General features: G+C 50.6%; 2 protein-coding genes and 1 pseudogene across 9 annotated transcripts; 2 read left to right on the top strand and 1 right to left on the bottom strand.

Annotated features, from left to right (window-relative positions):
- The first annotated feature begins 2,404 nt into the window (after positions 1-2,404).
- MED15 (mediator complex subunit 15) lies at positions 2,405-87,110 on the top strand. 8 transcript variants are annotated; one of them, XM_007974980.3, is made up of 18 exons: positions 2,407-2,568; positions 31,751-31,838; positions 50,427-50,478; positions 52,132-52,161; positions 53,933-54,145; positions 63,457-63,695; positions 65,531-65,884; positions 67,534-67,641; positions 74,549-74,668; positions 82,081-82,217; positions 82,310-82,437; positions 82,624-82,758; positions 82,838-82,901; positions 83,880-83,946; positions 84,377-84,537; positions 84,623-84,789; positions 85,245-85,343; positions 86,052-87,110. In XM_007974980.3, the coding sequence occupies exons 1-18, from the start codon at positions 2,501-2,503 to the stop codon at positions 86,186-86,188; spliced, it is 2,367 nt and encodes a 788-aa protein (XP_007973171.1). In that variant the 5' UTR covers positions 2,407-2,500; the 3' UTR covers positions 86,189-87,110. The 8 variants fall into 8 exon arrangements, with proteins under 8 accessions (XP_037850688.1, XP_007973171.1, XP_072863086.1 ...); XM_037994758.2 differs by lacking the exon at positions 2,407-2,568 and adding an exon at positions 15,856-15,874; XM_037994760.2 differs by lacking the exon at positions 74,549-74,668 and having other exon boundaries at positions 2,405-2,557.
- Positions 87,111-94,800: 7,690 nt separating this feature from the next.
- Positions 94,801-99,073, bottom strand: LOC103223603 (sphingomyelin phosphodiesterase 4-like). The gene is made up of 8 exons (XM_073007118.1): positions 98,984-99,073; positions 98,809-98,891; positions 97,978-98,059; positions 97,160-97,342; positions 96,500-96,733; positions 96,165-96,253; positions 95,055-95,360; positions 94,801-94,957 (listed from the first exon to the last, which is right to left on the bottom strand). Exons 1-8 carry the CDS (start codon positions 99,071-99,073, stop codon positions 94,801-94,803), a joined length of 1,224 nt encoding a protein of 407 aa, XP_072863219.1.
- Positions 99,074-100,074: 1,001 nt separating this feature from the next.
- On the top strand, positions 100,075-110,882 carry LOC103223601 (sodium/hydrogen exchanger 3 pseudogene; annotated as a pseudogene).
- The last annotated feature ends 5,084 nt before the right edge of the window (positions 110,883-115,966 follow it).

The following is a 115,966-nucleotide window of genomic DNA, read 5'->3' as shown; positions in this document are numbered from 1 at the left end:
GGAACTCCTGACCTCAGGTGATCCACCTGCCTCAGCCTCCCAAAGTGCTGGGATTACAGGCGTGAGCCACCACGCCCAGCCAGAACACAGGACTTTCAAAATTTAAACCTGGGGCTGGGCACAGTGGCTCACACCTGTAATCCCAGCACTTTGGGAGGCTGAGACAGGTGGATCACCTGTCAGGAGTTCAAGACCAGCCTGGGCAACATGGTGAAACCCCGTCTTTACTAAAAAAAAAAAAAAAAAAAAAAAAAAAAAAAAAATGAGTTGGGTGTGGTGGCACTTACCTGTAGTCCCAGCTACTGGGGAGGCTGAGACATAAGAATCACTTGAACCTGGGAGGCAGAGGCTGCAGTGAGTGGAGATCGTGCCACTGCACTCCAGCCTGGCCGACCTAGCAAGGCTGTCTCAAAAAAAAAAAACAAAAAAAAACAAGTCCGGGCACGGTGGCTCACGCCTGTAATCCCAACACTTTGGGACACCAGAGTGGGTGGATCACCCGGTCAGGAGATTGAGAACATCCTGGCTAACATGGTGAAACCCTGTCTCCACCAAAAATACAAAAATTACCCAGTTGTGGTGCCAGGTGCTTGTAGTCGCAGATACTCAGGAGACTGAGGCAGGAGAATCACTTGAACCCGAGAGGCAGAGGATGCAGTGAGCCGAGATTGCGCCACTGCACTCCAGTCTGGGTGTCAGAGCGAGACTCTGTCTCAAAAAAAAAAAAAAAAAAGTAAAAGAACACTAAAATGTGGAATTTCCTGGGTAACCCCGGACAAGATGAACACTCTAGATACAGTTTTTAAAAATTAGTTTTCAGCCTGGCCAAGATGGTGAAGCCCTGTCTCTACTAAGCATACAAAAAATTAGCCAGGCTTGGTGGCAGACATGTGTAATCCCAGCTACTTGGGAGGCTGAGGCAGGAGAATCACTTGAACCCGGGAGGCGGAGGTTGCAGTGAGCCGAGATGGCACCACAGCACTCCAGCCTGGGCAACAGGGCGAGACTCCATCTCCAAAAAAAAAAAAATTAGTTTTGCCACCAGGCATGGTGGCTTATCTCTATAATCTCAGCACTTTGGGAGGCTGAAGTAGGCGGATCACCTGAGGTCAGGAGTTCGAGACCAGCCCAGCCAACACGGTGAAATCCTGTCTCTACTAAAAATACAAAAATTAGCCAGGCATGGTAGGGTACGCTTGTCATCCCAACTACTGGGGAGGCTGAAGTGGGAGAATTGCTTGAACCCGGCAGGCAGAGGAGGAGGTTGTAGTGAGCCGAGATGGTGCCATTGCACTCCAGCCTGGCCAAGAAGGGCTAAATTCCATCTCAAAAAAAGAAAAAAAGAAAAATTAACTTTGGGAGTATTAGAGCAGAAAATGTTTGAAAACATGAACAGCTCTCACATCAACACAAGACCCGACACCCTGTTGGCAAGAGAGGCCTCTTTGGGAAGAATGCTCACTCCTCTCCCACCCACTCCCTACCACCCTCAACCTCCTGTCTGGGGCACAGTATCAAGAGGCATACAGTGCCTAGCAGGGGCCTGGCACTTAGGCTTCAGTAGGTGCCAGTCCACACTCTCTGAGGCCCATATTAGTTGGTGTCCACCTGGTACTTATGAACCACTTGGGCTCCAGATTTTCCTCACGTCACCTCCCTCCTCGGGGTAACAGATAAAGGCCCCATAGTTCCAAGGAGGCAGAACTTTTACATTCCTAAAAGTATTCTCAGGCCCCCATAACCCCTCATCCCACCTTCAGCTCGCTCACCTTCACCTATCAAATTCGTTTGACATCTGGCCTCCAGCTACTAGCTAGGCTGAGTTCTCCATAAAGGGGACATGGTTGCTGGTCAAAGGGGAAAGCCCATGTCTAAAAATCGATAAACGTGGTTTAGGGGCCTCACATCCGCAACCCCCAAATACAGCCATTGGTGACATGTGAGATTCAAAAAAATCTAAGAGCTAAGCGGTGATGAGAGTCCATCTGGTCGCTTTTCGGAGGCGGCGCTAGCAGGCAGTCGCAGGAAAGCAGATCCCAGATCACATTGCACTGGCACACAGTAGGTACCCACACATATTTGACAAATAAACACTCTCTCCCTAACATTACTATAGATAGCAGATAGCTGGCAGCTTGGCCCGGCATCCCGGAGGGGTCTGTATGTCAGGGACTAGATAAGGCCAGCACACTGAAGAGTCGCAGAAGATGCAGGCTGTCAGGCGCGGGCCTGCTGCGGGAGCACCTGCCCTTTTCGACAGCTGCACTGGAAGAGGGGCGTGTGTCTCCCAGCCGGGCGGAGCTGAGACCGCTTCGTCCTCGGCGGGGAACTTCATTTCCCACAGGCCTATGCGTGAGACTCCATTTCCCACAACCCCCCTTCACTTCCGGCCCCGGCCGAGGCGCCGCGGACGGTTTCCGGGTTTGGGCCTGGCTCTGTGGCTGAGGCAGCGGCGGTCGCGGCCGGGTGGGTTACGGGCGGCGGGAGTTGGGGAACAGGCATGGACGTTTCAGGGCAAGAGACCGACTGGCGGAGCACCGCCTTCCGGCAGAAGCTGGTCAGTCAAATGTGAGTAGTGGTCGGGGCAGGGGGCTGGATTGCGGGGCCTTCCTCCTTCGCGTGGCGGGCGAGGCCAGGACCGGATCCGTGAGAAACCTAGGGCGCCGGGAGGCAGAAGGCGCCGGGGATTTGCGTGGGTCCCAGGGCGCGGGCCTCCCCTGTCTCTCCCCTCTGTTCCCGACATGGACTGCTCGTTAGCTTTCCTGGGGCCGAGCTCTGCAAACCAACGAGCCCTGGCTTATGAATCATCGTCTTGAGCTTTCTTATTCGTCGTTTGTGTGCTTTGGGTGCAGACTTTCCCCCGCTTTTTGAACCACACTGAATAGGGAAAGGGAGAGAGGCAGCCGGCTGTAGTGTGTTTAGCAGAGCTGGGTACTTCATGTTTTCTCTTCCAGAAAAGCGCGTTAACGGTGAGAGAAAGTGATGGGAGGAGGGTGGATGTAAGATGAGATTGGGAAGGTAGCTCTTTGGGGTGTGGGCAGTGGGACGGAGGAATGTGGACTTTACCAAAGGATGGCAGGAAGCCGCTGTCAGGAAGCGATCGTTTCTGGAGGAGAGAGTGAAGAACTGGGGTCAGGGGCCCCGCCCAGAGGAACTCTAGCCCCTTACCACCGACTGCTTGTTTCTATTAGCAGTTTTTAACTGAGCTTATTGGCATGTTGTGCTCGCCACAGATTTGCCGGAGACACAGCCCCTTTCCTGAGGGATGGTATTGTCGGTAAAGGAACCGTCACAGTGCAGTCTTGTCAGTCTGTAATGTTGTGTATACTGCAGGGGTTTCTTGCGAAGCGGCGGTTAACTTGAGCAGACCAGGGACAGTCTAGTGAGTAGGTGACGAATAAATTGAGTCCTAGAAAGACAAGTAGGAGTGTAAATAGCCACCATTCCAAGCTGAGGAGTTAGGAAACATGTGCATTTACTGCGTGGAGGGAGGACCTTGTAGGCTGAGAGTTCCGGGGCTCGAGGAGTAAGGGAGCTCAGGAGATAATGGAATGAGGGTGAGCGGGTACTAGCACTTTAGTGGGGGTGTTGTGCTAAGGAGTTGAGCCTGTGTTTGGCATGTGGCATTCTTTGAAGTAGTGAAATGCCAGTGTTGGGAATATCCCTAGAGTCCCTGGAGATGGATAAAGGACAGAGAAGAGAGACCAGTTAAGCCATTAAGGGAGTTTGAACATTTGGAGGGAGTGGGGAACCTGTCCTTTTTCATCCTTGTATTCTCACTGCTAGCTCACTGCCTGCCACATTGCTCCATGAAATGATTGTGGCATGACCTAGTCGGTCGGGAGATTATAAAGGCCTGCATTAGACAGTGGTAGAAACTGAAAGAGGAAGACAGATTCCAGAGGAAGGGGAATGTAGACAATTCTTGATGACTAACTGGATGGAGGGGGGTGGGGTGTAGGGTGAAGCATTGTGGAAGGAAGGAAGCCAGGCTGAATGCTGGGAAACCTTTCAGTACAGTGGAAAGAGTAGGGACTGTAGAGTTAGTAGCTATGGGCTTTGGGAAGAATAGCCTTGGGATATTTCTGGGGATATTGCACAATCCGTGAACAGTGTTTTACTGATACACTATAGTTATCTGTAGGTGAAATCTTGAGAGATATCCCACTTCAGGGTTCCTGCAAGAAAAGTCCCCAGGGCAAGGGTTCTTCTTTGGAAAGCCCAGAATTTAAGAACTGGAAGGGTGAGTTGTCATCACAGAAAATGGGGGCAGGGAAAGTGTTAGAGGACTGGGAGGGTGATTGAAGAGTTTATGGGTATTGAGAGTGGCTGGATATTTCCTAACTTAGCTTTATTTTGCTTCCAGGAGAAATGAGTTCTTTTTTTTTTTTTTTTTTTTTTTTTTTTTTGAGATTGCTGTTTGTGTATTTTTCTATTGCTCCTCTAACAAATTACCACAAATTTAGCATCTTAACACACATTTGGCCGAGCATGGTGGCTCACGCGTGTAATCCCAGCACTTTGGGAGACTGAGGTGGGTGGATCCTGAGGTCAAGAGACCAAGACCATCCTGGCCAACACGATGAATCCCTGTCTCTACTAAAAATACAAAAATTAGCTGGGTGTGATGGCACACACCTGTAGTCCCAGCTGCTCAGGAGTCTGAGGCAGGAGAATTGCTTGAACCCGGGAGGCGGAGGTTGCAGTGAGCTGAGATCACGCCACTGCACTCCAGCCTGGTGACAGAGCAGGACTCCGTCTCAAAAACAAACAAAAAACACACATTTATCATCTGGTAGTTTCTGTAGGTCAGAGGTCCAGGTAGGTTTCACTAGGTCTCCTGCTTAGGGCCTAACAACGCTGAAATCAAGACGTTGGCAGGGTGCATTTCTTACTGGAGGCCATGGGGTGGAACCTGCTTGCAAGCCCATTTATGCTGTTGGCCATATTCAGTTCCTTGAGCTTATAGGACTGAGGTGCCCTCTTTCTTTACTAGCTGTTAGCCAGGAGTCAATCTTTGTTCCCAGGCTGCCCGAATTCGTTCTCATGCTTTTTATGTGTCTCCCTCCAGCGAGGGCCAGTTCTGCCACATCTCTGATTTCAGCTAGAGAAAATATCCTGCTTTTCAGGGCTCAGATTAGATTTAGTGCACTCGGAGAAGCCAGGATAATCTCTTTATTTTAAAGTTTGTATTTTAATTACATCTGCAGAATTCCTTTTGCCATCTAATGTAGCATATTCCCAAGTTCTAGGGATAAGGCACGAGATGGGCGTTCTCCTACCACAGCAGGGAGGAGCAGTTTCAAAGGTTGCCTTCCCTAGGTGGTGATGTGGGTGTTCTCAGTTCTCAAATTTGTCTGTATTCTCTCTAGGATTCACTTTCTCTCTAGGGTTCACGTTGAAAGTCGTGATTCTTGGTGCCTTGATTTATTGTGCTCACAAGGTCAAAAAATTTGCTTTAAAAAAAGATTTGCGTTAGAATTCTGGACATACCTTTAACACTTCCTCCCATGTTTTTACACTGTTGTTTAAATTTGGCCATTTTGGGAAATGCTTTGTACCCAAGTAATTTATAGTTGATGAAGGGATAGAGAAAGTATCTTGCTTGGCCAGGCACTGTGGCTCACACCTGTAATCCCAGCACTGTGGGAGGCTGAGATCTGGGACTGCTTGAGTCCAGGAGTTTGAGACCAGCCTAGGCAACATAAAAAAAATAACAATTAACTGGGTGTGGTGGCATGTACTCGTAGTCCCAGCTACTCTGGAGGTTGAGGTGGAGGGGGGATCACTTTAGCCTGGGAGGTCGAGACTGCAGTGAGCTACGATCACACCACTGCACTCCAACCTGGGCCACAGAGCGAGACCCTGCCTCAAAAAAAAAAAAAAAAAAAAGCATGTTAAGGTTTGACAGAGGAGAAAACATCTGATGGTTAGTTAACTGTCTCTACCAAGAGCCTAGGGAACAGTGCCCCAGAGCATGAGCTAGTATATAATCTAGTCTCCTGGCTCCCAGTAAGGAAAAGGGATTTTGAGTTGAGGCTGGCTATGACTAGACAGCCATTGCAGAGACTCTCCAGTTCAGCCTCTTAGCCCTCCACTGCCTCCACCTCACCCAGGCCCATTCTGGGCTGTGGTCTCCTGCTCTCTTCCCAGTTCCATCCTTCTTCCCTCAACAGCACAAGTGAGGGTAAGGCCTGAAGTGTAGTCACTGCCCTGCTGCAGAACAATCAGTGACTTCTCTTAGCATTAGAATAAAACTCCAGATGTCCCACCCTCCTAGCCCCTCACCCTGACCTGGTGTAGTCACCTTTTCTCCTACCCCCACCCTGTTCTGACCTCTCTGGTCTTTCAGCCTCTTGAACATTCTAAGCTTTTTTTTTTTTTTTTTTTTTAGAGACAGAATCTTGCTCTGTGGCCCAAATTAGAGTGCAGTGGTATGATGATAGCTTACTGCAGCCTTGGCCTTCCAGGCTCAAACGATCCTCCCACCGTAGCCTTCTGAGTAGGTGGGACTACAGGCACACGCCACCACGCCTGACTGATTTTTACATTTTTTGTAGAGATGCAGTTTCACCATGTTGCCCAGACTGGTCTGGAACTCCTGGGTTCAGGTGATCCTCCCTACTCAGCCTTCCAAAGCACTGGGATTACAGATGTGAGCCACTATGCCTGGTCCCTGAGCTCTTTATTTTTAACCAATTTATTATCAAGTGTTTAAGGTATTCAAAAATGAGTGGACTCCTCCCCGCCACTGTATTCATGACTAGCTCCTTCTTTTAGATGTCTGCTCAGTATCAGATACTCAGAGGATCCTTCCCTGCTTGATCTAAAGTGGGTCACCACCTCTGATATGTTTTATCTCAGCACTTTTTAGTTTCCCGTAGGACCTCATACCTATGAAGCTTGGTACCTGGTACACAAAACACTTATTGAAGAGTGGAAGGGGGCTGTGTGAGTCACCTCCTTTTTTTTTTTTTTTTGAGATGGAGTCTCACTCTGTCGCCCAGGTTGGAGTGCAGTGGTGCTATCTCAGCTCACTGCAAGCTCTGCCTCCGAGGTTCACTCCATTCTCCTGCCTCAGCCTCCCAGGTAGCTGGGATTACAGGCGCCCACCACCACGCCCAGCTAATTTTTCTTTTTCTTTTTTTTTTTTGAGACAGAGTCTCACTCTGTTGCCCAGGCTGGAGTGCAGTGGCGTGATCTCGGCTCCTGCAACCTCTGCCTCCCAGGTTCAAGTGATTCTCCTGCCTCAGCCTCCTGAGTAGCTGGGATTACAGGCAAGCACCACCAGACCTGGCTAATTTTTGTATTTTTAGTAGAGATAGGGTTTCACCATGTTGGTCAGGCTGGTCTCGAACTCCTGACCTCGTGATCCGCCCGCCTCAGCCTCCCAAAGTGCTGGGATTACAGGTGTGAGCCACTGCACCCAGCCGGGTCACCTCTTGTATTACAGTGGCATTCTTTATTTTTTAATTAATTTTTTTTTTTTTTGAGGCGGAGTCTCTTTGTTGCCCGGGCTGGAGTGCAGTGGTGCAATCTCGCCTCACTGCAAGCTCCACCTCCTGGGTTCACGCCATTCTCGTGCCTCATCCTCCCAGGTAGCTGGGACTACAGGCGCCTGCCACCATGCCCAGCTAATTGTTTTTGTATTTTTAGTAGAGACCGGGTTTCACCATGTTAGCCAGGATGGTCTTGATCTCCTGACCTCGCGATCCACCCGCCTTGGCCTCCCAAAGTGCTGGGATTACAGGCGTGAGCCACTGCGCCCGGCCTATTTTTTTATTTTTTAAGAGACAGAGTCTTGCTTTGTCACTTGGGCTGGAGTGCAGGTGTTGTGATCATAGCTCACTGCAGCCTCAAACTCCTGTACTCAAGTGATTCTCCAGTGCAGTGGTGTTCTTTACCTGAACCAGTGTACATTGTAAAGCTCTGGAGCCCCTGCTTTCTCCACTTGGTAGCTGTTCTTTTTTTTTCTTTTTTTTTTCTTTTTTTTTTTTGAGACGAAGTCTTGCCCTGTGGCCCAGGCTAGAGTGCAATGGCGCGATCTCAGCTCACTGCAACCTCCGCCTCCTGGGTTCAAGCAGTTCTTTGCCTCAGCCTCCCGAGTAGCTGGGATTACAGGCACCTGCCACCATGCCTGGCTAATTTTTGTGTTTTTAGTAGAGATGGGGTTTAACTATCTTGGTCAGGCTAGTCTTGAACTCCCAACCTCATGATCCACCTGTGTCGGCCTCCCAAAGTGCTGGGATTACTGGTGTGAGCCACTGCACCTGGCCGAGCCTTTCTTAATTGTATCCCTCATCAATGAAATGGTAGGAGGCCAATCTGTTTTACAGGTATGGTGGAAGGGAAAAATGAAGAGACCTCTGTACCAGCCTTTGCAGAGGTCTTGGGACTCAGTGGTGAGCTCCCTGCCACAACCTCCTGTGCCCTTGCAGGAGTAGGAGATTCTATAGTCTTGGAGAATGAAGGTAATACCCCGATACCCCAAGCCTGGTTAGGGAAATTAATGACACTTATTGGAGCCTGTGGGGAGGGTAGTTGGGAAATTGTTAGTAGGTTCATGTTGGCTTCTTTTTTTTTTTTTTTTTTTTTTTTTGAGACAGAATCTTGCTCTGTCACCTAGGTTGGAGTGCAGTGGCATGATCTTGGCCCACTGCAACCTTTGCCTCCCGGGCTTAAGCAATCCTCCCACCTCAGCCTTCCCAAGTAGCTAGTACTACAGACGCATGCCACCAGGCCCAGCTAATTTTTATATTTTGTGTAAGAGACAGGGTTTCACCATGTTTCCCAGGCTGGTCTTAATCTCCTGGGCTCAAGCGATCCACCTGCCTCGGCCTCCCAGAGGGCTGGAATTACAGGTGGGCGCCACCGTGCTTGCCTTTGTTGACTCTTCATTGAACATCTACTCTCCCTGCAGAAACTGCAGGATAAGCCACCCTTAGAACCAATTTAACTGGCCTTTCTGGGGCTTGGACTTCCTCACGGGATTGCTGGGTTAATGTTGAGCCTGTCTCTGGGCTATAGTCTCTCAGAGAACAAGCGTGCATGTGCAATGACTAGTGCTGCACCTGTCATACAGGTTTGTAGAAAATATTTAAGCTGTGAATGAACAAAAGGACCTTATCAGCTATTTTCTTTCAATTCTTTTTTATTTTTCTGTCATCTTTTTCTTGAGACTTTTATCCCTCCCACTCCTCTGTACAGCAGATTGCACATATAAAGATGAAATAAATAGTTGTCCATTGGGCAAAACAGTACAGAGAGGAGGTGACACAACTGGGAAAGGACAGTCCAGTATCTGGTGAAGTGCCAGAAGGGGTTCGGGGAAGCATGGAATGGAGCTGGGACTAGCAGGTCAGCCACCTCTTCTAGTGAAGCCTCCAGAGAGACGTGAGCTCCAAGTAAGACAACACAAGGAGCAAAACCTACAACTGAACAGCAACTTCCAGGAATCTAGAGAGGTCTTCAGAAGGATGGGGAGTGCCTTTAAACTTGCAAGCCAAGATTCAGCCTGTGGGTTATGGTCCTTGCCATAGGCAGAAGCCAGTGAGTCAGCCTTGGCTGAGCTTTTTCTGTGGCTTTTCCCACTCACAGCTCTGTGCCCTTCTGGTGCAGTTCCGGCCCTTGTTTTCCAGCATCATAGCCTGGTTGTCACCTAAGTGACTGCACTGGCTTACAGGTATCTGTGTATAACCTATTGCTAGAATGTCCATTCCTTAAGGCTAGGGGCCCTTTCTGTCCCTTTCTTCACATTCACAGTCCAAATACCCTATAGGGCTGCTCCTGACGGGCAAATAGGAAGTGATTGTTGAGCCTCTAGGCCAGTCGTGACAGTGACCTGAGCCCTCAGTCATCTGCTCAGGAGTTCAGGGCTTTCTCAACAGCAGCTGACATGCGGCAGGCATGCTATGCCAAGCCCTGTTGCAGGAGTTGACAGATGTTGACTCATCCCCTCTTCATGCCTGCTTTGTCAGTAGATGCACATGTTACTCCCATTTATAAGATGAGGAAAATGAAGCCTAGAGGAGAGGCCACAGCTGCTTAGAGTTACTCTGCATGTTGTAAATCAGGGGTGTCCAGTCTTTTGGCTTCCCTGGGCCACATAGGAAGAAGCAGAATTGTTTTGGGCCACACATAAGATACACTAACACTAATGATAGCTGATGAGCTAAAAAAATAAGTCGCCAAAAAATCTCATAATAAAGTTTTCGAAGGCCGGGTGCGGTGGCTCATGCCTGTAATCCTAGCACTTTGGGAGGCTAAGGTGAGTGGATTGCTTGAGCTCAGGAGTTTGAGACCAGCCTGGGCAACATGGTGAAGCCTTGGATCTACAAAAAATATATTTAGGCTGGGCACGGTGGCTAGCACTTTGGGGAGCCGAGGCGGGCAGATCACCTGAGGTCAGGAGCTCGAGACCAGCCTGGCCAACATGATGAAAACCCCGTCTCTACTAAAAATACAAAAACTAGCCAGGCGTGGTGGCGGGTGCCTGTAGTCCCAGCTACTTAGAAGGCCGAGGTAGGAGAATCGCTTGAACCCAGGAGGCAGAGGTTGCAATGAGCCAAGATCGTGCCACTGCACTCCAGCCTAGCGACAGAGGGAGACTCAGTCTCAAAAAAAACCCAAATATATGTATACACACACACATATATATAGTGTGTATATGTATGTGTATGTATGTATATATGTGTGCATATATATTATATAGATAACATATATAAAATTTTATATAAGTAACATATATATATTATATATATATATATATCCTCCTTGAGCTCAAGAGTTCAAGACCAGCCTGGCCAACATAATGAAACCCCATCTCTACTAAAAATACAAAAATTAGCCAGGCATAGTGACACACACCTGTAGTCCCAGCTACTTGGGAGGCTGAGGCAGGAGAATCGCTTGAACCTGAGAGGCAGAGGTTGCACTCACTCAAAATCATGCCACTTCACTCCAGCCTGGGTGACAGAGCGAGACTCCATCTAAAAAATAAATAAATAAATAAATAAATAAATAGTTGCTGAACCACAACAGGACAAGACAGACAAACCACCTTTTTTTTTTTTTTTTTTTTTTAAGATGGAGTTTCACTCTTGTTGCCCGGGCTGGAGTGCAGTGGCATGATCTCGGCTCACTGCAACCCCCATCTCCCAGGTTCAAGCGATTCTCCTGCCTCAGCCTCCCGAGTAGCTGGGATGGCAGGATCCTGCCACCATCCCTGGCTAATTTTTTGTATTTTAGTAGAGATGGGGTTTCACCATGTTGGCCAGACTGGCCTCGAACTCCTGACCTCAGGTAATCCACCCGCCTCGGCCTCCCAAAGTGCTGGGATTACAGGCGTGAGTCACTGTGCTCGGCCCAAACCACCTTTTAATTTTGGAAAGATAGGTTGCAGGCTGTTGGGAGTAGGGGAGCGAGAGGAGCAGCTCAGAGTTAAGCCAAATGTACTGGGAGACCCGGTAGAGAGGCCTGATGCTGGTGGCTTCTTTATAACTTTAGCAGCTCCCGTGGGTCATTGGACCCTAACAACAGAGGAAGAGCCAACCGGCAAGCCCCTTTGATCTTTGGCCTCTGCCAACCAGTACCCCTCAGACCTTAGCCCCCAGCCCTACCAGGTCCCTTTTGTAAGTGACCCCACGTGCCTACCACAGTCGCAGGCCCTGACATCCACCCTGACCAGAGGTCTTCCAGCTGTTACTGCTGTTTGTGATGCTGTGTCTGTGGCCAGTCAAGGACCCATGCTGGGCATCCCAAGGTAGGAAGGACCATGACCACATGGTTATCTCCCTGCCACTATCATGGCAGGGCTGTGGGGTACTAGCCCCCTTTAAAGCATTCCTTGGGACAGTAATTTCTGTTAAATATCTGGAGGGAAAACATTTTAAGGAATTTTAATGAATTTTTTAAAATTCCAAATGAAAAATTTAAATCACAAAACCAAATAGAATAAAGACCCCTATGTCCATATAGCCACCACTCTTCTTCAGTGATTATCAACTCTTGTTTCATGTACTTGATTGCCACACAATTATTATTACTTTTTTTTTGAGAAAAGGTCTTGCTCTGTTCCCCAGTGCAGCGGTACGATCATAGTTCACTGCAGCCTCCAACTCCTGGTCTTAGTGATCTTCCTGCCTTAGCTTCCCAAATAGCTGGGACTAAGGGCAGGTGCCACTACGGGCTGGCTAATTTTCTATTTTTTTTTTTTTTTTTTTTTTTTTGGTAGAGACCAGGTCTTGGTTTGTTGCCCAGGCTGGCCTTGAACTCTTGGCTTCAAGTGATCCTCCTGCCTTTGCCTCCCAAAGTGTTGGATTACAGGCATGAGCCACTACTCCTGGTCCTCCCCAGTTATTTTGATGCCCAGAATGTTTTAGTGGCTGCCCACTGTCTGTGGATTCTGTTCTTAGTCTTGACCCTTCCTGCAGCGTTTGCACCTGCCTGCCAGTTTCTTGACCTGTGCTCCATCATACCAAGCTGGCAGTGGACCCTCAGACAGTCTCAGTTCTTGCTCCCTGCTCTGCATCCAGTTTTTTTGCCTGCCTCAAAGATCCTTCCTTTCCGTGGCTGAGCGGTGCAGCCGTTCTCCAAGGAGGCTGGGCCTTCCGCTGCCCCCACCCCCGTGCTCTTTTCACAGGCTTGGTGAGGAGTTTCTAGGTTGCCCTTGGGTTGTTTGAAGGCTTATCTCCTCCTGGTCTGAACTTCTCAGGGCAGGAACTTGAATCAATCATTTCCTGCCTCTCAGGAGTGCTGTAGCAGGGGGATTGCTAAGTCTGTCCAGTGCCAGTTTTCTGAGTACTGTTATAGGCCCATTCAGCTGCTATGGTGATGGGGGCTGTCCTGAGGGGACATTCACCTCAGGTAGAGATGGCAGAAGCACCACAGGAAGATGCAGGCAACCAGCCAGCTCAGCTGGGGACACTTAAATTAGAGCCATTTTTTCTGGAAGGCCTTTTGGCAATACTGTTTATACCAGTACCTTAAAATGTCTATTTCCTCCAAGGGCACAATCAGGAAAGTATTCAAAACCTGATGGTGATGAGGATGCTCATTGCCACATCATTGTCTCAGGAGTGGGATGTGTGAAACAGACCAACAGTGGGAGCTTGGTTAGAGTTGTAGCTGCAGGCGATGGGCTCTGTGCTGCTGTTGACATTGACGGGAGGGACTGCCATAATGCGTCAACATCGACAAGTGCTTGTTACCAAGCAGGATGCATGGTACAGGCTGAGTTTTATTAAACAGCTGTCTTTAACTGTTATGAATGATTTTAATTTTTTCTTTGTTTCAGATGGAGTCTCGCTCTGTCGCCCAGGCTGGCGTGCAGTGGCGTGATCTTCCCTCATTGCAGCCTCCGCCTCCCAGGTTCAAGCGATTCTCTGCCTCAGCCTCCCGAGTAGCTGGGATTACAGGCTCGCAAAACCACACCCAGCTGATTTTTGTATTTTTAGTAGAGATGGGGTTTCATTATATTGGCCAGGCTGGTCTCAAACTCCTGGCCCCAAATGATCTGCCCACCTCGGCCTCCCAAAGTGGTGGGATTATAGGCGTTAGCCACTGTGCCCAGCCATGATTTTAATTTTCCATGTAATTTTCACTACATGTATACCTGTGTGTATTTTTGTCAAGAATGAATGCATATTGCTTTTGTCATCAGAAATCTTTAGATAGGGTGGACCTGTCTGTAAGTGAGGTGGCTATAGCTAGTTATCTGAGGTGGAAAATCACTGTGTGCTCTGTATTCAGGATATGTGACCTCTCTCACCTGGGCCCTCAATGCCAGACCAGCCTTCCCAAGATGATTCCATCCTTTCCATCCGTGCAAGGGAGCTTGAGGCCCTTTCCCTTTCAGTTTGACACTGTCCTTCCAAGTTACTTTTCTTCATATTGGCACGAGAGCTTTGTGCCACACCATGCCCTCTCTGGATGCTGTAGTGGCTGGCTCTTCCTCTGTCTCTGTGACCCTTTTCTCTGGTGAAGCTTTGACCTTGGCTTCATCCCCTCCAGTTGACCCCTGATGGTTAGCTCAGCCTATGGTGGCTCCAGAGCCCTCATTGAGTGCATCCTAACGTGAACTGAACAGATTAACTATTTTTTGCCTTGCCAACAGCATTGGAAATTCCTTGAGTGTGGTACCTGGAACCATAGCTCTGTGTCTCTTGTAGTTCTTAGCACAATATCTTGGCCTAGATGAAGTACATAATAATTATATGTAGGGTTGTGGAAAGCAGTGCTGGCTTTAATTAAATCCTGCCATGGTTTTGTCCGTCAGTGCTACCTAAACCATTCTGAACTTCTCATTTTGAACTTTTTTTTCCCTCACAGCTTGTGATGGTTGATTTTCTTTTTGAGACATTTATTTATTTATTTGGCAGGGTCTCACTCTGTCACTCAGGCTGTAGTGCAGTAGCGTGATTGTGGCTCGCTGCAGCCTCCACCTCCGGGGCTCAAGTGATCCTCCCACATCGGCCTCCCAAGTAGCTGGGACCACAGGTGTGTGCCACCATGCCTGGCTAATTTGTGTATTTTTTGTGGAGACTGGGTTTTGCCATGTTGGCTGGTCTCCAACTCCTGGGCTTGAGTGATCTGCTGCCTCCACCTCCCAAAGTGCTGGGATTACAGGTGTGAGCCACTGTGCCTGGCCCTGAGACATTTATTTAAAGACAAAGGGGAGTACGGGCTAGAGAACAAACGGGAATAGAATAAGAGCCAAGGCATAATTACCTCTAAACGGTCACCCTGTAAGGGAGATGTTCGCCTCAACTTTAGTAATGACTTTCTAGCCTAGGTGCAGGGCTGTTAATAGAGGCCCCGTGATTGGGTTAAGCAGCTTGACGTGCAGTAACTGTTATTTAGGGCAGTGAGTCCTTGGAGAAGATGGTTTACCTTTTTTCCAAGCCCCATGTCTCCTTATTTTGAGGGTGTTTTTATTTTTATTTATTTATGTTTTTTTGAGACAATGTCACTCTGTTGCCCAGGCTGGAGTGCAGTGGCATGACCTTGGCTTACTGCAACCTCCACCTTCTGAGTTCAATCAATTCTCGTGCCTCAGCCTCCTGAGTAGCTGGGATTACAGGCCTGTACCACCACACCTGGCTAATTTTTGTATTTTTATTACAGATGGGGATTTCACCATGTTGGCCAAGCTGGTCTCAAACTTCTGACCTTAGGTGATCTGCCTGCCTCGTCCTCCCAAAGTGCTGGGATTACAGGTGTGAGCCATTGCACCTGCCTGAGCTTTTTATTTTGAGAATATTTCAGATGTACAGAGAGTTGCAAGGACAGTAAAAGCACTCAGGCATCCTCTTCCCCGGGATTCACCAGCTCGTTCTCACTTATACCATCTTCCCATACTCCCTGGGGGCCCCCTCCTTCTGGACTCTGTTTCCTTTTATTTGTTTCTGTCTTTTTTTTTTTAATTTTTTTTAACTGGCCCTTCTCTTTGGCAGGATTTGTTTTAATCCTTGGCCCCAGCATCTTCTCTGAGCTCTGTGCCTATGAATCTGGGGGAGAGATAGGGGCTCACATAAGAGTGAAGTGTGAGCTGGAGGTTTGAAGGGGAATGAGGGACATCTGGGCCAAAGGCAGGGGACCAGCAAGACCCCCACCCCTGGAACTTCTGTTCTTCCCAGCCTGAGTACCCCCTTGTTCCTTCTTGTGTTGGTGGGCTCTTGGGGCTTGGTGAAGGCAGTGCTTGTAGGTTAAGAAGTGACTCATCCCACACCCCTATTGCCCTTCTCTTCTGCTCTTTCCAATCTTCCTTTCAGTCCTTCTCATCAGACATGACCTTCGAGGAAGTGATCTGGCTGCCATGTGTGAGATGGAGCCCCTGTTGTGAAATAGAACTCAGGGTTCGTCCTCAGAAGCCCCGGTAGGTCACCATACGTTCTGCAAGTGCTGTCAGTCTGCTTTCATTCATGTGAGGGAGAAGTCCCTGTCAAGTGCTCTGTAGTAGGCGTTCAGGCCAACCAAAGGACAGGGCAGGGTCCTGGGGCACGGGGCTCAAAGCTCTTGCTTATTTCATGGGGTATTTAAATTGAGGTATAATCCCTATCACAGTAAACGATACACGTGCCTCCAGTCTTGAGTGTGCCACCAGAGAACTGTTCATACTCCTCAGATTTGCATCCAGCCAGGGCAAACTGCACCACTCTTCTGACTTCCATGGCCAGGGAGACATTTGGAATCTCTGCAATCACACTCTGTGCCATCTTTTTTTTTTTTGAGACAGGGTCTGCCCTATTGCCCAGGGTAGCGTGCAGTGGTGCAATCTTGGCTCACTGCAGTCTCGATCTCCTGGGCTCAAGCAATCTTCCCACCTCAGCCTCCCCAGTAGCTGGTACTACATGTGCTCACCCCCACGCCCTGCTAATTTTTGTGTTTTTTGTAGAAATGGGGTTTTGCCATGTTTCCCAGGCTGGTCTCGAACTCCTGGGCTCAAGCAGTCCACCTGCTTCAGCCCCCCAGAGTGCTGGGATTACAGGCCTCTGTACAATCGTGTGCATCATGTGTGAAATTTATCCTCACAGGCAGCAGCAGTTCTTTTTTTTTTTTTTTTGAGACAGAGTCTCGCTCTGTTACCCAGGCTAGAGTGCAGTAGCACAATCTTGGCTCCCTGCAACCTCTGCCTCCTAGGTTCCAGCAATTCTCCTGCCTCAGCCTCCCGAGGAGCTGGGATTATAGGCACACACCACCATACCTGGCTAATTTTTGTATTTTTATTTCATTTGATTTTTTGAGATGGAGTCTTGCTGTGTCGCCCAGGCTGGAGTCAGTGGCGCGATCTCGGCTCACTGCAAACTCCGCCTCCTGGGTTCATGCCATTCTCCTTCCTCAGCCTCTGAGTAGCTGGGACTGTAGGCGCCCGCCACCATGCCTGGCTAATTTTTTTGTATTTTTAGTAGAGATGGGGTTTCACCGTGTTAGCCAGGATGGTCTCCATCTCCTGACCTCATGATCTGCCCACCTCGGCCTCCCAAAGTGCTGGGATTGCAGGTGTGAGCCACTGCGCCCAGCCCTTAATTTTCGTATTTTTAGTAGAGATGGGGTTTTACCATGTTGGCCAGGCTGGTCTCGAACTCCTGACCTCAGGGGATCCACCCACCTTGGCCTCCCAAAGTGCTGGGATTACAGAAGTGAGCCACCGTGCCCAGCCTTTTTTTTTTTTTTTGAGACGGAGTCTTGCTCTGTTGCCCAGGCTGAAGTGCAGTGGCCCGATCTTGGCTCACTGCAAGCTCTGCCTCCCAGGTTCATACCATTCTCCTGCCTCAGCCTCCCAAGTAGCTGGGACTACAGGCACCTGCCACCACAAATGGCTAATTTTTTTTGTAGTTTTTTAGTAGAGTTGGGGTTTCACCATGTTAGCTGGGATGGTCTCGATCTCCTGACCCCGTGATCCCCGACCTCAGCCTCCCAAAGTGCTGGGATTACAGGTGTGAGCCACCATGCCCGGCCTTATTTATCTATCTATCTGCTTTTGAGACAGAGTCTTGCTCTGTTGCCTACGCTGGAGTGCAGTGGCTCAATCTCAGCTCACTGCAACCTCTGCCTCCAGGGTTCACGTGATTCACCTACCTCAGCCTCCAGAGTAACTGGGACTACAGGCGTGCACCACCGTGCCTGGCTAATTTTTGTATTTTTAGTAGAGATGGGGTTTCGCCATGTTGGGCAGGCTGGTGTTGAACTCCTGACCTCAGGTGATCCACCTGCCTTGGCCTCCCAACATACTGGGCTTGTAGGCGTGAGCCACCGTGCCCAGCCTGTTCTTGTTTATGATGTGTTATTCCATGGAGGACTCTGTTCCAGATTACTTTTTTGTTTTGTGCCTAATGAACTTTGGTGTTCCAGGTGTTGGCTACATGAAGGCAACACCAGGAATGACTTTGGTCGTGTCTTCTGATAAATATATGCACTTAATTCTCTGGGCTGTGCACCTAGAAGTTAAATAGAGGGCTGGGTCGGGGATGTGTCTCTTAGCATATTCTGCTGAACACTCTTCCCAAGTGGTACTAGTTTACATTCCCACCAGCAAAATGTGAGGGAGTTCCACTTGCTAGACATCCTTGCCAACACCTGGCATTGTCAAGGAACCTGCCTTTATAACAGACTCTGTCATTGATTTTGAATGCACATTGAAATTTACTGGGTTCAGTGACAGTAGGAATGGAAAAGATGATTTAAAAAAAGAAAAAAAGGAATGGAAAGGATGATCTAGGAGGGAGGGAGCCCACAAAGAAATAAGTGGTAGGATTTGGTGGTTCCATGTGTGAATGCTCGTGTTCTGTGTGCATGTGTCTATGAATTTGCAGGAGGAAGGGAGGAGGAAGCCACTGGTATGCACTCCACCAGTTCTCCTGCCGCAGCCTCTCTACTGATCTGAGGGCTGGGTGTAAGGTGATGATGTGGGGAGTGGGTGCGGGTGAAATTTCCAACAGCCAGTGGGAGATGGGGAAGCAAACCTGGGAAGAGCAGCCTGCTGCAGGAACAAGTGGGTGGGCCGCCCTGGAGGCTGGATGAAACCCATCTGCCTAGGTGGGGATGGCAGAAGGAGCAGAGCAGAGAACTCCAGAGCAGGGCTGTGGTGGGCAGAGCAGATGTGAAGAAAGACTGTGGGATGAGAGGAGGGGGCATGGTGGAAACCATCAGACTCCAGTCATGGCATCCCTGGTCCCGTCTCTCCCTCCTGTTTTGGTCAGTAGCTTCAGGACTTGTGGGTGTAGTCCTTCATTCCATTCCAGATAACATTGTAGAGGACTGAAAAACAGGAAGGTGTTTTCCATACTGTCTCCCCAGAGCTGGCTGTTACTGACATATTGATATATTTCCACCAGTCCTGTGTGTGCTTATAGCTTGATATATATGCATTTTAAATATGTAAATACATATACACATGTATTTTTAAACTGAAACTAGGCTGTGACTGTGAGTTCAGTTTTGAGTTACAGGTTTCCCATGGCTTAAGTTGTGTTCTCTCCCAGGATGGAGTCTGGCTGGGACCTGCATGCTCACAGCCCAGGTTCACATGAGGTGTGGATCATGCACAGTCATCCCACAGGCTTGAGATAAGCATTTGACTTCCTTTTAAAAAAAAAAAAAAAAAAAAAAAAAAAGTTCATCATGGACTTTTTCAAGTGTTCCCAGAAGTAGAGATAATAGAAAAATGGTCTCCCAACTACTCTGAGAGTTAGCAACATATGGCCAGTGTTGCTTCACCCACCCTTCCTCACCACCTCCTGGACTATTTTAAATCACATCCCAGACACCAGATGATTTCAACTATGAGTACTTGAGTGCAGATCTCTAAAAGATCGAGCTTCCCCACCCCCACCAAATACCACAGAGCCATGTGAGATCAGCATTTGGGTTGGCAGATCTCATCCTTGCCACATGCTTTTCTGCTGGTGAGTGGGGACACTTTCAGGCTAGACCTAGGGAAGGCCCAGGCCAGCACCAGGACAGAGATCTCAAGGCCTTTCCAGCTCTGCTGGTTCTTTAGAAGTCAAATCAACAGATTGGAGTATGTGAAGGAAGCTCGTGTATTCTTCTGAACTAGCTTAGACAATAGCACACAGTTTGAAGGACAGCAGCCTTTTCTGCAGGTTAGTTCTTTCAATGATCTCGTTTACTGGGAGTTGAGAGATCTTGAGAATAGAGGCAAGAAAGTGTCATCAAGCAGTCCAGAGGAGTGTACAGTGTTTGAAGTCTCCTGTATTGGTATGATTCGAGATTTTCTTTCTGCAAGACCAAAATATCCATTCCTACATGTGGGTGGAGAGTTAAATTCTGAAGTATATATTTTTATCTTGTTAAAAAACACTTTTATGTTTCTTTAAAAAGCAAAAGAACCAGAATGTAGAAGTTCCAGTAAAGGAAAAGTTGCAGTCTGTTTGGGATACAGTTTGACAAATGTGCTCTCAGCTACCTGAGAGGTGGAGAGGCCGTGTGTTTGCTTTGGGTACATTGATGACTAAACAATCGGTATCTCATCATTTCCTGCCTTAGAGATGAAACCACCTGGGCGGTGGGGCAGTAAATTGGCTGCAGGATTGGAAGAAGTCTAGGGACAGTGTGGGATGCCACCCTATAGCTGTCTAGAGACCTCGTGAAGGTCAGAAGGCTAGATGAGAACAAGCCCTGCACTGGTGGAGGACAGGGAAGGGGCTTTTCTGGCTGGGAGTGTGGTGAGGCATTTGAGCTGCAGCCAGAAGGCACCTCTCAGATTGGTGGGGGTGGGAGGAACTGCTTTGCCTGTGCCATTGGCCTCACTCACTTGGAGGTCCCTTCCAACTCCATCCATGCGCTGACTGTGGGACCACTTGCAGAAGGAATATGTGGCAGGTTTTTTGTTTTTTTGTTTTGAGATGGAGTCTAGCTCTGTCACCCAGGCTGGAGTGCAGTGGCGCGATCTCGGCTCACTGCAACCTCTGCCTCCCGGGTTCAAGCGATTCTCCTGCCTCAGCCAAATGAGTAGCTGAGTTTACAGGCATGTGCCACCACACCTGGCTAATTTTGTATTTTCAGTAGAAACGGGTTTTCTCCATGTTGTTCAGGCTGGTCTCAAACTCCCCACCTCAGGTGATCCACCCATCTCAGCTTCCCAAAATGTTGGGATTACAGGTGTGAGCCACTGCACCCGGCCACATGACCCTTCTTAATAGCTATTGTTTGCTGAGTATTTCTCTATGACACTCTTTATGTGCATTTTGTCATTTAATTTTATTAAAAAAATTTTTTTTTTTTTTGAGACAGGGTCTTACCCTTTTACCCAGGCTGTAGTGTAGTGACACGATCTCGGCTTGCTGCAGCCTCCGCCTCCTGGGCTCAAGAAATCCTCCCACCTCAGCCCCCAAGCTGCTGGGACTACAGGCATGCACCACTATAACTGGCTAAGTTGTTGTATTTTTTTGTAGAGATGGGGTTTCACTATATTGCCCAGGCCTGTCTTGAACTCCTGGGCTCAAGCATGAGCCACCACTCTCAGCCTCATTTAATTTTTAATTACTTTAAATTTTATCAACATAATATATCACATAAACTGTAAAAAGACAAGAAACTACCGTGGTTCCAACGCTGCCAGTTCTCCCCAGAGGTAGCAACTGCCTTTACATCTGAGCTTTCTTCCGGCATATACCTCTGATTCTAGGTAATAGGCGCGTGCCGCTCTTGCAACTTGGCATTTTACATTTATCTGTTGGCTTGCTCTGTAGCTCCCTTCCATCGCCATTATCTCTGCTTCTCCTCCCTCATTCTTCCAGTGTTTTACTTTCTGCATAAATCAGTAATGAATGTTTATGTTTTCTGCCTACACAAATGATATTCAAAGCTGAGCATAGTGGTGTACTGCAATTGCTTGTTAACTTTTTTCCTAGGAAAGAATTGCCTTTTGAACACTGTTTGCCCAGTTTTCCGTGTATCTATTTCTATTCTTCCTTTATTTTCCGGTTGCCTCTCAGTACAGTTATCTTCAGGCTTAGTGCTAGTGGGCTGTCTGTCAGTTTCAGTTCAAACCTGTGGTCTCAAGTGATCCACCCACTTTGGCCTCCCAAAGGAGGTGGGCGGTGACCCTCTTGGACCTCCCTTCTGGAACCCTCTAGGCAGTGGCCGCAGGCATGGTGTGACAGCCCTCAGCGTGCTTGTCTGTTGTTTGTCTGTCCAGACTAGGACTGTTGTCCTCCTTTGTTGGGTCCCTTGTTTCCTATATCCCGTGTCTCATCCTTTGTGATTTATTCCCTCATTCTGCTAGTTTCCTGAGAAGGGACTCCTGGGAATTAACTTTCTGGAGACCATGCCAGTTTGGGTGCATCTAGGCCCCCTGGTGGGACATGCTAACTGGGGGATTTAAAATGACGTTCCACTGTGCTGCTTTTGTGCTGGCCTTGTCTTTCTCCTGAGGTGCTGGCTCTGAGCCTCACAGTGACTTGCCTTGATCCCCAAACTCAAGTCCTGCTCTACTCGGGAAGTTCCCTTGAGTCATTTCAGGGGAATCTCACTCCCTACACTTCCTCTGCTGGAGTGTTTAATGTTCACTCTTTGGGCCTCTAATTTTATCTTTTATCTCCTGTTTTCTATCTCTTTTTCTTTTAGCTCTGCTCTCTAAGTGATTTCCACAATTTTGTCTTTGACCTTTCACTGCTAACATGCTTTTATTTCCAAGAACTCCTTTTTTTCCTTTTTCATAGTCTGACTTTTCCCTTTTTATAGCACCCGTTCCTGTTAAATGGATACAATGTAGTATAATATTTATATGTATTATAATAAATTCTGTTTTTTTGGTAAATTTTCACTTTATTGCCCAGGCTGGAATGCAGTGATATGTTCATGGCTCACTGTGGCCTCGAACTCCTGGGCTCAAGTGATCCTCCCACCTCAGCCTCCCAAGTAGCTGGGACTATAGGCATGCACCACCACTCCTGGCAAGTATTTTTATTTTTTGTAGAGATGGGATCTTGTGATGTTGCCCAGGCTGGTCTCAAACTCCTGACCTCAGCCGGATGTGGTGGCTCACGCCCGTAATCCCAGCACTTTGGGAGGCCAAGGCAGGCGGATCACAAGGTCAAGAGTTCGAAACCAGCCTGGTCAATATGGTGAAACCCCATCTCTACTAAAAATACAAAAATTAGCTGGGCATGGTGACACGCGCCTGTAGTCCCAGCTACTTGGGAGGCTGAGGCAGAAGAATCACTTGAACCTGGGAGGTGGAGGTTGCAGTGAGCCAAGATCATGCCACTGTACTCCAGCCTGGGCAACAGAGCGGGTCTCTGTCTCAAAAAAAAAAAAAAAAAGCAACAAAATCAAACTCCTGACCTCAAGTGATCCTCTCGTCTCAGCCTCTGAAAGTACTGAGATTACAGGTGTGAACCACTGCACCTGGCCTAATAAATTCTACATTTCCTTCTTGCTGAATTTCTGTTACCTTAAATTACTCTTTTCTTTTGGGGTCTTTATTGGCCATGTTAATGACAGTTGGCTGCCCTTGGCTGGTTGCTTACTCTGAGAGGGGCCCTCCAAAGCCTAGGAGTCTCTTCCAGCATGTGAAGCTTGTTGACTGGGAACTTCATTGAAGGCTCATCTGGCTGCAAATTCTGAGTCCTTCCTCCAGAACAATGGTCCCCAACATTTTTGGCACCAAGGACCGGTTTCACAGAAGACAGTTTTTCTACAGACTGGCAGATGAGGATGGTTTTAGGATGAAATTGTTCCACCTCAGATCATCAGGCATTAGACTCTCATAAGGAGTGTGCGACCTGGATCCCTCACATGCACAGTTCATAGTGGGGTTTGTGCTCCTATGAGAATCCGATGCCACCGCTGATCTGACAGGAGGCGGACCTCAGACGGTAATGCTTGCTCACCTACTGCTGTGAGACCTGGTTTCTAACAGCCCACAGACCTGCACTGGTCTGTGGCCCAGGGATTGGAGACCCTGCCCTAGAGCATGGTCTAACAGACACCGGGCTATGGGTGAAGGCCTGGCTGCCAGCCTGCTGCTCACTGGGATGGAGGAGGCTGATGGGCCAGTGGGTCTCGGCAGTTAGTGTGCATCAATCTAGTCACTCAGACCAGAGCACGGATGACCACGCAGTCCACCTCTCTCAGTGTCCTACCTGTGCCTTTTCAACTGGGTGGTTGGCCCCCTCATCCAGTGACTATCTGTTTCATGCTTTTCCAAAGAGTATACCTCCTGTGGTCACCTGGTGTGGGAGCAGCTACCCACAGTATGAATGTGGAATGTGGGGGATACAGGGACAGCTTTAACCCTCTGTCCCAGAGCACGTGTTGCAGCCTGGCCACAACCTGGCAAAGACCTAGGGCTCTCCCCCTCCTCAGTGTTACTTAGGACTCTGGTTTCTTGGTCCTCTTACTGTGTACATTACCACTGGGCCATCAGCTTTCCAGCTTCTAAAAGGCTGTTGAGGCGACCATTTCCATTCTTCTTTTTTTTTTTTCCCGTGGTTTTAGGATGGAAGGGAATTAAATGTGCAGATATGGTCCCTCATTTCAACTTGGAGGTTCATATTTGTTATTTATTTATTTAGAGACAGTCTCACTCTGTTACCCAGACTGGAGTGCAGTGGTGCTATCTCGGCTTACTGCAGCCTCCACCTCCCTGGTTCAAGCAATTATCTTGCCTCAGCTTCCTAAGTAACTGGGATTACAGCCACACACCACCATGCCCAGCTAATTTTTATATATATGAGATAGAGTTTTACTCTTGTTGCCCAGGCTGGAGTGCAATGGCTTGATCTTGGCTCACTGCAACCCTTATCTCCCGGGTTCAAGCGATTCTCCTGCCTCAGCCTCCCAAGTAACTGGGATTATAGCGCACACCACCATGCGTGGCTAATTTTTGTATTTTTATTTTTTATTTTTGAGACCGAGTTTCACTCTTGTTGCCCAGGCTGGAGTGCAGTGGCAGGATCTCGGCTCACTGCAACCTCCGTCTCCCGGGTTCAAGCCATTCTCCTACCTCAGCCTTCCAAGTAGCTGGGATTGCAGGCACCATGCCCGGCTAATTTTTTGTATTTTTAGTAGAGATGGCGTTTCACCACGTTGGCCAGTCTGGTCTTGAACTCCTGACCACAGGTGATCCACCCGCCTTGGCTCCCAAAGTGCTGGGATTACAGGCGTGAGCCACCGTGCTCAGCTAATTTTTGTATTTTTAGTAGAGACAGGTTTCACCGTGTTGGCCAGGCTGGTCTCGAACTCCTGACCTCAAGTGATCCACCTTCCTCTGCCTCCCAGATTGCTGGGATTACAGGTGTGAACCACCACACCTAGCCCCAATCTTTTTTTTAATATGGGAAAATCTTTTTTCCTTTATGATGTCTGCTTCTGGTGACATGCTTAGGAAACCATCATCCTGATACTGTCTAACTCTCCTTCTGTTGTCTTTTGGTCCTCTGTGATTTAGGTTTTCAACACATAGGGTAAGGGTCCCACGTACAAGCTGTGGGCTCCTGTCCCAGGTGGGCAAGCAGACTGCACACACAGGCAGCAATTTACCAGGAGGCTTCTTGGGTGGGGTGAAGTGGAGCTGCCAAAAATTTATTCTGCCCTATGAGAGTTCACTTGATTGATAGGTGTTGTGTTTCTCAAAAATAGAAGAAACTCACAGAAGTTTCCTTGGAGCAGAACATAAATCTGTCCCATAAATGGCTAGGAGGAATCATCCTGTCCCCCTGAGGTCAGGAGGGTGAGTCTCTGCCCCAGGGAGGAAAGCACCTTCCTGCTTTAGACACTAGCAGGAGGACAGAGAAGCTGGCCGTCCTGGGAATTCATGCCCGCATTCAGCAATGGGAAAGTAGTTAGACCAGGGAAGGGGGCCTGGCAGTGTGGCAGGGGGAGCAGTGGTAAAGAGGGTGGGGTCAGGGGAGAGGCCTCATTCAGAGGGGAGAGGGTCCTTGGTGGGAACCAGGGTGGGTGTGGAGGGAAGAGTCAGGGCGTGGAGCGGAGCAGAGCAGAGCGGGAGTTGGGGTGGGGAGGCCAGTTCATGCCTCATCAACATGTCTGTGTGAGTGTCCTTCCTGTGGGCTGTGGGGCTGGCCTCAGGGTACACTGCAGGTGACTCAGAGCTCCAGTGGGAGGGTGGCTCTGCCTGAGGGAGCTGCACATGCTCATTGGTCCATTGTCTGCTAGGGAGGGGGTGACAATAACCTCAACACATGGCGGAGGTGTTTTGGGATGCTGTCCTGTTGCACATTTGGGCAGGTTGTTGCCTGACTTATTTCTTTAATGCATACCTAGCACTTCCTGTATGTCCAGTGCCTTATAATATTAACTACTGTCATCCTCAGGGCCACCTGTGAGGTCGGCACTGTCCCCACTGTCTGTGCAAAGGAAGGACAGGGAGGCGCTCCCAGATGGGTTGAGGGCAGACTGGGGCAGCTTACCTCAGGCCTTGCTGGCCTTAGCAAGCTTTGAGCTTGATGCCCTGTGCTCCTTCCCTAGGATGCTCAGTTTGCCAGTTTTTTGCTTTATCTTATTCAGATTACAAGGACTGGGACTGGGCTCTTGTTGACAGAGTTTCCCAATTTGGAATAGGAAGGAGGTGAGGAACAACAGGCCCATGCTGGGCAGAAGCCCTGCAGACCCGGCCAACACTGGGCCTGTCCTCACTGCCTGGTCCTCTCTGTGCACCTTCATCCTGGCCACAGCCTCTCAGAGCCCTCCTTTATGAAGAGGCCACGCTTTGGGGGAGGGAGTGCCTCTCCCAAGACGGAGAGCTGGTGAGTGGCTAGGTTGGAATTTGAGCCCAGGCCCCTCCTCCTCTGCTTCCTGCCAGGCCCAGCTGCCTGCCCCAGCACACACCTTCCCCCAGGCACCCTGTCCTCCACTGCCAGGACGTGCTTGTTTGAGGCCTGGTTTCCCCCATGGCTGCCACACTGATTCTCCGTTCTGCACGTTGTGTCCCATCAAAATGCATGACAGTACCACTCCTTGTATTAAAAAGAGCCAGTTATTTTGCCTGGCAGTGATGACTGCCTGCTGCACACAAAAGTGGATGCCGTTGTCTCTGCTCTCAGGGTGTTCTTGGTATAGTGGGACTGGCACACGGGAACCAGAGATTCCTCCAGGAAGTTCCACAGACATGGGTGAGGTGGCTACAGGGTTTCTGTGCAGCTGACAGCAGGGGTGCCTGGGTGGGAGCAGGGTGGGATAGTCAGTTAATGTGCCAGACAGTAGGTCATCGTCCCCGGGGCCCTGGGGAGAGTGTGTGGGGCAGGTGCAGGAGTAGGTTCCTCGGTGGGCTTCTGGACAGGCTGCCTGCCCTGCTGGTGAGGAGCGAGGCTCAAGGCAAGCAGGGGCTTGGGTTGCTTCCCACACTCAGTGGCAGTTGCTCACTGGCAGTCATGTGACCTGGGGAGCTGGTGAGGCCGTGGGGATAGGAATGGGAACGGGAGACAGAGGCCCTTTGGGAGGAATTGCCACAGGTGCAGTAGGAGTTGGGGCAAAGATTGGAACTTTGGAGAATTAAAGGCGGCAGTCAGAAAGTGAAGGGGGTTCCCAAGTTTCTGGGATGTGCACTTGGTGCTGGGAGATCAAGACACCAAGAGCTCAGGCAGGGTCAGGCAGTGCCATTAAGACACACCATGTTCTGGGGACAGTTCTGGACAGTAGGACATCCTCATACCCCCTGGTGGGGGAGCTCCAAAGGCCTGTAATGATGAATCCGTCCCCTGGGAGGCTTCTGTCTAAGCTAGATACCAGTTGAACCCTGACTGAGTGCACAGACATAGCTATGGCAACCAGCTAGACCATGGCCCAAGGCAGAGCATGGGAGCCCAGTTCACAGCAAGGGACTGTGTGCTCTGAGCAGGTAACAACCCTTGTGTTCAGAGGTCTGGCTGGTCGCAAACAGGGAGTGGCTCCCTGCCCCCTTCGTCAGCTAGTGCGAACACCACCCAGGCAGCCTTGGGTTCTTCGGCGGCCGCCTCATAGGCCTGTACTGTTTTCGAACCTGTTGCTTATGTTGGACAGGACTGTGGCAGGACAGTCATCGAGGGTCTTCCCTTGTGAGCTGACACCAGTCTGCTCCCTGCCCTCATCTGGCTGGACGGGCCCTCGTCTTCCGGGCTTGCTTGTGTCGGGGCAGAGCTCACCGTGACAGGTTGGTTCTCTCTTCTTTGTCTGAGGCTGTGCTCCTTGCTCCATGTTTGGGGCTGTCTCCTTGTGTGATAGTTTCCTTTCATTTCGTGACAGTGGCTTGAAGGGTTTTGTTTTCAGGAGACAGAGACTGAGGAGTAGCCATTCGGGTCTGGCTGCTCAGGAAGGCATGCTGGGGATGGCGGCAGAGCCCAGCTTAGGGAGATCAGAAGGGGGCTTTGGGAGCAGCCAGTCCTGTTCTGAAGGTGGGCCTGGGTCCTGCCTGCAGCCTCCCGCAGCAGGCGTGTTAGGTCTAAGGGAGGAAGGAAGGGGACTTGACCTCAGCATGAGTATGAAATGGGTGCCCTCATGGAGTCAATGCCCAGGTAGGGGATGCCTCTGAAAAGCGCCAGGCCAGCTGGAGAGGAAAGGGCAGGCATCAGCGGGGAAGTGTGGGGGATTAGCTGCAGAGTTCCTGGGTTCTTTTTCACTTTATCTCTTTTGTGGCACATGATCTTCAAACTAGAAACAGGAGCAAAGACGTTTTTAAAAATACAGTTGACAAAACTGCAAACCGCATAGGGTCTGTAACTGGCCACCAAACCTGCTGGGCCTCCATGGGTGGATGCTGTGGAGAAGATGTGGGAGTGACATTGCACAGTGCTGCTGTTTGGAGCCCTGGCCTTGCTGGAGGAGCACCTTGCTCCTCGGCCCCACTCTGACCCCCTGAAGCTCATGCAGAAGTGGACATTTATCCCAGCTCAGTTTGGCCTGTCAGGACTTGCCTGTTTCCGGCCTCCAGCTTGGTCCATGCTCCTCAGGCTCTGAGTAGCTGACAGTTGGTGCTCACAGTGTCCACATCATCTGTGACGTTACCCAGGACAGGACGGGCTCATCCACCAGCACATCCCCTGGTGTATGGTGCCACCTTGCCTTCAGCTTACCAAGCACATTTCTTCAACCTGGTCATCCTATCACCTCAAAGCTATTGCACTAAGCTGTGTTTCTAGATCCTGTCTCTCTGACTGTGCCAGGTGTCTCTGCTGCACCAAGACAGTGTCTGTCTGGGGCCTGCCAGTCTGCTGACACTCTCAAAAATGGCCAGTAGCAGCTCAAAAGGACTGCTTTTGTATCAAGCCTGGCTTTGCTCTCTGATCGCTGTTGGTGGGCACAGGGCCCATCCGTGTAACTGGTTGTCACTTCCCAGATTCTTCTGCACCTTCTCTATCTCTGACTCCTGGTCACATCCGCCACCGACAGCCTCCCCACTCCTCACAGAACCAGCCTCCAGGCTGTCCCGCTTGGCCTGCAAGTGCTCCCCTGCTGTTTCTACTGCTCTCCCCTGGGTCTCCCTATTGGTTCCAGTGCTTTGGGAGGCCAAGGTGGAGGATCACTTAAGGCCAGGAGTTTGAGACCGGCCTGAGCAACAAAGGAAGACCCTGTCTCTACCAAAAAAGTAAAAAATAAAAAAAATTAGCCAGGCATAGTGACACATGCCTGTAGTCCCAGCTATCTGGGAGGCTTTGGTGGAAGGATACTTGAGCCCAGGAGTTTGAAGCTGCAGTGAGCTGTGTTTGCACCACTGCGCTGAACCTGTGACAGAGCGAGACCTTGTCTCAAAAAACAAAAGAAAAAGAAAAAAGGAAGGTGGGAAGAACAGGTATGCTCTTGAAGGGCATACCTGCCTTGAGGGGCACAGGTGAGACAACCTTCAGGAAACAGGCCTGTGCAGCCACTTCTATCAGAAATGTTCACTGACCTCTTGGGGCCTAGCAGCTGTCATCTCAGCCTCTGGGTGTGGAGAGCCAGCCCTGCGCCAACCTGAGAGCATGTGCACAGGGTCCTCCCAGCCCACCCATACCTCGCTTCCCCAGAACTCTGACCCAGAACTCTTACCCAGCACCGTGCGTGAGCTGGTTGTCATTATCCTCCTGAATTGTTAACTCTCTCATCTTTTGTGACTCTGGTGACTTTTCCCCTTACTTCTCTGTTCCACCCCTGGATGCCTTGTGAGCAGGAACCCCTTGCTGCCTCCTTGCCTCAATTCAGGCTTCAGGAAGCAGACAGGGAGGCAGGAACTCCAGGAGTGCAGGAGTCTCATTCTGTTGCCCAGGCTAGAGTGCAGTGGTGCCGTCTTAGCTCACTGCAACCTCTGCCTCCCAGGTTCAAGCAATTCTCCTGCCTCAGCCTCCCGAGTAGCTGGGACCACAGGTGCCTGCCACCATGCCAGACTAATTTTTGTATTTTTAGTAGAAACAGGGTTTCGTAATGTTAGACTGGTCTCAAACTCCTGACCTCAGGTGATCCACCTGCCTTGGCCTTCCAAAGTGCTGGGATTACAGACCTGAGCCACTGTACCTGGCCCAAGAATGCTTTTTGAATCTAGCAGGGTGATAGGTCAATGTCATTTTGTTTTTCTTTTTACGTTAAGACAGATGTGTGCACCTCTGAGCATTAAACCTCCTTTCTGTGATGTCTTTAAGAATCACAGTCGTATTGCTGCAGCCCCGTGTGTACATTCCTTCAGTTTCCTGAGGTTAGCTGGTTGCTGTTTGGGGTGGTCGGAATGCTTTCTAGCATGGGCTGGACTGGGCCTATTCAATTCACTCAGAGGCAAGGCCCCAGAGCCCTGACATGCTTGCTTCTTTTTTTTTTTTTTTGAGATGGAGTCTCGCACTGTCTCCTAGACTGGAGTGCGGTGGTGCGATCTCTGCTCACCGCAAGCCCTGCCTCCCGGGTTCACGCCATTCTCCTGCCTCAGCCTCCCAAGTAGCTGGGACTACAGGTGCCTGCTACCATGCCCAGCTAATTTTTTGTATTTTTAGTAGAGACGGGGTTTCACCATGTTAGCCAGAATGGTCGCAATCTCCTGACCTTGTGATCCACCCGCCTTGGCCTCCCAAAGTGCTGGGATTACAGGCGTGAGCCACCGCACCCAACCTGTTTCTTTTTTTCTTTTTTTTTCTCACTCTGTCACCCAGGCTGGAGTGCAACGGCGCAATCTCGGCTCACTGCAACCTCCACCTCCTGGGTTTAAGCAATTCTCCTGCCTCAGCCTCCTTCGTAGCTGGGATTACAGGCATGCACCACCACACCCGGCTAATTTTGTATTTTTAATAGAGATGGGGTTTCACCATGTTGGTCAGGCTGGTCTTGAACTCTTGACCTCAGACGATTCTCCTGCCTTGGCCTCCCAAAGTGTTGGAATTACAGTCGTGAGGCACTGCACCTGGCCACTTGTTTCTTTATCAGCAAACCCAGGGTGGGAGGCCAGGCAAGGAAGAGACCCATCCCACTGGGAAGAAGGCAGGCCATGAGCAGACCAGAGCCGCCCGCCCCTGGTAGCCACAGTCCAGGCCTTTCTAACAGATGCACACTTGTTTTTGTCTTTCCATGTGGGAGGTGGGGGGTGGGGTGGGGCAGCATGTGCTGTATTCAAGGGGGGGTCCAGCTTAACTGACGTACATGACTTTTTATCCCCGTGGAGCAGCAGTGTGATGAAAAACCCTTCATAGGATTCTATCTTGGTACAAAATTGTTGGTATATCGGTTTTTAAAGATACTTTTCACATTTATGTGTTTTTTCTCCTCTTGTCACTAGCTAGAAGTTAAGCTAGAAGCTTGTCTCTTTGATCCCACATATAGGACCTGCATTGTCCCACATGGGGACAGACCCTTGCCTTGGGAGGAATTGAGAGATGACTTCATGTGTCCCCTTCATTTTATAGGAGGAATCAAATCTGGAACCAGGGTGCTACACCATCTGGCAGAGTTCGTGGGGAACGCAGGCCACTCAGAGAGCAGGAAATAGAGGCCAGCTGGCCACCCAGTAGTCGTTGATCCTGAACTGGTTGTGAGCCATCCCTAGGGGCTAGCCCCCTGCCCCCTCATGCCAGGGCTCTCTCTTTGCTTCATGGTGACCACCTTTCCTGTCCCTTTTTTCTGATCACCCTGCTCGCTCTCTCCCTCACTCAGTGGCCTGTTGTTGCTCTCTATTGAGTGCCCCTTCCTATATTCGTCTCCTGGACCTCAGCCAGGCTGGTGTGCTGGGTCTGATAGCACCTTGTCACCAGGGGCAGCTGCTTGTGCAGAGCCTGTTGACCAGGGCCCCACAGTGGTGAACTCACTGGTGTGTGCAAACGTCTCTTCTCCTTTTGTGTTTCAGTGAGGATGCCATGAGGAAAGCTGGCGTGGCACACAGTAAATCCAGCAAGGATATGGAGAGCCATGTGTTCCTGAAGGCCAAGACCCGGGTAAGGCCCTAGTGAGTGGAGCCCCTCTGGCAGAGAGCCTTGGAGAGGAGAGTGTCACAGACTCTGGAACCTCTCTGTTGGGTGTCCTAGGGTGTAAGGGTGGGGTGGTTACTCATTGATTGATCACAGGCACCGTTGGCTTTGCCTGCAGCAGTCTGGGTCCTCCTGTGTGTCCATGGTACAAGGAGGGCATTTGGGATGCAGGCCCAGCCTCTAGCCCCAGACCTCACTGCCGGCACCTTCCATCTGTTGTCAGCCCCCGTGAATCCTACTGGAAGCTTGCTCAGGCCCCTAGCTGCTCCTGTGGAAGGGATCAGTGCCATGAGCAAGAACCTGGTTTGTCCTCAGCCCCTCCTAGGGGTCCTTACCTAAGCCCTACAGGGCCCTGAGGCATGCGCCCAGAATCATTCCTGTCCCTTTTTGCTAAGTGAAGAAGGTGATGCTTATCTAGAACTCGTCACAGGTGGAGTGGAGAAGAAGGATTTCCACTACACGTGGACTCTCTCCCTGGGTGGGGCACCACATTGAGGGCTTTATGTGACCACCTCCTTTCATCTGTCCCTGGGACAGAACCATTTTACTAGAAATGAACAAGACACATATGCACTTGTGTGCATGTGTGTGTGCAAGGCAGAGCTGCAAGAGCACAGGAACTGAGGTGGGGGTAGAGTGGGCTCTGTACTAGGGATCTGTTTGATAAACCTTTTCTTTTTCTTTAAGAGCTTTATACGATTCACACTTTAAATTTTACATTTCAGTGGTCTTTGGGATATTCACAGAGTTGTGCAGCCATCACCAAAATCTAATTTTGAAACATTCAGTAATAAATAAAAAGAGATGCAGCTAGCTTCACTATGTTGCTCAGGGTGGTTTCAAACTGCTGGCCATATGCCATCCTCTTGCCTAGGCCTCCCAAAGTGCTGGGGTCACAGGTGCGAGCCACCAAGCCTGGCCTAATTTTAGAATTTTTTTTTTTTTTGAGACAGGGTCTCACTCTGTACCCAGGCTGGAGTGTAGTGGCGTGATCTCAGCCCACTGCAGCCTCAACATCCCAGGCTTAAGTGATCCTCCTTTTTTAGTCTTCTGAGTAGCTGGGACTACAGGCGTGTACCACCACACCCGGCTAAGTTTTTTATTTTTTTGTGGAGACAGGGTCCCACTATGTTGACCAGGCTGGTCTTGAACTCCTGATCTCAAGCTATCCTCCTGCCTTGGCCTCCCTAAGTGCTGGGATTACAAGTGTGAGCCACCATGCTCAGCCTTCAACATTGTTTAAAGAAACTTTATACCTGATAGCAGTCACACTCCCTTTTCTTCAACCCTCAGCTACCACTTATACTTTCTACTGCTATAGATTTGCCTATTCGGAATTTTCCATATATAATATACAATTGTACAATATATAAATTTTTTGTTTTTTGTTTTTTTGAGACAGAATTTTCCTCTTGTTGCCCAGGTTGGAGTGCAGTGGCACAATCTCAGCGCACTGCAACCTCTGCCTACCAGGTTCAAGCGATTCCTCCGCCTCAGACTCCCAAGTAGCTGGTATTACAGGCGCCCACCACCACGCCCGACTAATTTTTTGTATTTTTAGTAGAGACCGGATTTCATCATGTTGGCCAGGCTGGTCAAACTCCTGACCTCGGGTGATCCACCTGCCTCAGCCTCCCAAAGTGCAGGGATTACAGGCGTGAGCCACCGCACCCGTCCTTGTACAATATATGTTTTCATTTTGCAGATGGCTTATTTCACTTAGCATAATATTTTCAAGGTTCAAGGTCCATGAACCATGTTTGCTATATACTTTATTCCTCTTTTTTTTTTTTTTGAGACAGAGTCTTGCTCTGTCCCCCAGGCTGGAGTACAGTGGTGCAATCTCCGCTCACTGCAAGCTCCGCTTCCCGGGTTCACACCATTCTCCTGCCTCAGCCTTCCGAGTAGCTGGGACTACAGGGGCCCGCCACCACACCCGGCTAATTTTTTGTATTTTTAATAGAGACGGGGTTTCACCTTGTTAGCCAGGATGGTCTCGATCTCCTGACCTCGTGATCTGCCTGCCTCGGCCTCCCAAAGTGCTGGGATTACAGGCATGAGCCACTGCGCCTGGCCTCCTCTTTTTTTTTTTTTAGGTGGAATCTCACTCTGTCACCCAGGCTGGAGTGCAGTGGCACAATCTTGGCTCACTGCAACCTCCACCCACTGGGTTCAAGCAGTTCTTCTGCCTCAGCCTCCTTAGTAGCTGGGATTACAGGTGTGTGCTACCACCATGCCTGGCTAGTTTTTGTGTTTTTAGTAGAGATGGGGTTTTGCCATGGTCTAGGGCTATGTTGACCAGGCTGGTTTCGAACTCCTGACCTCAGGTGATCCACCTGCCTTGACCTCCAAAAGTGCTGGGATTACAGGCGTGAGCCACCGCACCGCACCTGGTCAACTTTGTTCCTTTTTATTGTCAAATATTCCTTTTCTGGATGGCCATATCGCATATTTTATAGTCATTCATTAGTTAGTGGACATTTACATAGTTTCTACTTTTTGGTTATTATGAATAAGCAGAACAATAGTTCATGTATAAATTTTTGTGTGGGCTGTGTTTTCATTTCTCTTGGGTATATACCTAGGGGTAGAGTTGCTGGGTCATATCGTACCGCTGTATTTGACCTTTTGAGGAAATACCAGATTTCCCAAAGCAACTGCACTATTTTAAATTCTCACCAGCAACTTAAATGAGGTTTCAGTTTCTCCTCATCCTCTCCAGTACTCGTTATCTATTTTAATTGTAGCCATTGTGTAATGGGTGTGAAGTGGTGTCTCATTGTTTTGATTTGCATTTGCCTAGTGACTAATGATGCTGAGCATCTTTTTCATGTGCTTTTGGGCCATTTGTATATTTTCTTTGGAGTAATATCTATTCAGATCCTCTGTTCATTTTTAAACTGGGTTGTTAGTCTTTTTATTGTTGGGTTGTAATAGTTCTTTATGCATTTGGATATAAGTCTGTTATTAGATATATAATTTGCAAATATATGGGGGGATTTGTATTTATTTTTTTACTTTTATTTTTATTTTTTTTGAGACAGTCTCGCTCTATTGGCCAGGCTGGAGTGCCGTGGCACGATCTTGGCTCACTGTAGCCGCCGTCTCCTGGGCTGAAGCAATTCTCCTGTCTTAGCCTCCTGAATAGCTGGGATTACAGGCGTGTGCCACCATGCCCGGCTAATTTATGTATTTTTAGTAGAGACAAGGTTTCACCATGTTGCCCAGGCTGGTCTCAAACTCCTGACCTCAGGTAATCCACCCCCCTCGGCCTCCCAAAGTGTTGGGATTATAGGCTTGAGCCACAACGCCCGGCTGACTCTTTTTATTGTTTTTTTTAAATTAACAATTTTTGGCCGAGCACGGTGGCTCATGCCTGTAATTCCAGCACTTTGGGAGGCCTAGGTGGGCAGATCACCTGAGGTCGAGAGTTCAAGACCGGCCAGGCCAACATGGAGAAACCCCCGTCTCTACTAAAACTACAAAATTAGCCGGGCATGGTGGCACATGCCTGTAATCCCAACTACTCAGGAGCCTGAGGCAGGAGAATTGCTTGAACCCGGAAGGCGGAGGTTGGTATGAGCCGAGATCGCGCCAGTGCACTCCAGCCTAGGCAACAAGAGTGAAACTCTGTCTTAAAAAAAAATTGACAATTTTTAATTGTTTTTGTTAGTTTGTATATTCTTTTTCTTTTTTCTCTTTTTTCTTTTCTTTTCTTTTTTCTTTTCTTTTTTTTTTTTTTTTGAGATGGAGTCTCACTCTGTCACCCAGGCTGGAGTGCAGTGGCACAATCTCAGCTCACTGCAACCTCCGCCTCCCGGGTTCAAGTGATTCTTCTGCCACCATGTCCAGCTGATTTTTGTATTTTTAGTAGAGATAGGTTTCACCATGTTGGTCAGGCTGGTCTTGAACTCCTGACCTCAGGCAATCCACCTGCCTCTGCCTCCCAAAGTGCTGGAATTATAGGTGTGAGCCACCGTGCCTGGCCAGTTTGTATTTTCTTATAATTAAATGAATTTTTGTAAGGGCTATCTCAGATTTATAACGGCTCTGTCGCCAGGCTGGAGTGCAGTGACACGATCCCGGCTCACTGCAACCTCCACCTCCCGGGTTTGAGCTATTCTGCCTCAGCCTCTCTAGCTGGGATTACAGGCACACACTGCCACGCCCAGCTAATTTCTGCATTTTTAGTAGAGACGGGGTTTCACCATGTTGGCCAGGATGGTCTCGAACTCCTGACCTCAGGTGATCCACCCCTCTCGACCTCCCAAAGTGCTGGGATTACAGGTGTGAGCCACCGCACCCGGCCTCACTTGTGAGTTTTCACGTGACCGCTTTCCATCTGCAGCCCAGCCATGCTGACAGGGCAATAAAGGCTTCATTCAGTCTGCACATCAGTTTTCCTTACATGGCCCCCACGTGGTATCTTTAGTAGCATAGCTGGACTTCCTTTTAGCATGGCAGCTGGCTTGCAAGAGAAGGAAGAAGTGGAAGCTGCCAGTCCTCACAACTCCTAGAACATCACTTGGAAACAGTAAGTCCCAAGGCCAGTGCAGGTTCAGGGGAGGGTAAATTACCTCTACCTTTTGATGAGAATGGCAGCCTATAGGCAGGCCATTAATTATTTTGGGAGCACCGTGGAGACTAGCTACCACAGAGACATGCTCAGCACCTTAGGATTAATCCTTCCTTCCCAAAAGAGGCGTCCAGCAGAACAACTGCCCCTTCCTATGACAGCTCTCTCTGCGTTGGCCCCTGAATTAACTGTAGCCTGCACACTGTGCCATAATGATTTTAGTCCATTTCCTTTTATCAGGCCATTTCTAAATCCCAAACTCCAGGAAGAAGCTCTGATTAATTGGAAGACAAATACATGTAAGAACTGTTGGAAATTTCCTACATCGTTTTTACAGGGACAGACATCTTACTTGGATATTGTCTGGTGGCCATCTTTTTACTTACTGCTGAAGCTCCTCATGGAGGCAATGCCAGCTAGTATTGTGAGGACCATCTCAGCAGGTGGACTGTGATAGGACTCTCCAGGTCAGATGGCAGCCCAGGCACACTTGTTACCTGCCCTTGCTGCCTGAGACCCTGTTGGAACAGTTGTGAAGGAATGTAAAAGGTGGGACCCCTGAGCAGGGAATAGGATAGGAGAAGTAGTTTCTCTGTGTTTCCAGACCCCAAGAGGGTCTGAGAGGTTGTGGCTCATGGAGGAGGAGGATTACTCTCCATTGCAGTCCTGGCAGGCTTCCGAGTCCAGAGGTGCCCATCCCAAAGAAAACCAGGCACTAATGGGCACCTCAGGCTACCTAGCGTATACCCCAGAGCAAGGAAAGCCTTGTGTGTACTTGTCTAAAGGAATTCACCAAATTGTCTGGAGTGAGCTCATACCTTCAGTGTGAGTGTCCGCACCCCAAGTTAAAGCCCTCCTTATCCTGTCATTGCCTGGCTCCAGGTCTCACAGCCAGGCCCCATTTGTGCATTCTACAGTGATGTCTGCCTAGAAGGCCCTGTTCTGCATGCTTCATGCGTGTGAATTCATTTGATCCTTACTCGGTTACAGTGCCACTCTTTCCTGTTTACAGGCAAGGAAACTAAGGCATGCGGATGCTAATTGTTTTGCTCAGGATGTCATTTGGCTAATGTCAGAGCCCACACTCTTAGCCACATCTCTTACTGACTCCCATCTGTCAAGCAAAAGACACCCAAACACCCACTTTAATTCCTTAACACTTTAATTTTTATGGGTGGGACTACTCTCTGTCTAAGGGAGACTGAGGGATACAAAAATAGCTATGCCTAGGGGTGGTAGGTGATAGTGATAATGGCATCTCCAAACATTCCAGCCAGCCTCCTGAAGGAAAGTTCAAGAAGATTTGGCACCCATTGAATGAGGAGACAATCAGGGTCCTGGCACCTCTGTATCAGCACTACAGGAGCAGTGCGGACATATATTTATTGGAACTGGATGTATTTCTGGGCATTTGCTTACTTTGCCTGTTAAAAATTAAACTCCTATCACCTATTTTCCACTTAACAGAGTACTATGGAAAAGTAGTACGTGTTGGCTGGGATGCAGTGGCTCATACCTGTAATTCCAGCACTTTGGGACGCCGAGGCGGGTGGATCAGGAGGTCAGGAGATCGAGACCATCCTGGCCAATATGGTGAAATCCTATCTCTACTAAAAATACAAAAATTAGCCAGGCGTGGTGGTGGTATGCCTGTAATCCCAGCTACTCAGGAGATTGAGGCAGGAGAATTGCTTGAACCCAGGAGGTGAAGGTTGCAGTGAGCCGAGAGCATGCCACTGCACTCCAGCCTGGGCAACAGAGTGAGACTCCATCTCAAAAAAAAGAAAAAGAAAAGAAGAGTAGTACATGTCTCTGGTTTGTAGTTTAGAAATGACTAGTACAGAGCTCAACCCTGACTGAGGAGCTAAGGTGAAACTCAGGGACTAGGGAGGCTGAGGGAGCATCAGAACTGGGAAGCCACCTTGGAATTCATCAGAGAGGAGGGTCTAAGTGAACAACAAAACAGCTAGAATCAAGGGGCAAAAAGATAGGCCCAACTGTGTTCCCCAGGAGAGCAAGAGAGAACAAAGATGCCAACATGCCTCTGATTAATGAAGATACTTTCCTACCTTCAGCTTTCTTTTTGTTTTGCTTTGTTTTGTTTTGTTTGAGTCAAGGTATTGCTCTGTTGCGCAGGCTGGAGTACAGTGGTGTGATCATAGCTCACTGAAGCCTCAAACTTCTGGGTTCAAGTGCTCTACCCAGCCTCCCGAGTAGCTGGGAGGTATGCACCACTATGGCTGGCTAATTTTTTTAAAACTTTTTTTTTTTTCCATAAAACATATGATTCAAATATTGACTATATTTAAAATGTTTTTTGTAGAGACAGGGTCTCACTGTGTTGTCCAGGCTGATCTTGAACTCCTGTCCTCAAGCAATTCTCCCTCCTCAGCCTCCCAGAGTGCTGGGATTATAGACATGAACCACTGCGCCTGGCTGCTTCAGCCTTTCCGAGGGACCTCACAAGCCTAGGATCAGGCTTTTCATCAAATATGAATACGTCTTCTGCTATACCTATTCATCAAGGACAATTACTGGCCCCAGCATTCAGTGCTTAGTCTTAGAGCTGAGAAAAGCATGGTTTGTACATTAAAAGATGTGGCTGGGTGCAGTTTCAGGAGGCTGAGGTGGGCAGATCACTTGAGGTCAGGAGTTTGAGACCAGCCTGGCCAACATGGTGAAACCCTGTCTCTACTAAAAATATAAAAATTACAAAAATTAGCCAGGTGTGGTGTCACACGCCTGTACTCCTAGCTATTTGGGAGGCAGAGGCTTGAACCCAGGAGACAGAGGTTGCAGTTAACTGAGATTGCACCACTGCATTCCAACCTAGGCGCAGAGTGAGATTCCATCTCAAAAAAGAAAAGAAAAAAAATCGAACAGTTGATGTATTAATTATTGATATGTGCTGGAAAGACGTGAGTTGTGCTGCATGCAGCTGGTTCAGAATGAGGGTCGAGTGTCATCTCTACCGGTAGGCAGTGCTCCTTTGCTCCACTCTATCTAAATGTGTGACCATCAAGACTCCTGCACCATACTTAGTAAACCTACTTGTTCATAAACCCTGTTTTAAATTATAATGGTTTGGTTTTCAGTAGCCATATTATGCATATATTAAGGCACTGAGAGCTAAGTACTTTATGAATACCATCTAATTCTTGTGACATCTCCCCCAGTTTACCTGTGTGGGGCAAGTCAAAGGAATGATGAGGGGAGAGCAAGCTTGTATGCCTCCTTTTTTATTTTTAAATTTAAGCTGGATAAGGGATCCACTGACATTTGTTCTATTATTCATTTTATGGTCATCAAAAACATTTTATATATAAATTTTTTTTTTTTTTTTTCCCGAGATGGAGTCTCACTCTGTCATCCTGGCTGGAGTGCAGTGGCACAATCTCAGCTCACTGCAACCTCCACCTCCTGGGTTCAAGTGATTCTCCTGCTTCAGCCTCCCGAGTAGCTGGGATTAGGCACCTGCCACTACACCCGGCTAATTTTTTGTATTTTTAGTAGAGACGTGGTTTAACCATGTTGGCCAGGATGATCTTGAACTCCTGACCTCGTGATTCGCCCACCTCGGCCCCTCAAAGTGGTGGAATTACAAGTGTGAGCCACCACGCCCGAACAAAAATAAAATTTTTAAATACATAAACCACAGTAGTTGCTAGGACAACTGGGTAACTACATACAAAATACTGAGGTTGAGCCCCAACTTCACACCCTATACAAAACTTAAAATAAAAAACACCAGTCAGGGATGGTGGCACGTGCCTGTAGTCCTGCCTAATCGACAGGCTGAGGCTGGAGGGTCACTTGAGCCCAGGAGTTTGAGATTATAGTAAGCTGTGATTGTACCAACATGCTGCAGCCTGGGTGACAGAGTGAGACTCTGTCTCTAAAAAACTTTGGAAAAAATTAACCCCAAATGGGTCAAAAACCTAAATTTACAAGCTAAAACTGTAAATATCTTAGAAGAAAGCAGAGGCATACATCTTCATGACCTTGGATTAGGCAGTGGTTTCTTAGATATGCCAAAAAAGCACAAGCTACAAAAAACATAGGTAAATTTGACTTCATCAGAATTAAAAACCTGTACATCATAGGACACTGTCGAAAGAGGGAAAAACAACCAATGGAATGGGAGAAAATATTTGCAAATCACATGTCAGGTAAGGGTTTAATATCCAGAATACATAAAGAACTCCTACAACTCAGCAACACCAAAAAAGAAAAAAAAAAAGCAACTACAAAATAGGCAAAGTACTTGAATAAATGTATCTCCAAAGAAGAGATACAAATGGCCAATAACCACGTGAAAAGAGGCTCCACGTCACTAGTCATTAGTGGATTGCAAATAAAAGCCACAATTAGGTGCCACTTCATTTCCATTATAATGACTGTGATTTAAGACACAACAATGGTAAGTGTTGGCAAAGATGTAGAGAAAATGGAATTTTCTTTCTTTTTGAGACGGAGTCTTGCTCTGTCACCCAGGCTAGAGTGCAGTGGCACAATCTTGTCTCACTACAGCCTCTGCCTCCCGACTTCCAGTGATTTTCCTGCCCCAGTCTCCTGAGTAGCTGGGACTATAGGCACACACCACCACACTCGGCTAATTTTTTTTTTTTTTTTTTTTTTGCAACGGAGTCTCACTCTGTCACCAGACTGGAGTGCAGTGGCGCAATCTCGGCTCACCGCAACCTCCGCCTCCGAGGTTCAAGCAATTCCCCTGCCTCAGCCTCCCGAGTAGCTGGGACTACAGGCACGCGCCACTATGCCCAGCTAACTTTTGTTAGATGTAGAGATGGGGATTCACCGTATTGGCCAGAATGATCTTGATCTCTTGACTTCATGATCCACCCACGTAAGCCTCCAAAGTGCTGGGATTACAGGTGTGAGCTGCCACGCCCAGCCAAGGCCCAGCTAATTTTTGTGTTTTTAGTAGAGACAGGGTCTCATCCTGTTGGCCATGCTGGTCTCGAACTCCTAACCTCAGGTAGTCTACCCATCTTGGCCTCCTCAAAGTGCTGGGACTACAGGGGTGAGCCACCGTGCCTGGCGGAGAAATTGGAATTCTCATACATTGCTAGAGAGAATGTGAAATGGTACAGCTGCTGTGAAAAACAGTATGACAGTTCCTAAAAAAATTGAATGTAGAGTTAACCATACGACCCAGAAGTTTCACTCCTAGGTATATACCCAAGAGAAAAGAAAGCATGTCCACACAAAAACATATACACAAACATTTATAGCATTATTATAACATCGTAAATAGCTAAAAGTGGAAACAACCCAAATGTCTACCAGCAGATGAATGGATAAACAGAATGTAGAATAGCCATACAGTGGGTATCATGTGGCCACATGAAGGAATGAAGGGCTGATACATGCTACCACATGGATGAAGCTTAAAAACATTACGTGAATGAAGTGAAGCAGCCACAAAGGATGACATGCTGCGTTTTTATAAAATGCCCAGAGAATAGGCAGATCTATAGAAATAGTGTATTAGTTTCCCATGGCTGCCATAACAGGTTACCATAAAGTTGGAGGCTCCTGTCTCTTGACTTCTGAGCCCGTGGCTCTGCCCTCACTTTCTTAAAGGGTAGCACGTGTTTGAGGCTGAGTAGTTTTATCAGCCTATTCCTGCTTCTAAAATTTTGGGAGTTCTTTGATTTTGTCTAGTCTGTAAACTACTCCAAGCTGGCAGTGTTTCTGCTGGTAGAACATTCTCAAAATCCTTGTGGAACTTCTGCATATATGATGGAATTCATAGTGTTAGATGAGGTTTCTCCACAGATCTTTCCTAGATAATTTCATCTCTGTTTCCTCACTTCTGCGAGATGATTGAGGGGATTCGTGAGTTCCATGTTTAATCTCTTTGGCACTAGAAAAAAATTGCAAGATATGCCACACCCTTGGCATTCTCTACAGAACACACTTTCCTAACAGTGAATCTCCTAGTTTTAGCATTTTGGTTTATTCCAATCTAAATAGCCTGAGAATTTCCCAAATCATTAAGTCTGGTTTGCTTTCTGCCTAACAGTTCTTCCCTCAATTTCTCTCTCTCTCTTTTTCTTTTTTTTTTTTGTATTTTAAAAATTCTTTTTGTCTATTGTACCCTTAATTTATCTCTTTCGTGTTGCTTTTTTTTTTTTTTTTTTTGAGACGGAGTCTCACTCTGTCGCCCAGGCTGGAGTGCAGTAGCGCGATCTCTGCTCATTGCAACCTCTGCCTCCCAGGTTCAAGTGATTCTCCTGCCTCAGCCTCCCAAGTAACTGAGATTACAGGTGCCCACCACCATGCCTGGCTGATTTTTGTATTTTTAGTAAAGACGGGATTTCACCATGTTGGCCAGGCTGGTCTTGAACTCCTGACCTCAGGTGATCTGCCTGCCTCAGCCTCCCAAAGTGCTGGGATTATAGGCATAAGTCACTGCGCCCGGCCCAAGCTGAGTCTTGAATGCTTTGACTGGAAGTCTGCTCAGCTAAATGTGCAAGCTTATTGCTTATGATTCTGCTTTCCACACAGCTACAGGACACGATCCAGCTAAACTTTTTGCCGTTATATTACAAAGATCACCTTTGCTCTGGTTTCCAGTAACATGTTCCTTGTTTCCTTTGTGCCTTTAGAATCACCTTTAATGTTCATGCTTCTACCAACGTTTTGTTTTTGATAGTGTATGTATTCTTGAAGATAACACAGATTTTGTGTATCAAGTTCCTCATTTCCTTTAAGGCAGTCTGGGTGACAGTCTTTAACATCCACATATCTACCCCACAGCCTGTTCAAGGAAACCTAGGCCTTTTCTGTCATGCTTCTCATAATTCTACTAGCACCCCTTCATTATGGAGTTACAAAGCCACTGCTACGTTTTTAGGCACCCCACTCCTGGTAACAAAATTTATGTTTCCAGTGGCTGCTATAACAAGTTACTACAAACTTGGTGGCTTAAAAGAACAGAAATTTAGGCTGGACGTGGTGGCTCACATCTATAATCCCAGCACTTTGGGAGGCCAAGGCGGGCAGATCACGAGGTCAGGAGATCGTGCCCATCCTGGCTAACACGGTGAAACCCCATCTCTACTAAAAATACAAAACAACTAGCTGGGGGTGGTGGCAGGCGCCTGGAGTCCCAGCTACCCGGGAGGCTGAGGCAGGAGAATGGCTGAACCCGGGAGGTGGAGTTTGCAGTGAGCCGAGATCGAGCCACTGCACTCCAGCCTGGGTGACAGAGTGAGACTCCGTCTGGAAAAAAAAAAAAAAAATTTAATCTCACAGTTTTCAAGGCCAGAAACTCAAAGTCAGTTACCATGGGTAAAAATCACAGTGGCAGCAGGGAGGCAATAGGAGAGGAACCTGTTTCTTGCATCTTTTAGCTTTTGGTCACTGCTGGTACTCCTTGGCTTGTGGCTGTATCACTCCAGTCTTCAAGTCCAGCATCACAAGGTAAATAAATTCTCTCTGTATTCCATCTTCACATCGCCTTCTTTGTGTGTGTGAACTTTCCTTCTGCCTCCCTTGTAGGAGGATACATGCAATTGTACTTAGGCCCCACCTACATAATCCAGGATAGCCTTCCATCTCAAGATCTTTAACTTAATCGCATCTGCAAAGACCCTTTTCTCAAATAAGGCAGCATTGACAAGTTCCAGGGAATAGGACCTGATTTAAGGACTATTATTTAGCCTGCCACAGATAGAAAGTTGATTAGTGATTGCCAAGCGTGCTGTAGGAGAAATGGAGTTTTCATTTGGAGTGATGAAAATGTTCCAAAATTAGGCCGGGCACGGTGGCCCACACCTGTAATGCCAACACTTTGGAGACCGAGGCCAGCGGTCACTTGAGGCCAGGAGTTTGAGACCAGCCTGGACAATATGGTGAAATCCTGCCTCTACTAAAAATGCAAAAATCAGTTGGGGATGATGGCACATACTTGTAGTCCTAGCTACTAGGGAGGGTGAGGCAGGAGAATCACTTGAACCCAGGAAGTGGAGGTTGCAGTGAGCTAAGATGGCGCCACTGCACTCCAGCCTGGGTGACAGAGTGAGACTCCGCCTCAAAAAAAAAAAAAAAGAAAGAAAGAAAATGCTCTAAAATTGATTTTGGTAATGCTGCAGAACTCTGAATGTAGTACCAAAAACCATTGAATGGCATGTTGTAAATGGGTATCTCAGCCAGCCTGTACGTATATTTTTAATGGAATGAGTGAAAATGATGGATAACAGATCTGTTTTTCCTTCGTGGCCAGGTCAGGGCTGTGTGATTTCCTTGGGTGGGGGGCACTGCTAGGGCTGCCTCATCCCTGTTTGGTTTCTGATGGCATGTCCTGTGGGCTGGGGCCAAGGTCCCATGGGGCTACGGATACTATCATGGAAGCACTCTTTCAGGAATTTGATGGTATTTTAAAATCTATTAGGAAAACTCTGAGACATGAAAGCACAGAGGTGTCATATTCCTCTAACCCGGAGTCAGCAGTTGCTGTGGTTTAGTGACTTTTCCCTTGGCTGTCTCTGTGTCTCTCCTGAAGTGTGGAGGGCACATCCCCACCCTCAGGGTTGTATCTCTGCTGAGCGTCTCCACACCGGCCTGTGCTAGGGCCCCGCCTGACAATCACATGGAGTCACTATTGTCATCAATGGGAAGGCCTCTTTCAAGTTCCAATGCTTTTTTCGTAATAGTTGGCTTCTTTGAATCAGGACCCAAACGAGGGTCTTTTTTCCCTTCGGGCCCCTCCCAGCCTGGTGAAGGAGCAGCCCAGCTGCCCTGCAGCCCTCCCCATGGGCTCTGATGTCTCCTAAGCTCCTGATTCATCTTGCCTGCCCCCTCCTTCTTATACTGGGTGCTAAATCGAAGAGCAGAGAGGATGCCGTGGTCTTTTAGCAAAAATATTTCCGAAGTATTGCCTTAATTTGTATTTCTGGGCATCTTGATATTCCCATAAGACCACAGTTTGGAGGTTTGGAGAACAACAACAGCTGACCCTTGTAAAGTTCCTATTATCTTTCCGATGATTTCATCATTTAATTAGGGATTGTAGACTAGTTCTGGCTTTTCTCCCACATTCATTACACGGGTTTTTTTTTTTTGTCAAGAAAGGTTTTCTTTCGTCAGCCAAGGCTAGATGATTGTTTGAAACCCTGTGTGTTCAGGACCTCCAGGAATGCTGTTTTTCTGATCTTTCCAGTCTAAGGCGTCCCCCCAAGGGCCACAGATGGCTTCTCTTTGAGCGACATTTTGAGCTCAGAGCTGTGTATCTGGGGTGTTCTGGTCCATTGCTGTCATTCATTTTGATGCTTAGATGGTCCCATCCTCATCTAGCAGGAGCTCCTGTGTCTCTTGAGGCTCTCACACAACCTGTTTAGTTTTTCTTAGTCTGCTGGCATTTAGACCCAGATTGGCTCCTCCTCTAGGGAGTGAACCCTGGGGACTTCTGCCGGTAAAGTGGCATTTTGAGCATGCTATGTGGGCGCTGCTCTGTTCATTGCTTTGGGCCTTTTAGTGAACAGAACTAAGAAAAAACATGGTTTTGAAATAACAGCAACAACAAAACCCCATAATTTTACACTAATATTTCTAATTCAAATTTAACCTTATATATAGGGTTTTTACTTCTTTCATTTTAAACATGTGTCTTTTCTGTTACTATGAATATCTTCGTTTCTAATATTATTAGCATACTTTCTTGCTTTACTTTGAAATCGTTTCAGAATAAACAGTTTATATTACCCCTGATAACAAAAGCTAGACTAAAATTTTAAGATTACCTTGAAGTTCTAATTGCCCTTAAAATGTATCCCTTTTATTGAGAATGTTTTGCTTTTTGTTTCATTTTTTTAAAAAGCTTCTCAAAAGATTTCTTTTCCCTATATGACTCTGCCACCAACTTAATATTCAGCTCATTTGTTTTAGTTTATTTGGAATGTTTAGGAATTGTACCTTTTTCTTTTGATTTGCTATACTTTTCATTTTAGAAAAATATTTCAGGTTGGCTACAGTGACTCACACCTGTAATCCCAGCACTTTTGGAGGTTGAGGACTGAGCAAAAGACAAGCCTGGCCAACATGGCAAAACCGCGTCTCTACAAAAAATACAAAAAATTGGCCAGTCGCAGTGACTCACGCCTGTAATCCCAGCACTTTGGGAGGCCAAGGCGAGCGGATCAGAAGGTCAGGAGATCGAGACCATCCTGGCTAACTCGGTGAAACCCCTGTCTCTACTAAAAAATACAAAAAATTAGCCGGGCGTGGTGGCGGGCGCCTGTAATCCCAGCTGCTTGGGAGGCTGAGACAGGAGAATAACTTGAACCTGGGAGGCGGAGCTTGCAGTGAGCTGAGATCGTGCCATTGCACTCCAGCCTGGGCCACAGAGTGAGACTCTGTCTCAAAAAAAAAAAAAAAAAATTAGCTGAGCGTGGTGGCGCTTGCATGTGGTCCCAGCTGCTCAGGAGACTGAGGTGGGAAGGCTCACTTGAGCCCATACAGCAGTGAGCTGTGATCGCACCACTGCACTGCACTCCAGCCTGGGCGACAGAGTGAGACCCCATCCCAAAAAAAAAAAAAAATATATATATATATATATATATATATATATATATATATATGAGAAATGAAATTTACAGAGTTGCCCCTGAACTCCTGGCGCAAGCAATCCTCCTACTTTACTTTATCCTTCCAAGTAGCTGGGATTACAGGATTGTGCCATTGTGCCTGGCTTTGATTTGCTTTTTTTGTTTGTTTTGAGACAGAGTTTTCGCTCTTGTTGCCCAGGCTGGAGTGCAGTGGTGTGATCTCGGCTCACTGCAACCTCTGCCTCCTGGGTTCAAGCAATTCTCCTGCCTCAGCCTCCCAAGTAGCTGGGATTACAGGCATACGCCACCATGCCTGGCTAATTTTTTTTATATTTTTAGTAGAGCTGGAGTTTCACCTTGTTGGCCAGGCTGGTCTTAAACTCCTGTCCTCAGGTGATCCTCCTATCTTGGCCTCCAAAAGTACTGGGATTACAGGTGTGAGCCACCGTGCCTGACCTGATTTGGCTTTATTTTCTCAATAGTAAAAGATTTATGTGCTTCTGAAGTGAAAACCCATAACACCGTGGGTTTAGAGAGGGCACATTTCCAGCCCAGTTCCTGATACTTGCTGGTTTGTCGGTTTTATATTTTGGTGTGTCTTTCCAGTGTTTCTCATGGCAGATTTAAGCAAATATGTGTGTTTGGGTTCCCCAGGTCTTATATAAAAGGTGTATGTCATGCAGTGTATGTGGCATGGAGCGTGTGTTTCTCTCCTTTCTTCTTCCTTGTGTTCACTCCACAATGTGTTGTGAGGCACTTGTGCAAGATTTCCACATGTCAAGCAAATGTGGAAATTCTATGAAGCTTTTAACTTTTTGTGGTGGGGTCTCACTCTGTCGCCCAAGCTGGAGTGTAGTGGAGTGTTCACAGCTCATTGCAGCATTGATCTCTCAGGCTAATGCCTCAGCCTCCCACTCTGGGACCACTGGCATGTGCCACCACACCAGGGTAATGTTTATTTGTTTGCTTGCTTGTTTGTTCGTTTTGTAGAGATGGTGTCTTACTACGTTGCCCAGGCTGGTCTTAAACTCCTGGCCTCAAGGGACCCTCCTGCCTTGACTTTCCAAAATGTTGGAATAATAGATGTGAGCCTCCACGATTGGCCTCTATGGAGCTTTTTAACGTTTCTATTTTCTTATCTGTAAACTGGATGTGTTAGTACCTGCGTCTGGGTGGTTGGGAGAAATCAAGGCGATAATGCATGTGAATTGTTAACTCCGGTGCCTGGCACCATAAAGTGCCAAGTGCTAGCTGTTACTGTCATGATGTTCATTGTTTATGGTTTGTAATACTCAGCCTCAGGTGCAACTGGACACTTATATTTTGATAGCCAGCAAGGGAGCTGGAGCAGACCAAGTGAAGATAAGGGAGGTTCCTGACTCTTTAGCCCTTTTTTCTGCAGCAGCTCTAGGGGAGTTGGTGTGCTTTGGAGCAGAAAGGAGCGTAATAATCTGTCCGTCTGGATGGGGTTGGGGGTGGATGGTGAGGAGTCAGGAGTGAAAGAACCCAGCCAGGGGGATCGGAGGCACAGTTTTGGATCCAGGCCTTTCTCTCCTGGAAAGGAGCTGTTGTGGCTGACCTATTGGGTTCGCCCCTGGATATTCCTAGATAAACCCGTGTTTGGGGGAATGTGGGAAATATCATCGCCCACAAGAAAGCTCCTTGGCTGGCAGTGTGACAGCTTCCTGTGCTTGTTTCTCACATCAGGCATCCCCTCCCTCCGCACTCCCCACTAAGCCTCCTCATGCTGGTCTGGTAGTGGAACTGGAGCGGGTTGCAGTGGCTGCCCCCTGCTGTGGGTCAGGAGTGGTGCTGGGCTCTGCAGAGTGACGATGCCTGCCCGCTGCATTCCAGGGGCTGGGCTGGCAGTGGGTCTTGCTCAGCCCTGGTTTTATGCAGAAGGGCTTTGGGGACATGGTCCTGAGCCTTGTTTAAGTGTCTTATGTCTAAGTAGAAGTATCTTGTTGCTTTTGAAACCTACTTCCCCTTGTTTTACCGTTTATGGATGTGGAGAAAACAAATTCATTTAAAGTATTGCAGACCTAAGAAATAGTCCAGGGCCTTAGGAGCTGTGAGATGTCGACCTGGCTGGCCCCGAGGCCCTTCTCCCCTCATGCCTGGCCACCTCGCTTCTGTTCCTGAGTGTCCTCAGGTTCCCACACCTCCATTGCCCCCATTCTCATACCACTGTCCTTCAGGGACTGACTGCCTGCGGGCCACATTCACATGCACATCAGCTTTCCTGTCAGGAATAATGGGGATAGCCGGAACCTCCTTGGTGCCCCCTTGTTCTGGCCGGGCCTCGCTGCTTATCCCAGCTTCTCCTCTCTTCTGGGCCTTTCCTCTTCATGTTGTCCTGTGCTAATTTCCCCGAGCCGAAAAAAAGAAACAGGGTAGAGTTTGGAAATAGATGTGGGATGATAAAAATTTCGGAAGTGTCTTTATATTTTTACCCTCACCTGAGACCACTTTTCATCATCCTTCCCTCCGCCCTGCCATCTTATGAGTGTAGTGGATGAACTCTTAGTGTCACAGTGACTCAGGAGGAAGGTTGGGTGAGCAGGGCAGGGAGCCGGGGCTTTGCCCCTTCCAGGCTTCCCTGCCAGAAGGATGGGCACTTCAGCAGAGGGCAAGGATGCTTCTCTGAAATAAGACTTTACCTCAGACATCCCTGTATTGACCACAAGACCAACTCACAGCAGTGATTTCCCTGAAACACCTGCGAGTGAGTGTCCTTGGGGCCAAAGAGGACAATGGGTGGGAGGCAGGCCCTGCCAGGCAATCCCAGAAACACAGGAGCCTGCACATAGTGGGCCTTGGCAGCCAGCGGCCTTCACCTCACCTGAGAGTGGGCTTCACCCTCTCCCTTGCTTTTGCATAAATGCAGATGAACACAGATTCTCCCGGAAAGCACAGCCAGGGGAGTGCCATCCAGATTTGCAGCAGGTACTACGTCATCAGTGAAAAGGCAGCAACAGGCTGGGCTGAGAAACGAAAGCCCTTCCGTACACATAGTGCAAAGACACAGCGGCCCACCCACGGCTGCCTCTGACAGGCCTTGTGCCCTCAGGCCAGTGTCACATCCCCTTTGTGACAAAAAGACGGCACTCAAGATGGCTCACAGCTCTCTCAGCTGAGTGCCTTTCCATCAGGGGAGAGGAGTGGCCGTTGGAGGCTCTCTGTCCCCTTCTTGTTTCTTTGTGCCTGTTATTGGCCTGCCTAGCTAAGCGCTGACGGCTCCCTTCCGAGAGGCAGATTCCAGAAGAGGCTGAGTGTCTGAGTCTGTCTGCCTTGCAGAATGGGCTTCGGGCTTCAGCTCGGCGCCAGCAGGCGAGGGGGCGGGAAGGGGGAGTCTGATGACTGCGCTTCTTCATTTGGGATTAAACTGCTTCCTGTTTTTACTTTTAGGACGAATACCTTTCTCTCGTGGCCAGGCTTATTATCCATTTTCGAGACATTCGTAAGTAAGATTTCGCATTTCTGGGTTGTTGAGATCTCTGTGAGAGGCCAGCCCTGACGCTGCCTCAGCAGAGCTTTCTGGGCAGGCCGTGGTGCCTGAGTCAGAAGGTCTGTGTCACCTCACTTCCTTTTGGGAAGTTCTTCACTGCCTTGCATTTGATTCCAGATCCCCCATCCTCCCAGAGCCTTGGCCTCAAAAATGCTGATTCTAGCATCATGGAAATGCTGTCCTCAAAGTGGTCTAAACGGGGTTGCTGTTTCACTGCTCACTTAATCTCCCTTTTCCTAGGGCTATTGTTTTTACTTCTGGGAAGTTCTGTTTACCCTGGAACAGAAACTCTCTTCCCTAAAAGTTGATTTTATTGACCCATGGAGGCCAGAGACACTTAGGCATATGTTCCCTCCAGACTGGAAGCTTCTGAGGAGGACCTCCTGAGTCTACACCCTGGCTCCCTGCTGTGTTGAGGGCCCCTGTGTTTACCTCACGTTGTGCTTCTTCTGATTCAGAGGGCCCAGTGTGGTTCTATCAACCAGGCAGTGGCCCCAGCTCTGCAGAAGTGAGTTGTCATTACATCCTAGGGCCCGGGTCTTGGTGCTTGTGTGTGTTACTTGGAAGTATGTGGACACCAAGTGTTCCTGGATGGCCACAGCCTGTGAAGGAAACTGGGGCCAGCAGCTACTCTGTGTTTTCAGCCAACAATGGCTCCTGCCCACTGCCGCTGCGTAACCACCAGAGGCAGGCTTCTCTTGACATAGGCCTGTCCTTGGAGCACGTGTTTGGCGAGTCCTATTGCTATTCCCCTGTGGGTTAGGGACAGGCAGCTGTACCTTCAGTGTCTGTTGTTAGGGCAAAGGGAGACACTGAGCACCCCAGAGCCTGTTAGGTTTTGCTTCTTTCCATACTAACTTTTTACCAGAATGGCCAGCAAGGTGAACTTCACTTTCTCTGTGGTGTTGGGAAGGCGCCGGGATGTGTAAAAGGAGAAGGAATAGCCCAGATGATCTGGCCCAGATGCGCTGGCAGACTCCCCATGTTCTGCTTTCAGGGACAGTGTCCCAACTGGTGCACACAGTCCTGTGGGGCTTATGGGGTCATGGGGAGCAGCCAAGCAGGAGGCTCAGGGCCCCATGGCTGCTACAGAAGTTCTCCACTGGGCACTGGGGTCAGCTGGACTGGCTCCCAGCTGGCCATGGACAGCCTCAGTTTCCTCATCTAGGTAACAGAGACACTGCCTCACCAGAGCAGACTGCAAAGGGAGGAAGTGTCAAGTCTCAGCACCACTCCAGCCCTGCCGTGGGTTCCTGTAGTGTTCTTGTTACTTGTTTTCTTAGCGCTGAGCTGAGACTCTGGACCTGGAAAAAAGGAAAGCCAGAGTAGGCCCAGAGTCCCCAATCCCAGAGTGCTTCAGCCTTGGGGGCAGCTCCCTAAGGCCCCAAGTTGACCCTGGAGCTACTCTGCACCCTCTGCTCCCAGGTCCCTTGTGGGGTCAGCGCTGCCAAGAGTGGAAACACTTCCCCTGGTAGCGGGCAGTACTAGGAGCTCCGTGGGGATTGAGGCTTGGGCAAATGCCTACAGAACTGACCTACCCATGGAAATATGTGGTTATATAAAACTTTGTTTACTTTGGTTTTTTTTGTTTGTGTTTTCATATAGATAACAAGAAATCTCAAGCTTCCGTCAGTGGTAAGAGTTTTCCCTTTTGAGTTAAAGTTTCTCCCAACTTTGGATTTGAGGTGACAAGAATGACATAGTGCATGTCTCATGTGCCTGGGTTAACCTGTCACTAGAGGAGAATACTTGCGGAGAGAGCTGTGGAGGGAGGAGGCTGACCAGCTGTGCCCTGACCTCTCCAGCCTTCGTCTTCCTGCAGACTATGAAGTCACATGATCCTCCCCATCCCGTTTCATACAAATGCTGCCTTTGCCCAGCAAAGAGATAAACACTCACAAAGCTATTAAGACATTATCCAAAAGTGTTGAGCTCTCTGGTAGATAATTATTATGCTGTTTTCAGTGTAATAATATGTAGCAGCATTTCTGAGAAAATGCTGTGAATTCACTTTTTTAAGTTACAAAGTTTCTTTGTAAATTTAGAAATCTGGCTGGGTGCTGTGGCTCATGCCTGTAATCCCAACACTTTGGGAGGCTGAGGCAGGCAGATCACTTGAGGTCAGGAGTTCGAGACCAGCCTGGCCAACATGGTAAAACTCCGTCTCTACTAAAAATACAAAAATTAGCCGGGTGTGGTGGCACGCATTGTAGTCCCAACTACTCGGGAGGCTGAGGCATGAGAATCGCTTGAACCTGGGAGGCGGAGGTTGTAGTGAGCTGAGATTGCACCACTGCACTCCAACCTGGGTGACAGAGTGAGACTCCATCTCAAAAAACAAAACAAAAAAAGTTTAGAAATCCATATTTTTAAATTTCAGGGTTTATCACATAAGAGGAATTCTGTCAACTCAGCCTTGGTCTCTGCTGACTAAGCTATGAGGGAAGGGGTTTAACAGATCCAGGCTGGCCAACTGCATTCTGCCATTGGGAAGGGAGTGCACTGGCCTCACAGGCTGCACACCACTGTCTGCCCTGCCCTAGACAGTAGAGCTGTACATGCCAGCTGTCTCTGCCCGTGTGGGTCTCACCTCTTAGCCAGGACAGGGATTCTGGGCCAGCTGGGCTGAGCAGCAGCAAGGGCATGTGGCCAGAACATCTGGGCCCGTTGGCATTGGAGCATGGGGTCCTGGGCACCACCCAGTTGTGTGACATGGTGGTCCTGCCAGGCCATATCTGTCTGTGGGTAGCTGTTTGCTATTAAGTCCACACTGTTGTGACAATGGCATCCTTGTCCTTTGTTGTGGCATTGCTCACTGAGCTGCTGACCTGGTGGGCTTGGCACATTTCTCCTCGGTGCTCTGTGGAGCCCTCCTCTGCACCCCTCAGCTGTTCTGGCATGGTGGCCCTGCACACAGGGGCCCAGGCTGAGTTGGACTGTGCAACAGTAGGAGTGGAGCTCTGTGTGCCTGTGGACTTGTGCCCTCCCTGGGAGAGCATCCCCTGGCCACTGTGTTTCTGCTTGCTCAGAAGGGCCCATCGTGCTTTGTGTGCTCACCCAGCAGAAGGGCTGGACAGCCAGGAGAGGTGGGGGTAGCCACCTGCCCTCAAGGCCTCAGCCCATCTTTAGTGCACCTGCAGACATCAGAGAGGTCATTTGTCCCTTAACATTAGGACCCTGGACCAGGCCAGGCTAGAGGTATGGGTCGTGCAATGACCAACACACCTGGCATCCTACCCACTCATATTTGGGAGTCTCCAGGAGCCTAGTCTCTTACTGCTTGGGGCTGTGAGGGGATTGAGCCTGAAGGTAGGAGAGATCTGTGCTCTGTGAGCCTCACACCATTTGAGCCATGGTCAGTCCATTAGTCCCTTTCCTGAGAAACTCTGCCCTTGTGTTCCCACAGATCCTATGAATGCACTCCAGAGCCTGACTGGCGGACCCGCCGCGGGAGCCGCCGGAATTGGCATGCCTCCTCGGGGCCCGGGACAGTCTCTGGGCGGGATGGGTAGCCTTGGTGCCATGGGACAGCCAATGTCCCTCTCAGGGCAGCCGCCTCCTGGGACCTCGGGGATGGCCCCTCACAGCATGGCTGTCGTGTCTACGGCAACTCCACAGAGTGAGTACCACGCTTCCTGGAGGATTTGCCACTTTCTTTGCAAACGATAACACATTTTATTCCTGTGCTTATGATGGTATCAAGAAAAGCATGGAGAAGCTCCAAATCGCTTTTTTTTTTTTTTTTTTTTTTAAATCTTTGTTGTATGTGGCTTCCAGTCTTCTTTGAGCTCCCAGAAGGGTTAAGTGATCCTGGGCCCTCCTCCTAGCCCTGGGCAGGAGGGTGGGGATGGCCGGAGACTCCAGCCAAAGGTTTGTGTTTTGTGGCTGAGATAGATACAGTGTGTTTCAGGGGGTTCTCAGCCACAAGGCAGGGCTGAGTGCCAGCACCCACAACTCCACTGTCTGCCCGACCTCTGGGCACCATCTCTTCTAGTGGTGCCCTTGCCGCTTGGTCACCCTGGGTGTGGCTTGCAGCCGTATTATCTTCTGACTTCCTTTCTGTGAAGGAGACTCTATGTCCTCTCCATACGGCTGCCCTGGTGGGGAACTGGGCTGTGATCAGGTGTTACAGGTGAACCAAAGCTGCTCTCAAGGGGAGGTAAAGAACCTCCCTCTTCTTTCCAGGACTGTCTTTTGAGATGGGGTCTCGCTCTGTGGGCCATGCTGGAGTGCAGTGGCACAATCACGGCTCACTGCAGCCTCGACATCCTGGGCTCAGGTGACCCTCACACCACAGCCTCCCAAGTAGCTGGGACTACAGGCTCACAGCACCGCACCCGGTTAATATTTTGTGTTTTATGTGGAGATGGGACTTCACCATGTTGCCCAGGCTTATCTTGAACTCCTGGGCTCAAGTGATCGCCCACCTTGGCCTCCCAAAGTGTTGGGATTACAGGCGTGAACCACCACGCCCACCCCCAGGACCTATGTTGATGTATCTTCGAGTCCCATCAACATTTCTTGGAGTGTGCTGTGCCCACTGCAAAGTGCTTTAGTGTTTTTTTCCCTTTCATATAACTTTTTATTTTTAAAATAGCTTAGGAGTCACGGGAAGTTGTGGAATAGCACAGAGAGTTCCCACTTGCCCTCTACCCAGCTCTCCCCAATAACAATATCTTACATAGAACATGGTCAAAACCAAGAAATTAATATTGAGGCAGTGTAATCACCTCAGTTAGAGACTTAACTTGGACTTCATTTTTTTTTTTTTTTTTTTTTTTTTTGAGACAGAGTTTCACTCTTGTTGCCCAGGCTAGAGTGCAGTGGCGTGATCTCAGCTCACTGCAACTTCTGCCTCCTGGGTTCAAGCAATTCTCTTGCCTCAACCTCCTGACTACCTGGGACTACCGGTGCCTGCCACCATGCCCAGCTAATTTTGTATTTTTAGTAGAGATGGGGTTTCACCATGTTGGCCAAGCTGGTCTCAAACTGCTGACCTCAAGTGATCCTCCCTCCTGAGCCTCCCAAAGTGCTGGGAATACAGGCGTGAGCCATCACGCCCAGCCAACTTCATCAGTTTTTTACACTCATTCTTGGGCTGCATATATGTGTATGTGTAGGTCTGTGAGATTTTACCACAGGTCAAATCAAGTAGCCATCACCACAATTGGCATGCAGAGCCGTTCCATTACCACCAACCAGCTCTCTTGTGTTATCTTTCAGAGATCACACCCTCCCTCCAGCCCTAAGCCCTGACATTTGCTGATCTGTCGTGTGTCTCTGTAGTTCTGTCCTTTTGTGAATGTTGTATAAATGGAATCATACCATATGTGACTTTTTGAGATTGGCTTTTTAAATTCAGTCTGAGATCTTTGAAATCCACCCAGGTTTTATCAGTAGTTCATTCCTTTTCATCACTAAGTAATATTCCATGGAACAGATTTTCCACAGTTTATTCATTCACCCATGAAGGACATTGGGTTGTTTCCTGCTTTTGGCTACTATTATGCAAACAAAGCTGCTGTGGATATCTGTGTACAGGCTTTGGTGCTTCAATGTATTTTTATCACACATCCCTCATGATAACCCTATGAAGAGGGCAGCATCACCCCCTCTGCTTTGTCCAGCTGCTAATGAGAGCTGGAGTCACACCCCAGGCCAAGAGCCGGGATCAAAGCTGCTGCCTGACACTATCCTCACGCTCCTACCCCATCCTGTGTCAGGTTTCCTATTCTTTGAGGCCATAGGCATGCTCATTTCTACCCACTCCTGCTCTGGAGTCTTCCTCCATCCCGAGCCACCTTCCCTTCTTATACCTTAATTCTCCTCTTACTTCGTGTCGTCTAACTCTCAGTACATGCTGGTTTCCTTGTCCTAGAACAATCTGCCTGGTTCTTCGTCCCAAGCTCTCATCACCTCACTCTTCTTAGCACATCAGATACGTACGCCAGCTGGGTTTAGGGAGGACCCACAGAAGTACTGGCTCAAGTTCCTTGTCATGTTCTACTCTTGTGTACTGGGTGCATTTTTTTTTTTTTTTATCATGAGCTTATATTTGATAATAAATTGTTTTTAAATGTATTTCAGTTTAGAATGCTCACATGAGTTGCCTTGTTATCCCACTCCAGAGACTTTGTCTTAAACCAGTTTTGTCAGAAGTTCAGTGGTGAAGCTTGATATCCTGCCCTTGCCCTCCCCAGTATGCCCTTGGCCCACATCCTGTTTTTAGCTTCCAAGGGGCCTGGTCTTCTGTGTGTGGCACTAGTTGAAAGTTACAGTGGGTGCCGGGCACAGTGACTCACGCCTGTAATCCCAACACTGGGAGGCCAAGGTGGGCGGATCACGAGGTCAGGAGATCAAGACCATCCTGGCTAACATGGTGAGACCCCATATCTACTAAAAATACAAAAAATCATCCGGGCATGGTGGCGGGCGCCTGTAGTCCCAGATACTCGGGAGACTGAGGCAGGAGAATGGCGTGAACCTGGGAGGCGGAGCTTGCAGTGAGCCGAGATCGCACCACTACACTCCAGCCTGGGCAACAGAGGGAAACTCCATCTCAAAAGAAAAAAAAAAAGTTACAGTGGATTCTGTACTTCAGGATCTTGTTACCACCTTTGTCAGAGACCATATCTCCCTGCCCTTTACCATTTGCTTCCCTGGTCTCCTTGAAACTAGTGGTGTTGCCTGATGGGCATTTAATATCCCTTCCTGATACCTTTCCCAAAGACTACTGCATGATTAAGGCCCTTTCAGATCTTCATCTGGTGCCACCAAGAGGGCAGAGCCTGGGGCAGAGGTTTTGCCAGGGACTCTCAAAGGGTAGGCCAGGGGACATTGTGGTAGTTTTCAGGTGACCCAGGTTAGTCTGAAAAGGCTGAAACTGCTGGTTGTTCCTGTGGCTGGGGCTGCAGTACAGAGTTGGAAGCAAAGCTTTTCACGCTGTGCATTTCCGTTTCTCAATGAGTTTTATATCATGTGCATGTGAAGCTGACTTTAAAAATAATTTCTACTGCCAGCTGTGTGACGGACTGGGTGCTGAGGACATGTCCTCCTCCTGGATAACTAGGTCCTGGTTAGGGTGCACTTTGGATTGCTGGCCTGCAGCAGTTGGGGAGGCTTTGTCCTCCTGAGCCTCGGCTGCTGCAGGGTGGGGGAAAGTAAGCTTTGGATTCCTCTAGTCAGCCAGGGTTTGTGCTGGGTCCTGTGGTCACCCCCCAGGTCCCCCAGAAGCAGGTGCAGATTGGAGGAACATGTCCCCAGTGTAAGACCTGTGACAGTTGCTCATTAAGGTCAAGCAATCAGCATACAGAGATCACCAGCCATGAAGGGAAGGAGAGACACCATGAAGGCGAACAGAAATAATAGACACATGTAGGCATGCCCAGTGACCACACATTCAGGAACTGTTAGATATGGGCCATGGGGTGTATAAAGAAATAAAGTGGAGAGCCGGGCACAGTGGCACATAACTACACTCCTGGCTACTCGGAAGGCTAAGGCAGGAGGATTTGCTTGAGGCCAGGAGTTTGAGGCTATGGTGAACTATGATTTCACCACTGTACTCCAGCCTGGGGGATAGAGCGAGACACCATCTCTGAAAAAATAGAAAACAAAAAAGAAAAGAAAAAGCAGAAATTCAAATGAAAAAGCATCATCAGGAGCGATGAAGCAGATTTGAAATGGAACCAAATGAAAGCTGTAGAAATTAGCAGTATAATTTTTGAACAAAGGAAGTGGATGGATAAACAGCGCATTAGATACAGCTGAAGAAAGAATTTGTATAATAGAAGCTACATTTGAAGAAATTACCTAGAATGTAGCACAGAGAAGAGCACATGGAAAATATGAAAGCAAGGGTAAGAAATGAGGATAAGATCAGAAATTTGAATTGGCATCCAAGCAAAGCCCCAAAAGGATCAAATGGAGAGAATGGAAGAAAACAATATATGAGGGGATAACTACTGAGAAAAGCCCATCTGGCCCCAGCCTAGTTAGCCATCTCATTTGCTGTGAGACTGCGGAGCACCAAAGGCCAGAGGAATATCTTAGATATAGTCAGTTCCTGCAAAGGAGCAATGAGTACACTCAGCAGTGGAGTCAGAAAGATAATAGAATATTGTTAAAGCACTGAGAATAGAGCTGCCAGTCACATTTGTATGCCAGCAAGACTCAAGGATGTGGAAAGCAAGCCATTTTTAGATAAACCTAGCCTTAGAAACTTTCAGTAAAAGATTTTCTAAAGGTTATATCCTTTTTTCTCCTTTTTCCAATAAGCCTTTTGCACTCTTAGATATATTCTTTTGTTTATCCTCTCCTCTTCCCTCTCAGGTGATGCAAGGTATAAAATGGGAAAAGAAACGTTGAGCGTAGGTGATAGTAAATGTGTGTAAATCTAAACCAGTGATTCTCACCCTGGGTGATGTTCCACCACAGGGGATATTTGACAATGTCTGGAGACATTTTGGGATGTCACTACTGTGGGGGTGCTGCTGGTGCATAATGGGTGGAAGCCAGAGATGCTGCTAACCATCTTACAAATACGGGCCAGCACCCCACAACATAGAATCATCTGGGTCAAGTGTCAGTAGTGTAGCGAAAAGGTTGAAAATCCCTGGTGTAAATAAAAATTTACCTCTGTAAAATAAAACAGTCAAGCTAACTTCCATACAGACTTGCCACATTCCAAGCACTATTTTATTTATTTTATTTTATTGTTATTTTTTTTTTTAGATGGAATCTCACTCTGTCACCATACTGGAGTGCAATGGCATAATCTCAGCCCACTGCAACCTCCACTTCCTAGGTTCAAGCGATTCTCCTGCTTCAGCCTCCCAATTAGCTGGGACTACAGGCTCGCGCCACCACGCCCAGCTAATTTTTGTATTTTTAGTAGAGACAGGGTTTCACCATGTTGGCCAGTTGGTCTCGATCTCCTGACCTCATGATCTGCCCACCTTGGCATCCCAAAGTGCTGGGATTACAGGCGTGAGCCACCGTGCCCGGCCTATTATTATTATTATTTATAGACCTAGGGTCTCCTCATGTTGCCCAGGCTGGTCTTGAATTTCTGGGCTCAGGCGATGTGCTGCCTCAGCTGTGCAAAGTGCTGAGATTATGGGCATGAGCCACAGCACCCAACCCCAGGCACTATTTTGAGTGTTTTACTTACATAATAGATTATTTAATTCTTAGTCCAGTGTGTGGAGTGGATAATATTATTGTGTTTTCTAACAGGGAAAACTGAGGCAATGAGCAGTGACAGAGTTGAGGTTTTGAGTCCAGGCAGCCTCGCTCAGAGGCTGTATCCCTAGCCTCACATCCATCCAGCCTCTTAATAGAATGTCTGCTGTGAAGAGTTAAGATCAACAAAATATGATATAAATGAAAGTCAGCAGGGAGATAGAGTGCGAATATCGGTTCTGTCATGTACATATAAAACCTACTTTAAAAAGTAGTAAATTTGGGAAATGCTAAAATATTGATAAGGTTTATATTTTAAGTTAAATATGCATGATAAAATTGAAAACTTACTGCTAAAACAATGGAAATAATTCATAAAATTTAAAATCAGTAGAAAAAATAGGATAAGGCAGAAATCCAGATAATACAAAGTTCAGTCCAGTCATCCAGCAAAAATGCAATAAAAAAATACAAAGCTTAGAAAAGGAAAGACAAAGGCCTGGTGCGGTGACTCACGCCTGTAATCCCAGCACTTTAGGAAACTCAGTCAGGCAGATCACGAAGTCAGGAGATTGAGACGATCCTGGCCAACATGGTGAAAACCTGTCTCTCCTAAAAATACGAAAAATTAGCTGGACATGGTGGTACATGCCTGTAATCCCAGCTCCTTGGGAGGCTGAGGCAGGAGAATCGCTAGAACCCAGGAGGCAGAGGTCACGGTGAACCGAGATCACACCACTGCACTCCAGTCTGGAGACAGAATGAGACTCTGTCTCAAAAAAAAAAGAGAGAAAAGGAAAGACAAATATTAATAGAAATAAGTTTAAAAATATAAGTAATCATAATAAATGTGAGTGGACTAAACTTTTCTGCTGAAAGATAGGAAATGTGAGAACAAATGGAAATGAAACAGCACAGTTGTCTTATTGTTAGAAGAAACACACACCTACAATATAACATGTGAAAGGATTGTAAGTAAAACACTCAAAATTTTATTTTGAAATAAAAGATGAAGGAAGGCCGAGTGCAGTGGCTTACATCTGTAATCCCAACACTTTGGGAAGCTGAGGTGGGAGGATCACTTGAGCCCAGGAGTTGAAGACCAACCTCAGCAAAATAGGAGACCCATTTCTACATAAAATTTAAAAATTACCTGTAGGTACACTTGAGATCTGAGGTAAGAGGATCGCTTGACCCTGGGCGGTCAAGGCTGCAGTGAGCCATGACTGCACTATTGCACTCCAGCCTGAGCGGCAGTGAGACCCTATCTCAATCAGTCAGTCAATAAAATTGGCTGGGTGTGGTGGTACACACCTGTAGTCCCATCTACTTGTGAGGCTGAGGTGGGAGGATGACTTGCTTGAGCCCAGAACGCCGAGGCTGCAATGAGCCATGATGGAGACACTGCATTCCAGCCTGGATGACAGAGCGAAATCAAAAAAGAAACAAACAAACAAAAAGATGAAGAAAGATGTATTAGGTAATTACTTCAATTACATCTCTTTGTTATTGATAAACAGACCAAAAATTTCATTTACAGAAAATTTGAGCAATGTAATGAACAACTTAATCTAAGCATATGATGGAACAATATGTTTCTAAAAATCATAAAGCAAGCGTCAACACATTTCAGAAAATTTAAAAGTATTATCATACTTTTTGTCGTTGTTGTTGTTGTTTTGAGACAGAGTCTCACTCTGTCACCCAGGCTGGAGTGCAGTGGTGCAATCTTGGCTCACTGCAACCTCTGCCTCCTGGGTTCAAGCAGTTCTCCTGCCTCAGCCTCCCGAGTAGCTGGGATTACAGGCGCGTGCCACCATGCCCACTAATTTTTGTATTTTTAGTAGAGATGGGGTTTCACCATGTTGGACAAGCTGGTCTCAAACTCCTGACCTCAAATTATCCTCTTGCCTGAGCCTCCCAAAGTGCTGGGATTACAGGTGTGAGCCACTGCGCCCAGCCGGTCATACGTGTTTTATGAATGTCAAATAGAGTTAGAAATCTGTTACAAAATAAATTTTAAAAGTTTTACATGTGGCCAGGCACAGTGACCCATGCCTGTAATCTCAACACTTTGTGAAGTCGAGGCAGGAGGATCACTTGAACCCAGGAGTTTGAGATCAGCCTGGGCAACAAAGTGAGACTGTCTCTACAAAAATTTTACAAATTAGTTGGGTCTGCTGGCATGCACCTGTAGTTCCAGCTGCTCGGGAGGCTGAGGCAGGAGGGTCACTTAAGCCCAGGAGGTCAAGGGTGCAGTGAGCCACAATGGCACCATTTCAGTCCAGCCTGGGCAAGAGAGTGAGATCCCATCTCAAAAAAAAAAAAATCTTACACCCATCAGAATTGCTAAAATGAATAGTGACAGCCTCAAATCTTGGTGACAGAGAAACTGAATCACTCATATTGCTGGTCAGAATGTAAAGTGGTTTTACCTTCTTTCAAAATGAAATATGCAACTCTGCAGTTACACTCTTGGGTATTTTTCCTAGAGAAATGAAAACCTCGCATAAAAACCCAGGCACAAATTTTAACAGCAGCTTTATTTGTGGTAACCCAAATCTGCAGTTACCCAAATGTCCTTCACGTGAATGGTTAAAACACAGTGTGAGGTGCTTGTACCATGGAATACCCTGGCAGTACAAGGAAGGAACTGTTGCTAGAACTACAACCTGTATGCTGAATGTAAAAAGCCAAAGGTTCATACTGTATGGTTCCATTTTTGAAATATTATATGTAATTTTGAAATGACAAAATTTTAGAAATGGAGGATGCTGCAGTAGTTGCCAGAGTTTGTGGGTCAGGGTTGCTGAGAGAGGTGGCAACATGAGGGATCCTTGTGGTATGGGAACTGTGTAGTGTATTGACTGGTGGTGACTGAACCCACCCAGGTGGTTAAATTGTCCAGAACTGAGTACACACACCCACACAAGTGAGCACACATCGTGGTTATGATACCTTGTAATTTTGTAGAATGTTACCATTGGAGGAAACGGCAAAGTATACAAAGGATCTCTCTGTATTTCTTTAATACAGCTTTATTGAGACATCATTCTCTTCAGCATACAATTCACCCATCTGAAGTGCTCCACTCGGTAGGTTTTAGTGTAACTCACAGAGTTGTGCAGCCATCATCACAATTTTAGAACATTTTTATGTTCACCCCAAAAGATACCTCACCTCAGAAAATCTTGCAATTGACTGTTCATATAAGCAGTTTTCATAATAGCCACAAAGTAGAAGCAGCCCAAATGTTCATCAGCTGATGAATGGATAAATAAAACGCAGGAAATTGGTGTTGTAGAATACTATTTGGCGATAAAAATAACACGGAAAAGCTGATACATGCCACGACATGGGCGAACTCGTAACTATTATGCTAAAGAAGCTAGTCACAAAACAGCACACGTTCAGTGCCATTCGTACAGAGTCCAGAAGTGGCCAATCCATAGAGACAGAGAGGAGATTACTGATTTCCAGAGTCTAGGCTTCTTATCTATCCAAAAGACTCAGTTGTCCCTTTTCTCTTTGGTTATTACAGAGTAACTCGTGATAGGAAATTCCAAAATCAACACAAATACTACTTCGTATTCTATCTTTCTGTCTGTGGTAAATGGAACGTTGAGATTCCAGCGGCAGCTGTGGCAGTGGGGACTTTGCTGGCTGTTTTGTCCCTTGCTGTGCAGCCCTGCAGCGTTTCTGGGAACCTGCCTTGTGGACTGACGGGCAACTCTGGTCTTTTCTCAGCCCAGCTGCAGCTCCAGCAGGTGGCGCTGCAGCAGCAGCAGCAACAGCAGCAATTCCAGCAGCAGCAGCAGGCGGCGCTACAGCAGCAGCAGCAGCAGCAACAGCAGCAGTTCCAGGCTCAGCAGAGTGCCATGCAGCAGCAGTTCCAAGCAGTAGTGCAGCAACAGCAGCAGCAGCTCCAGCAGCAGCAGCAGCAGCAACAGCATCTAATTAAATTACATCATCAAAATCAGCAACAGGTACCAGGTCCCCTGTTCCTGTTCTTGGCCTCCCTCCTGCAATGCGAGCCCTGGGCTGGCATCAGTCACAACGTTGGGTGCAGTGCACGGAGCCAGCCAAGGGTCCTCTTGACACATGTGTGCCTGCCTTTTTCCATGGGCTTCTCGAAAAGTCTGGGACAAGGCTGGGCCCGGTGGCTCATGCCTATAATCCCAGCGCTTTGGGAAGCTGAGGCAGACGGATCACCAGGTCAAGAGTTTGAGACGAGCCTGGCCAGCATGGTGAAACCCCGTCTAAAAATACCCTGTCTACTAAAAATACAAAAAATTAGCTGGACATGGTGGCGCACACCTGTAATCCCAGCTATTCGGGAGGCTGAGTCAGGAGAATTGCTAGAACCTGGGAGGCGGAGGTTGCAGTGAGCCGAGATCGCACCACTGCATTCCAGCCTGGGTGACAGCAAGACTCCGTCTCAAAAAAAAAAAAAAAAAAAAAAGGAAAGAAAAGTCTGAGACAGGTAGGAAAAACAGGCCCTGACTCACTAGGAAGGTTCTGTGATCGAGCCCTTCCATTTGTGCTCGGGGCATCTGGCGGCAGGCCTCCTGTGTGCTTCAGGGACTGCGAGGGATTCAAACAAGAGTGAGCTGCAGCAAGAAGTGAGATGAACACTCTGAGGCTTGGGACTACTTGAGCCACTGTGGACCATTTTGGCTGAGGACACATGTGCCTCCTGTTTACCTCTCTGTCTTGGGTTCTGGGCTCAGTGTTAGTCAGCCTCCACTGGTGTTCCACGGGGTGATGGTGATGTCATGTTAGCAGCACTGCTTCTCAGAAGTTGTTCAGCTTCCCATGGTTTCCATAGAGAGTCTAGATATGTTAAACATCTGCCCTCACAGCAGGTCTTGGTTGGGAGAGGAAAGCCCCAAAGGGCCCCCACCACCCTCCTACTCCTTCAGGCCTCAACTTGCTGGGCTTCTCTGGATCTTGGGGCCCCTGTCCCAGAGCTGACAGTGCATCTGCAGCCACACTTTTCCTTCTCATGCTAACCAGCAGATCTTGACTGTCACCGTGAGGCTCATGCCACTGACCTGTAGGGGCAAAGGAAGCATCATTACAGAGGCTTCAGAAATCTGCAGTTGCCTGAGCTTTTATCCTAGCTTCCATGGAGCTATACCTGTTCATTGTCACCTTTTGCTGAAGCTTCTAGATATGTCCTTTGAACCATCCTAGTGGAATGGTAGACCAGAGCCCAGGCACACGCTTGGTGCCTCCTCAGTGTCAGGAAGGCAGCTGGTGTTGGCCTCGGGGGCCCAGAGTCTTTCTATGGGAGATGTGCCTCTCCCTGTGTGAGTGAGAGGTCAGCCTGTCAGCTCAGGAAGGCCTTTTTTTTTCTTTTCTTTTCTTTTTTTTTTCTGAGACTTTTTTTGAGTCTTACTGTGTCGCCCAGGCTAGAGTGCAGTGGCGTGATCTCGGCTCACTGCAACCTCCACTCCGCCGGTTCAAGTGATTCTCTTGCCTCAGCCTCCCAGGTAGCTCTCCTGCCTCAGCCTCCCAAGTAGTTGGGATTACAGGTGTGAGCCACCATGCCTGGCTAATTTTTGTATTTTTAGTAGAGACAGGGTTTCGCCGGGTTGTCCAGGCTGGTCTCGAACTCCCGACCTCAGGTGATCTGCCCACCTCGGCCTCCCAAAGTGCTGGGATTATAGGCGTGAGCCACTGCACCCAGCCAGGAAGGCCTTCTTGATGGCTCTGCAGATGGCCACCTGGGCTTCCTGGGGCCCAGAGTGTCACAGGGAGGAGCTGGTGCCACAGAGGCAAATGAGCGATAACCAAGTGCTGCTTGGTCTGTCTCTAGATACAGCAGCAACAGCAGCAGCTGCAGCGAATGGCACAGCTGCAGCTCCAGCAACAGCAACAGCAGCAGCAGCAGCAGCAACAGCAGCAGCAGCAGCAGGCTTTGCAGGCCCAGCCGCCAATTCAGCAGCCACCGATGCAGCAGCCACAGCCTCCGCCCACCCAAGCTCTGCCCCAGCAGCTGCAGCAGATGCATCATCCACAGCACCACCAGCCGCCACCACAGCCGCAACAGCCTCCTGTTGCTCAGAACCAACCATCACAACTCCCGCCACAGTCACAGACCCAGCCTTTGGTGTCGCAGGCACAAGCTCTCCCTGGACAAATGTTGTATACCCAACCACCACTGAAATTTGTGAGTACCTGTGGCCCGCAGTGGAGCACATGCAGCCCATGACTCTGTCAGCAGTAGTTTCTAGACTCTTTGACTAGAGATAGCATGTCCTATTCTTCAAGTGCTGAGACTTCAGGCAGCCCCCGCCCCTTGCCAGCGCTGCTGACTCTAGCATGGCTCAGCAGGGAAGCATGTGTTTTGCATTTTGTGTTCTGAGAGCTGCTTCTGCACCCTGCACAGGGTGCTGGCTGCTGCTGCTGGGGCACCAAGTCGCATTCCAAGCAGTGTGGCTGATTGCAGCAGTTCTGTGGGCCCTTTCAGGGTGTGAGCACTTCGACTAATGGGCACCACATGGAAGAATGTGCCAGCTCCATCAGTGTCTGGTGGTTTGCCAACTGCTCAGAGTTAATGTTCTAAGCAAATATCTTTTTTGTTTTTTTTACACTCTGCCAAGTCTCAGGAGAACAAAGTTCATTACTATATTTTCGAGGGGAGTATTAATATAAAATACTGTTATTCCCAGTCTCATTTTGTATCTCTGCACAAAGCCAGTCTACTCAGTGACATTGGCACAGAGGATAGAGTATGATCACCAGGATGGAGGTAGCTGCATCAAGGGGCCATTTGGATAACTCTTTGGCTCACTTGGTTTTTGTGGCCTTTTCTATTTGTGATTCATGAGTGGAGTGGGGCCTGAGCCAAATGTGAGGGTGAACAAGAGGCCTCACAGGCAGGCTGGAAGTCCAGGAGAGTTGTGAGGAGCAGATGTGGTCACTCATCTGTCACCTGGGAGTCAACACACTGCCTGACCCCTGGGACTGTGCAGAATGAAACCCTTGTGTGCTGCATGGTGGAATGTGCCCTGGCAGGGTTTGCCCTGGTGGCTTGGAGATGTCTAAGGAAGATCCCCCGTGTGGTAGTGCGGGCCCATCTCGTCCCTCTGGAGACCCCTCCATGCAGTGGCTCCACAGTTGCCCCTTTTGCCCAAGCTTGCCCCCCACCCCCACTTTTTTTTGTTTTAAAAACAGGGTCTCTCTGTGTTGTCCAGGCTGGAGTGCACTGATGTGATCAGACCTCCCTCGCTCAAGCGATTCTCCCATCTCAGCCTCCCAAGTAGCTGGGACTACAGGCGTGCATCCCCACATCTAGCCAAATTTTTGTATATTTTGTAGAGATGGGGTTTGGTCATGTTGCCTAGGCTAGTTTTGATCTCCTGGACTTAAGCGATCCGCTGGCCTCGGCCTCCCAGAATGCTGCGAATACAGACAGGAGCTTCTATGCCCTGCCCTCTGCTGGCCAGCTGACCCAGCTTTCCTTCAACGAATCAGGCTGAGTGAGGCTCTCATGGACCATCAGCATGCTTGGCCCAGAGGATGAGCAGGCTAGGCTGTAAGCTCTGCATTGGAAGCTGTCAGTGCTTGTGGTGATAGCTGGTGCTGAGGGATGTGTGGAGACATCCCAGTGGGAGGGCCATGCTGCCACTTGCCAGAATTGGATTTGAGCCAATGGGATCCTAGATGGCTAGTGAGGTGACATCACAGCACATGAAGTCATGAAAGTCCCATTCCTCATCTCAAGAAAGGCTCCATTTCCTAAGCTCCCGCAGGAGGACTGAACTCTGCTCTCTGACCCAGGTGACTCCAAATCACATTCTCTCTTTCTCCCTCAAGGTCCGAGCTCCGATGGTGGTGCAGCAGCCCCCCGTGCAGCCCCAGGTGCAGCAGCAGACGGCAGTACAGACAGCTCAGGCTGCCCAGATGGTGGCTCCCGGAGTCCAGGTGAGGGCCTGGGGGTGGAGGGCTCCATAGTCACCAGCAGGTGCATGGTCACCTGCACATGGAGTGCTACAGTGAGGATTCTGGTTGGATTAGGGGCTGGGGGCTAAGTTGTTAAAGCAGTTGCTTATCTCCCCCTTGCACTCTGCATGACACCCCTGGAGTCCTTGGGGTGGGCAACTCTGCTTGGTCATGTCTAGGACCCACCAGTCTCATAGTGCGTGTCGTTTCCAGCTTTGCTTGGGTATCCTTCATCATCCCTCTTCCTTGCCACTCTGAGTGACTCAGGGAACATGTATCAGAGAGTAGAAGGCTGCAGTTTTGTCCTCACCTCTCACGTTCCATTTGAGAGTCTGAGTACAGAGCTGACCAGGGTGGAGGGGACTTTCTAGACACTTGGAAGCAGATGGGAGCCACATGCAGCAGGAGTGTGGGAGAGGGCATCCTGGTGCTCACCTGCACTCAGGGACTCGGGTGCTGTGTGGTGAGAAGCGTGCCACTCCCATGTTGCTGAGCTTGCTGGTGTGTCACATGTGTGGAACGTGTGTGTCTCTATGTGTGGAACATGTGTGTGTCTCTATGTGTGGAACGTGTGTGTCTCTATGTGTCATGTGTCAATGGAATGCAGATGGCCTCACCTGGCCTCCTAGTGTCCTGGGATTGGAGTCCCAGGGTTTCTGTACCTTCTCCTATAGCCCCTCCTCTCCTTGCTGCCACTGAGGTGGGGAGACGTACGGTCTGGGGCTTCAGTTTTTCCGCTTTCCACATGATGGTGGAAACACTGTTGGTCCTGACTCGGAGGGGGTGTTGCCTTTAGAAAGAGTCAGAATGTGCTAGTTGATGTGATAAGACTGTGGCTGGGTCCCAGCCCACAGCTGGCAGTGGCCTGCACTTTGCTGTCGTCTTAAGGGTGGCAGGCTTCATCTCAACACCTGGGGGGTGCTCAGTAATGTCCTTCCTGGTGCCTGCTACCTCTTTTAAGTCCCTGGGAAGCTGTCTGAGGGGGGAATCTGAGGTGTTTAGCTGCAGCTGAGGTTAGCATCCTACCTTGGCATGGTACCAAATGACTTGGGGCCAGGGTCCCCATGTCACATTCTTACTTAGGTGGAGCCCTGTATGAAACATACCACAGAACTTATGTTTACTTACAACTGGGGGAGGCTGACCACTTCGTGTGACAAAGTTGGAGGTCTCTGCCACCTCCCTGTGTGTCTCGGCATGTCCTCAGGCCTCCGGGGGGGCTCCCTTGTCCTGGGCTCATGCAGAGGAGGGACCTGGTGTGTTCACAGTCAGCTTAGTGGTGGCACATAGTGACTGCCCAGCCAGTGGAAGCTGCTGCCTTTGCCTCTTTGGACCGTCGCTCCTCTGTTCAGGACCTTACTTCATGGAAACTTTTGAGATGGAGTCTCTATCGCCAGGCTGGAGTACAGTGGCACGATCTTGGCTCACTGCAACCTCTGCCTCCCGGGTTCAAGTGATTCTCCTGCATCAGCTTCCCAAGTAGCTGGGACTACAAGTGCTGCGCACCACCATGCCAGGCTAATTTTTGTATTTTTAATAGAGACAGAGTTTCACCATGTTGGCCAGAATGGTCTCGATCTCTTGACCTCGTGATCCGCCCACCTTGGCCTCCCAAAGTGCTGAGATTACAGGCATGAGCCACCGTGCCCGGCCAGAAACTTCTATACTGCAGGTCAAGCCCAGCAGGAAAGCGAGAACTGCTCTTTTCTTTCTTTCTTTCTTTCTTTTTTTTTTTTTTTTTTGAGCTAGAGTGTCACTCTGTCATCCAGGCTGGGTTGCAGTTGCGCGATCTCGGCTCACTGCAACCTCTGCCTCCTGGGTTCAGGCGATTCTTGTGCCTCAGCCTCCCAAGTAGCTGGGACTACATACACACACCACCACACCTGGCTAATTTTTGTATTTTTAGTAGCAATAGGGTTTCACCACGTTGGCCAGGCGGTTTGAACTCCTGACCTCAAGTGATTCACCCGCCTCAGCCTCCCAAAGTGCTGGGATTACAGGCATGAGCCATCACTCCCAGCCTAGAACTCCTGCCTCCCTCCCTCTGCCTGCTCCCTCCCTCCCTCCCCCTCCTCCCTCCCCTCCCTCCCCTCCCTCCCTCCTTCCCTCCTTCCCTCCTTCCCTCCCTCCCTCCTTCCCTCCTTCCTTCCTTCCTTTTTTTTTTTTTTTTTTTTTTTTTTTGGACAAAGTCTTGCTCTGTCACCTAGGCTAGAGTGGCTGGAGTGCAGTGGTGCAATCTTGGCTCACTACAGCCTCCATCTGCCAGATTCAAGCAATTGTCCTGCCTTTGCTCCCAAGTAGCTGGGACTACAGGCATGCGCCACTATGCCCAGCTAATTTATTTTATTTATTTATTTATTTATTTATTTTTGTATTTTTAGTAGAGATGGGCCGGGCTGGTCCTAAGCTCCTGACTTCAAGTGATCCACCTGCCTCAGCCTCCCAAGGTGCTGGGATTACAGGCATGAGCCACTGTGCCTAGCCGAACTTTCCTTTTCTTTCCATTTCTTGGTATTTGGAAAGTGAACAGCCATGGAACAGCCCATGTTCTCAGCTGGTGCAGGCCCAGCTGGTACGTTCGTTAGGCTTCTAGCTCAAGGAAGTGTCCACTCTGCAGTCTCACTGGCATCCCATCACCTTCCAGAAGCAGGATGCCAGCTGTGTGTGCTCATGGCCCATGCTGAGCCTGTCCTTGAAGCGCTGGTCTTCCTGTCAGTTTCTCCACCCCTTGTTTCATGTGGAGGTCCCCGCCCAGCTGGCACAGGAAGGGTGGAGAGTGGTTACCACTGTGGTTCATTGCCGAATGAGTTTAGTGTTTTAAGGATCATTGCCTACCTGCCCTGTGGCACCATGTGCTGCCTTGCAGGGGATTCCCAAGTGCTAGTGGCAGAGGAGCCTTGTAGTTTCTCAAAGTCCAGCAGTGGGTAGGGCGTATCTATGAGGTGCTTCTCAGTCCAAATGTAGCACCTTGAAATTCTGTAACCTGCATTCTGCTGGTTTTCTCTCAGAGCTTGGTCTTGCCTTGTTGCAAGCAGTGCAGTTTCTTGGGGGCTGACTGGACACCCTCACTGTATTGTTCCACCAATAGCAGCTCCCCCTGCTGGGGGATGGGGGGGTTTGGGCGCAGCAAGTGCTCTGAGGGGCCCTCTGGATTGATGATCTTCTTTTGAATCTTGAATTGGCACAGTGACCAGGTGAGGCTATGGTACTCTGATCTAAAAACTTTAAAAGTAACTGTAGAACCCAGAAAGTGGAGAGGAATAGAAGTAAGAGAACCATTCCATGAGAGAGAAAGTCTGGTGTCCTTTCTGGTTCTTTCCCATAATCAAGGCCATGCTATCCTGCGGTTTTTGTGCAGCATCTTCCACATCAACATGGGATGAAATGTTCTCCTTTAATTAGAAAGCCCTGGTCGACGCCAAGGGACTCTCATCATACTCTGTGAATGTCTCCTGCCATCCTCAGTTACCGTCTTGTTCTTGGACCTTGTAATAATTTCCAATTTTTTGCTGTTACCAATGACACATATCTTGATGTCCTAGATTGTTCCTAGATTGTTCCTGAAACTGATAGAGGTGAGTGACTGGTTCACTTTGAGGGCCTTCAGATCTGATCAGCCACCATCTAACCAGGAGGTCAGAGATGCAGATTGGAGCTCCCCTTGTGTTGTTCACACAGTGGACGTCAGGACATGGTGACCACGTGTTGCAGCTTTGTATGTGTAAGCTGCTGCATGCTGTGAAAACAGGCCTCTGAGTTCATGAATGAAATTCTGGGATTGGGGGCCCCAATGCAGGCAGCCCTCCATGCCCTGTCTCTCAAGCCCATCTTAGAGCTGAAGAGAGGCGTCCTATTAGGCCCTTTGCAGTACTATGGTGATGGGTGTGGTAAAGGGTAGCCTGGGACTGAGTATTCTAGAAAAATTGCTCAGCCTTGTGCTGTGCACACCTGGTTCTGTTTCCAGTGTTATTTATGTAGCTGAGAAGGGCAATGTCACCCACAGGGGGATTTAGCAGGACAGAGCAGACTTCTCTTTCTCCCCTGTAAAACCAGGACATGCCAGGCACAGTGGCTCATGCCTGTAATCCCAACACTTTGGGAAAAGAGGTGAGAGGATCACTTGAGACCAGGAGTTCAAAACTATCCTGGGCAACACAGCAAGACCCTGTCTCTACAAAAAAATAAAAATAAAAAATTAGCTGGGCACAGTGGTGCATGTCTGCAGTCCCAGCTACTCGGGAGGCTGAGATGGGAGGATGACACAAGCCCAGGGGTTCGAGGCTGCAGTGAGCTGTGATGACAGCATTGCACTGTAGCCTGGGAGACAGAGCAAGACTCTTGTCTCTTTAAAAAAGCAAGAAACAGGACAGAATGCATCTCGTTTTCTTTCTTTTTTTTTTTTTTTTTTTTTTTTTTTTAAAGACAGAGGCTCTTACTCTGTCACCCAGGCTGGAGTGCAATAGCGCAATCTCAGCTCACTGCAGTCTCCGCCTACTGGGTTCAAGAGATTCTCCTGCCTCAGCCTCCCAAGTAGCTGGGATTACAGGCTTGTGCCTGGCTAATTTTGTATTTTTAGTAGAGATAGGGTTTCTCCATGTTGGTCAGGCTGGTCTTGAATTCCTGACCTCAGGTGATCCGCCCACCTTGGCCTCCCAAAGTGCTGGGATTACAGGCATAAGTCACCGTGCCGGGTTTTTGTTTTTTGTTTGTTTGTTTGTTTTTGTTTTTTTGTTTTTTTTTTTTGAGACAGTCTTGCTCTGTTGCCCAGGCTGGAGTGCGTTGGCTTGATCTTGGCTCACTGCAACCCCACCTCCTGGGTTCAAGCAATTCTCTTGCCTCAGCTTCCCAAGTAGCTGGGATTACAGGTATGCGCCACCACACCTGGCTAATGTTTGTATTTTTAGTAGAGACAGGGTTTCGTTATGTTGGCCAGGCTGGTCTTGAACTCCTGGCCTCAAGAGATGTGCCCGCTTTGGCCTCCCAAAGTGCTGCAATTACAGGCGTAAGCCACTGTGCCTGGCCATGCATCTCATTTTTAAACAGTCCCTATAATACTTTGTCATTTAACCTTCTGTTCTTTTAGTATGTGAAAACCAAACTCTAATTTACAAGTCACAAAGGATTATCAAAGACAGACCTCCATTATAGACGTGTATGTGGCATTGCTGATTCACAGCTGCTCTACTGAAGCTTTGGCCACCCTGGAGGACCCTCTCTGTCTTTTCTGTGGACCCTTCTGCACAGTGACTGCAGTGGGGAGAGTCAGACCTGGGAGCGGGGAGAGGTTTTTTGGACTCCTCTCTGGGTAGATGTGTGTTGGGAAGTAGTGAAGTGTTGTTGAGAGCTGCCTGGCTCGTCGGATCCAGTAGACATAACTGGTGCTTTTGGGTTGGCATTTGTAGTTGAAACAAATTGGGCTTTCCTTATCAGGAGTTCTCAGTTATAAGAACACCAGTCAGCAGTACATTAGACTTAAGCTTTGCCTTCCTTGTATTTTTTTGTTTGTTTTTCTCTTCCTGGAAAAAAGTTTGCTTCTCTCATACCATCTGACTTACTTCCAGGCTTTTCTCCCTTGTGGCGAGTGCTGTTGAGCACTGCCGCACTCTCAGACGGGCTCCTCCGAAGTGCCGCAGGTAGTGGTAAATAGACTCTTACCCCATTGAGATCGCTTCTTTGTTTCTCACCCCCAGTTAGTTCATTTGTTGTTCTGGCTGCAGGAGGAACGAGTGAGGTTCTGGTTGGCATCTGCTAGGCTGTGTCACCCCGGCTTCTCGTGCCTCCTGTGTGTGCCCATGGTTGTGAGTGTGGGCCCTGTGTGTGAGGCCACAGGTCTCCCTGCAGCCACTCTCCTGCTGGAGCTCTGTTACTGGCATCCGTCGCTGCCTGCACTGAAGGCTGGCAGCACCTTCCGGAGCTTGGGACCCAGAGCACAGCCTCCCACCATGAGATGCGTTGTTTTTCCGTGGATCAGTCCTGCTTTCTTTCTGAGCCTGGCGTGTTTTATTCTAGTTTGTTACCATCCTAAGTGCCTGTAGGCCTTGCTCTCTAGAAACGAGACTCGGGCCCTATCCCCAACTCAGAGCCCAGAGCAAGAGTGGTCGGGCCTGGGCCCACAACAGTGCTCAGCTGCCCTGCTGCCTTTGTAGTTCAAGAAGTGTCCATTGATGAGGGAAATGGTCCTGGCTCATACTGGAGTTCCTGACTCACATCCCTGTGGAGGTGAACTTCCTCATCAGGGCAGAGGCCTGCCAAGCAGTCCCCCTAGGCTTCTCTTGCTCACCTTTGCCCATTTTTGTTATGAAAGAAAACCAGTTCCTCAATAGATACCAGAACCAGCAGCCTCAGGCCTGGAGGAGGAGAGGTGGATGATTTGGGTTTGGGCTGTAAGAAGTGTGCCACTGAGAAGGAAGGATGCTGTGAGCAGGCTTACCTGAGCTCATGGTTCAGTGGGAGTCGAGTGTTCTCATCACAAGCTTTGGCGGAATGTACTGTTGACATCTGTCCCCGGGAGCCTGGTCTCCAGAAATACCAGCGCGGGCCCTCAAGGTCTGGCTCTGATGGTTCTGTGGGCTGTAGAATTCTAATCTGTTAGTGAGGTGTGTTCAGAAGTGTGTTGAGGACACCAGTGCAGGAGAGCAGCCAATAGAATAGAAAGGTCTGGAAGCAGCATTGTTGGCAAATCTTCTAGATTCCCAATGCCCAGATAGACCTGGAGGTGCTGTGGGCTTGAATGTGTGGGCGGCCTCCCCTCCCAGGCTGCCCTGAGCTGTCCAAGGGTTCCTCACCCTGGTGCTCCTTCTTGCAGAGGCTACACATGTCCTCTCCACCTGCCCAGGCACTGAGTTTCTTTGTTGCGATCACCTTGTCTGTTGTCCCTCTGTCCTCAAAGATGATCACGGAAGCCTTGGCCCAAGGTGGGATGCACATAAGAGCCCGGTTCCCGCCTACCACCGCTGTGTCTGCCGTCCCGTCAAGCTCCATCCCTTTGGGCAGACAGCCCATGGCACAGGTATTTAACGGGGCAGCGCCCAGGGCACGGCTGGGAGCTCGGGGCGTCCTTTGAGCGCCTTTGTAAAGCACACCTGTCATTATCATTGCTGGTGACTTCCTTTATGGTGGCTTTCAGAGTGCCAAACCCCACAGTCACCTTTTTTTTTTTTTTTTTAAATGAAGCTAAGCCCAGCTTGTGCTTGTTGAGAGGATATGAATAAATATCTGGGTCTTTTCAGCTTAAAATAGTTATACTGTACACATTTTCATGATAAAAATAAAACAGAAGCTAAGCAAAAGTTTTGCTTTCTAGAGCTGTGCTATCTAAGCATGTGTGGCTGTTTACATTTAAATTAACTAAAATGAGGCCGGGCACAGGGGCTCATGCCTGTAATCCCAACACCTCAGGAGGCCGAGATGGGAGGATCACTTGAGGCTGGGAGTTTGAGACCAGCCTGGTTCACATAGCGACATACTATCTCTAATTATATATACATATATATTTTATTTTTCATGGGAAAACATATATATATATATGTGTGTATTTTTTTATTTTTTGAGACAGAGTCTCGCTCTCTGGGCCCAGTCTGGAGTGCAATGGCACAATCTCGGCTCACTGCAAGATCTGCCTCCTGGGTTTGCACCATTCTCCTGCCTCAGCCTCCTGAGTAGCTGGGACCACAGGCGCCCGCCACCATACCTGGCTAATTTTTTGTATTTTTAGTAGAGACGGGGTTTCACCGTGTTAGCCAGGATGGTGTTGATCTCCTGACCTCGTGATCCACCTGCCTCAGCCTCCCAAAGTGCTGGAATTACAGGCATGAACCATCGCGCCCGGCCATATATTTTAAAAATGGAAAAAAAAAAAAAAAAAAAAAAACCCAAAAGTCAACTAAAATTAAATAAAATGAAAAAATGCAGTTCCTCAGTTGTACCAAATAAATTTCAAGCCCTCATTTGCCCACAGGGAAGCTAGTGGCTGCTGCAGTGGACAGCACAGACTCCAGAACGTGGCCTTTGTGGCCAAGATGGCATTGGGCCATGCTGTTGTAGAGTGTGCTGTGTAGAGTGTGTAATTTGTAATAAACATCCCCTTTCTAGGTAGAGGTAGACTTCTGTGTACATTTTGCTTTTCAGGGATATGAATTCCTGGCTTCTCTTTATTGTATGAAATTTGGAATTGCTCCATGGTACAGTCATTTGTTTAACAAGTAGTTACCACATGCATTCTGTGTGCCATGCACTGTGCTAAGGTTCTGAGAATAAAATGATGCTGAAGTTCTCTAATCATACAGGCTTTCCATTTTAGTGGGTTTGTTGTGGAAACCTCAAATTTGCCAAAAGAACTTTACAATTCAGTTTCTGTTTTAGGGGAAATGCCTCTATAGTCCTAGCAGACAGTGGTCCCTGCCCATCCCTGAATGCCCAGGTGCAGGCACTGCCACCACCCTGGCCTGTGCAGCGCTGTCTCTGCAGCTCTGTTCTACAGAGGAAGAAGTGGAGGCTGAGCCAGGATGGCCCTTGGTCCATGTGGCCCCAGGTCGGGTGCCACACACCACACACTGCCAAGAGAGTGGCCTGGGCCCCCACTGGGTGCATGTTAAGCTTTTGCCTTCCCTGCATACTAACCCCCTGGGTTACCCGAGATGTGCCATTTACATAGTTACTGACTGGAACTTAGGTTCTCTGGCAGCGATCTCCTTTTTGGTAGTTGTTGAATTACAGCGGGAGGAAGTGCCTGGAATCGGCTGGTGGAAAGGCTTTGGTGAAAGAGCTCTCCAGAGGAGCGGAAGTTGGGAGTGAGGAAGTAGGTTGTTTGGCTGTGGTGGAAAGGAGGCCAGTGTGGGCAGAAGCCAGGGTGCAGTTCCCCATGGCCTGGAGGCTGTGAGCTCCGCGATCCACTCACATGTTGCTGGTGTCTCCTTGACCAGACAGACCCCTTTGGGTTCTGCACTTTTGTCTGCTAAAACTGCTTCTTCTCCTTTCCCGTAGCCTCTGGCTTAGTATCCACTGGGTTCACAGAATCAGGTTGGGTTGTTATGTGGAGGAATGACTTTAGTAGCAGCGTGTAGGACTGATTTTTATAAACACAAAAAGTCCCCAATGTTTTCAGTGTGTGATACGTGCCAGTGCCAGGCCTTGAGCTAAGCTCTTTGTGTACAGAGCCTCACTGTTTCTCGTTGCAGCAGGTCATAGTTCGAACATTTAGCCCCTTTTACAGACTGAGAGTGCCCCCAGGGAGCCACCAAGTCAGTATTGAGGGCTCGAATGAAACCCTTGCGCCTTGGCCTCTTCTGGCAACTCCTCACTCCCCTTCCTGCTGGGCTGATGACCTGGCTCCTCCTTCTTGTTTACTGGGCACTCCCGGGTGGGCCCCCTCATTATCCCGCAAGACCAGGCTCTGTCCTGGGCTTTGGCTTGCCCATACTGTGTTGTGGGCTGGCCACTCCCCATACCCAGCTGCTGGTGTTGCCACCTAGACTTCTCATAGGCAGCCCCTCCCTCCCTCCTTCCCACCAGTTCCCAAACCCACTCAGTCTTTCCCTCCCCAACCTTCCCTGGCCCTTAGATTAAGGCTGCCCTGAGTTATGCCAGCTAATAGGTCTCACTCTCTTTAGAAGCTTCCAATCCCCATAGGCAAGGAGGTAAGGTGGAGCAGAGGAAGGATAGAGAAATATATGATGAAGCCAAAAAGTTAGTGCCTTGGAGTAAATGCCATGGAGAATTCTGGTTTGTCCTCTTTGCACTGTGTGGGTTGAGTGAGAGCACCGGCATGGGAAGATGCTGGCTAACTCCACACAGATTTAGTCACCAGGTTCCGCCCATTCGCACTGGCAGTGAGGGGCACACCTCTGAACCTTTGGGATTGTTCACTGAGGACAAATGCGGCGGCATTTAGAAAGTATTCCTTGTCCTGGCAGTAGACAAAAGCCACAGGATTTATGGAAAGAGGAAAGAAGGCACAGAACTGGGGCAAAGTTCTGGTTTTGTTTCTGTTTTGTTGTTGTTGTTGTTTATTTGTTTGTTTTTCTTTTTTTGAGACAGAGTCTCATGCTTGTCCCCCAGGTAGGAGTGCAACGGCGTGATCTTGGCTCACTGCAGCCTCCACCTCCTGGGTTCAAGTGATTCTCCTGCCTCAGCCTCCCAAGTAGCTGGAATTACAGGCGCCTGCCACCATGCCTGGCTAATTTTTGTATTTCTAGTAGAGATGGGGTTTCACCATGTTGGCCAGGCTGGTCTTGAACTCCTAACTTCAGGTGATCCGCCCGCCTCGGCAACCCAAAGTTTTGGGATTATAGGCCTGAACCACTGCACCCAGCCTTGTTCTGTGTTTTTAAAGCAGATTTGTTCATGCTTGTCAGCTGCAAGAAAGGAAACTGGCAGTAGTTTAGGGAGGGAGAAAAGCCAATGGAGGGACACCCTGGAGTGGAGGCCTCCCTGCTGCCCAGGCAGCTGCTCTGTAGCCCTTGCTGGTCCTGGCCGTCCCCGCAGAGGGCCCTCCCCCAGCTCAGCCCTCTACGTTGGGCTGTAGTACCAGGCTCCCTGGTACAGCCTCCCATACCTGGCTGTGGGACAGCCTTGGGGACATGAGGCATGCTGGGCCCCGTGTACCAAGGGCATTCACCTGCCCACACCAGCTGGCTCCAGAGGTGTGCTGCTGCTTTTGTGTCATTATCTTTCAATCCAGTCCCTTCCGAGAAAAGAGAGTTTGTCCCAGGAACATATCTGTTGACCTCACCGGAATTGCCCCACTGTGTCCCATCTGAGCTCTCAGGAGCCAGAACCTGCTGACTCTGGTGTGTCCAGTTGGCCATCCAGTGGCCACTGTCCTTCCAGCCACCTGCCCTCAGCAGTCAGCAAGACAAAGTCTGGAGACCACACTGCCTGTCTGCTCTTGTTCTTTCCTTGTGGCAACAAATTGGGTGCAAGAAAACAGGTGGAGCTGAAAGAGTGGGAACATACGTGCCCCATGGGCTCTTCTCCAGAGGGCTCGCAGGGCCCGGGCTTCCTCTCTCTGTCTTGACGGCCCATGGCTGCATCTTCCTGTAACGGTGGGCATGCCTCACGGACTCAGGCTACCAGGTCCAAGCAGGATTCTGTGCTGGGTGCATGCTGGATACGGTGCCCAGCACAGGGGCCCAGGGGGTGGCATAACCCATGCCACAATCCTCCCTTGGCAGGTGTAAGCAGGCAGTGCCTTCCTCACTAGGGGCTCGTCATTTGACTAGAGAGGCACTGTTGCCTCCCTGTTCCCTGCTCCAATCCCAGACCTGACATGAGCCCAAAGACTGGGAGTTTTCTTTCTCGCCTCTCTGGCTGCCTCCCTAGAGCCTAGAGCCTGTCTTTGGATGAGTCTTTGGGGAGCTGCTTCTCATCCCAGGTGCTGGACTTGGACTGCCTGCCACAAACACCTGGGCACAGGGCCTGGTTTCCTGCCCTCGTGCTCTTGGAAATGAATGGGTTCCCTTCGTTTGTTTTTCTTCCCACTAGAAATCTCCCTGCCTCCCATCCTCTGGGCTCTGCTGGCTGCCAGCTGCCAGGGTGAAAGCTGTGTTCCACTGCGCCCTGGGGAGTGCCTCTAGGGGGCACACTGAGTGCTGGAGCCTGGAGCGAGGAACGGTTCCCAGTATATCGGGGGGAGCGCGCAGTGCCGCCAGCCTTGTCTGAGGGTTCCTCTGTGGGATGGAGCTCCTTGGACCAGCCTTTCTGCCCTCCCACCTCCTCTCTGGCCTACTCTGTGTTCACCTGCCTTCAGCTCCAGGCTGCTGTGTGGGTCCCTTTCCCAGAAATGCAGTTCATGCCATTGTTGCTGGGGTGTTGATGTTTAACGTGCCTGAGCTCCCTTCATCACTAGGGTGACCTTAAGCAAGTCACTTCCCTCTGAGCTCCCTGTTCCCAACCTGTGACACAGGTGACAGGTGGTGTGCACTTAGAAGCTCTTTCCCTAGCAGGTGTGACATTCTTGTCCTGGGCCCTTTGCTAGTAGCTGTGACACACCGGCACCCGCGCCCCTGGCCGAATATGACCAGAGAGTGCGCAGAGCAGCAGTTCCCCTTGGTCCTTGGCCCTGTGCCCGCTAGGGGCTTATCCTTTGACTGGAGAGGCACTGTTGCCTCCCTGTTTCCTGCTCCAGTCCCAGACCCGACATGAGCCCAAGGGCTGGGAGGTTTCTTTCTCACCTCTCTGGCTGCCTCTCTAGAGCCAGTTCTGTCTTCAGATGAGTCTTTGGGGCGTTGCTTCTCATCCCAGGTGCTGGACTTGGACTGTCTACCACTGACACCTGGGCACAGGGCCTGGCTTCCTGTTCTCGTGCTCTTGGAAATGAAAGGGTGCCCTTCATTTATTTTTCTTCCCACTAGAAATCTCCCTGCCTCCCATCCTCTGGGTTCTGCTGGCTGCCAGCTGCCGTGGCCTGGAGCAGCTGAAGAACTGAGATAGACCTAAGTTCTGGGTGGGTGCTTGGGGGTCCCACGGGCGTGGCTGGTGAAATTGCTGCTTCGGGGCCAAAGTGGGTGCTGGGCTTCCTGAGGTTCGAGAGCAGATGAGAACTCTCAAGTGGCAATGAGGGCCGTGTGGTGGCCTTCCCTGCTCGGCGGCCTCTGCTCAGCCTGCAGCTGCCTTGCTCCTCAGAGAAACGCTGAGCTTTAGGCCGCAGACAAGAGCTGACCGTCTCCTAGAAGGGCCAGCTGCTCAGGCACAGCGCCTTTCTGGAAGAGGCGGTCAGAGAGAGGCGAGGGGGAGGGGCCTGACCTTCAAGCAGAAAGAGATGAGCTTGTGAGACAGCTTTCTGGGGTGCAGGTAGAGAGCAGCAGCAAGTCAGGCACGGGTCAGGAAAGGCAGAGTGGTGACGGGGCTGCTGGGGACCCAGCCATGCTGGAAGTGCCCTGCTATGGTCACACCCTGTGCCTTAGGCCCCTACCCCCTGGTCTCCCAGCACATGTGGTTCAGGAGCGGCCTGCACCCAACGTCCCTTGCAGCACTGTCAGGCACACCCCATGGAACAGGCAGGACAGAAAGAGCATTCCGCTCCAGGAGCTTGATCCAGGTGGTGCTGAAAGGGCAGTGCCACCCTGCCCTCTGCTGCCTGGTGGGGTGGTGAGGAGGGCAGCATTCTGTTTGTGGGCTCTGGGCCTGGTTCCCAATTTAAGGAGCTTTGAAAGCAGCAGTCCTGTCCCAGTACTCACAGCACTGTGGTGGAGGTGCTTGGGGGGTTGTGTGAGCCATGGCCCCAGGCAGGTGCTCATGGCCAGAGTGCCCCAGGAGAAGCACTGAGTTGGTCTACAGAAATGGACGGTCCAGGGACCTGGCTCCTAGGCAGGCTGTGAGGGGATGCTCGGCATGCAGGGGGTTGACTAGGGTGTGGGAAATGCCACCGTGGGCCCATGGGGGCCTCTGAAGCTAGCAGGGCCTTCAGGGTTCCCCCAGTGTGACAAGGCAGCCCTCTTTGCTGAGAGTCCCTCTAGGGGAGGCCATTCACCCAGGTCTGGCAGGAAGCTGTCCTCCCCATCAAAACTGCCATCTGTGCTCCACCCCAGGAAGGTGTGGGTGTTTCACACATGCTTGTCCCTGATGCCTGGGTGGTGTGGTTTCATCCCTAGAGTTTACGGATGAAGACAGTGGTGTCCCTTGTGCAGACAATGGGCTGATCGATCTTATTTGTATCGTGCCCAATAAGGCCTGGGGAGCAGAGCAGCAGCCTTGCTCTGCAGACACACAGGGCCTCAGAGGACTCAGGTGCACACCTGCATGGCAGAACCAGGCTGTGGGCCCAGGTGTCTTTGACACTGAGTAGCTCGCGTCTCCCAGGGGCACTGGTGTGGGCTGATATCAGTGCCACCATGGGTGTGTGTGTGGCTCCCTGGGCCACCTCACTCCAATTAAGCAGGTCCAGGTGGGACACAGCCTGGGACCAGCCCTGCAGCTGCATGTGTTAACCAAACAGATGGCCGCGGCCACCGGGATTGTCCTTGGTGCAGTCAGCCTGTGGGCTGCGGGGGCTTGTGGAAGCATGTGGGAAGACAGTCCCACTGGTCAGCAGAGCAAGGTCCTCACCAACCCACAAAGGAGCACATCACAGGACAGGCAGGCGTGGCAGGGAAGGCCAGGCTAGTGCCAGCCGAGGGCGTTACCTCCCAGACTGCCCTTTTCCTCACACATCTATGACACAGCCCTCAAAGCCTGTGTCTCCGTGGGCCCCTGGCCAAGGAGCAAGGGCTGCCCTGCGTGGCCCCCCTGCCAGTTCCTTGGTCACCTCATGCTGTGTGCCATGCTGGGGGAGTGTGCCTGTGTGTATGTCCTGGTGGCATTTGGATGAAGACACAGGTGTGTGGTGAGGCTGTGCGGGAGGACGGGCCTGTGTGTGAGGTGGGCAGGTGGTGTGGAGGTGGGCGGGCGTGTGGCAGTGCGCCAGCTGAGCCCCTCCACTTCCAGGTCAGCCAGAGCAGCCTCCCCATGCTGTCCTCGCCATCACCGGGCCAGCAGGTGCAGACCCCACAGTCGATGCCCCCTCCCCCGCAGCCGTCCCCACAGCCTGGCCAGCCTGGCTCACAGCCCAACTCCAACGTCAGGTAGGCCTGGCCTGGGGTGTCCCTCCCTGCCTGGACCTCAAGGTTGGCCCTGCCTGGACCCCAGCTCACATGTTTCTCTCACTTGCCTGCAGCTCCGGCCCTGCCCCGTCCCCCAGTAGCTTCCTGCCCAGCCCTTCACCACAGCCCTCCCAGAGCCCAGTGACGGCGCGGACCCCACAGAACTTCAGTGTCCCCTCACCTGGACCTTTAAACACACCTGGTAAGTTGGGCCTGGGGTCCATGGCCCCATCGTGTGACCTGTACTTGGCCTAGTGGGTTGAGGTGCTGAGGTCACAACTCACCATTATGAGGCCTCTGCTCATACTGGGTGTGCGAGCTCTGGGTCTCTCAGAGCTCACGCTCCCTGCCTGAGGGTCGAGTGGCCTCACCCACCTGTGTCCTGCAGTGAACCCCAGCTCTGTCATGAGCCCAGCCGGCTCCAGCCAGGCCGAGGAGCAGCAGTACCTGGACAAGCTGAAGCAGCTGTCCAAGTACATCGAGCCCCTGCGTCGCATGATCAACAAGATCGACAAGAACGAAGGTGGGCTGCGGCCGGGGCAGGGCCTGCACCCTGGGGACACTGCCGGGCTTGTGTCTTAGTGTCCTCTCTTCTGTACCAGACAGAAAAAAGGACCTGAGTAAGATGAAGAGCCTTCTGGATATTCTGACAGACCCCTCGAAGCGGTGAGCTTTGCACACAGCCCACGGAGGGTCCACAGGGGCATGGATAGCCCAGCCTTGGATGAGCACTTGGTGATGATGTGGATTTAGCAAAGGCACCAGGCAGCTCTTTGAGCCCTGGCCAGAGGCCTCCAAGGCTCCACTCTGGTGTGTGCTGAGGCTTCAAGCCCAGGCTTCATCTTGGCCGGTGCCCAGCCTTTGCCCTACTCCTGGCTGCTGCTGTGGCCCTCATGCTGGGCCATTACAGCCAGACCTCACCAGCCAGCAGCCAGGGGCCCAGCTTGCAGTGGCCTCACCATCAGCTGGCCCTGATGGGCCTGAGCCTGACCTGGAGTTCTGCCCCTGACTTGCCGGTGACCATGGGCAGGTGACTGCATCTCAGTTACCCATTTGTAGCTCGTGTGTGCTGTCTTGAAAATGAAACAAGATGGCTCTGGTGAGAAGCAGGTGAAAGGCAGGGCCACTGGCCATGGTGCTGTGAGGATCAGTGCTCAGGCAGTGCCTCCAAACTGCATGGGCACTGGCATATACCTCCCTCTCACCTCAACTCAGGCTATTCCCCCCACCCCTGTCTAGAAGGGTCTCTCTGTTCTGCTTGTCTGGATAGAATGCCAGTCACTACTGGGTGGTCCTCCAGGCCTTCATGGGCTGATCCTTTGTTAGGGTTATAGGGATGAGCGGGGCAGGGACTGGCCTACATGAGAATGAGGCATTCCCAGCCTAATCAGGGGCCTGGCCACTGTCCCTTCTCTTGCCCCGTCGCCTCACTCTGCCAACCAGGGACAAGCAACTCCTGGGTTTGAGGGCTGCCTGCCTTCAACTCTGGGTCTGGGAACAGCCAGTCAACTGGTAGGAGCTCCTGCAGAGGAGGTTTCTGATGGCCAAGGCCCAGTGGCAGTGGTTGGGATCCCAGCCTGAGAGCTGCCACGTCTCCCACTCTTCCAGCACAGAGGTTAGCCCAAGTCCTGTCTCTCTCTGCAGGTGTCCCCTGAAGACGTTGCAAAAGTGTGAGATCGCCCTGGAGAAACTCAAGAATGACATGGCGGTGGTGAGTGGGATGCCAGACACCCCTAGGGGAACCAGGGCTCCCCCAAGAGCTCCTGGGAGCACCGCTGGGATGGTCCTTCAAGGTCAGGGCATCTGGGTGGGGGCTGGGCCTGACCTTGGACCCTGCGCACGAGGCTTCCAGGCCAGGTCTGCTGTGCTGGATGGGAGCATGGGAGAAGTCACCCTCTGTCTATGGCCCCCATGGGTGCCTCCTCCACCCAGTTCAGAGGAGGCAGGGACTGTAGGGAAGACAGGCTGTAGGGGTGGGGGATTATTCCCAGGATCAGCCAACATTGTCTGCACAAGGGTGGAGGCTGTGAGAGAGGCCTCAGGAATCTGGCTGTGAGTGACAACGGGCCTGGGGTGTGAAAGCCCCCTAAATGGGGAACCCTCGGGTCCTGGGCTGCTGACCGTGCCCATCCTGCCTCCAGCCCACTCCCCCACCGCCCCCGGTGCCACCGACCAAACAGCAGTACCTATGCCAGCCGCTCCTGGACGCCGTCCTGGCCAACATCCGCTCACCTGTCTTCAACCATTCCCTGTACCGCACATTCGTTCCAGCCATGACCGCCATTCACGGCCCACCCATCACGTACGTCCAGCTGGGCTGGGCTTCGCGGAGGGCGGCCAGCCCTGGGCCGCATGTGCCCGGTGTGGTCACCATGCCGCCTCCCCAGGGCCCCGGTGGTGTGCACCCGGAAGCGCAGGCTTGAGGATGATGAGCGGCAGAGCATCCCCAGTGTGCTCCAGGGCGAGGTGGCCAGGCTGGACCCCAAGTTCCTAGTAAACCTGGACCCTTCTCACTGCAGCAACAATGGCACTGTCCACCTGATCTGCAAGCTGGGTGAGTGTCCAGAGGGCTGGGGCTGGCATGGGAAAGCAGACCCTGACTACAGCCCCAGGACTCTGCCGTCTGAGCCAGAGGGCACAGCGCCCAGAACCCCCCCTGTATTCACGCCCCGCCAGGCTGTCTGCTCTATCCTCATACACACCGGGCCCCAGACAGCCTGATGATGCCTCAGTCCTCACTGCCAAAGCCCACACACTCTCACCTCCCCAACACAGATGTGGCTCTGGGGCCCTAGGGAGGTGGTAGGCAGGACCTCTGGGCACCCATCGATGCAGGGCACTCCAGGCTTCATGTTTGGAAATCTGAGAGTCAGAGAGACCTCTTGCAGGCTTTGCCACAAGCCTCACCAGAACCTCCCAGGGTGTGAAGAGTCCCATTCCAGAGCAAGGCTGTGAGGCAGGGCAGGCTGGGGCTTGTTCAGGTCACAGATACAGCCTTCTGTGTTGCAGATGACAAGGACCTCCCAAGTGTGCCACCGCTGGAGCTCAGTGTGCCCGCTGACTATCCTGCCCAAAGCCCACTGTGGATCGACCGGCAGTGGCAGTACGGTAGGTAGACCCAGAGGAGCTGTCTGGGGACCCAGGGCAAGCAAGGGTCATTGTGGAAAACCAGGCTTCCACTGCAGCGGGGACAGCCGCTGTGCGCTCCTGCCCCTCTCCAGCTCAAGCCCCTCCCTCAACCTCTTCTGGCTCCTCCTGCACAGATAGGAGCGGGTTGTCCAGTGGTCACCTGAGAGGAAAGGGTCTCTGCTCCCACTGTGTCCCTTCGCCCCTTCAACTTGTGTCAGGTCAACTGTCCAGGATGGTTGTGTTCAGTGGGTGAGGGGTGAGTAAGCCCATCGCTCAAGGACAGACCCTGTTCTTCCCGGAGGCCACTAGCTTCCCAGAGGCCACTACCTTGGCGGGGCTGATGGGTCCCACCGGCAGCTTGAGCGCGCAGGGCCCCATCTGGGTGATGTGGCTCCAGAGAGAACTACGGTGGCAGGGGGCAGTCTCCCTGAGCCCAGAGCTGGCACAGCAGAGCCGGGCTGGGTCCCCGAGGTTGTTAGAGGCAGAGCCCTAGATCCTGTTCAGATTCAGTTCTTCACTGATGATGAGGCTCTGGGAGGAGAACCTGAAGGCCGGGCACCATGCAGGACATCACCTCCTGGTGCTTCAGCTGGAGCCTGGGGCCGCCCCTTGCGGAGCACTGCCGGGTATGCCAGGAGCGAGCTCTGCACTGGCTGCCTTAGGTTCACACCTGCTACATTGTTGCAGACGCCAACCCCTTCCTCCAGTCGGTGCACCGCTGCATGACCTCCAGGCTGCTCCAGCTCCCGGACAAGCACTCGGTCACCGCCTTGCTCAACACCTGGGCCCAGAGCGTCCACCAGGCCTGCCTCTCAGCCGCCTAGCCATAACTGCAGGGATGGCCCACAGCCTCATCGGGGCCAAGGACACATGCCTCCTGTCAGACACTTCTAGGTGTTGGCTTCCTTAGAGAGCCTGGGGTTAGGTTAGCTTTCCTGCTTTTATCTTCTGCCTTGGGGACCTGCCAAACGAAATCCCACACCTGTATAGAACTGGGATAGGCGCAGTGAAGCGGGCTGCTTGGGGGCCGTTGGCCGACTTCTTAGAGAAGGCCCTCCATGTGACTTCCTCCAAGGAGCCAGATGCGATCCTCGGGCTGCTCTCACCGTGGCCTGTCCAGGGTCCAGGTCCATCTCAGCAGCGTGAAGGTGCACTCAGGGTGTTGTTAGAGCATCTTGTGCGTGCTAGACACACTGCTACTTGTTTCTATAGGAGAACACAGAGGACATAGGAAACCCTTAAAACACACATGGGATTCTCTGGTCACAGTTTTGGGTTCAGGCTACGCTGCTTTGGGCAGGTGCAGCACCCCCCAGGGAAGCCCCCAAGTCCAGGGCACAGGCTGCCTTTTGGAGGGAGTGCTGGCCCATGGGTGCTGCCGGCTTCCTGCCACCAGCTGGGCCTCAGCCCTCACGGCATTCCTGCTGAGCTCTGTGGGGCACCCAGGGAGCAGGGACATCGGGGGATCCTGCTACTGGCACCCCTGCACCGCTGGCATGAGGGCCATGTCCCCACTGTGAAGGATGAAGAGCAAGGCCCTCGGGACCTGCGTCCTCAGAGCACCACACACTGAGCCACCCAGAGAGAATGGGCCTGGCAGCGGGCCGGGGCCATGCGGGGAGCGCCTCCCTGTGTTGCCTGCCACTCTGGGCACTGGCCAGCAGCCCTCTGGTGAGAAGAGGTCCCCCCTTTTTATGTGCACTACCCCACCATCTGTGATTATAATAAATTTATTATTCCCGTGTTTGCCAGTTGTTCATCACTGTGTCCCCTTCTCCATGAATCTGGGCTCACTGTCCTGTCAGGATGCTGTCAGCCTTGGGGCTGGCAGTGTCCACTCTGGCCCTGGACACCCTGGACCTCAGCTCTCCTTGTCTGATACACCGTCCCATTCCTTGGCCTGGTTGATCTCCCAGCTTCCTGGAAAAGTTCCTGCTCCCTGAGGTAGGAAAGGGCTGAGATTCATGCCAAGGAAGGGGGGCCATGGTACTGGGAGGACTGTGCTGCCAGGTGAGGGTGGACACTAAGCTGGCCACCCCCAGACAATGGACGCAGCCGCAGCTGCAGCTGCTGCTGTGGTGGGAGGGGTGGTGCGGGCGTGGCCACAGCACTCTGGAGATGGCCCTCCAGGAAGGAAGATGAGCTTGGCTGGACCCCCTGTCAGCGGTGTTTTGTCAGGGCAGGAGAAGATGGCATCTTGCCCCCAGGAGCATGCAGTCTGGGCAGGAGACCCAGGCTGATCTGTGTTTCGAAGGCAGCTCTGGCCCAGCCGGGGGACCAGGAAAGCCCTCCCACCTCCAGGGAGGGTGGGTGCAGCTCTGGCAACGCTTCTCTTCCAGGGCAGCTGCCAGGTCCCGGGATGATCAAGACTTGGCTGCCCAGGCAGGTCCCTGCAGATAGCAGGGGCTGGACTAGGGACCAGGGGCCGGGAAGGGACGCCTGATAGTGAGGATCCAAGCACACGACTTGGAAAGAAACAAGCTTTATTTTTAGTCTTCAGCAGGTAAGGTTTTACTTCATCATGTGCTTTTGTGTAAATGCCAAATACCGAAATAATAGCTAGAAAACAAACTAACTGTTGTTTTGTCAGTTTGGAGATCAAATACTTTATCTATCTTGAGTCATTTATCTTGGAATTTAGCCAGGCTTAAAAGTAGTAGAATTACCAGGAAATGCTATAGAGAGCCAGAATCCACTTGGAGGTTGGTGGGCCTGGCAGTGGAAAGCTGTGGGCGCAGATGCGGGTATCTCAAAGGCCCTGAGCGGTGCAGGTGCTTGGTCCACATTGCCTGAAGCCTCTTCTGCTGAGAGACAAAGGTGTTCTTCAGGGTTGGCTTCAATGCAGGCAAGATGACAAGTGCTACCACAGGCAAGGGGCTCAGAAGCAGCTGGGGGTGCGTAGAGGGGCTGTCACCTTGAGCATCCTCAGGAGTGGAGTGTGCTGGGAGTCGGGCCTGTGTGGCCCTCACCAGGGTCCAGTGAGGCCAGGGCCTGCTCTGCTTCTTTGCTCCCTCCCTCCCTTCGCCACTCCTTCCCTGGCTGGCGCCCAGGCAGAAAAAGAGACTGAGGCAAGTTTCAGAGCAGGAGTGGAAGTTGATTTTAAAAAGTTTTAGAACAGGAAAGAAAGGAAAGTATTCTTGGAAGAGACCTAAGCAGCATATAAAGGTCAAGTGCGGTGTTTAACCTTGATCCTAGCACTTTATAGACTGGCCCATTTCCCATCATTCTTCCCCTAGGGTGGGCTGCTTACATGCACAGTGCCCTCCTTGCCCTTGGGAGGTGAGCGTACGCAGTGTGTTTAGGAAACTGTACGTATACCTATCTGAGGCTTTCTTCCTTTTTCTGGTGGGATGCCCCTAGAAAGTCATACTCTGCCATTTTGTCTCTTAATACACATGGCCAGGAAATTGCTTCTCCCTTGTGCCTGCATTCAATTAACACTTCAGTGAAACAGGTGTGACCCATCAGGAACTGGCCTCTCCCTGGTGCCAGGTGCCAATTTATAACTCTCATTATTTATTTATTTATTTATTTTTTAGAAGGAGTCTCACTGTCACCCAGGCTAGAGAGCAGTGGCGTGATCTTGGCTCACTGTAACCTCTGCCTCCCAGGTTCAAGTGATTCTCCTGCCTCAGCTTCCTGAGTAGCTGGGATTAGAGGCATGCACCACCACGCCTGGCTAATTTTTGTATTTTTAGTAGAGATGAGGTTTCACCATGTTGACCAGGCTAGTCTAGAACTCCTGATGTCAAGTGACCTACCCACCTTGACCTCACAAAGTGCTGGGATTACAGGCATGAGACACCATGCTCGGTCCTGGCTTTTTGTTGTTAATTGTTTTTTGAGACAGTGTCTCACTCTGTAGCCCAGGCTGGAGTGCAGTAGTGCGATCACTACTCACTGCAGCCTTAACCTTCTGGGCTCAAGTGAGCCTCCTGCCTCAATCTCATAAGTAGCTGGGACCACAGGCATGCACCATCCTACCCAGCATTTTTTTTTTTTTTTTTTTTTTTTTTTTTTGAGATGGAGTCTTGCTCTGTCACCCAGGCTGAAGTGCAGTGGCGTGATCTCACCTCACTGCAAGCTCCGCCTCCCGGGTTCACGCCATTCTCCTGCCTCAGCCTCCAGAACAGCTGGGACCACAGGCACCTGCCACCACGCCAGGCTAATTTTTTGTATTTTTAGTAGAGATGGGGTTTCACCATGCTAGCCAGGATGGTCTCGATCTGACCTCATGATCCACCCCGCTCAGCCTCCCAAAATGCTGGGATTACAGGCATGAGCCACCGCGCCCTGCCGCTAATTTTTAATTTTTTATTGTTTGTAGAGACAGTGTCTCCCTATGTTGCCTAGGCTTTTTTGTTTGTTTGTTTGTTTAAACAGAGACAGGGTCTTGCTATGTTGTCCAGGCTGGTCTTGAACTCCTGGGTTCAAGCAGTCCTCCCATCTTGGTCTCCCAAAGTGCTAGGATTACAGGCATGAACCACCAGGCCCAGTCTCCATTGTGAATCTTTTTTTTCCGAGACCGAGTTTTGCTCTTGTTGCCCAGGCTGGAGTGCAATGGTGCGATCTTGGCTCACCGCAACCTCCACCTCCCAGGTTCAAGTGATTCTCATGCCTCAGCCTCCTGAATAGCTGGGATTACAGACATGCGCCACCACACCCAGCTAATTTTTTTTATTTTTAGTAGAGATGGGGTTTCACCGTGCTAACCAGGATGGTCTTGATCTCCTGACCTCATGATCCACCCGCCTCGGCCTCCCAAAGTGCTGGGATTACAGGCGTGAGCCACCATGCCCAGCTTACCTTTTGAATCTTTTTTTTTTTTTTTTTTTTTTTTTTTTTTTTTTTTTTTTTGAGACAGAGTCTCACTCTGTCGCCTAGGCTGGAGTGCAGTGGCATGATCTCGGCTCACTGCAAGCTCCGCCTCCCGGGTTTACACCATTCTCCTGCCTCAGCTTCCCAAGGAGCTGGGACTACAGACGCCCGCCACCATGCCCAGCTTATTTTTTGTATTTTTTAGTAGAGACGGAGTTTCACTGTGTTAGCCAGGATGGTCTCGATCTCCTGACCTCGTGATCCACCCGCCTCGGCCTCCCAAAGTGCTGGAATTACAGGTGTGAGCCACCACGCCCAGCTTACCATTTTGAATCTTAAGAGGAGAAAGTCTGGTTCTCTGGAAGGCCTGGGTAGCTTTTCTCCTGAGCATCTTGAGAAAAAAGTGCTCTGAGCACTCCTTGGGAAGTCCGAGTCAGCACATGCAGCCAGGTGGGTGCTCCCTGGCTGCTCTCCCAGAGGTCAGCATAGCTGGAGGTAGCTGGAGGGAGGAGGCTGCAGATGCATTGAAGTCAGGAGGACCCAACAGTGGAGAGAGAAGTTACTGGTGACACCCTCGGCTTGACGCTGTGCTCCCCTGGGCTGGGCTGGGTGTCAAAAGGCCTCCACCCTCTGAAGTGCCAGCCTTTTGCTGTGGCTGAAAAGCATTTGCTCCTCCTCTTCCTCTCACTTCTTTGCATTCTTCTGACCTCTTAAGTGCATACAAAGATTCACATGGATATTAAAGTCAATGGTGATTTTCATAGCTGGAATACTCGTTGGGAGAAAGTAGGAATTGCTTTTTTTTTTTCTTTTCTTTTTTTTTTTTTTTTTGAGACAGGTCTCTCACTCTGTTGCCCGGGCTGGAGTGCAGTGATGCAATCTTGGCTCACTGCAGCCTCCATCTCCCAAGCTCAAGTGATCCTCCCACCTCAGCCTTCTGAGTAGCTGGGACCACAGGTGTGAGCCTCCATGGCTTGGCTAATTTTTTGTATTTTTTAGTAGAGATGGGGTTTCGCCATGTTGCCCAGGCTGGTCTCAAACTCCTGAGCTCAGGCAATCCAGCTGCCTCGGCCTCCCAAAGTTCTGGGATTACAGGCGTGAGCCACTGTGCCTGGCCAAAGGTAGAAATTCTTGATTGGGAAACAATTTGATTTCTTTTGGCCCCTTCTCACTTGAGAAAATTGTGCTGAGGATTCTGGTTTGAGAGTGAAGGGAAGCTAGCTTAATTTTTAAAGTGAAGGCTACATGAGTCCTCTCTCCAGTGTGGTGGCTCACACCTGTAAACCCAGCGCTTTGGGATGCAGAAGCTGGCAGATCACTTGAGCCCAGGAGTTTAAGACCAGCCTGGCAACATAGTGAGACCCCATCTCTACAAAAAAAATTTAAAAATTAGCAGAGTGTGGTGGTGTGTGCCTGTAGTCCTGGCTACTTGGGATGCTGAGGTGGGAGGATTGCTTGAGCCCAGAAGTTGGAGGCTGCAGTGAGCCATGATGGTGCATTGCACTCCAGCCTGGGCAACATAGCGAGAACTTGTCTCAAAAAAATACAAAGAGTCCTCTCATTTATGTTGGAAATGTCAGGGTTATTGGCCATTTAGGGGATCTAACTTGCTCTTGGATGTCCAAGAGGAAAGGTATCGATTTCTCCTGATTGCACAGGGCCTCTGCTGGTGGGTCACCTGCACGAGGTGACCAGAATCTGAGTCACCTCGGGTCATGCGGGTGCTGGTACATCCTAGAGACAGGATGTGTTGGTCATGGAAGAGAGTGGGCCACAACAGCGTTGTCTGGTGCGAGGAGTGGGGTGTGGAGGTGCAGGGGGCACGGGTGGTGTCCGGAGAGCCTGAAGCTGTGCTGCCAGAGGCTCCAGGCCAGGAGGTCTAAGAAGCATCTGGATTTGGCCTGTTCACAGCAGGGGAATGTGGCCTAGTGGCAAAAAGTTGAGGGCATCCTAGGAGTTGAGGTGGTGGCAGCGGTTAGAATAAATCACTCTGGAGGCGTCCAGGGGTGAAGAGACGAGAATGTGCAAGAAATTCCTTCAGCCTGGCCGCCTCAGGACCCCGGCCACCGGCCTCCCTCCTAGATGTCCCCAGAGCTTCCTCCTCCTTGTGCCCCAGAACTGGTTCCTGAATTGCTCCAACCCCAGGCCTCCCCTGGAAGTCCCCCCCAGTGCCTCCCGGCTGGGATGCCTAACTGCATTTTGTTTCTGCTCTTGTGCCAGTAGTCCTCCTTTCTCTCCAGTGTCTGGACCCCAACTACCAAGACCCTGCCTCCTCACTCAGCTTTGCTGTGCTTAGTTCTCTACTCAGTAGGTTGTGTCTGCCTCCACTGCTGGCCAGACACTGCCCTGGGGCTGAGTGCACAGTCCCCAGCCACTCGCGAGATCCTCAGAACTTCCTGGAAGCCATAGACACGGTAGCATATGCTTCAGGTTGTCAGGTTTTTTGTTTTTTTTTTCGGAGACAGAGTCTTGCTCTGTCACCCAGGCTGGAGTGCAGTGACATGATCATGGCTCACTGCAGCCTTGACCTTCTGGGCCCAGGTGATCCTCCCACCCCACCTCAAGTAGCTGGGACCACATGTATGAGCCACCACCACACCTAGCTTCTTGAATCTTTTTTTTTTTTTGAGACAGAGTCTCACTCTGTCGCCCAGGCTGAAGTGCAGTGGCATGATCTTGGCTCACTGCAACCTCCGGCTCCCAGGTTCAAGCGATTCTCCTGCCTCAACCTCCCGAGTAGCTCGGATTACAGGTAGGTGGCACCACACCCAGCTAATTTTTATGTGTTTAGTAGAGACAAAGTTTCACCATGTTGGCCAGGCTGATCTCGAACTCCTGACCTCAGGTGATCTGCCCATCTTGGCCTCCCAAAGTGCTGGGATTATAGGTGTGAGCCACACGCCCAGCCAACTTTTTGAATCTTTTGTAGGGATGGGGTCTTGCTATATTGCCCAGGCTGGGCTTAAACTTCTTGGCTCAAGTGATTCCCCCCTGCCTTGGTTTCCCAAAGTTCTGGGATTACAGGCCAATCTACTCAATGTTGATATTAAGTAGAAGGCAAAATTCACATGGCTCAGGCCCAGCAGGCTCAGGCTGGGTGTGGTGCCATCTACCTGTAATCCCAGCTACTCAGGAGGCTGAGGCAGAAGAATCGTTTGAACCCGGGAGCTGGAGGTTGCAGTGAGCCAAGATCATGCCACTGTACTCCAGCCTGAGTGACAGAGACTCTGTCTCAAAAAAAAAAAAAAAGAAAAGAAAAAAAAGATTCAAGCAGGCCCTCACCCTTTCTGTCACAGGCACTTCAGTGTTAACATGCACCTTGGTTTTGCTGCTGCCGTGTCTACTGTGCCCCTGGGCAAGGAAAGCAAAGGAAACCAGAGGGTCAGGCCCATGGACACTGGGGCGAGGGGCCAACCTGGGTGAGGGTGCCCAGCAGCTGTTTCTGCAGCCCCTGCGTGTTCAGGGACCCTGTGTGGGTGAACCGCCTGGATACTGAGCCTAGGCGGTGGAAAACTCAAAAACAAGGGCAGGTTTATTCAGATCCCTGGTGGAGTTACAAACTTGGTTTGGTTTTTGGTCACAGGCCCTAAAATGCCATTATTCTGAGTTTACATAAAAATACAAAGCACTGGCCGGGTGCAGTGGCTCACACCTGTAATCCCAGCACTTTGGGAAGCTGAGGTGGGTGGCTCACATGAGGTCAGGAGTTTGAGACCAGCCTGACCAAAATGGTGAAACCCCATCTGTACCAAAAATACAAAAATTAGCCGGGCATGGTGGCACATGCCTGTAATCCCAGCTACTCGGGAGGCTGAGGCAGGAGAATTGCTTGAACCTGGGAGGAGGAGCTTGCAGTGAGCCGAGATCGCGCCACTGCACTCCAGCCTGGGCGACAGAGGGAGACTCTGTCTCAAAAAACAAAACAAAACAAAAACCAAAATACAAATTACAACATTTAAATTTGAAAATCATTAAAAAGAACCCCCAAAACCCCACATCAAAAACAAAGGCTTGGTTTGAAAATCACCACTGAGGCTGGGTGCAGTGGCTCATGCCTGTAATCCCAGCACTTTGGGAGGCTGAAGCAGGCGGATCACGAGGTTAGGAGATCGAGACCATCCTGGCTAACATGGGGAAAACCCATCTCTACTAAAAATATAAAAAATTAGTCGGGCATGGTGGCACGAGCCTGTAGTCCCAGTTACTTAGGAGGCTGAGGCAGGAGAATCGCTTGAACCTGGGAGGTGGAGGTTGCAGTGAGCCAAAATGGTGCCGCTGCACTCCAGCCTGGGTGACAGAGCAAGACTCCGTCTCAAAAAAAAAGAAATCACCACTGAGATGCTGTTCTCCCTGGTGTGTCGTCTGTGGGGTGAATGAAGGTGTGAGAGATCCCATGGTGGCTTCTGTCAGTCTGTAGTTGTCATTATTTTGAATACTTAAGTATCATCAAACGGTTGCTGTGTCTTTGAGCACTTGATTTTATTGAAGCTACTTTCCCTCCCTTCTCAGTCCCGTTTCCCCCAGATGCCTCCACAACTGCAGGAATCCCCCTGCTCCCAACCAGGAGCCCAAAGATAACCATGTTCCCACCCGGAGTGGCCTCCCACGCCCAATGCCATCAGGGCTGGTGCAGCTTCCCCCGCTTGGTCAGCAGCGTCCTGGCTGAGGAGTAGAGGACATAGCCCAGAGTAAACAGCAGTGCACAGGTGAGGGGCCCAATGCAGAACAGAGAAGCCACGAAGAAAGCCAGCAGCAGCCAGGACAGTGTCAGGTAGCTGCCCAGAAAGCACAGGCTGAGCCTGGGGCCGCTGGCCAGCGTGGGCTCTGTGAGGCAGTAGCGACAGAAGCTGCCAAGGGAGTCATCTCAGGAACACAGAGCCGCCATCTTCAGGTCTGCAAACTGAAGCGCAGACAGTGGCACGGGGGTATGGGGTGGTGGCACCACAGGCCTCAGGTGCACCCCACCCCCATAGGGCCACCCTGGGACTGTACCCCAGGCAGGAGCACCCAGAACCCTCTCCGAAGAGGCCAGGCCGGCCCTCCTGCCCACTCACTCTGTTTGATGGCAGATGACAGCCAGAAGGGTGCTCGAACCAAGCTGGTAATCTCATAGCTCCAGAGGGGCAGCAGCTCTGGGTCCCCCCGATACTCAATTTCAAACCTTTGCAGCCTGTTGATCTAGAAAACCAGGTCGTAGGGTTGGGTCAGAAAACATGGCCCTGACCAGGCGCAGTGGCTCACGCCTATAATCCCAGCACTTTAGGAGGCCCAGACAGGTGGATCACGAGGTCTAGAGTTAGAGACCAGCCTGACGAATATGATGAAACCCTGTCTCTGTTAAAAATACAAAAATTGGCCAGGTGCCGTGGCTCACACCTGTAATCTCAGCACTTTGTGAGGCCGAAGAAGGTGGATCACGAGGTCAGGAGATGGAGACCATGGAGACCATCCTGGCTAACACGGTGAAACCCTGTCTCTACTAAAAAATAAAAAAATTGGCTGGGCATGGTGGCGGGTGCCTGTAGTCCCAGCTACTCCAGAGGCAGGAGAATGGTGTGAACCCAGCAGGCTGAGCTTGCAGTGAGCTGAGATTGTGCCACTGCACTCCAGCCTGGGTGACAGAGTGAGACTCCGTCTCAAAAAAAAAAAAAAAAAAAAAGCCAGGTGCAGTGGCATGCGCCTATAATCCCAGCTACTCAAGAGGCTGAGGTGGGAAAATCGCTTGAACCCGGGAGGCGGAGGTTGCAGTGAGCTGGGATCTTGCTACTGCACTCCAGCCTGGGCGACAGAGGGAGACCTTGTTTCAAAAAAAAGAAAGAAAAGAAAACATGGCCCCTGCACACAATTCAGAAGAGCCAAGCCATCTCTGCTCACAGCAGAGGAGGGAGCTGGGGACAGGTCAGGGCCCAGCCCATGCAACTCTGGGACTTGGGCCTCTCACCTGGTACTGGCTCAGGGGCGTAGGGATGAGTCCATCCTCACCTGCAATGCAGTTGGAGCTGCTGCTTTCCATTCTCATCCTGGATGGTGTCCAAGGCAAGTGTGAACTGCGTGAGCTGCGCTTCACTGAGCTGCCAGAGAGAGAGAAGCGCCTCTGCCCTCAGTGTCAAGGTGAAGGAAGGGACCAGTCTTCACCCCACCAGCTTCTAATGGTGGCGACAAGGGCACCCAGATGGGGTGTGGGCCTGCCTCCCACAACACTGGGTTCATCTGCATGGGGCCTGGGACAGGTGCGTGGCAGACCACAGGCTAAGGGGGAGCAGACCCTTCGGGGAAGGGGACCCTAATGGCCGTGGGGTAGGCCCCATTGCTCATACCTGGAATATCTGGCACAGATACTCCAGGGCCTCCTCCAGGCACTCGTCTGTCTTCCGGACGCTGTCCTGCCCCATCTCGTCCAGGTCATTGGCTGAAGAGGAGCCGTTGGTGTCCGTGGGGCCAAAGCCCGGCCACAATAGGAAGGAGCAGCTGGCCGGACTCTCCACACATGGGTCTGAGATGAACTTGGCCATGTGCTTGGCCTGTGTGATGAGCTGAGTGAGGTGCAGGACCTGCAAGGGAGGCAAGAGCAGGTCACTGGCAGGAGAGGCCTGTGCTGCCACCAAGGCAGGCTGACTGGGGGCCCTAAGATGGATGCACAGCCAGATCACTGAGTGACGGGAGGAGCAGCTTCTGCTGGAGGACTTTTAAAGACTAAAGGATGATCTTCTAAATGTGAAATTTCCCAACACTGCCTTCGTTATCAGAAACAAATCAGACTTTACTGAAATGAGGGAAGGAGAAGTGCATCAACTCTACGCCCAGCCTCCCTCCTTCCAGCCAGAACACAGCACTTTCCTGCCTCTGCTCAGCCCCGTGGCTCCAGGGGCCCTATGGATGGGCACCACCAACCCGCTCAGCAGGGTGTGGGCCTCAGGCCTGAACATCAGGGTGTACTTGCAGTCCTGGCCCTCCAAGCTGTAGACGTGGCTCTTCACCTTGAAGGAGGTATCAGTGACCACTGGTGGCCACGATGACAGGAAGCCGCTGGCGAATGTGCAGGCTGTGAAGAGTCGGTGCTGGCGGTGGGGGATGACGAGCTCCGGCTCCAGGAACAGCTGCTCAAACTGGAAGGCAGGAGACAAACCTAGCGCCCACTTCCAGAGGCACAGAGTACCTGGTTACTGCCCACAGGTTTTCAGGATGCCTCCGAGGTATCTGAGGAGCCATGACCCAGGGGTGTCCTCCTGAGGCCCTGCCTGGCAGTGTCTCCCATTTAGTAGGTGGCTGACATGGGGAGGGCAAATGAGGGAGCTGGTGGCTCACAGAGCCCCCAGCAGTATCTACAGGAGGGCAAACACCGGGAGGAGCGACAGAAGCCAATGTCCAACCCAGCCAAGACAAACGCACGCCAGAGACCAAGACAGCCTCCCAAGGCTGCTGCCACGAGTTGCCAGGGAGAAATTGTGATGCCATGGGGCCGCAGCTTGGTCTGTGCAGCCCCCTCTGTGGGTATACCTGCTGTCCTCCACCCAGTGCCTGGTGCCTGGTGCCTGCCAGCCGGTCCCAGCCTTAACTGTGCAGATGTGTCCCAGGAGTCTCCACAGCAACCTTTGCCAGGGCCCACTCTGGACACGTGGGTCCCTCTTGAAGAGGTGTCACTCACCAGCTAAGGGCCTGGCTCTGGTCTGGCTGGGTCGGGGTCTGCCGGGCTGGCCTGGGCCAAGGACTTACCGTTCTGGATCATCTTGGCTAGGTTGGGCTGGGCAAAGACTCTGGCCGTTCAGAACACCATGAGCACGTGCTTGGGACTGACCAGGTCTGTGTGGAGCACGTGGTTCAGGAAGCCCACGAACAGCTTGGTGGACATCAGCAGGTTCTCCTGGACAAAGGGCACCCTGGGGACCGAGGTGGCAGGTTGGGGCCAGCCTTCCCACTGGAGGTGGAGGTGGGGGCTGCACCCGTCCATGCCCCTAATACCCCTGCTTGTTCCCAGGCTTTCAGACTCTCCCTGGCCAAGGTGGCAAAGTGTCATGGATGACAGCTCAGAGGACTGTTGGCAGGCAGGTGAGGCCCAGGCCCTCTGAGGATGCTGAATCCTTAGCAGGGCTGAGGCCCCTTTCCAAGAGGACTGAAGCCACCATGGCAGAGGCTGGCCCAGAGCCTGAGGGGGCTGAGGGAGGATCCCCCAGAGGGTCCAAAGGGGAAGGCCTCGGGCAAGGAAGGGAGAGGTCAGTGGCTATGCCAGGTGCCACGGACGCCTGGGAGGTCTGCTGTGAGGATGAAGCAGGAGATGAGGGGAAGGCAGCCACTGGTTTGCTCTGTGCTGGTAAGGAAGGGTCAAGGCACAGTTTGCAGGTCACTATGAAAATCTGTCTGGGCCAGAAGGGAGAGGGGACAGGTCATCCACTGCTTCCATGAGAAACCCATTCTAGGACCTGGCAAAGTTGAGCCTAGGAAGGGCTGGTCTGTGCTCCACTTAGCAGGGTCTGGGAGAGGAGCCCAGGAGGCTGCCAGAGCCAGGGCCAGGCTGACCCCAGCATAGGCCGCTGTCCTGGCCTCCACCCACTGGAGCAACATCTGCCCAGGGGAGCCAGTGGCATGGCTGTGAGGAGAGGGGCCAGGGCTTACCGTTTCTCAGGCACACCAGGGCTGGGAGTCGCTGCTGGGAGCCTGCTTGTGAGCCGCACATCGCCACGGCTGCAGGTAGCTCAGCCACACCTCCAGGACCTGTCAGGGAGGTGTGTGCTGAAGGCCCAGTGGCTGGGGCCAAATCCTCCCGTGGTCTGGAGGCCAGGTCCCCAGGTGGCAGCTACACTGACTCTTCCCACGTCCCCCAGAGGGCGCAGGAGAGACACGCACAGCCCTGTGAGGTTTGGCTCTCTCACTGTCGCTTCAGAAGCCAGGGTCATGGGCGGGCTTTTCCCAGCCCACAGGACCCAGTGCTCCCTGGTTGTGTAAGAGTAGAAACCCGTTTGGCACCAGACAGATGGCACGGGGCAGGGCTTTGCTGTACCTGAGGGTTGGCTTTGGAAACTGAAACAGAAAGAACAATGTGACCTCCAAGGCCCCTCCTCTCCAAGGTCTCTGTGACAACATTTGTTCTCCTCCTTCATCCACCCCAGGGGGCCTCCCTCACTGGGGCACACAGAGGACTCAGGCCCGCATGAGATGGGGCTGACACTCCTAGCTCCGAACAATGGGTCCAGGGGCCAGTGGCCAAAGCAATGCTGCAAAACAGGTATAGTTTCTGCTGGACGAACCTCAGGACAGCGGCCTGCAGGGGAGGGGAGGGTCACCACTGCTTGCACAGTAAGGTGGCCCTGCCTGGGGCTCCCATTAGCGAGGGTTGGCTCTGCCAGGGGAGAGCACTGGGCACCTCTGAGAGGTAAGAGCTGGTTTCAGCCCCATTCTTCAGAGGAAGAAACCAAGGTTAGGGAACATCCCAAGGACACACCCAGCATGCAGGCGGCCAAGCCATTGCATCCCCTGCACACACCTCACCTCAGCCCCACACAAAACAGCCCACTCTGCCAGCCCCAGTGGGCCTGGGAGTCAGGACCCACCCCAGCCCTTTTCCTGACAGGGGTGGGGAGGAGCAAGTGACGGCAGCGTGATGGGGCCTCTTTGGCCAGTCTGGAGAGAGAGGCTCTGGGAGCCAGAGACTAGCCTGGGTGACAGAGTAATACCCTGTTAAAAAAATAAGAACCTTCACTTTCCTCCCCAATTCCTTCCAACTGCTCCTCATTCTGGACACTGCCAGGTAAGGGCTCAGCCCAGGAGAAGCCCTGGATATCAATTCCTCTGTTGCCCACAGACTTGTCAGGAAAACCCCAAGACAAGAGCACAGTCAAGCTAACAGGCCAAGCTTTTGATTTACAATGTACAAGCAGGATCCTGGAGACCTACACCCATGAGGAAAGCCTTTTTGCTGGCCGTGGGCTTTCTCTGGTTGCTCAGCATTGGGAGGGCAGGTGGGAGCATCAAAAGTGGATGAGGGCAAGGGAACAGGGGCACTGAGTCCGAGTGGACATGCTCACCTCTCCATGCTTACCCCCGGCCCTTTGGGCCTCAACACATCTGTGATGCTGAGGCTGGTGCAGGGCCTGGCCTCTGGGTATATCCTGGGATGCTGCAGACCCCGCATGGACCACTGCTCACATCACTCCCCACTCAAGTCTCCCCGTCAGGAAAATGTCCCCACAGGTCCAGGTGACACACCCCACAGATCAGTGACTGAGGCTGAGAATGGAGCTATAGGGTGGGAGGTATTTTATTCTTCTTTTTTTTTTTTTTTTGAGACAGAGTTTCACTCTGTCACCCAGGCTGGGGTGCAACAGCATGATGTCGGTTCACTGCAACCTCTGCCTCCTGGGCTCAAGATCCTCCCACTTCAGCCTCCCGAGTAGCTGAGACCACAGGCACACACCACCACACCCAGCTAGTTTTTCTTTTCTTTTCTTTTTTTTGTAGAGGCAGGGGTCTCGCCATGTTTCCCAGGCTGGTCTCAAACTCCTGAGCTCAAGCAATCTGCATGCCTTGGACTCCCAAAGTTCTGGGATTACAGGTTTCAGCCATTGTGCCCGGCTATTTTCTTCTATCTAGCTGTATCTTTAAGTCTTTGGGCAACGAATTTGCATTGCTTTGGAAGGAAGGAGAAAACCAGTCCCTATACTACCTGACTAGAAGGGCACCAGCAGGTGGGAAGTCAGACCAGTGTCCTTCTCCTCCAGTCTCACCCGGGCCCTCCCTCCCATCCTGGCCTGGGATTCTGAGCCATGACATCCTCCCTGCAGCTCATGGGAGGGGACGGCATCCATATGGGAACTGGGAACCTGCCTTCCCTGCGGGTGCACTTACCCAGCCTCACCTGGTCCTTCCAGAGGGTCTGGAGGGGCCGGGTGTCGGGCCCTGTCCCCGGCAGTCACATGAAAGCCTCAGGCTATTTTCCCACAGGTTTGCGGAGCCACAGATTTCCCTCAGCTCTGCATCCCTCCTAGGCCACAGTCCCACGTGGAGTCCCTGGCCACAGTCATACCTGCTTGCTTCTTAAAGATGTGTCCCCAAAGCGCCCACATTTCCCACTCGGCCCAGCCTCACAACACCTCAGCCCACCCCTCCAGGACCTCCCTGGTCACCCCTACTGCCATGGGGGTTACTAGATGCTTCCTGGACACTGCCCTCCCTCCCTGACCCAAGTCTTCTCCAGTGGCTCCCGCAGAACAGGGATGCCACCACATGCTGTAGTTGCCACCCCATCCCACCGGCACTCAGGGCCCACGTTTATCCATCCTGTGCTCAAATTCCCATTCAATCACGTGTGCTCCTTCGCAGGGTAAATGGGGCAGGCCCCTGGCTGTGGGCACGGCTCGTCCCCCGGGTTCTCACAGACTCGCTAACTCTATCGTCTCCGAAATCCCCCATGGGCCTGAACTCTGCTTCACTGACCTCAAATCCATCCGTACACTTGTCATTTGTGCCTAGGCAGACCACGACCTCTATGAGGTTGCTACCTATTCTCATCCCCCTCTGGTGGTGTCTACGAGTGGCCGAGGCTCCCTAGCTGAAGGCGGGGCCCAGGCCGGGCCGTCAAGGACTGACAGCCTCTGTGGGCTATAGGGCCAAGCTCCAGGTCCTCGCCAACCCCCTGCCTCACACACAGAGTCTCACAGGACCTCCAGCGTGGGTGACAGTTCTGAACAGGGCAGCACCCACATTACTGTAAGTCCCAGGCCTCTGTGTCTTCAGCTCCTTCCTGAGCACCAGGCCCTGCAGAGTGGGGGTGAACTGGGCCACTGCAGAGGCCTCACGACTCCAGCTCTTCAAACCAGGGCCAAGCATGGAGCCTCAACACCAGAGACCTTGGGACTCCTCCACTGGTGGGGAGCTGGCCAGTTTGGGCCATGTGCTTCGTTCTGCCACACAGCCACACCCCACCCCCTCAAACCGGGCCAGTCTGCAAAGCCAAGGGCCAGGCCAGGCTGGAGGCTGATCTCTGCCTCCCGCAACACAGGGGCTTCGCTCTGCCTCAAAGTAGCTTCTGTCACCTGCGGCTGGGTCCAGCCAGCCCCTTGCTTTGCCGGGCACGGACACGCACTCTGGGCAGGGGAAGGGAATGAAGGAGCGCCACCCCCTTGCTTTGCCAGGCATGGACACGCACTCTGGGCAGGGGAAGGGAATGAAGGAGCGCCACCCCCTTGCTTTGCCAGGCATGGACACGCACTCTGGGCAGGGGAAGGGAATCAAGGAACGCAGCATGTACTTGGTAGGTGTGGAGGGCCTGGAGGCTGGGCTGCAGGGGGCTGTGGTGGGCACTGGAGACACAGAGTCGGTAGTGCAGAACCTCCAGCTGAGACGGTGGACAGAAGCCAGAAGAGGCAGAAGAGGAAAGCATGAGAGGACAGGGTGGGGAAGGGGAAACATGGGACCGGACATAGGAGGGGGAAGTGGAGAAAGAAAGCAATGAGAACGAGCCCAGAAGTGAGGAGAAAAACGACAACAAAAGTGTGGTCAGTGACCATCCAAACAATTGCAGTCCCAGCAGCCGCGGCCAGCGCAGCACCCTCCTCAGCAGCCAGGCCAGGGCTGTGGCGGCACTCTCCTCAGCCTTGGAGGCTGGGGGTGGATAGACGCTCCAGCTCACCGGGGTGGCCTCTCAGTGTCGCTGAGGCCTAAAGGCCTCACTAGCTCATTGGAAGGGCCCAACTCACCACCCTTCCAGATGGGACCCGCTCTCCCCAGTGACTCTGAGGCCACACTGTGTGTGCCATGTGCACACCACAGCCCTTCAAGTGCTCAGGGTCTTCTCTGGGACATGCTGTCAGCCACCAAGGCCTCAAGATCCTGAGGCCCAGAAAAGAAACTGTCAAAGCTTGTTCCAGGAGAGGGACTCTGCCCAGAGAAGACACATATGTAATTGCCTGGATTTCCCTGGGTTGTTTTGATAAATTTATCAAATTTGCATATGACATGATCAATTCCTATGTGTCTAAAACCCAAGCAATGTCCCCTCCCTGAGTGGATCTCTCTGAGAGCTGAGGATGACGACAGGTCCCCAAGGGTAGCACAGACAGGAGCACAGGCTCAGGCCCCCAGGTCCTGCCCTCCGCACCCCCAAATCTGGAGGTCAGCCGAGGTGGTGTGTGCATCAGCTCTGACTCTAGGAGGCAGCCTCTCCTAATGCACCAGGAACTCCCACCCTCCAGATATGGAGGGCTCCCAAGGGCAGGAGCCCCCGAGGACCTGGCCACAGCCACACAGACTCAGAGGCAGCAGGAAACAAGCTAAGCTGGCCCCCAGCCAGGACCCTCCAATCTACCACCCCGCAGCGCTGCAGCGTCCAAAGCACCCCTTCAGCCCAGCACAGCCAGAGCTGGCCTGGCGCATATCCTGCCTCATGAGCACCATGCCTCCTGCCCAAGCAGCACGGCCACTGGGCTCCACACAGGAGAGATCAGGACACACCTGCTAGATGCCACAGCACGCAGAGCAGGGCGGGAAGGAGCAGGGCAGGAAGGTGTCGCCTTCACAGCCTTCCTCTATGCCAGACCTGGGGCTCAGGCAGGAATCAGACACAGTTCTCCAGTGTGTCTCTGTCCTCGCTTAAAGGAACACAGTGGCCTGTGGGGCCGTCGGCCATCTTTACGGCCCACAGGGCCACCAGGGAGCAAGCACGCACCTTGGATTCAACTAGTGAGTGCAGGGCAACCCCGGGAGCCTCACTTCCTGCATGTGGAAATAAGGGCTAGCAGGGACGGGCAAGGATTTCTGTATGGCAGGTGCAGCATAGGCCGAGGCAAGGGGCCTTGGGGGACACGGACCTCCACAGCTGCCTTTCTCTGACTCCTACCCACTCAGTTTTCTCACATTTTGTTTTTTGCCTCAACTGGAAGAGGCAAAAAGTGGAGTGTCTCTGGGCACTTGGTCCCACCACTGCAAGTCATTCTGAGCAGGGCTCACCCGACCCAAGGTCTGGCCAAGAGGAAGTGAACATTGGGAAGAAGGGAAAGGCACCTCCTGCCCTCTGTAGGGACAACCCCCTGCCAGTTCCCTTGGCCCGTGAGGACACAGAATCCTCACAGGCAACAGCCCAGAAGAGCCTTTCTGGCTGGCCCTTGAAAGTAGGTATATTTCCACTCACACAGTAGGCAGAACCAGCAGACAAGAAGGTGACACAGTGCAGCGGCCCCTGCCCCTGCCAGGCCAAGCCACATGCAAGAGCGCTGAGCAAGCGCCCTAGGGCCCCAGGGAGAAGCGGGGCCCTAGGAACAAACCAGGCCCCCAGGCACCAGCCAGGCACATGCAGCAAGTCTGCTCTGGAAGCAGGAAGGGCACTGCAGGCTCTGTGACTCAGGAGGCCCAAGATGGGGTCCCCAGCTTTTCCTCGTTCTCCTTCCAGGTGATGCCAAGGGTGAGGATTTGGGGGAACCTATGCTCTGAGAGATCCTTCACATGGCAAAGCATGGGGCCACAGAACTGGCTGCAGAGACTGTGGCAGAGGCAGGCCCACAGCTCTTCCCCAGAACCAAAGAAAAAGTGACAGGAGGCTCTTCTGTAGTTTAACTCCATCACCCACAGGTCCTTCATTCTGGAGAAAGCCCTCAAGAATTTTGTCAGCAACAAAGCCAAAGTCTCCCAAGCACACTGATGCACAAACGCCATGGGCACCAGACTACAGGTTGTGTGCCTAGGGCACACTGCCCAGAGAGGGAGCGGGGAGAGGCGAGGCGGAGGGGGAGGAAGCAGGCCAGGCTGCATGTAGGAGGGCGCCAGGCCCCCACGCACCATGAGTACAGCTGCTTGCTCATGGTCTGGAGGAGGTGGGGGAGTGGGGGGCAGACAGGAGGCTAACTATGGTGCCACTATGCTGGGCATGGGTCTTTTCCGGGCCATCACTTCATGGGAAAACACAAAGGCACTGCTGATGGTGGAGGAGACACCACTATTGTTTAATTGTTCAGTTTCTTTTTTTTATTAAAAGAGATGGGGGGGCTGGGCACGGTGGCTCACGCCTGTAATCCCAGCACTTTGGGAGGCCGAGGCAGGTGCATCATGAAGTCAGAAGTTCAAGACCAGCCTGGCCAAGATGGAGAAGCCCAACTCTACTAAAAATACAAAAATTAGCCAGGCACGGTGGCAGGTGCCTGTAACCCTAGCTACACGGGAGGCTGAGGCAGCAGAATCGCTTGAACCTGGGGGACAGAGGTTGCAGTGAGCCGAGATCACATCATTGCACTCCAGCCTGGGCGACAGAACGAGACTCTGTTTAAAAAAAGAGAGAGGGCCGGGCGCGGTGGCTCAAGCCTGTAATCTCAGCACTTTGGGAGGCCGAGACGGGCGGATCATGAGGTCAGGAGATCGAGACCATCCTGGCTAACACGGTGAAACCCGTCTCTACTAAAAAATACAAAAAAAACTAGCCGGGCGAGGTGGCGGACGCCTGTAGTCCCAGCTACTCGGGAGGCTGAGGCAGGAGAATGGCGTGAACCCGGGAGGTGGAGCTTGCAGTGAGCTGAGATCCGGCCACTGTACTCCAGCCTGGGCTGCAGAGCGAGACTCCGTCTCAAAAAAAATAAAAAATAAAAAAAATAAAAATAAAAAAAGAGAGAGAGAGACAGGGTCTCACTATGTTGGCGAGGCTGGTCTCAAACTCCTGGCCTCAAGCAATCTTTCCCACCTCGGCCTCCCAAAGTGCTAGGATTACAGGAGTGAGTTCCCACGCCTCGTCCGGTTCAGATTCAGTTTTGCAAGATTCTGGAGATTGGATGCACAACAACGTGAATGTATTTAACACTACTAACTGTACACTTCGAAATGGTTAAGACAGTAAATTTTATGTTATGTATATTTTACAATTACAATTTTCTTAATTAAAAAAACAAGCAGCATTAATGCTTTGGTCCAGGAAACAGCAGAACCTTCCAGTTCTGTCCTGTAAGCCTGTGTCATGGTCTCCTGTCCTCTTCATGGCCAGCACATCCCACTGTCCACACGGCCAAGAGCTGTCTGGGTATCATGGTCCCCTCTGTGAACAGGGGCAATGGTTCCTACCATTCTAGCACCTGAGGCTGCTGTGAAATGGTTTGGAGGCTTCAAAAAGCACGGCATCCCACATACTAGGAGTTATGTCCGAGGTCGGACACAGAATCCTGTCTTATCTACATACCAGGCGTCAACGGCGAGGCTGTGGCTACCAGATCAGTCCTAGGATCCAGTATCAGAAGCAGCACCTGCCAGATCTCTCCAAGGTGTGCTCAGAAGACACAGTCAGGACTCAGGGAGTGACCCAGCCCACACCATTGTGAGAGGCTGGAGCCTCCTGGGAAAACAAAGGATTCTGTCACCTACTATTTGGATCCCCTGAATCAACGGAAGGCCTGTGGAGGCTGCACAAACCCCTCACCATTCCGTGTCACAAAAGTGCTACTGGGGCAGTGCTGAATATCCACATAATCATAGGAAACATCTCCAACACCACGACAGAGGGACACCGAGACACTCTGCAATGATCGTATCACCATGGGCAAAATGAAACAACTCCGACGGACGGGGGGTCCTGGGATGAAAAATACCTTCCATGGCATGTAAGTTAGGTGGGTAGGCAGATTTATTTTCATGTTTTCTAAATGTCATTGCAGAAAAATACCAACAATTTAGAATCAGCCCCGGGCTGAGGGGCCACCTCTGGGACTCTGCCCCACATGGTGGAAGGTGGCTGAATAGTTTCTTTTGAAACAGAAGCTGAGACCAGCTCAGTTCTCACCTGGAGCAGAGTTTCTGACCTCCAGACCTCCTGGGAGGCAGGGTCTGCACTCACAGACGTCTGATGAGAGACGTGTCGCTTCAGGAGGCTAGTGTGTGGAGGCTGTAGGAAGCAAAGGACATGGTGGTGTCCTGAGGGAGACACGGAAACAGACCCAAGTTAGGGGCTCCCACTGGCCAAGCCAGGGGCAGTCTGGACATCAAAATCAATGAGAGCAGGGACGTATCACAACTTGTTCAATTGCACAATGCGCAAACTTCACCGCCGCCCCGGATCCACACGGATATACCTGAATAAACAAACAGCAAAGAGAAAAGTCTTCCCTACCACAGAATGACCACTGACCCAGTAATCAATACAGGAAGAATGAAGTTAGAGAACCACCACTTGGCAACTGCCCTATTAATAGGTTATTTGGTCAAGAATCAAGTGAGGCCAGGCATGGGACCTGCATGAGACCAGGTGTGAGACGCCTGAAATCTCAGCACTTTGGGAAACCAAGACAGAAGGATCTCTTGAGGCCAGGCATTTGAGACCAGCCTGGGCAACACAGTGAGGCCCCCATCTCTACAAAAACATTAAAACATGAAATAGCTGGGCATGGTGGGGTGTGCCTATGGTCCTAGCTACTTAGAAGGCTGAGGTGGGAGAATGGCTCCCTCCTTGGGCCTAGGAGTTGAGGCTACAGTGACCTATGATGGCACCATCTGCACTCCAGCCTGGGGTGACAGAGCAAGACTCTGTTTCTAAAAAAATAAGATGTCCAGCCTGGGCAGCATGGCAAAGCCCTGTCTCTACAAAAAAAAAAAAAAAAAGTATTCAGGTGTGGTGGTGCACCCCTATAGTCCCAGATACTTGGGGGGCTGAGGCAGGAGGGTCACTTGAGCCTAGGAGACTGAGGCTGTCATGAGCCTAGATCATGCCACTGCACTTCAGTCTTGAGTGAGAGAACAAGATCGTGTCTTTTTTTTTTTTTTTTTTTGAGACGGAGTCTCACTCTGTCGCCCAGGCTGCCAGGCTGGAGTGCAGTGGCACGATCTCGGCTCACTGCAAGCTCTGCCTCCCGGGTTCATGCCATTCTCCTGCCTCAGCTTCCCGAGTAGCTGGGAGTACAGGCGCCCACCACCACGCCCGGCTAATTTTTTTTTTTTTTTTTTTTTTTTTTTTTTTTTTTAGTAGAGATGGGGTTTCACCTTGTAAGCCAGGATGGTCTCGATCTCCTGACCCCGTGATCCGTCTGCCTCAGCCTCCCAAAGTGCTGGGATTACAGGCATGAGCCACGGCGCCCGGCCCCAACAAAACTTTATTTGCAAAAACGAGTGGAGCACCGCATCTGGCTCACGGGTGGTAGTTTGTTGTCCCTTTCTCTTGATGGAACAGAAAACAATGTGGAAAAATGAGGGCACTGATGACTTTAAGTCAAAAGTGATACAGAAGAACTTTGAACTAAAAGAAAGTTTTAAGAATATCTTACTTTGATATTTTATCTGTGTGTACTTATAAAAGTGACGTCTGATTAAAAAACAAAACAAGGGGACTGCCATCAGCAAAAGCCCCAAAGCCCCGTGGGTTCCTTGCTGGGTTGTGAGTTCAGCAGCCCCAGCGGGGTGCATTAGTCGAGCACAGCTGGGACTCCCCACAACATGCATGTCCCAGGCTGGCATTGAGACACAGCAGTGATGTTGCTGCGGGGGGCTGCCGATGGCACTGGTGCTGGTGCTAGGGTGGCTGCTATGGGTGAGGGGGTGTCAAGGAGGAGCATAGTAGTGTGCATGATGTGAGCCAGGGCTCCCAGGTGGTCGCCTTTGAACGGGCCAATGTCCAAGACCTGTATATGATTGTGCTCTGCATCCTTGAGGCCAGCCTGGCCAGGACTGGTTCTACCTGTCCCACAAGGTCACCAGCATGGTCCCTGAGAGCACCCTGCTCATCGTCCTGGGCCTGGTGCCGGGCAGCCCATCTGGGTGGCCAAACACATAGCATCCTTCATGCTGATGTCCCCCATCATGCTAGACACCAGCTACTTCATCCCCAACAGGCTCTTCTTTGGAAACCTGGGCACCATCCTGCTGTACAAGGTCATCAGCACCATGTGGAATGCAGCCACCACCATCCTATCCTGTCCCTCTATGGCGTCTCCCTTAGTAGGCTCATGGGCAACCTGCAGAGGGCGCTGCTGGACTGCCTCCTGTTCGGCAGCCTGATCACCACTGTTGACCCAGCAGCTGTCCTGGTTGTGTTTGAGGAGGTTCATGTCAATGAGGTCATGTTCATCATCATCTTCAGGGTGTAGCTACTGAATGACTCTGTCATTGTGTTTCTGTACAATGTGTTTCAATCTTTTGTGACACTGGGTGGTGACAACGTGACCAGCGTGGACTCTATGGAAGGTGTAATCTCCTCCTTTGTGGTGAGTCTGGGGGGCATGCTGGTGGGGGTGGTCTTTGCCTTTCCGCTGTCACTGCTGACCCATCTCACCAAGCACGTGCACATCATTGAGCCTGGTTTCATGTTCATCATCTCCTACCTGTCCATCCTGATGTCTGAGAAGCTGTTGCTGGAGGCCATCTTGGCCATCATCTTCTGTGGCATCTGCTGCCGTAAGTACGTGAAGGCCAACATCCAGGAGCAGTTGGCCACCACCATGTGCTACACCATTAAGATGCTGGCCAGTGGCACCAATCCCATCTTCATGTCCCTGGGCATCTTAGCCATGCACCTGCTCATCTGGATGTGGAACAGGGCCTTTCTCCTCCTGCACTGCCCTTCACCTTCATGTACCAAGGCCATCAGTGTCATCCAGTCCTGGCTCCTGGACTGCTATTGGACGGTGTGGCTGGAGATCATAGACCAGGTGGTCATGTCCTATGGAGGCCTGCATGGGGCCATGGCCTTCATCCTGGTCATGCTTCTGAATGGAAACAAGGTCAAGGAAAATAACCTGTTTGTTAGCACCACCGTCATCATCTTCAGGGTCATTTTCTGGGGCCTGACCATCAAGCCCCTGGTGCAGTGGCTGAAGGTGAAGAGGAGTGAACATCGGGAGTCCAAGCTCCATGAGAAGCTGCACTGCCACACCTTCGACCACATCCTCTTGGCCATCAAGGACATATCCAGGCATATCAGGCACAATTATCTCAGAGAGATGTGGTCCCACTTTGACAGGAATTTCCTCAGTGGAGTCCTCATGAGAAGGCTGGCCCAGAAGTCTCCAGATGGGATCCTCAATGTCTTCCACGAGCTGAACCTGAAGGATGCCATCAGCTAAGTGACCAAGGGAGAGTGCCTGAGGTCCCTGGCCTTCATCAGCTCCCCAAGTGCTAATAATGTGGTAAACGTGGACTTCACACCACGATCGTCCACCATGGTGGCCTCTGTCTCCTACCTCCTGAGGGAGAACATTAGCACCGTCTGTCTGGACATTCAGTCCCTGGGGCAGCACGGCAGAGCATTTGGTACGGGGAGCACACGGTCATGCACCACATGCTGCAGCAGTACCTGTGCAAGCCAGGGAAGGAGTACATGCATCGCTACAGCCACACCAGCTGAGGACAAGAAGCAGGACTGGGATATCTTCCACAGGTTCATGAGGAAGCGCCTGGAATCCTTCAAGTAGACCAAGCTTGGGATCACCCAGAACAAGAAGGCAGCCAAGCTGTACAAGACAAAACACGACCAGAAGTGGGGAACTCCCACAGCTCTGCGCCCGCTCCAGTAAAGCCGCACTAATGCCAACCCAGGCCAGGGCCTGAGCGGCCATCCTGTGCTGCTGAACAAAATGAATTTGCAAAAGTGATACCCTAGACAAGGCTCCAGGCCCCTCCCAGCCCAGCGCTTCTCCTCGGGGACGGTGGGGTGCGTCCACAGTGCCAGGACTCCGGGCATGACCCTAGAGTGGATGCAGGCCCAGCAAGTAGCCCAGGCTTAAGTGCTATTTTCAGGTCCTTAGCAGTTTGTTGAACTGCTGGGTCACCTCGTGGGCTGCAGGTAAACTTGCAGCCCAGCAAGTTTGCTCAGCACTTGTGGGTTTAGACTCCTTGAACCAGCATCTGCCCCCTTTCCCTCCCAGTTTCCATCCTGCCCTCGCCAGCTCTGGAGGTGGCAGCTCTGGGTGGCTGCCATGCAAATGCCTCTTCTGGATCTGGTAGCTCAAGCGGGGATGGAGGGATGAGGCCTGAAGTGACCTGGAGGTCATTTAAATTTTCTAAATTAGACAAAACGATTTTTTTAAAAACCCCATATTCCCATGCCTTTTAAAAATCAAAAACACGTACTGTTTCTTTTCAGTGTAAGCAGTTTTAATTACGTACCAGGGGCAGACTCTACGATACAAGACAGACCTGCAGATAAAGTCTCTTTCCAACATAGTTAGGAGGCATGGCTCACTCCACCTTTTCCAGGTGTCACCTCGAAATCTAATGAACGGCTCCAAACCAGGTAAACTAAACAATTTTCCAAAGTCAAAGAAGCAGTTTATGACATTAAAGCACTTAGCCAATTTAACCTCTGACTTAATTTAGAACAAATGTCTAAACTTTAAAGACTTTTATTTTTACCAATAATTTTAAAACTGTATTTCCCAAAGATTACTTAAGTCATGTGAAATAAAAGGCAGGAGAGTGTCTATTTTTCTGACAAAATATTTAAGAGCTTTCATTTTCCTTTAATCCAATTAATTAGAGCTCCTTCATATAAGCATCACACACACTTCTAGACAGGAGAAGATCTAGCAGTTGTAAGTTTTTCTTTCCCATCTTATGACTTTCTGACTTGTCCTATATTTCCCTCTTTCCTAGTCATTCTACTTTAGGACAAGAATTTGCCATACAAGATGCTCTCTCACATAAAATTTCTTTCCTTCATAACCTATCTTATCATAAATATATCTTCATATCCACAACTTTTTTTTTTTTTTTTTTTTTTCTTTTGAGATGGAGTTTTGCTCTTGTTGCCCAGACTGGAGTGCAATGGTGTGATCTCTGCTCACTGCAACCTCTGCCTCCCGGGTTCAAGCAATTCTCCTGCCTCAGCCTCCTGAGTAGCTGGGATTACAGGCATGTGCCACAACACCTAGCTAATTTTGTATTTTTAGTAGAGATGGGGTTTCTCCATGTTGGTCAGGCTGCTCTCAAACTCCTGACCTCAGGTGATTTGCCCGCCGCAGCCTCCCAAAGTGCTGGAATTACAGCACTCAGTTTCCACAACTTTTAGATCTCTCTCCTCTACTAATTTCTGATGGCCCCCCAAATCAAAAAGGTCAGATAAGGCAAGGCAAAACAGAGTAGAGCCTTAGATTTTGTTTTTTCTTTTCTTTTTTTTTTTTTTTTTTGAGACCGAGTTTCACTCTTGTTGCCCAGGCCGCAGTGCAATGGCGCCATCTCGTCTCACTGCAACCTCTGCCTCCCAGGTTCAAGCAATTCTCCTGCCTCAGCTTCCCGAGTAGCTGGGATTACAGGCACGCACCACCACGCCCAGCTAATTTTTTTGTATTTTTAGTACAGACCGGGTTTCACCATGGCCAGGCTGGTCTTGAACTCCTGACCTCAGGTGATCCGCCCGCCGGCCTCCCACAGTGCTGGGATTACAGGCATGAGCCACAGGGCCCGGACAAGCCTTATATTTTGAGAGAGACCTGTCTGCTTATAGTTCTTGGGGTTCCATGAGGAAAACAGAGAACGGAGTCTGCAGCACCTTCTGTTTTTCCCAAGGAGTCCCAGGTTGTCAGAAACTACCTTAGGTCCTCTCATATGAGGATCAAGAGTGGCAAGAACACAGACTAGGGAAATAATTCAGTCAACTGAGAAAAAGAAAACCTTAGTACTGCTCCCATTGTAAAGATGGATAAACTGGCACCATGCATACTGTATGGAACCCACCCAGGCAATGCAACCCGGGATAGCGTGCCCAACCTGCCCCGGTAGCAAGCAGTGCACTCCCAGACACCACACCTACCCTGCTGCCTTTTCTACCACTCTGGCCATACTCCCGCTGTGGGCTGCCTTCCTACGGCTCTCGCCACTGCAGTCTCCACGGCCACCACAAACCACAGCAAAGCCAGCCACGCTGCCACAGACTCAAGTCTCCAGCATCCAGCAGGTGTCTTCCTCTTCCCCTTCCCCTTCCCTAAGCTGAGCACCAAGCAGGAGGGCAGGAAGACAAGAAGAGCCTGGTAATGGCCTGTCTCCTGGCCCCCTCAGCCGGCTTTATATAGGGAGGTTTTGCAACTGAATTCCCAGACTACATGTTCTGATTGGATGAGAGAAAACCTCTAGGCCTACTCTGATTGGTTGTCTAAAGAATTGCTCTCATCCAATCAGAACATGATAATAAAGTCCAATCAGAGTAGGCCTAGAGGTTTTTCTCCCATCCAATCAGAACAGGTAGTTCAGGACCCAGGTGTATAACTTCCCTATATAAAGCATGCTGAGTGAGGTCAGGCCATTCCAGATTCTTATGTGTGTGACGCCCGAGTAGCTCCCGCCCGGCTTAGAGGAAGAAGACGCCAAAGGAAAGACACCTTCCGTATGTTGGTCTGTGGCACTGCGGCTCGCTTCGCTGTGATTGGTGGCCACAATGAAGCCTGCAACCTGGCCTGAGCGGTAAGAAGGAGAAAATAGTTTTTGGGGAAATGGAGGGGGAAAAGAGGGTGGCAAGTGGAAGGAGTCAAGAGAGTGGTAAAGGGGGTAAAACGGGGGCGAGCGAGAGGGAGAGAAGGTTTTGTGAAAAGGCAATGGGGAGGGAGAAAAGTTTTTGGGTGGATATAAGGGGAAAAGAGAGTGGCAAGCAGGAGCCGTAAAAGATGGTGGGGAAAAGAGTGGGGGCAAAGTTTTTGGGTAGATGGAGGGGGAAAAGAGGGTGACAAGCAGGAAGGGGGAAGGAAGGTTGGGGAAACGACGATGGAAAAATAGTTTTGGGGGTAGATGGAGGGGGAAAAGAGGGTTGTGTGTGGGAGAGGAGTGGAGAAAAGAGGTTGGTGAGCAGGAGCGGGGAGAAGGCTTTGTGAAAAGATGGTGAGGGGGAAAGAAAGTGAGGGAAAAAGTTTTTGGGTAGATGGAGGGGGAAAGAGGGTGGTGAGTAGGAGGGGGCAAGAGTGGTGAGCGAGGGAGACAAGGTTTTCCAAAGAGACTGTGGGGGAAAATGTTTTTGGGTAGATGGAGGGGAAAAAGAGGGTGACAAGCAGGAGAAGCAAAAAGAGGGTGGTGAGTGGGAGAGAGAGAAGGTTTTGCGAAAAGATGGAGGGCAGAAAAGAAAGATGGTGCAGAAAGAAAAAAGGTGGGTAAAAAGCTTTTGGGTAGATGGAGGGGGAGAAGAGTGGCAAGTGGGAGGAGAAGAGAGGGTGGCGAGAAGGAGGTAGGAAAGAGGATTGGGGAAAAGATGATGGGGAAAATAGTTTTGGGGTAAATGGAGGGCAAAAAAAGGGTGGCAAGCAGGATAGGGGAAAGAAGAGGGCGAGCGGGAAGTGGGAAGGGCTTTGTGAAAAGACGGAGGGGAAAAATGGGGGTGGATGGAGGGGGAAAGAGGGTGGCGAGCAGAAGTGTGGAGAAGGCTTTATGAAAAGACAGTGGGGAAAGGTTTTTGGATAGATGAGGAAGGAATAGAGGGTAGCAAGGAGGAGGGTAAAAAAACGATGGGGAAACAGGTTTTGGGTAGATGGAGGGGGAAAGGGTGATTAGCAGCAGGAGTAGGAAAAGGGCTTTGGGAAAAAATGGAGGGAAATGTTTTTGGGATTATGGAGGAGCAAAAGGCTAATGAGAGCGGAAGGGGGAAAAAAGAGGATAGGTAAAAACAGTGGGGAAAGTTTTTGGGTAGATGGATGGGGAAGAGAGTTGTGAGCGGGAGAGTAGAGAAGGTGTTACGGAAAGACGGTGGGTAAAAAGTGGTGGGGAAGAAGTTTTGAGGTAGATGGAGGAAGAAAAAGGATGGCGAGAGGGAGGGGTCTGAAGGGGGTCAGGAAAAGAAGGCGGGGAAATAAATGGTGGGGGACAAAGGTTTTGGGTAGTTTTTTTTTATTTTTAAATCAGATTATTTGTATTTTTGCTTTTGAGTAGTTTTTGAGTTCTTTACATATTTTGTATATTAATCCCTTGCTTGATGCATAGTTTGCAGATACTTCCATTCTCTGGATTGTTTCTTCGTTCTATGGATTGCGTCCTCTGCTTTGCAGAAGTTTTGAAGTTTAATGTAATTCCATTTGTCTATTTTTGCGTTTTTTGCTTGTGCTTTTGGTGTCTATTTGAAAATTCCTTGTCCTAACCAATTTCATAAAGCATTTTTCCTATGTTTTCTAATCTAATATTTTCATAGTTTCAGATCCTCTATTTAAACCTTTAAGTTGATTTTCTTACATGGTAAGATAACGGTCTAGATTTATTCTTCTACCTGTGGGTGTTGGGTTTTCCTAGCACAGTTTATTGAAGAGATTGTCTTTCCCGAATGTGTGTTCTTGGTGCCTTTGTTAAAAATGAGGTGACTGTAAATGTGTGGATTCATTTCTCAGTTCTCTATTCTGTTTCATTTGTCTGTGTGTCTGTCATTTGTCTCTGTCTCTTTGTCTCTCCCTGCCCCCTACCCTTTTTTTGCCAGTACCATGCTGTTTTGGTTACTATAGATTTGTAGTGTGTTTTGAAATCAGGTAGTGTTATGCCTCCAGCTTTTTTCTTTTTATTCGACATTCTTTTGTCTATCTGAAGATATTTTGCATTTCCATGTGAATTTTAGGATTTTCTTTTTTATATTTCTATGAAGAACATCTTTTGTAATTTAACATGGATTGCATTGATTTTGTAAATCATATATTGGGTGACATAGATATTCTAACAATATTCTTTCTAGTGCGTGGACATTGGATAATTTTCTTTTTACTTGCGTCTTCTTTAATATCTTTTATCAATGTGTTTTATAGTTTTCATTGTGGGATCTTTTGCCTTTTTGGTTAAGTTTATCCCTAGGTATCTTTTTTTGGTGAGTACTGTTAATTAAATAGCTTTCTTGATTTTTCTTAGGTGTTTCACTATTGGCTCATGGGTGTGCTACTCGTTTTTGT

Source organism: Chlorocebus sabaeus, chromosome 19, assembly GCF_047675955.1.
Source record: "Chlorocebus sabaeus isolate Y175 chromosome 19, mChlSab1.0.hap1, whole genome shotgun sequence".
NCBI lineage: Eukaryota > Metazoa > Chordata > Mammalia > Primates > Cercopithecidae > Chlorocebus > Chlorocebus sabaeus.
The sequence above is the reverse complement of the archived record's forward strand: the minus strand, read 5'-3'. Positions and strand labels throughout refer to the sequence as shown.

Excerpts from the sequence above, each read along its gene's own strand:
- LOC103223603 (XM_073007118.1), bottom strand. The coding sequence starts at position 99,073 with ATGACCCTGGCTTCTGAAGCGACAGTGAGAGAGCCAAACCTCACAGGG. Across the intron at positions 98,892-98,983 it reads CTCTGGGGGACGTGGGAAGA|GTCCTGGAGGTGTGGCTGAG; the intron begins GTCAGTGTAGCT and ends CCTCCCTGACAG. Across the intron at positions 94,958-95,054 it reads CCTGAAGATGGCGGCTCTGT|CTACCTGACACTGTCCTGGC; the intron begins GTTCCTGAGATG and ends CTTTCTGGGCAG.
- MED15 (XM_007974980.3), top strand. The coding sequence starts at position 2,501 with ATGGACGTTTCAGGGCAAGAGACCGACTGGCGGAGCACCGCCTTCCGG. Across the intron at positions 74,669-82,080 it reads GCAGACAGCCCATGGCACAG|GTCAGCCAGAGCAGCCTCCC; the intron begins GTATTTAACGGG and ends CTCCACTTCCAG. Across the intron at positions 83,947-84,376 it reads TCAAGAATGACATGGCGGTG|CCCACTCCCCCACCGCCCCC; the intron begins GTGAGTGGGATG and ends TCCTGCCTCCAG.